Source organism: Magnolia sinica, chromosome 5, assembly GCF_029962835.1.
Source record: "Magnolia sinica isolate HGM2019 chromosome 5, MsV1, whole genome shotgun sequence".
Taxonomy (NCBI): Eukaryota; Viridiplantae; Streptophyta; class Magnoliopsida; order Magnoliales; family Magnoliaceae; genus Magnolia; species Magnolia sinica.
In genome coordinates, this window is record NC_080577.1 from 72,055,325 (window position 1) to 72,199,503 (window position 144,179).

A 144,179-nucleotide genomic window follows, 5' to 3' on the forward strand; every position below is an offset into this window, starting at 1 on the left:
CAATGGTGGTTAAATGTCCATATTGTGAACCTCTCTAGGCCCTTTGATAGGCACATTCTCATCTATTAGGCCCATAGTATTGATTACCTAGACTTTGTGGGCTACCCCAAACCGTTGGGCCCCCATTATTGGTTATGCTTCTTCCATAGCATGTAGAATCGTCTAAGTACCTAGACCCGACCTTGCTAAGAGCGCATGTTATGCTTAGTTATCTTCATGATTCATTCCCATGTGCATCATATGTATGCTTGGTTGAGTGATTGATTATGGTATGAGCCATTGGGTAGGTTGTTTATAGGACTCCTTAAGTGATGGAGTTACCCCACATGAGCGCGTTGTATGCACAAGACTGATGCATGGTTGATTGGTATGATTCATGCATCTCGCATTTTACATGGCACAATTATTATTCACCCTAGCATCATCAGGGTCGTAGCCTCTACAGGCACATCGTGGATGGACAGATTTGTACACTGAAAGTGTTTGGTTCTAGCACTGTGGGTACGTAGGATGTCCTTGGGTGAAAGTCCTAGAACCTTTTTGGTACTACGAGATGCTCCAACGTCTAGACCGAGTGAAAACATAAGCGACGGTGTCAAATATCATTAGGTGTTGTCTCCTACTATATTATGGTTGGTTGGAAGGGGGTGTGGCCTTATCCGCTCGAGTGAGGGGACTATAAGCTAGGCTGAGTTTGACCAGCTCACGAATGAGTCCACTATCGACGAGCCGGATAGATTGGTAGACTACTGGCCAGGCGGGTAGTGAGGTCTCTTCCGCTCGCTAGGCTGCACAGCTAGGGAGGCGGCAGTCAGTGTGGAGTGTATTTGACCCTGGTGATTTCCCAGAGAGGAATTGTAGTGATATATGAACTTGATATGTGGACTAGCATGATCGCATTGCATATTGCATATGGTATGTGGCTATATAGGCCCCACATCGCATAGCCCCGGTATGGCTGATAGCATTCATGCTTGGTGTAGAATAGCCTTGGGATGGCTGATGGCATTCCTACCTTGTATTGCATAGCCTTGTTACGGCTAGTGGTATTCATGGTCTTACCAGCATATTCCTCATACTCTGATATTGCATACTTGGCACCTGTCCTGCACACACTTACACCACCCTCTAAGCCTTCTATAAGCTTATGCACGATTAATGCATGTAGGTGACGCTAGGTAGTAGCTAAGCAGGAGCAGGAGCGTGCCACGGAGCTTTTGGAGTTTTATTATAGCCATTGTATCTTTTCCTTTATACATCTTGTATTATAAAAGTTTTTATTCTTAGTGGATTTTGTGATGATGTTTCTGTGGTTATTATTTGTGGGTTATGATCTTAGTTATGCTGATTATGAAACAGACTTATGTTATAGAAATCTTCCTTATAGGATCTCAGGTTCGGAACTTGGTATATGGGTGCTAGGAGCCGAGAATGGGGTACTACAGAGGCTGTGGTGACGGATTTGGTGATCGGGAATTTTGTGAGCCCAATTTCTGAGTTTGGGGTGTGATAAGAGTTGGTATCAGAGCTTAACCCGGGAATAATTTAAGACAACATCACATATCTGCTTCAAGCTTAGGACAAGTAGTATCCCAAGTGCGTACTCTTTTGATTTGGTTCTCTAATGTCTGAGCCTTTGAGGGTTCTGTTCTTAAGGCTAATGGTCGCCTTTGTTCTTTCTTTAGACCATGCCCCCTAGATGACGCACGAGAGGTACCCGTGGTACCTGAGTGACCCAAGCACATCCTGCTCCACCTCTTGAGGATCCTAATCCCGTGGTTCTCATTCCACCCCTAGTTGCTCCTGTTCCCCCACCTGAGCCTGTTGTACCTATGTCAGAGGTCCCCGCAGTTTTTTCGCCTCCGCCTGAGGCCAGTGTAACCCCTACATTCCCTACCATACCCGTTGGAGTAGAGCAGTTACCGCAGATACTGTAGGCTGTCACAGCCGCCCTCCAAGGGCAGGGGAGACATCCAGTGGAGACTCCACAGCAGACAGAGCAGGTGCGCATGAGCGCTCTTCTACGAGACTTTCGTAAGCATGATCCCCCGTGTTTCCAAGGTGAGCTAGACCCTACAGCAACTGAGTTATGGAGCTCCGAGGTGAAGAAGATTTTCGACACCATGTGATGCACGACCCAGCAGTGAGTCCCATTAGCGATATTCCTTCTTCAGGAAGAGGCTCAGCATTGGTAGGCATTCGTTTCCCGAGTGGCTGGGCCAGATTTTGTGTGGACTTGGAAGAACTTCGTGGACCAGTTCGACCAAAAGTTCTTCCCCGAGCATGTTCAGTAGCAGCGTGCATTGGAGTTCAAGATGCTTATCCAGGGGGACATGACCGTGTGACAGTATGAGGCATGTTTCGTCGCATTGTTGTAACGTCTCGAAAAAATCCATACAAGGACCCGAGTACCACCTCAGGCAGAAATCACATAGGACCAAATCCTTTAGAAATTAGGTTAATATTAGCGAGTGCTAAACTAGAATACTAATGAAATTAGCACTAATCACTTTAAATATGATCTGCAAGACCCAAACCGTGCAGTATCATTGACGCTACATTACCCTAAAATCTAGAATCCATCCCTAAACCCGGTTGCTCTTGGGAGCACACCGAAACTCCGTATCGGACCTGAACAGCACGTTGAGTGTCCGATGACTGCAAAACTATGCAGTTATGACTGCATTACTGGACTTGACAACCCCTTCAGAAATTAAGTCTTAATTGTGTCTAGAAATGCACAACTTGAGCCTGGAGCAAAGTGTGTGAGAAACGTGAATGTCTTTAGAAATAAAATCCAAACTTAAGTAATCTGAGTCGTGTCACTTGCGGGCCAAATATAAGGATTCAGACCGTTAGATTCGGACCCAAATACACCCTCAGATCAGGAGAAATGTCCCACACATGTCGATGCACTTGTGGCCTTGATCGAGTGACCGTGACCGTTAAACTGAAACTGGTCCGCCATGGCTGATTTGCAAACCCGATCGGAACGAAAACTCAGCCTGACCTAGATCCATGGTCAGGGAGCTTAAGTCCGACCAAACATGAAAAAGGGGCCACCAGAAGTGCTCTGTTGGGCTGAAACAGACGCCCTTTGGATATAACCTAAGTATACCTTGGCCCTGGGGCCTTTTCCATTAGTCCTGGGCCTATATAAGGACCTTAAACTCTCTCTCTCTCTCATATTCCATACGAATTCCAAAACCCTAAGAAAGAGAGTAGAGGAAAAGGAAAGGAAAGAGATAGAAAGTGAGAGAGTGAGTTGGAGATTCCTCCTGGGATTCGATCTCATTGCTCCTCGGGCTTAACTACCGCTTCTACATCACTATTCCGGCGATTTCGATTCTGTTCTTAGGTAAGAAAACCTAACCCTAATTTGTTTTAGGGTTTCAAATAGTGTAAGTTATGAAATAGCTAACCTAATTCATGTTATAGGTTGCAAATCCGCCGTTGACAAAGGCTAAGTGTCTAAAACGAATCCGTTACGCATTTACCGGCAAAAGGTACAGACTATAAATGTTTAGGTTATGATTTTCAAGGCTTTTAATGCCAGTTAATGATTTATGACTGACTTGAATTGTTATCATATGCTTAGACACGTTGTTCCCGCACTTTACACATATATGAACTATGTTGAATATAGTGTATTCTTGTGTTTGTCGAAATGTTTGTATGAGTATGGATTCTGGATATGCTTTTACCATGATTAACTGTTGTAGATATATGGTTGAGGTTTACATGACAATTCCTTAGTGAAAGGATTTGCCCTAATACGTGATGTCACCAACATACGTCATGTGTGTTGGAATATGTAGTCTAAGTGTTTGTAGAAATGTCTGAATGAACAAGTGTGTAATAAATCGTACTTTATATGGGCATTGAGAAGAGATTCTCAACTACCTTAACGATGTGTATGATTTCCTCCATGTAACTTATATTCTTATCTGTTTTACTTAGACACTGCATATTTGTGAATTCATGTTCAAGTTGAAATCCATTGAATGCTCACATGCTTGTATGATTGGAATTGTTGATCCGTTACTATTCTGATTAGCTTATATGATTATCTGTTATAATTGAGTGTGTTTGGGACTACAAAATAGTCCAGGCAATCGGTAACATGCATTAAATAGGTGGCTGAGGTTGATTTCACCACATAGGACGTGATCGATAAATACGAGTCGTACTTGGGATGCTGGTAGTGGTTAGGCCACACGGAGTGCTTACGCACTTCATGTCGGTCAACTCAACGTGCGCTCGTACTAGTCGAGCTCGTCAAGTAACCCGATTGACTCAATGTATGTTCACCATGTATGGATGCTACTACTTGAATCTAAGATACCAAACTCACCAATGAAAACCCCTTTAACCTTGGTACCTCGATCCACTAAGACTCATGAGCCGAGCATGGTGGTATGGGACACCGTGGTCGAGCTACCAGCCTACGCTGGGGTGACGAGCCTCCCCGTAGTGTCTAGTGAGCAACACAGTCTCGTGAACCGAATACGGTAGTATGAGATACTGTATTCGAGCTGTCGGCCTACACTGATAAGGTGACGAGCCCTTTATAGTGACCTTGAGCATACGCTAAGACTGTGTAGAGGCGACGAGCCCTTACGCAGCAACAAGAGTACACTAGGCCTGCACTGATAAGGTGATGATCCCTTTGCAGCGACCTAGAACTACAATATCATATGAGAATTGCTAAGACTGACGACCCTAGATTGGATCATTGTTTGGGAATTGATATAAGGGAGGTACCTTAGCTTCCCAATCTTGCCGTATGAAAAGGACTAATAAAAACTTGGTAATCATAATCATACACCACATTGCATGTGCCGTTTGGCGATGTGTAAAGAGCACGAGGAAGTGATTGACATGCACGACCGTAAGATGAAGATCGCTGAGGGAGTGTAGGTGAGGGCATGTATCATTTATTTATACCATTCCTGCATTAATCAGAGTACTTAGGGATGTTAGATTGTATTGCTTTATCATTACTGCTTGACTGAATTAATAACATGTTAACCTTTGCTTTATTGTTCGACTGAGTTAATCACTCACTCCCACATTATGGGACGGTGTCTTAAACACCAACTAGACCCTGTTGTAGGTTCAAATGATGACGTAGCCTGCGAGGCTGAGCCAGACTTTGAGGATGATGAGGAGGCATTCTCATATATGCATTATTCAGGCGGGTTCTCGTAGACCCGTTCTGAATCGATGGGGCTTCAGGGTTATACTTGTAGTAGACTATTACATTTTTGACATTTTATATTTTGAAACAATACATGTAATTATTGACCTGGCAAGACACACATACTTTGGGGACTTATACTGATTTGTAAAATTATACATATTCGTTTCAGTCTTCTGCTTGCATATTACAACTGTCCCTGGATTATGTTTTATTGATTTGACTTAATCTTATTCATGTTTTATGCACTAATACAGACAACATTTAATCATCATTAAATATGTTGCATAAGTGATGCGTTGGAACTCGGGAGTTGGACTTTTACTCGATCCCCAATTTTTAGGGCGTTACAAGTTGGTATCAGAGCATGACTTGGATTAAACCAGACCTAGGTTATGGTCACACGATGTACGCTGATGCATTTAGACCTAGTGGGTGCAAGAAAAATGTAGAAACAAGCTTAGGTTGTCCAGTTTCGCCAATTGACAAAATTTACCGAAAATGATCATTGAGATCGGGTCTGTACACATCCTTGATCGCTTGAGTTGACCCCGGATCATCCCTAGACCATCAATCGACGGGTTTAGACCATAATTTACCTAATCTCAGCCTTCAACAATCGAGAAAATACGTGGTTACATCAGAAATTACACGAAATGACCCGAAACGACTCAAAACGGAGTCGGGGGCCAAACGAAACAATTTTAGGGGGACCTAGGGTGGGTCCCACATATTTTTAGAGTCCAGGGGGCAGGAGGACCTCGCCCCACTGGCAAGGCATCGTCGAAATTACCAGAGATCGGCGAGGACCTCGCCAGCTGGCGGGCCTGGCCAGGCGGGCTGGTTCGGGCCGATGCTCCTAGGGCAGTGTATGGCCCACTAACGTGTGTTGGGTTGATTTTAAACCCTCCAAACATACCTCACCTTCATAACCTACCCCTCCAAGCTCTCGTTTTTCTTCAAAAACTTTTGTATCTTTCTCAAATCTCTCCTCCATCCACCCATTTCATCATTTTCCTTCAACACACATACCCCTCCACCCTTTACATCGAAACCCACATTACATCTTCTTATTCTTCCCATTTGTTGAGCTTACAAATCCTCTTTGTAGCTCAACATTCCAAAGCCTAACAATCCCTCTTCTATTTTCTTCATTCCTTCTCATTTTGAACACACAAATACCATTGTGTGCTTCAACAAGCAGTGGGAACCCATTTAACCATCCCATTTTCCTAATTTCTTCCCTTTCTATGGCCTTATTCGAGCTTGTTACGGCCATTTTCTCGATTTTTACGCTTCTTTCTCTCATGGGGAAGAAGAGGACTCCTACGGATGAGGCCGGGCCTAGTCGCCCTACTCGTTCAAGGAGGCCTAGAGGCGCCGCCACTAGTGCAAGTGTTGATCGGGAGATAAGGACCAAGCGAGAGCTTGATCCCCAGGCTCCCCTTGAAAGGATTCTCCTAACGGATATGTCCCATGGGAGATTTCAGGGTCACAAGGTCCTCTTTGAAGCTCATGTGGATGAGAAGCTCTTTGGGCAATATCTGGTGATGGACTACCTGTTTGAGGCCGGGTGGAGTCCTGTGTTCGAGGGCGAGTACCGTGCAAATGTGGGCACAGTTCGAGCCTTTTGCGCCCACATTCGAGAGCCTACGCCGGAGCCCTTGCAGTTCAAGATCCCAGTAGGTAGAGATCGGGAAGCCACAATTAATGCTGGGTTGATAGCTCGGCTTATGAAGATGCCGCTTGGCGAAGTGCATGCAAGCGAGAAGAATTTGAGGAGCGCACATGAAAGGGACTGCAGCACGTGATTCCTTTGTGGACAACTGGCCCACTGGAATCCAAACAACAGCCTCCTAGCGACCAATATGACGGACGACTTCTGCCTGCTCCACCACATCTTCACGTATAATGTGTACCCTAGGTGGAGCAACCGCAGCGAGTGCACCCGTCTGATGGTAGACTTCCTGTACCAAGTAGGGCAGGGAGAGAAGTTGTGCGTGCCTACGCATGTTCTGCGATAGATAGTTTTTACCACACGCTCCACTAGAGCATCTGATTCGCTCCCTTTCGGTCGACTCATATGCAAGATTACACGTGAGTTTGGCTGTAGACTTAGGGCGGAAGTGCCGGTGCTGACCCATTACATCAACGAGACTACTCTCAATCAGATGGAAATCGGGCCATGACAGCGGCAAGCCCAACTCGATGAGAGTGAGGACGAGACGGCTAGTGAAGAGTGTGAAAGCGAGAAGGAAAGTAGAGAAGAGATAGAAGAAGAACGGGAAGAAGAAGTGGAGGCTCAGGACACGGATGAGAGCTCCCCACCTATGGCAATGGGGCATGACCTTGATCGGGCTGCTAGGGAAGCCCGCTTAGCTCAACTTGAGAAGGGCCAGACTACCTTGCGACATGAGATTATCGATGTCCGGGCCCTTGTGAAGCACAAGTTTAAGAAGGTGACCCACACCTTGAAAGCTATCCTATGCTGCCTGTAGGATAAGGGCGCCCCTCCTCTGTCGCCAGACTCAGATGTCTAGTCATCCATGCCATTGTCCTGTAGTTTGTTTTGTTATTGTTTTAGAATGTCTGTGTTTCAATATTTAAGAGCTTAGTAGTATCGTAAGTAGGAAGTGTGTTTGTGTTTGTTAACTGTCTTAATGTTTACAACTTTACTTGTAATAACTCTTATGCGTTTCCTATCATGATTCATGTAATGTCACATTTCATGTATTGTGACAATTTTGGTAAATGAAATGCATGAAAATGCTGTGTGGTTGTAAATGCTGTGTGGTTGAGGTTGTGAGCATGCTAAATCTAACCTGGGTTGCACCCTATATTGTATATAGGGAATGCCACCTAAGGCCACATGGAGTACGGCACGGCTCACTCTTGGCGATTCGTCTGACGGGGTACCTCCCCTAAGCGATAGCCCTACGAACCCTAGTTCGGGCCCGTTTCCCTCTGACGCCATGCCAGACTCTCAGCCGGCCTCTGGTCCCATCAAAGGGCCTACACCTGTTGTGCCACTGGTTCCAGAATAGAACCGTGCATCCTCTTCGATGCCATCTGTACCTCAGTCGGCTCCCCCTACTGATAGGTTAAAGCAAATGATGTTGTTGATGCAGCAGCAGCAGGTACAGCAGCAGTAGCAGCAGGCACAGCAACAGCAGCAGTAACAGTTTTTGACCACCATGGCGGGGATTTTACCAAGAGCATGTGTGTGGCTTCGCCCGCTCCATTTACACCCCCTGCTGGGAATACAGGTACCAGCAGCCACCTTGAGCAATTTTAGCGCTTACAGCCCCCTACCTTTGCGGGTACTCACAGACCCAAGGAGGCCGAGTATTGGCTTGACCGCATCTCTAAGACGTTAAAGCTGCTGCACTGCACAAAGCCCGAGCAGGTGGAGTTGGTCACCTTGATGTTCGAGAAGGAGGCCAGCTTATGGTGGGATAGTGTCCTCCGTACTGTTGCAGTCGGACACATATGGACGTGGGCAGATTTTGAGACCCACTTCTACGAGAAACACTATCCCATCACCTATCGCCACGAGAAGGAGAGTGAGTTCCTTCACCTCCGACAGGGAGGGATGATAGTGGCTAAGTATGAGAACAGGTTCACGGTGTTAGGCAGGTACGCCCCGTTGATTCTGGCAGATGAGCCGATGCGTATGGAGAGTTTTTCTGAGGGCCTGCGACCAGATATTCGCTTGAAAATGTGCTGTCCTAGCATACCTAGCTATGCTGAGCTAGTGAGCATGTCCATGAGAGCTGAGCAGGACGGGGACAGGCAGTCCCGTATGCGAGCATCGATGGCTCCTAGGCCGCGACCAGAGATTTCAAGCAGACCATTCCTCGAGAAGAGGCCGCGGACAGATTCACCGCTGAGGCTGATCCCTCCACCAGTCCTTGTGAGGTGACCTGATGTGTGGTGTGCCTACCGCAAGAGGTCAGGCCACATGGAGGTGACTTGCTTCACCAAGATGAGGGATAGCGGCTTCTCACCGCCACAGAGGATTAACCGCCAGCTTCCCCAAGCTATATCAGCACCACCTCTACGCTCGACACCAGCTCATCCATCATTCCAGCCACTCGTACCTCGATCTAGGCCGCCTCAGCGACCTATGGCTCCTTAGCCCAACCGAGCTCAACAGGCGCGCGTCCATGCACTTACAGCGGAAGCGCCTGATTCTACAACTACCGTACCTTTGGCCTTCGAGCTCACCGCCCACATTGAAGGTACCTCTATATTTCTGTTGGTGGATACGGGATCCACTATATCCATAATATCATGTTCTGCAGTCCAACGCTTAGGGCTAAAGACGACTCCGATGGTTAGGGTGCGAGTTATCGCAGCACCAGGGACTTTTATAGATGCCACAAAAATGTGTGAGGGTTGCTTGATGGATCTAGGAAGTAAGATGATATGCATTGACTTGATTATCACCACGAAATACCATTTCGACGTCATCCTTAGTATGGATTGGCTGACTGAAGTGAGGGCCAAGATTGACTGCAAGACCCAATTGGTGACAGCTCACGGGCCTGAGGGCACGCCCTTTACATTCCCTGTACAGGTCAGTTGCCCTTTTCGATTCCTTTGTTATGCTTCCTTACTAAAGAATATTGACGGCCTGGTACTTGAAGAAACACTAATGGTTCGAGAGTTTGAGGACGTGTTCAGTAAGATACCTGGACTACCTCCTCGGCGCGAGATTGACTTCACGATCGACATTGTGCCTGGTGCGACACCTATTTCGTTGCCAACCTATTGCATGGCTCCGTGTGAGATGGAAGATCTGAGGAAACAGATCGATGATCTGTTGGATGCAGGCTTCATATGGCCGAGTGTGTCTCCTTGGGGAGCACCCGTGTTATTTGTGCGATTGTGTATTGATTATCGCAGGTTGAACCAAGTGACGGTGAAGAACAAGTATCCCTTGCCCAGGATAGATGATCTGTTCGATCAGTTGAAAGAGGCGCAGTATTTTTCGAAGATCAATCTAAAGTCAGGGTATCATTAGTTGCGAGTCAGGGATGAGGACGTGCAGAAGACGGCTTTCAGGACCAGTTTTGGGCACTACGAGTTTCTCGTGATGTCGTTCGGCCTGACGAACGCTCCGGCTATGTTCATGGACTTAATGAACAGGGTATTTCGGCTGTTCCTTTACCGATTCATCATTGTGTTTATTAATGACATCCTGATATACTCCAAGAGTAGGGAAGAGCACGAGGAACACCTGCGAGTAGTCTTGGATACTCTGAGGAAGAATCAGTTGTTTGCACAGTATAAGAAGTGCGATTTCTGGAAAGAAGAAGTCGAGTTCCTAGGACATGTGGTGTCCAAGGAAGGGATAATTGTGGACCTTGCTAAAGTAGCCGCAGTTCAGGACTAGGAGCAGCCCGGTTCGGTTACCGAGGTGAGGAGTTTTCTTAATTTGGCAGGTTACTATCGACGATTCATTCGAGATTTCTCAAAGATAGCCAGACCTTTGTCTCAGTTGACACGGAAAGATCTGAAGTTCGCCTGGAATGAAAAGGTAAAAGCAGCTTTTCAGGAGTTGAAGGACAGGTTGACGTCTGCCCCTGTGCTAGTATTGCCAGAGCAAGGGGCTAAGTATGTTATATATACAGACGCGTCTCGTGTCGGTTTGGGTTGTGTCCTTATGCAGAAGGGCAGGGTGATTGCATATGCCTCGAGACAGTTGAGGAAACACAAGGAGAATTACCCGACACACGACCTAGAGTTAGCAGCCGTCATCTTCGCACTGAACCTCTAGAGACATTACCTCTACAGAGAGGAGTTTGAGCTCCCCCGTTATCTCACTGACGGCCTACTTTATAGGAACTTCCCCTCGGTGGCTGCGTGTAGATCTGGAGTTGGTGCGTGGCGAGGTGGACTGCCGTTTTCGCAGCACGACGCAATCGTGCTCTGCTCTGTTTTTATGCAAGCAGATCTTGCGTTCGATCCTTGTTTGGCATAAATTTTGCTAGCCGATCTGGAGATCTGATCCGTTCGGCATCCTTAAGGCCGGTCGGTTGCATCTTGGGAAAGGTTTGGGCAGTCTAAATGGATGGTCCGATCATCTCCATGATCAAGAAATGGCTGCAGCGTGCGATCTCTCCAAATCCCGCGTAACTGATGCGTAAATGGGCTTACGCTGATGCTTGTTGGGGCCCATTATTGACGTCGACGGAGGAATCCATGCCGTCCATTAGATGCATAACGAAAAAACGGTCGGATATGGATGGTTTTTATTGTCTGTTGGTGCGGCACCTGTGATCTTTGTTCCACCGTCCGTCGTTCGTTTTAACGATCGAAAACTGATCTCCTTTGTTTCTTGAAATAAATCCACCTAGGCCTAAGTGAGAGGGGCCAAGGGCTTCTGATGGACGGTCCGGATTGGACCTTTTATGCACGGTGGTGGCCCACCAACTTCCGCAATCCGACCGTTTGTGTAACAGAGGAGACGGCTGGCCGTTTGTGGAGTTCCAGTCCAGGACGGTTTGACCGTCCTGGAGTTTCCGTGCACGCCTGGTGCACCCATGCTGTACATGTGCAATGCACATGTGGGTCCCATGCTGATGTATATGAGAGATCAGCTCTGTCCAACCTGGTTGCCATATGATTTAAATGGTTGACACCAAAATTGAAGTATTTCAAGATATCAGGTGGGCCCCAGATTGATAAGTTGTGGGCTGATCTGTCCGTTGGGACATTTCCAAAAAGATCCAATGGTTGATTTTCGACGTGTACGGTTAATTTATGGTCCTCAGGCCATGTATGAAGTTTCGAACCAAGCGGATGGTGGAAACTTTGTGATCTTGCAATCTGGCTGACTTTCAGGCCACTTGAGCTTCAGTTTCTCAATTTTCTCGGACCCCTGGCGTGTAATTTCTTCGATCTTTGTCCCCTGGAGTCCATCCCTTGCCCTTGGTAATGCCTGAGCTTTAAATCCATGCTTTTAACATCCTTTCCAGCCCATGCTCGTAAACATACTCTGCATCACAAATACGATTAAATCAGGTCATTAACCGGCATCATTCTTGTAAATCCAGGAAATAATTGGGGTCTAATATGCAGTATTTGACCCTCAACACAACCTTCAAGCAGCATCTTGCTAGTCCCGAGCAAGGTATGCGAAAAATAAATTGAGAATTACAGGACAATTTCTACGAACTCAAGAGATTTATGAAAAACAGTTCAGATACTCGAATTCTAAGATTCATGAATGTTGGCATTACTTTCTCCTGAAATCAAGCTCCCGGTAAACTTCATAATCAAGCTCAGATATTAATCCATTAATTAGAACGATTCTAAATATTAAATTCCATGGGTGTATCGTGTAATCTCGGCTTATCATTAAGGTTCACTTCTTAATTTCATGATATTATCGGTAAACACTAAGATAATTCATAATAACTAAAACTTTCCTCATGGGTCATCTTTTCAGTAATCGACCGTTGATATATTTTTTTTTCATTGAAATACCGCCAAGGGGATGAATCAAATCTTCACCTATAGGGAGCAAACCTATGATGAAGACCATTGCCCACCCCTTTCCGTAGGCTACTTTGGGAAATCAAACCTTCACCTATAGGGAGTAAACCTATGATGAAGATTATCCACCCAATCCTTTCAATTTTCTTAGGCCGGTTCCTTTCATGCTTAGTGAGTACCAAGTAAATCCTTCAATATCAAACTGAGACCTTAATGTGAAAGCGAGATGTGACATGTGAGATCATAACTCAATCAAAGTGTACAAACTTCTAATTCTGAATTAACAATTCAAACTTAGCTGTGAAATTTAATAGATAACTGAATCCAAGAGTCATAAAGTACCAACATCACGCATCTTGAAATTCTAAGTGCCCTGGATGGCCGTCAAAATCACTTCGAATTCATCAGAAATCCTGAAAAATTAAAAATTTTCACAACTTTTGCTCAAGACCAAGAAAACACTAATTAGGAAACCTAATCTCCCACCCCCAACCAAAAATCTACATTGTCCTCAATGTAAAAGAAATAAACATGCAATGCACATGGGACAACGGAAATATAAGACGAGTGATGGAAAGATAGTACCTGGACGAAAGAATCAAGAGGTTTTCCAAAGATATCTACGTAAGAGCGGGTAAGCACAAGAGAGAAACCAACAAAAATAAAAATAAAAATAAAAATAGCACAATGAAATCCTACCTACACCACTTTCACAGGTACTCTCGATTGCATTTAGCATATGCAACAAGCCTTTAAACCCCTAGGTTGCCCCTAGTGGACGAGTTTGAGTCTCGTGAGGGTTTGCAGTAATGTTACCCACAAACATTGAACTAACTAAAGAAATGAAATAAAGCAACTACCCTAGTACTATGAAAGCGATAAACCTACCTATACCTCCATCAGACTAGGAGATCAATCCTGGTAAACAGGATCAGTCAGAGGTATGGACATGTCCTCTGAATCAAATTTCTCGACAAATGGTTTCAATCGATGCCCATTGACTTTAAACTCCTTGCCATTGTCGGGATCTCTATTTTCAACGGCCCCATGAGGAAAAACAGTAACAACAATGTAAGGGCCAGTCCAACGAGATCGAAGCTTACCCGGAAAGAGATGTAATCGAGAATTGTACAAAAGGACCTTCTGACCAAGCGTGAATGATTTTCACAAAATGTGTTGGTCATGAAATGCTTTCATCTTGTCCTTGTAAATTCTCGAATTATCGTACGTATCATTCCGGATTTCCTCCAGTTCATTTAATTGAGGTTTGCGTAGCGAGCCAGCGTTGTCCAGATTGAAATTAAGATTTTTGATCGCCCAGTACGCTTTATGTTCCAGCTCCACAGGCAAGTGACAAGCTTTCCCATAGACAAGTCTAAAGGGAGACATTCCAATAGGGGTTTTAAAGGCAGTACGGTATGCCCATAAGGCATCGGTCAATCGGATTGACCAATCCTTACGATCTGGGTTAACCGTTTTCTCCAAAATGTGTTTGATCTCCCTATTGGAAATCTCAGCTTGTCCACTTGTCTGTGGATGGTATGAGGTGCTCACCTTATAAGAGATACCATATTTCTTCATTAAGCTCTCGAATGGTCTATTACAAAAGTGTGAGCCCCCATCACTAATGATGGCTTGAGGCGTTCCGAATCGAGAAAGGATGTTTTCTTTTAGGAATTTAATGACCGTGCAATGGTCATTAGTTCGACAGGGAATCGCTTCGACCCATTTAGTGACATAATCCACGGCGAGTAAAATGTACAGATTTCCAAACGATTGGGGGAATGGTCCCATGAAATCGATGCCCCAGCAATCAAATGCTTCAATGATAAGGATGGGATTCAAAGGCATCATATTTCGATGGGACAATGCTTCCAATTTCTGACAACGCTCACAGGCTTTGCAAAACTCATGAGTGTCCCTAAACATAGTGGGCCAGTAAAAGCCACACTGCAGAATCTTGGTCGTGGTCTTTTTAGCAGAAAAGTGACCACCACAGGCTTGTGAGTGACAGAAGGAGATGACGCTCTGATGCTCAGCGTCTGGTACACATCTCCTTAAGATTTGGTCTGGGCAATATTTAAATAAATAAGGATCATCCCAGAAAAAGTTGCGCACCTCGGTGAAGAATTTCTTCTTATCTTGCGCAGTCCACTGTGTCGGTATGGCGCCTGTAGCAAGATAATTGGCAATATCAGCGAACCAAGGTGAATGAGAGATTCTGAACAGTTGTTCATCAGGGAACATATCATTGATATGGGTCGCCTCAAGGGAATCAGAGGTATTAAGGCGAGAAAGGTGATCGGCCACTACGTTCTCTACTCCCTTTTTATCTTTAATTTCCAAATCAAATTCTTGGAGTAGAAGGATCCATCGTATCAAACGGGGCTTAAAATCATTCTTAGAAAGAAGATACTTAAGTGCTGCATGATCTGTGTAGATAATGATCTTGGATCCGATCAAGTAGGACCTAAATTTGTCCAAGGCGAACACTACAGCTAAGAGTTCCTTTTCTGTAGTCGAGTAGTTCACATGGGTAGAATTTAAAGTTCTACTTGCGTAATGAATGACGTAGGGCCTCTTATCTTTTCTCTGGCCTAGGACCACCCCAAGAGCATAATCAGAAGCGTCGCACATAAGCTCAAAAGGAAGGCTCCAGTCAGGTGGCTGCATGATAGGTGCAGTGGTTAACGTGCCCTTAAGCTTGGTGAAAGCTTCCTGGCATTGCTCAATCCACTCGTATGGAGCATCCTTTGGAAGAAGATTACATAAAGGACGAGAGAGGAGACTAAAGTCCTTTATGAATCGCCTGTAAAATCCTGCGTGTCCTAAGAAGGATCGCACGTCTCTGATGTTTTTGGGTGGAGGTAGGTTAGAGATAAGATCGATTTTTGCCTTATCTACCTCGATTCCTTTGGACGAGATGATATGCCCAAGGACAATTCCCTTCTGAACCATGAAATGGCACTTCTCCCAATTAAGTACCAAGTTCTTTTCTTCACATCTTTTCAGCACACATTTAAGACTTTCCAAGCACTTGCTGAAAGATGGACCGTAAACAGAGAAATCGTCCATGAAGACCTCTAGATATTGCCCCACCATATCAGAAAAGATACTAAGCATACATCACTGAAAGGTGGCAGGAGCATTACATAGTCCGAATGGCATCCTTCGATAGGCAAAGGTGCCGTATGGACATGTAAATGTGGTCTTTTCCTGGTCTTCAGGAGCTATCTCTATCTGGTTGTAGCCCGAATACCCGTCAAGGAAACTATAATAGGAATGACCAGCTAATCTTTCCAGGATCTGATCAATGAATGGTAAAGGAAAGTGGTCTTTCCTCGTGACGGTATTTAACTTCCTGTAGTCAATGCACATTCTCCAACCAGTAGTGACTCTAGTTGGCACGAGTTCATTATTAGCATTGGCTACGATGGTGATTCCGGACTTCTTAGGGACCACTTGAGTTGGACTCACCCATTGACTATCAGATATAGGGTATATAATACCCACGTCCAATAGTTTAAGAACCTCGGCCTTAACCACTTCCTTCATGTTTGGATTTAGTCTACGTTGTGCTTGCCGAGCGATTTTTGCATTATCCTCAAGGTATATGCAATGAGTACAAATCGAGGGATCGATTCCCTTGAGGTCCACTATCGTCCATCCCAGGGCTCCTTTATGCTCAATTAGAGTAGATATGAGCATACTCTCCTGTTCTTTCTCCAGGTGGGTAGAGATCACCACCGGGTATGTCTCATCTTGACCTAAATAGGCATATTTCAAATCAGAGGGCAAAGGTTTTAGGTCAAGCTTCGGTGGCTTGAGGTTAGACGGTAGAGGCACTACATCGGTTTGTGGCAATTCTTCAAATTGTGGCCTCCACCGGTTAACTTCAAGTACCGGTGCAGTATCAAGCAAAGTGCACGTCTCCCTAATCATGTCATCATCAAAATCATGGGAGTGTATCAGGCACGTCTCTAAATGGTCAAAGGACAAGGTCAGAGGTGTCGTATCTTCCACGAAAGAGTCAATCATGTTAATGTCGTGGAAATCGTCATCCTCCTCTAAGTTTCTGCCGTTATTGAAAAAAATGTTTGACTCCAATGTCATATTCCCAAAAGACATAGTCATGACACCATTCCTGCAATTGATAATTACATTTGAAGTGGCAAGGAATGGGCGGCCAAGAATGACGGGGATCTGAGTGCTTATGTTATTGATGGGTTCGGTGTCCAGGATGATAAAATCTACAGGGTAGTAAAATCTATCAACTTGGACCAACACATCCTCAATTATCCCTCTTGGTACACGAACAGAGCGATCAGCAAGTTGTAGTGTGGTTAGGGTGGGTTTTAATTCACCCAAACCTAACTGTTTGTATACCGCGTAGGGAATCAGATTGACGCCCGCTCCTAAGTCAAGAAGTGCATGATCAATTCGATGGTCCCCGATTACACATGATATGGTTGGGCTACCGGGATCCTTGAATTGCTGTGGCACGTCTTGCTTTAGGATGGCACTCACTTTCTCAGTCAAGAAAATTTTCTTTTGAATACTTTGCCGTCGTTTGGTCGTGCATAAATCTTTCAGGAATTTGGCATATGAAGGTATCTGTTTAACGACATCAAGTAGAGGAATGTTGACTTTCACTTGTTTCAACACCTCTAGGATATCCTAAGAGTTAGAGAGAGGTTTTGGTGAAACCAACTGTTGGGGGAATGGAGCAACTAGCTTCTCTAGAAGTTCCGGTTCTAATTTTTGTGGGGCATCACTGGATCCATCATTGTTGTCCTCTTCTGGTTCTTGAGGCTTTTCGGGCCTAACCAGAAGAGTTTTATCAATGATCTTTCCACTCCTAAGAGTGGTGATGGATTTAGCGTGCCTCATCTGATTTGAAGAGCTGGGATCATTAATCTCGTACTGCGGTTTAGGATTGGGGAGAGGTTGTGCAGGAAGCATCCCCTTTTCTATAACCATCATACGAGAATCTATCTTTTGCATAAAATCTGTAATTTCCCGCATTGCCTGAGCTAGCTCTTGTATGGAATTTTGAACCGGTTCCTCTTGAGGTTTCACTTGATTTGGATTTTGATTGAAGAAACCTGGAGAAGTAGCCGTTTGTCCATTCCTCCAACTAAAGTTTGGATGATTTTTCCAGCCAGAATTGTATGTATTGGAGTTAGGTCCAGTAAAAGGTCTTTGATAGTTGTTTACGGCATTAGCTTGTTCATTCAACACTCCTCGAAAGGCGGGTATTGTAGGACAATTTTCAGTTGTATGAATGTTGCAATCACAGATGCCGCAAACAATTTCATTAACCTTATCCTTCTTTCCTTCCATGGCCTCAACTTTCCTTATGAGCGTAGTCACTTTACACTTGAGATCATCCTCTTCTTTCAAGAGATATAATCCACCTTTCTCCTTTAATTGAGTTGGCCTAGACATGGTGTTCGACTTTGGGTAATAGTCCCATGATTGTGTTTTTTCAGCAAGACTATCAAGGTAATCCCATACCTCGTCAACATCTTTATTAATGAACTCTCCATTACACATTGTCTCGACCATTTGGCGCATGGAAGATGTCAGTCTATCATAGAAAAAATTTGTAATGCGCCACGTTTCAAATCCGTGTTGTGGGCATGAACTGACCAAATCTTTGAACCTTTCCCAACATTGGAAGAATGTTTCATCTTCCTTTTGGGCAAAGTTCATGATTGCTTTTCTGAGGGTAATCGTTTTATGATGTGGGAAGAATTTTTTTATGAATTCCCTCTACATGTCGTTCCATGTGCCAATGGATCTAGGACGCAGTGAATGTAACCACGTCTTAGCTTTCTCTTTTAAGGAAAAACGAAAGAGTTTCAGCCTAATTGTATCCTCAGATACATTAGGAAAACATAATGTAGCTATAATCTCATCGAACTCTTTCAAATGTAAATATGGACTCTCTGATTCAAGTCCATGGAATTTGGGAAGTAGTTGGATAACTCCCGGCTTGATGTCCATTTGTCCTGTGTTTTCAGGGAAAATCATGCATGAGGGCATACTCACTCCCGCCGGTTGTAGATAATCTCGTAAAGTACGAGGCGGGGGTGCCTGATGCACCTCATTCTCATCTTGGGTATCCTCCACCCTGGGTGGAAGTAGAGGAGGTTGGTCTTCAGCCATAACTTCAATTAACTCAGGGGATTTCGAGCGGTATCTAATCCTGCGATGGATAGTCAACCCCTCAACCAATCCTCCTTCAGTCAAGAGACGTCGAGTGTCGTCACGGGCCCACTTGGGCATGAAACACTCGCAGCCCTCAATTAAAAACCTAATCCTAAGAAAGGAAAAGAAAATTTAAAAAGAAAGAGAGGGAGGGTTGGAAAGAAATTACCAAATTGAAGCCCCTAAGTTAAGGACCCGCAAAATAAAACAAAATAAGTTAGATTCTAAAAAGGGGAGGAATAATCCTTTAAAAGAAAGGTAGTAATAAACTGATTTCTAAAAGAAGGAATTCCTAAAAGAAAGTGGAAATTTCTAAAATAAATTAGGAAAGTCCTAAACTAGAAAGTAAATTACTAAAAGAGAATTGAAAAATAGAAAGTAGGGAAGGAGCTTACCAAATTAGAAATTTCTATCTTAAAGGCCTACAAAATAGGAAGGTTAGTTTCTACACAAAAATTCTATAAGTAGAAAATTTCTAAAAGTGAATTTAGGAAACAAAGTTAGATTCTAAAAGAGTTAAAATTAGAAAGTTACTAGAGAACAAAAATAGAAGGTTAATCTCTAAAAAGGGAAATAACTAACCTAGTTTCTAAAAACAAAAGAGGAAAGTTTCTAAAAATAAACTATTTCCTACAAATAGAGAAATACTATAGTTAGAAAATTTCTAAGATTTAAACCTTAATTCTAAAAACAGAAAAAGTAGAGAAATTAGGAAGGAATTACCAATTTAAGAACTTATGTCAGGATCCTACAAAACAGGAAAACAGGTTAAGTTCTAAAAATAGAATAAAATAAAATAAAACGTTTATCCTAAAGTAAGTAAAATCTTAATCCTAACCTAATTCTAAAACTAATTAATTCCAGAAAAACGTATCTGTCAATCCCCGGCAACGGCGCCAAAAACTTGTTCATTCCTGGATGATGGGCTGTGAGGCCCCCACCTGATTAATGTATTGTATATTCACACCGTCCAGTCTGCTAGATGGTGGGACCCATCTGATGGATGAGTTGTATCTGCACCATCCATCCAATTTTCCATATCATTTTAGGCCATGGGCCAGGAAATGGGACAAATCCAAATCTCAAGTGATCCACACTGCAGGAAGCAATGGGTTGGATGTCCAGCAGGCCGCCATGATATGTGTGTTGCATACACACTGTCCATTTGGTGGGGCCCATCTTGCAGGCCGTTGTGATGTGTGTGTCGTATACACACCGTCCATTTGGTGGGGCCCATCTTATAGGCCCACCATGTTGTATGTGTTTTATATTCACTCTATCCACCTATTTTTCTGGACCATAGGGCTGATCTGTAAGGCCCATCTTGATGTGTATATTGACCTTACTGCCCATTTATTTTTTGGGCTATGTGGGTTGCCCCATCAAACCCACTATGATGTATGTGATGTACTCACTATCCATCCCGTATGCCTACCTGTGAGACCTGACCCGAGTTTTCTTGTGTTCATGTGTGTGTGTGAGTATGTATTTTGTTCATTTTGGTCCCGCGGTCCTACCAGTCAAATTTCGGTGACCCGCGACCTTCGGATAGTGTTTGCGGTTACCCTTGAGTTCAGTCATGTAAACTTGACTCGGATCGAGTTGAGACCTCTGCCTTTGCGTCCGTCTCGTCGTCGCGATTCCAACGCTGCGTCTCGTGCGTTAATCCGATATGTACATCTCAAGTTATGATCATTGATCGATATGGCCATTGATTGCATGATTGGTGGACCCCACCATGGGTTGCACATTTTCCCATGCCATCATTTCACCCTAGGCTGAGATTCCTAGAAAGGCTATGACCCTAAGCCTTCTTAATATCACCATAGGCCACCATCATTGCCTAGGAGAGAATGAGCTCATCATTACAAGTCTTAAAAGTCTCTCTCTCTCTTTCCCTCTCATTTCTCTCTCTCTCCTCTTCTTCCCCAGCAACTTCCCTTCCATCTTCCTCTCTTCTCCAGCCCCTTCTCCCTCAAATCCCCTCCCATCTAACCTTCAACAATCCATCTCACTCATTGAAACATGTCCCTTGGAGCATGAAGAGAAAATTGATGTAAGCTTGGAGTGGGATCCATTAAGGTGGGTGATTATAATTGCTGATCTTCTTTTCTACCCCTTTGATCTTATTTTTCTTCCTAGATGGATCATATGGGACCCACCAATCCATGGTGGGGATCCCATTTGATCACATGGATGTGGCTCTTTGGCCCATCCTACATGCATGTCATGATCCATGATGGGGTCATTCTCTATGGACCCCATCATGATGTATTTAATGATCCACTCCATCTTAAGGTCATCTAGACCCTAAGAATCATGATGGGTGTAATGAGAAGGTGTGGACCCCACCGTGAGGTGTGATGGGTCATACCTCAGATGGCCCATGAAATGGTACCCAAAAAGGAGGCCCATAGGGGTGTCCACCTTGTTGGGCTGTCCAGCCCACATGTATGGAGGGAAAATATACACTTCAGCTTGGTTTCTCTGAGGGATGGGCCACTTTTATGGACCCCACCTTACTTTATTTTATGAAGAAAATACTAAACCTCCATTTTCCCCCTCTTGGATGAAGGTTGGGCCCACCTTATTGGCTAAACAATGCATGGACAGCAACATCTCTTCCTGGACAGATTGAAATTCCTAATTTAATTAAAATATTTATGAGTATCCAAAAATCATAAAATTTTGCAAAGAGGTGTTTCACTCATGGTAGGACCCACCTACAAAATTTTGGAGCCAATGGACACCTGTACACACCATGGTGGTGGCTGGATTGGCCCATTACAATACGGTGCCCAGATCAGTCTGATTTTTAGGAAAGATTGATTTCTTTAAATAAATTAAAATATTTATATATGTCTAAAAATTCTGAAATTTTGTTGCGATATGTTACACCCATTCTAGGACCCACTTACCAAATTTCATGGCCAATGGACCTATGTGCACACCGTGGCGAGGGCCGGACTGGCCCACCACGTTGGGACGTCCAGGTCAGTCCGATTTTCTGGACAGTCTATTTTATTTAAATAAATTAAAATATTTCTAAGTGTCCAAAAATCTTGAAATTTTGTGGTGGTGTATTTTACCTATGGAAGTATCACTCTGTAAAATTTCTGACCCAAAATACATTTGATTTTCCCGTGGTATGGCTGGAAGTGGTCTGCTAAGCAGGGACGCCCAGGCTGGGGCATCCAGCCTGCTTCATGGGCCCACCTTGATGTGTTGAATGTCCCACCACCCATCCATGTAGGGTCCTTAGGGGATCGATCATACTTGCCCCCTTTTTATTCAATTAGAACCCATTAGGTGGATTTTTGGGCCAGATATCCTAGGCCCATAGGGCTGCCTACACATGGGACATCCCTGCCTTAGGCTACTGCTGGGCCTGCATTCTAATGGTCTGGCCCATTTCATATATGTATTGCATATCCTCTCTCATCTGGTGGGGCCCACAGTGATGTGTATGAGCCATCAAGAATTAATTATACTAAGAAATACTTCTAATGTTGAACTCCAACCAACCCAGAAATTTGGGTGGGCTGGAATTTGGCATTGAGCCCAATAACTGTTGCCTATAGATGTTCTTTGGGGCAATATGGCCCACTAGATTTGAGGAGGATTTATGTCAGTATCTTACCATCTTAATTTTATATTTTTTTGGGCTTAATTAGTGTATGATTAAAGGCCCATCCCAAATAGGATTCTTCTTGGGCTAGTCTCTTAGTTAAGTATGGGCCTTATAGCCTTGGTTGGGCTGGAACTTTTGATAGGCCCATTGAACCCTTGGGTCCTATATTTACCATGTCATTATGATGGGCCTTATGGGCCAAATACTCAAGTAGTTGGGCCCTTGTTTGCCCACTATAATAAATCCATACTTGGGCCAATATGTGGGCCCAACTTACATGTGTTAAAAATTTAAGGATTTCCCATATGTTGGGATAATGGGCTGCCCATTAGGCCCACCACAATGAATGAACCTATGACCCTTATGGTTGGACCCTAACCTTGCTTAAGGGCCCACCAGGTTGCCTTTGTTTTTGGGCTTAGTGTATGGCCCACTAGGCCATGGATTGATTGTGCCTTGGACCTTTATTTGCATATGTAGCAAGCTACCTTTTGGGACCCAGTTGAGGTTGGATGTCCTCCTTGGTGGCCCTAAGGTATGCCCATAGAGACCCTTATAGGTGGTTAAAGGCCCACCTTGGGCCTAGCCATGACTGTTCCTCCTTAGGATTTTGACTCTCTTAGTTTGTGGGTCATCCCAAAGTACTGAGCTCCCACTAGAGGACTTCTCTTCTTCTTAGAATACCTGTCAATGTGCCTATATCTTGACCCTCCTTGGGACAGACGATTTCATATTCCACAGGTAGCACACTTACATCGTTGCGACCCCTATGCATCATTTGTATGAATTGATTGCATTGTATAGTGGTCATTCAGGGATGAAGTTTCTCCCCTTGTGCACATTGAGTGCCTGAAACTTGTGCATGATCTGTGTGTGCGACTTATGCACTGGCATCGCATTTCATGAGGATACTGCCCTTGCTTCATCAGGGCCTTGCCTCCACAGGGACATTTATAGATGGCCGCATGTGTGGACACCGAAAATATTACTTGAGCATACCGGGTGCATAGGATGCCCATTGGTGAGATTTCCAAAACTTCCATGGTACCAAGAATCTGCTCCAACGCCATGACCGGGTGGAATACATGAGCGCAAGAGGGCCTTATATCCAAAAACTTGTTCACTCCCCAAGTATAGGGTTGTGATGTAGTAATAAACTCGGTAAGGCCGAGGTCGAATCCACAGGGACTGATACCTGTACGTTATCTGAAACCAAGTAGAACTAGAACTAGACTAAGATGTGATCTAAACCAAATAGAATTCAAGGAATAATTGTGGAATAAGTATCTAAACTTTAAGGAATTCAGAGGAAGGAAACTAGGGATTCAGAGGATCCACTTGTAGAGATTAGGGAGATCTTATGCCTGTTTCAAGAACTCAACTGGACTTAGAGTCTCATCTTCATCCAGTTGAAGGGTGTAACCATGAAAATCAACTGAACTTCTTCTAATATAATTTTAAAGAGATGAAAGGTATATGAATTAGAATGGATTCCATCATCTAACCATACCCAGGCGACAAAGCAAACAACAGGATTAAACTAATTACCAACCAATCAACAGTGCATGAAAGTTAGGAAGGGTACTATCATCCAACCATGCCCAGGAGACGATGGTGAACAACAGGGCCTCCTGACGTCATAAACATTAAAAGAGAAAAAGAAATATTCAAAGCCATTGTAAACCCATTGTAATTTTAGTCACAACAGACCATTAAAGACTGAGAAAATATTCCTTTAATAATCAACTTAAAATCAAATTAAGTTCAGGAATTTAAATTGAATGCATAGAATAGACTCTCCCATCTCGCTACAGGCTTCACCTCTTAGCCCTAGCTAAGAGGTTTAGCCACACATGAATGGCCTGAACAAATCAAATGAAAATAGAAATAAAAAGAGAAAGAAAAGAACAAGAAGGAGAGAAAAGAAGAACAGCCTTACGTCCAGCAGCCACCCTTCATTCCCACGGCTGCCATGTACTCAGCCAAGTCTCTCTCTCTCTCCGTTCCTCAGCTTTTTCTTCTTTTCTTCTTCTTTTCTTCCGTTCCTTCAAAGCCAAGCCCAACTGTCTTCTTCCCTTTCCTTCCCGTTTCCTCCCTGCCAAGCTGTTCCTGTCACGCCCCAAACTCGGAAACCGGGCTCACAAAATTCCCGATCGCCGAATCTGGCGCCGACAGCCTCCGTAGAACCCCATTCTCGGCTCCCAGCGCTCATTCGCCAGGTTCCGATCCTGGGATGCTACAAGGAGGATTTTCAACATCAGTTTGATTCGTAATAAGCATAACCAAAGGCATAACCCACAAACAACAACCAAAAACTCCATCACATTTCCACTATAATCAAAACTTTACAGGTACAATGAGCATAAGGGAAATACAATGAAGATAGACCAAAACTCCAAAAGAAGATCAGCCACGCGTCCAAGCCTCAGCGATCCAACATCACCTGCACGCAACGGTCGTGCATAAGCTTATAGAAAGCTTAGAGGGTGGTGAAAGTGTATGCTCAAGGTGATAATGTAGTCATGCAGTATCAGAGTAATGCGGAAAATGCTAATGAATGCTAAGAATCCCATTAGCCGTACCAAGGCCATGCGGTGCAAAGAATGATGTCGGCCATACCAAGGCCATGCAATGCAAAATGCAAGTCAAGCATACAAATCCTCATCTAAGTCCACATGTCAATACGGCTCAAATCTGGAATATCACCGGGGTCTAGTACACTCCAAGCCAGATTGCCGCCCCATCGCGCGCAATAAGGTGAGTGGAAAAGACCTCACTATCCGCCCGCCAATATCGGGCTCGGCTCGTCAATAGCGGACCCATTCCTCGAGCTGGTCAGACTCAACCTAGCATTGCCCCCTACTCTCGGGCGGGTAAGGCCGCACCCCCTTCCAACCGACCACGACACGGTGGAAAGCGCAACCGTCGTAATCGGCACTCGGCGCTCATGCACCCACTCGGTCTAGACGTTGTAGCAACATCCTGGTACCATAAGGGTTTAGGGACTTTCACCCGAGGATATCTATCGCACCCCATGTAGAAAGATTTCTAGTGTCCAATCCCGCCAACCACGATACGTCTGTGGCTAATCCTGATGTCGCTAGGGCGTACAGTAACTATACCACACAATGCGAATGCATGAATCACACTATTCAGTCATGCAGCAAATCCTGCGCATATCGTGCGCTCATGTAGGGCAACACCCCCCTGTACGGGAGCCCCTAAACAATCTGCCCGAAGGCCATGCTATGATCAGTCATTTCTCATATCAAGCATACGTATGATGCATATGATCATGAATCATGGAATTAAATATGTTATATGGGGTGGATGATGTTCATAATGAAGATGGGCCTAGACGGCCTACACACTACACATATGGGAAGATGGGCCTAGACGGCCTACACACTACACATATGGGCCTAACAGTGGACCCAAGGGAAAGTCATAATGCGGACATTTAACCACACTACACTTACAATGTGGACGTCAAACCAACATTGCTCCCAAGGCACGACTGCCACAAATATCAGTTCATAAGCTATTTTGGGATCATACATTGCAATGGACCTTAGGTACATCCATTGGACCCTTAATTACATCAAATTAGCCAAGTCACATGGGCCTTATATTCATTAAGTGAGCCACACCAATGGGCCTTATGTACATTGCAATGGGCTATAACCCGGGGGCTTCAGAACATATCAAATAGGCCTAAGCTTATGGGCCTTACACGTGTCAAATGGGCCTCGACAGTTGGGCTCTATATGTACATCAAATGGGTCTACTCACCTGGGCCTTATATGTATCAAATGGGCCTCACCAATTGGGCCCCATGTGCACATCAAATGGGCCTCAACTCATTGGCCCCATTACATCAAATGGGCCTCGACCCATGGGCCCCTAATACATTGAATGGGCCTCGACCCATGGGCCTTTTATATACATCAAAGTGGGCCTCAACCATGGGTCACAAGTACTGAGGTGGGCCTCAATCACGGGCCTCAACATTAGTAAAAAAAAAAATATACATATAATATAGTATATAATATGTATATAGTATACAATATATATACATAATACATGTATATAATATTATATGAAATATAATATTATATATATATATATATATATATATATATCTATATATATACACACACACACACATCACAGTGGGCCCACACACTCATCACAGTGGGCCCACACACATCAAAGTGGCTCCACGTCCACCGTCCAGGCGGACGGTGGGAATGAAACACATACATCAATGTGGGCTCCATGTGGGGCCCACCATAGTGTTTATATCCCATCCGGACCGTTGATAAGGTCCAGCAGACCTAGATGAAGGGTGATAAAAAGTTTCACCTTGATCCAAGATTTCTGTGGGCTCAAAAAGGGTTTCAAAGGTAAATGTTCAATCCCACGGTTTCATACGGTGTGGGCCACCTGCGTCTTGGATCAAGCTGATTTTTGGGGTGGGCCCACGTCAGGTAGGGGCCCACCATATGAACGGTTTAGATAGCATATAATCATCAAGGTGGGGCCCACGGCTGCAGCCGTGGGTGGCTGCTCGGTCGTCGTCCGCCCGAGCGCAGGCAGCGCCTGACACAGCAGCAATAGCTGCTGTGATCCCTTTTTTGATTTTCATTTTTCCATGGATTTTGCAGGTGGGGTCCACCTCTTGCAGATCTGCTCCGTCCAATGGCTCCCCATGCCTCGCGACAGTCAAAACAAGCCCAATATTGGGCCTGTTTCAGCGTATGAAAGGGTTAGGAAAGGTTTCAATGGTGCAAACCTCCATTTGCCACGGTATGGCCCGCCTGAAGGTCTGATGGATCCCATCTTTTAGGTCAACGCCTAAAAAGAGCTTAGGGAAGGAATGGATGGTGTGGATTTAATACATACATCAAGGTGGGACCTACATGAATGGACCACCCCACTTGGAAACAAGGTAACACATATATATATATATATTTCATCCAGGGGCGTCCAGCATCCCTGGACGTTGCACACGCATGGAAGCCTTGCTCAAGTGGGCCACCTCATGGTGAGTGGTGTGTGTACAACACCTAAAAGGTGGGTCCCACTTCTAGATATTTTGGATAGAAACACCTACTTCATAGTGGGGTCCATTCAAGTGGGCCACACATCCTCATTATCACAAAAAGAAAATAAATAAATAGATAAAATAAAGGGAAGAGAGATAGAGAGTGAGACCGTGTGATGGAGGGACCCCGGCACTATGGGCCCTCCCTTGCACTAAATCATACATCAAGTGGGTCCCATTTTATGTGGCCCATTAAAAATTAAATCCAACGGTGGAGATCCCTTCTCCACCAAATTAAACGGTCTAGATGACCCTAAACATACAAGAAAATAAACATCATGATGGGGTCCATGGAGAATGGCCCCATCATGGAATGATCATGATGATCCAAGTGGGCCATCGGCCACATCTTAGGGTCCAATGTGAGATCCAAACCATTGATCGGTTGGCCTCACTTGGCCCATCTTATAAATATGAAAATCTACCCTATCAAGGCACCCACCACTTGATCTTCTTGCTCCCTTGGCTTCCTTAGCTCCTTGAGCTCCTCTTTGATGGAGGAAGATGAAAAATGGATGGTTGAGATGAGAGATGAAGGGGTGGGAAAGGTGGACCTCACAAATGAAGTTTTCTCACCATGGGGAACTCATGGTGCTCTCTCTTGGATTTGGATTTTTTTTTGAAAAAAAAGAATAAGAGAGATAGTTGTAAAGGGAGGGAGAGAGAGAGAAAGAGATGGGTGATGGAGTGATGGGGGATGGTTTGGGTTGAAAATGGTAAAAAGAGGTATGGTTGTTGTTGAAATTTGGAAAAGAGGAGTGGTGAGGTGGAAAGAATGGTGGACTTTTGAAAAAGGTGGGGATGGGTTGATGTACTTGAGGTATGGGATGCTTTAATGGTTGATTGATGGGACTAATTGTAGAGATTCCCTCGAAATCCGCAACGCGCGGTGTTTCTTCGGAATAAACGCTGATCGGCATCTTCTTACCTAGGTATCGGTTCGGTGCGCAAGTCACGGCATTGGAACCGCGGCGACGACGCGGTCGCTATGATATAACTTTCGGACCAAGCCGATGACGGTGCGTGGGACCTGGCTTAGGATCGTGCGCAAATACCGAATACGGTGCGAAGGTTGCCGGAATTTGACCGGAAGGATCGCGGAAGCTAACGGAACAGTACGGATTAGGACACGGGTCTTACAGTTCCAGCATCCGCTTCCTTGTTTTTTTTCTTCCTTTCTTCCTTTTTTTCCTTCCTCCTCACTTCCAAAACGAGAGCTCCCCCGTTATCTCACTGACGGCCTCCTTTATAGGAACTTCCCCTCGGTGGCTGCGTGTAGATCTGGAGTTGGTGCGTGGCGAGGTGGACTGCCGTTTTCGCAGCACGACGCAATCGTGATCTGCTCTGTTTTTACGCAAGCAGATCTTGTGTCCGATCCTTGTTTGGCATAAATTTTGCTAGCCGATCTGGAGATCTAATCCGTTCGGCATCCTTGAGGCCGGTCGGTTGCATCTTGGGAAAGGTTTGGGCAGTCTAAATGGATGGTCCGATCATCTCCATGATCACGAAACGGCTGCAGCGTGCGATCTCTCCAAATCCCGTGTAACTGATGCGTAAATGGGCTTACGCTAATGCTTGTTGGGGCCCATTATTAACGTCAACGGAGGAATCCATGCCGTCCATTAGATGCGTGACGAAAAAAATGGTCGGATATGGATGGTTTTTATTGTCTGTTGGTGCGGCACCTGTGATCTTTGTTCCACCGTCCGTCGTTCGTTTTAACGATCGAAAACTGATCTCCTTTGTTTCTTGAAATAAATCCACCTAGGCCTAAGTGAGAGGGGCCAAGGGCTTCTGATGGACGGTCCGGATTGGACCTTTTATGCACGGTGGTGGCCCACCAACTTCCGCAATCCGACCGTCTGCGTAACTGAGGGGACGACTGGCCGTTTGTGAAGGAGTTCGAGTCCAGGATGGTTTGACCGTCCTGGAGCTTCCGTGCACGCCTGGTGCACCCACGCTGTACATGTACAATGCACATGTGGGTCCCATGCTGATGTATATGAGAGATCAGCTCCGTCCAACCTGGTTGCCATATGATTTAAATGGTTGACACCAAAATTGAAGTATTTCAAGATATCAGGCGGGCCCCAGATTGATAAGTTGTGGGCTGATCTATCCGTTGGGACATTTTTAAAAAGATCCAATGGCTGATTTTCGACGTGTACGGTTAATTTATGGTCCTCAGGCCATGTATGAAGTTTCGAACCAAGCGGATGGTGGAAACTTTGTGATCTTGCAATCTAGCTGACTTTCAGGCCACTTGAACTTCAGTTTCTCAATTTTCTCGGACCCCTGGCATGTAATTTCTTCGATCTTTGTCCCCTGGAGTCCGTCCCTTGCCCTTGGTAATGCCTGAGCTTTAAATCCATGCTTTTAACATCCTTTCTAGCCCATGCTCGTAAACATACTCTGCATCACAAATACGATTAAATCAGGTTATTAACCGGCATCATGATTGTAAATCCAGGAAATAATTGGGGTCTAATATGCAGTATTTGACCCTCAACAGTACGGATGGAGGCTTATGTTACCGTGGCCGCCTATGCGTCCCGAACCTCCCTAACTTGAGGAAGGAAGTTCTTGAGGCTGCTCACGATTCCAAGATGGCTATGCATCCAGGCAGTACGAAGATGTATCATGACATGAAGAGGTCGTACTGGTGGGACAATATGAAGGCTCACATAGCAAACTATGTGTTCCATTGTCTCACGTGCCAGCAGGTCAAGGCAGAGCATCGCCGACCTCCTGGACTACTTCAGCCTATGCCCATAGTAGAATGGAAATCGGATTTCATCTCTATGGATTTCATCTCAGGGCTACCGAAGACGAGGAAGGGGCATGATTCCATTTGGGTGATCATGGACCGGTTGACAAAATCGGCTCATTTCCTCCCTATCAGAGTTTCGAACTCTGCAGACGAGTTGGCCAGGTTGTACATCAAGGAGACTGTACGTCTGTATGGAGTTCCCTTGTAGATCGTGTCAGACCGAGACACAATTTACATCCATTTTCTGGACTCGCATCTAGGAAGTGATGAGTGTAAAGTTGAAGTTCAGTACTGCGTTCCACCCACGGACTGACGGGTAGACAGAACGAGTGAATCAGATTCTGGAAGATATGTTGGGAGCCTGTATGCTGGATTTCAAGGACAGTTGGGATGACTATATTCCTTATGCAGAGTTCGCCTATAACAACAGCTTTCAGGTGAGTATTGGCATGGCTCCTTACGAGGCACTGTACGGGCATCCGTGTAGGGCACTGCATTGCTGGCCAAAAGTTGGCGAGAAGAGCCTGATTGGCCCAGAGTTGGTTTAGGCGACTTCAGAGAAAGTCGACATTATCAGGCGCTAACTTTTGGCAGCACAGAGCAGACAGAAGAGCTACGTCGATACGAGACGGCGACCGTTAGAGTTCGAGGTTGGGGACCCTATATTTTTGAAGGTTTCCCCAATGAAGGGAGTCCTTCGGTTTGGCAAGAAGGGGAAGCTTACACTGCGATTCATCAGCCCGTTTCAGGTACTTGATCGAGTAGGTGTGGTGGCATACCGCCTTGCTTTGCCCACACCACTTGCGGGCGTGCATAACGTATTTCATGTATTTATGCTGAAGAAATACGTTCCCGATCCTTCACACATTATCAGATGGGAGCAGGTCCAGTTGAGCGAGGACGCTACATATATACTGCGACCGATGCATATCCTAGACAGGAAGGACCAGGTGTCGCGTAGCAAGGTTATTCCACTTGTGAAAGTGTTATGGACGCATCACACTGAAGAGGAGGCTACTTGGGAGACAGAAGCCGAGGTTCGAAAGAACTACCCTCAGATTCTCGAGGAGTATAAAAAGGTATTAATTTCGAGGACAAAATTTTTCTTTAAGAGGGATAGATTGTAACATCTCAAAAAAATCCGTATAAGGACCCGAGTACCTCCTCAGGCAAAAATCACATAGGACGAAATCCTATAGAAATTAGGTTAATATTAGCGAGTGCTAAACTAGAATACTAATGAAATTAGCACTAATCATTTTAAATATGATCTGTAAGCCAAACCGTGCAGAATCATTGACGCTACGTTACCCTGAAATCTAGAATCCATCCCTAAATTCGGTTGCTCTCGGGAGCACACCGAAACTCCGTATCGGACCTGGACTGCATGTTGAGTGTCCGATGACCGTGAAACTATGCAGTTATGATCGCATTACTAGACTTGACAACTCCTTCGAAAATCAAGTCTTAATTGTGTCTAAAAATGCACAACTTGAACCCGAAGCAAAGTATGTGAGAAACGTGAATATCTTCAGAAATAAAATCCGAACTTAAGTAATCTGAGTCGTGTCGCTTGCGGGCCAAATATAAGGATTCAAACCATTAGATTCGGACCCAAATACACCCTTGGATCAGGAGAAATGTCCCACACATGTCGATGCACTTGTGGCCCTGATCGAGTGATCGTGACCGTTAAACTGAAACTGGTCCGCCACGGCTGATCTGCAAACCCGATCGGAACGAAAACTCAGCCTAACCTAGATCCATGGTCAGGGAGCTTAAGTCCAACCGCACGTGGAAAAGGGGCCACCAGAAGTGCTCCGTTGGGCTGAAACAGACGCCCTTTGGATATAACCTAAGTATACCTTGGCCCTGGGGCCTTTTCCATTAGTCCTGGGCCTATATAAGGACCTTAAACTCTCTCTCTCATATTCCATACGAATTCCAAAACCCTAAGAAAGAGAGTAGACGAAAAGGGAAGGAAAGAGATAGAAAGTGAGAGAGTGAGTTGGAGATTCCTCCTAGGATTCGATCTCATTGCTTTTCGGGCTTAACTACCGTTTCTACATCACCATTCTGGCGATTCCAATTCCGTTCTTAGATAAGAAAACCTAACCCTAATTTATTTTAGGGTTTCAGATAGTGTAAGTTATGAAATAGCTAACCTAATTCATGCTATAGGTTGTCAACCACCGTTGACAAAGGCTGTGTCTAAAACGAATCCGTTACGCTTTTACCGGCGTAAGGTGCGGACTATAAATGTTTAAGTTATGATTTTCAAGGCTTCCAATGCCAGTTAATGATTTATGATTGACTTGAATTGTTATCACATGCTTAGACACGTTGTTCCTGCACTTTACACATATATATGAACTATGTTGAATATAGTGTATTCTTGTGTTTGTCGAAATGTTTGTATGAGTATGGATTCTAGATATGCTTTTGTCATGATTAACTGTTTTAGACATATGGTTGAGGTTTACGTGACAATTCCTTAGTGAAAGGATTTACCCTAATACGTGTTGTCACCAACATACATCATGTATGTTGGAATATGTAGTCTAAGTGTTTGTAGAAATGTCTGAATGAACAAGTGTGTAATAAATCGTACTTTATATGGGCATTGAGAAGAGATTCTCAAATACCTTAACGATGTGTATGATTTTCTCCATGTAACTTATATTCTTGTCTGTTTTACGTAGACACTGCATATGTGTGAATTCATGTTTAAGTTGAAATCCATCAAATGCTCACATGCTTGTATGATTGGAATTGTTGATCCGTTACTGTTCTGATTAGCTTGTATGATTATCTGTTATAATTGAGTGTGTTTGGGACTACAGAATAGTCCAGGAAATCGGTAACATGCATTAAATAGGTGGCTGAGGTTGATTTTGCCTCATAGGACGTGATCAATAAATCCAAACCGTACTTGGGATGCTGGCAGTGGTTAGGCCACATGGAGTGCTTACGTACTTCATGTCGGTCAACTCAACGTGCGCTCGTACTAGTCGAGCTCGTCAAGTAACCCGATTGACCCGATGTATGTTCACCATATATGGACGCTACTGCTTGAATCTAAGGTACTAAACTCACCAGTGAAAACCCCTTTAACCTTGGTACCTCAATCAGCTAAGACTCATGAGCCGGGCATGGTGGTATGGGACACCATGGTCGAGCTATCGCCCTACGCTGGGGTGACGAGCCTCCCCGTAGTGTCCAATGAGCAACACAGTCTCGTGAGCCGAATACGGTAGTATGAGACACTGTATTCGAGCTGTCGGCCTATATTGATAAGGTGACGAGCCCTTTGTAGTGACCTCAAGCGTACGCTAAGACTGCGTAGAGGCGACGAGCCCTTACGTAGCAACAAGAGTACACTAGGCCTGCACTGATAAGGTGACGAGCCCTTTGCAGCGACCTAGAACCGCAATATCATATGAGAATTGCTATGAATGACGACCCTAGAATGGATCATTGTTTGGGAATTAATATAAGGGAGGTACTTTAGCTTCCCAATCTTGTTGTATGAAAAGGACTAATAAGAACTTGGTAATCATAATCATGCACCAAATTGCATGTGCCGTTTGGCGATGTGTAGAGAGCACGAGGAAGTGACTGACATGCGCGACCATTAGATGAAGATCGCTGAAGGAATGCAGGCGAGGGCATGCATCATTTATTCATTCCATTCCTACATTAATCAGAGTACTTAGGGATGTTCGATTGTATTGCTTTATCATTATTGCTTGACTGAATTGATAACATGTTAACCTTTGCTTTATTATTCCACTGAGTTGATCAGTCACTCCCACGTTATGGGACGGTGTCTTAAACACCAACCAGACCCTATTGTAGGTTCAGATGATGGCGAAGCCTGCGAGGCGGAGCCGAACTTTGAGGATGATGAGGAGGCATTCTCATATATGCAGCATTCAGGCGGGTTCTCATAGACCTGTTCTGAATTGACGGGGCTTCAGGGTTGTACTTGTAGTGGACTATTACATTTTTGACATTTTGTATTTTGAAACAATACATGTAATTATTGACTTGGCAAGGCACACATACTTTAGGGACTTATACTGATTTGTAAAATTATACATATTCGTTTCAGTCTTCCACTTGCGTATTACAACTGTCCCTGGATTATGTTTTGCTGATTTGGCTTAATCTTATTCATGTTTTATGCACTAATACATATAGCATTTAATCATCATTAAATATGTTACATAAGTGATGCGTTGAAACTCGGGAGTTGGACTTTTACTCGACCCCCGATTTTCAGGGCGTTAAAATTGTCCAGATTTGTGACTTATCTTGTGGATGATGAGAGGTGGAAGGCCCGTCGTTTCATGAACGGCTTGTGTCCCGCCTTCAGGAGTCGTGTGGTTGCACACCTGCTTACGACGTTCGATCAGGTTCTTCAGAGAGCCCTGGTCTACGAGGATGATTCGGCCACCTTGCAGAGGACTCGTGACCAGGGAGGAGACCGAAAGAGGAAGGCACCCTCCAGTAGCCCCTGTCAGTAGTAGCACCATCGATGTACGGCTCGCCAAGGATTTCGACCACCAGCAGTGCATCCAGCATTATCTTCGAGACTATTCACAGGTGTTTTCTTTGGTTGTGGTAGGACAGGACATGGTAGGCATGACTGTCCCCGTCCTCAGTAGCAGCAACATCCGAGGGCACCACAATAACCCCCACATCAGCCTCCATAGCAGCAGTAGCAGCAACCACAACACTAGCCTCTAAGGCCTCCCCTGCAGCAGCAGAGGCAGCAGATTAGGCCACCGCAGCGGCAACAGTAGCAGCAGAGACAGCAGAGGGGACATGCACCTCCCCCGCTGGCCCAGGGTAGATTTTATGCCGCTCAGCAGGACCCTCAGTCATCAGGAGGGGTAGTCGAGGGTATTCTTCCTGTTTTCGCTTGCAATGCACATGTGTTGTTTGATTCTAGAGCATTCATTCTTTTGTGGCTAAGGAGTTATGCCGATCGACTGGCCTACCATTGGAGTCCGCTCATGAGGCTTTATCGGTATTGACTCCCTTGGGGAAGACTGTAGTATTGGATCGATTTTGCTCGTCTTGCCCCATTTTGATTAGGGACATCTTTTTGCCTACGAATTTATTTATGTTGCTGATGTCTTAGTTTGATATTATCCTGAGCATGGATTAGCTCACCAAGTACCATGCCATATTGGACTGCTCCGCAAGGACAGTCACGTATGGTATACCCGGCTTGCCGCTGTTCTAGTTCGTTACCGAGCCTAGAGGAAAGTCGTTGTCTAGTTTGATGACGTGTGCAGTAGAGGAGCCAGTAGTTGTGTACATAGATTAGTTGTCGATTGTTTATGATTTTCCCGACGTGTTCCAGGAGATTCCAGGGTTACCGTCGCACCGATAGATTGAGTTCCAGATTAATCTTGTGCTTAGTACCGCGCCTATCTCGAAGGCCCCATATCGTATGGCACCGATGAAGTTATGGGAACTACAGGAGCAGTTGGACGAGTTACGGGAGTTAGGCTTTATCCGTCAGAGCAGTTCATCATGGGGAGCCCCGATACTATTCGTGAAGAAGAAGGATGGCTCGTTGAGGCTCTGCGTGGATTACCGCAAGCTCAACAAAGTCACGATCAAGAACAAATACCCGCTCTCGAGGATCGACGATTTATTTGATCAGCTATAGGGTGCATAATTCTTTTCAAAGATTGACCTACGGTCTGGGTATCAACAGATTCGAGAGGAGGACATCCCGAAGACAACCTTCCAAATGCGCTACGGTCATTTTGAGTTTCAGGTCATGTCCTTTGGACTGACTAATGTGCCCGCTGTCTTTATGCAGTTGATGAACGAGGTCTTCCAACCTTACCTTGATCAGTTTGTTGTATTTTTTATCGATGATATTCTGATCTATTCGAGGACCCATAAGGACCATGAGCTGCATTTGCAGATTGTTTTGTAGACCCTCCGTGCCCATTAGCTTTATGCAAAGCTGGAGAAGTGCGAGTTCTGGCGGGAGGAGGTGAAGTTCCTCGATTACGTAGTGATGAGGGAGGGTGTCACCGTGAACCCCTCGAAGGTAGATGCCCTGCGTTAGTGGGGCCAGCCCACGAACGCGTTCGAGATCCACAATTTTCTTGGTTTGGCAGGATATTATCAGTGATTTATTAAGGGATTCTCCCGCATTGCAACACCGCTGACCAGGTTGACTAGGAAGGGCGTCGAGTTCATCTGGAGTGACAACTGTGAGCAGGCATTTATGGAGCTGAAGGACCGCCTTATGTTCACTCCTATCCTCACTATTCCCTCTTGGAGTGAAGGATTTGTTATTTTTACTGATGCCTCGAGAGTTGGATTGGGTGCTGTCCTGATGCATCACAAGAAACCAGTGGCGTATGCATCGCGCCAGCTCAAGGTCCGTGAGCTAACTACCCCACAATGATCTGGAGTTGGCAGCAGTTGTCCTCACACTGAAGGTGTGGAGACACTATCTTTATGGGGTTAGGTTCGAGCTCTTCTCTGACCATAAGAGCCTAAAGTATCTATTTTCTAAGTCAAAGCTAAATATGAGACAGGGGCACTGGATGAAGCGCCTGAAGGACTACGATTTTGACCTTCAGCACCACCCAGGAAAGGAGAACGTGGTGGTGGATGAGGTCAGCCGTCAGCTATGAGGTTTGGTGGCACAGATGATGGTCTGGGAGTGGAAGATGCTTGAGGATGTAATAAAGTACGACTTCGAGTTTGGTCTGTAGTCTTCCATTGTTCAGCTATCGAGCCTGTCTATTTAACCCTCTCTTCTCGCAAGGGTAATCGAGGCTCAACAAACAGACGAGTCATTACAGGGTTACCGAACAGAAGCTGCATCCGTGGAACAGTAAAATTGGCATATTGGTTCTGATGGTGGACTTCGTTTCAGAGGCTGATTGTGTGTTCCAAACATGCCAGGGTTACGTAGAGATTTGATAATCGACGCACACTGATCGCAACTTACTATCCACCCGGGCTTCACGAAGATGTATCATGACATAAGGAGTCAGTATTTTTAGTCGAGGATGAAGCTCCAAATTGTCAGCTTTATAGCCGAGTGTGACACGTACCAGCGTGTCAAGGTCTATCACCAGAGACCCCCTGATCCCTTACAGTCGTTAAGTGTTCCATTGTGGAAGTGGGAGCATGTATCCATTGATTTCATCATGGGTTTACTAAGGACTTAGCACAGTCACGACGCCATCTAGGTTGTTGTCGATCGTCTAATGAAGTCAGTGCATTTTATTCCGATTCGTACAACCCAGCCATTGGATCAGCTTGCGAGGAGATTGTGAGACTACACAGCATTCCCATTTCGATCATTTCTGATTGAGACCCGAGATTCACGTCTCAGTTTTAGAGGAGCTTTCAGTCAGCGATGGGATCTATTTTGTAGCTCCGCACCGCATATCATCAACAAACTGATGGGCAGACCAAGAGGATCAACCAAATTCTTGAGGATATACTCAGAGCTTGCGTGATCGACTTCGTGGGTAGCTAAGATGAGTATTTGCGCCTGTCCGAGTTCGCATACAACAACAACTATCAGGTGACCATTGGCATGGCTCCTTTTGAGGCATTATATGATAGACTGTGTAGATCTCCTAATTGTTGGACCGAGGTTAGAGAGTGGCGTCTCCTATGTCCCGAGCTTATGCAGCAATCATGAGAGGCCATCGACATCATCAGACAGAGGATGCGCACAGCTCAGAGCTGGCAGAAAAGTTTTGTTGATCGTCAGTGTCATCCCCTGGAGTTTGCAGTTGGGGACAGGGTGTATCTTAAGGTCTCGCCCATGAAGGGTATGGTTAGATTTAAAGTGAAGGGCAAGCTTTCCCCGAGATTCATAGGACCTTTCGAGATCACTGGGCGCGTGGGCGCCATAGCCTACAGGCTTGCCTTACCTTCTGAGTTATCTGTTATCCATAATATTTTCTATATTTTGATGTTATAGAAGTGTGGATCAGACATTATTCTTGTTATTGATTAGCAGCCTCTCGAGGTCCATAAGGATGCTTCTTATATTGAGCAGTCAATTCGCATCCTTGATCGAAAGGAGCAGGTCGTCCGGACCAAGGTCATTCCTCTAGTGAAGGTTTAGTGGGGTCACCATTCTGAGGCAGAGGTGTCTTAGGAGCGCGAAGCTGAGATTAGAGAGCGTTATCCCCATTTGTTTGTTGAGTGATTGATTATATTATGCCATGTATTGCCTTATATTGATTGTTATATATGTGATGATGTTTTATCTTCTTCCTTTGTTTTGTCCTTGTCATAGTAAATTTCGAGGATGAAATTTTTTTTTTTTTTGGGGGAGGGGGGGGGGAGATGTCAGACCCATGACCTAGTATCTATTCCATTCCGTTAGGTCCCACGGTCCTTCCGGTCTAATTTCGGCGACCCGTGACCTATAGGTAGCATTTGCGATCATCCCTAAGTTCTGCCCTATAAATCCAAACCGATTCGACTCGAAACCTATGCCATTGCGACCGCATCGCCATCATAGTTCCAACGCCGCATCTCGTGCGCTAATCCGAGGTGTATATCAAAAGATGTACCCCACGCAATATTTGGACTGTTGATCATAATGTGCGACCCATCTTGTTGCTCGTGCACATTTTCCTAGATGGGTGACCTCAACCTAGTTTCATTATTACATATAGCTACCTAGCCTACCTATGATAGCTACCTAGCCTAGCAATCTCATTATGGGTTTTCTTCCAAAAGCCATCATTGGATTCTCTACCCCATGTGCTATGATGGGTTCTCTTACCAAAACTCATAATGGCCCTACACCCTCATCATTCCACTTCTACAACTCTCTCTCTCTATCTCTCTCTCTCTCTCTCTCTTTCTCTTCTTTCTCCTTCATTTCATTTCTCTTCCTCCTTTGCTAGAGAAGAGAAAACATCCCACCTCCCTCCATTTTCCAGCCCTCTCTTCTCTAGAATCCCACCTAATCTAGCCCTTGTAAGCCCATCTCAACTATAGATCCTTCTTCCTTGGAGTTAGAGGAGCATAGTGTTGAAGAAAGAATAAGATCCTTAAGGTGGGTGTTCTCCTAGGGTAGATTTTCTGATTTTTCTTCCTTAGATCTTCATCTTTCCTTCATGGGGCTGTGTAGGACCCACCAATCAATGGTGGAGATCCTACATGACTCCATGAGTGTGGCCAATGGCCCACTTTGGGCATGCATGTCGCCATGATGGGGCCATTCTCCATGGACCCCATCATGATGTTTTTCCTTTGATCTATAGTTTGTTGGGTCATCTAGACCTTAGATCCATCATGGGGATGATGTCCCCACCTCAGATTTTTTATTGTAGGTCCCATGCATGCATGGGACCCATGTGTATTTGATCATATGGTTGTGATTGCTTAAGGAGGACTCATAGTGGCAGAGTCCTCCCTATGCTGAGATCTCCTCTCTCTCTCTCTCTCTCTCTCTCTCTCTCTCTCTCTCTCTCTCTCTCTCTCTCTCCTTTCTCTGGTTTTCTAATGTGTGTGGCCCACCTGATGTGTTCATGCATCTAGACCATCCAGCTGTAGGGACGTCCAGGCCCAAGCTGCTGGACGTCCATGCCCATCATTTTTGCCCAATTTAGTTGCATGGTTTGGATGGCCATTAGGCCTGATTGTATGGTTGTTTTGAATGGGGCTTGGGTCTGGAGTATGTGTGATGGGATGGAATGGACAACAACATGTCGTTGTCTAGATTTCTGGTTCATTGCTGTATGATTTTATATGGAGTTTAAGCCCTGTTTATAGCTCTGTTTCTCCCTGATTTTTTAGGTATTCCTCTGAGGTGTGGACCCTACCCTATAATGTGATGAAACCCTTTACATCCACCCTTAATTAGAGCCCCATGGAGCAGGCCCAAGTGGGCCTAGACAGTCCAGAAATTTAGACCATCCAGTAGCCCTATATATTGGGAAAACACAAATATCAGTTGGGTTTTGGGGATGTTGGACCACTCATGTGGACCCCACTTGTTGTTCATCCATGGGTGCATGTAATCCACCCATTTTCCCCTTGATTGGGTAGGCCTGTGCCCACTCCATTGGGTGTACAAGATGGGGACAGCAACATTCCAGTAGCAGATCTTATTTTATTTTAAACCTTGTTGTCCAGATTTTTAATTCCTGTTTGTATGTATTTATGGCTTCTCCCCTTACCTTCCTTGTGGCCCACCTCGCTAGGACCCACCTCAAGTGTATGTGGATCATCCGAACCGCCCATTTTTGGGGGTTACCTTAGTTGGGCCAGTAGCCCACCTGCTGGACATTCCAGTTAGGCTCACGTCCAGCAGGGGCTGGCCGTTCCCCCCATGTGGCCCACCTTGATTATGTGTGTTGTCCACGCCATCCTCACCTTTGTGTGGCCCATTTGGACGTGGTCCACACCCCCTGGTGGGACATCCACAAGTGGGGCCCACCTTGGGTATTTGTATGGTCAGCTGTCCAGCCCCATTGGGACGTCCAGACCATTTGGGGTGTTTCTGGACTTGCAGTCCAGCAGTAGGCCCACTTTGATTTATGTGTTGTATTCTCACTTTCCATCTAGTGGGGCCCACTGTGATAATTACAGGCCATCATGAAGTTTATGTTCACTCAGAATTACCATCTGATGGACCCTAGCAGGCCCAAGAAGTTGGGTGGGTTGGATGCCCACTAAAGGTCTAAAAAAAATTTATATGTAGTTGGAAGCCATGATGTTGTGAGGTCCACTAGATTAAGGGTATTGTGTACTCACTCTATGTAGGTATTTTCCTGTGATTATTAGACCCCATTAGTGCCTTATGAGGCCTGCCTTTGGCTGATTGTTTGAGGACCAAGACAGTCCAGATTTTTGGACGTCCAGCAGGCCCAGATGGATTGGACGTCTAGCCTTGAGCCCAGTTTTGTGTATGGGTTGCTTACCTATTGTGCTAGACCTTGTGGGCTGATATGTTGCATGTAATTGGATCCTTATTGCCCAATCTTGGGCTGAATTGTAAGGCCCATCTTGGTGAATCTTGGATATGCCTTACCTATGTTTTTGGGCATATGGGTTGTCCATGAGGCCCATTATAATGCATGTATTCATTGGCCATGATACTTGAGCCATGGTTTGCCCCATTAAGCCCACGTTGATGTATATAGGATCTGGGCCATTTCTTGAGGCCCATCATGTGGTATGAGATGTTATGGATTGCTGCCCATTTTCTTTTCATAGATGTATCCGGGCCATGGGCCTTGTTTTACATAGATTCCTTGTTGGGCTGCCTTTCAGAGAACAATGGTAGTTAAATGTCCACATTAAATCTCTCTAGGCCCTTTGATAGGCTCATTCTCATCTATTAGGCCCATAGTATTACTTACCTAGACTTTGTGGGCTACCTCAAACTGTTGGGCCCCCACTATTGGTTATGCTTCTTCCATACCATGTAGAATCGTTTAAGTACCTAGACCCGACCTTGCTAAGAGCACATGTTATGCTTAGTTATCTTCATAATTCATTCCCATGTGTATCATATGTATGCTTGGTTGAGGAGTGATTGATTATGGTATGAGCCATTGGGAGGGTTGTTTATGGAACTCCCTAAGTGATGGAGTTGCCCCACATGAGCGCGCTGTATGCGCAGGACTGATGCATGGTTGATTGGTATGATTCATGCATCTCGCATTTTGCATGACATGACTATTATTCACCCTAACATCATTAGGGTCGTAGCCTCCACAGGCACATCGTGGATGGCCAAATTTGGACACTGAAAATGCTTGGTTCTAGCATTGTGGGCACGTAAGATGTCCTTGGGTGAAAGTCCTAGAACCTTTTTAGTACTAGGAGATGCTCTAACGTCTAGACCGAGTGGAAACATGAGCACTGGTGCCGAATACCATTAGGACGCGTCTCCCACTATGTCGTGGTCGATTGGAAGGGGTGTAGCCTTATCCACTCAAGTGATGGGGCTTTAAGCTAGGCTGAGTTTGACCAGCTCGCAAATAGGTCCGCTATCAACGAGCCGGGTAGATTGGCTAACTACTGGTTAGGTGGGTAGTGAGGTCTCTTCCGCTTGCTGGGCTACGCGGCTAGGGAGGCGGCAGTTAGTGTGGAGTGTATTTGACCCCGGTGATTTCCCAAAGAGGAACAGTACTGACATGTAGACTTAATATGAGGACTGACATGATCACATTGCATATTGCATATGGCATTTGGCTATATAGGCCGCACATCGCATAGCCCTGGTATGGCTGATAGCATTCATGCTTGGTGTAGCATAGCCTTGGGATGGCTGATGGCATTCCTGCCTTGTATTGCATAGCCTTATTATGGCCGGTGGTATTCATGGTCTTGCCAGCATATTCCGCATACTCTGATATTACATACTTGGCACCCATCCTGCACACACTTACACAACCCTCTAAGCTTTCTATAAGCTTATGCACGATTGATGCATGCAGGTGACGCTATGCAATAGCTAAGTAGGAGTAGGAGCGTGCCACAGAGCTTTTGGAGTTTTATTATAGCCATTGTATCTTTTCCTTTATGCGCCTTGTATTGTAAAAGTTTTTATTCTTAGTGGATTTTGTGATGATGTTCCTGTGGTTATTATTTGTGGGTTATGATCTTGGTTATGATGATTATGAAACAAACTTATGTTATAGAAATCCTCCTTATAGGATCCTAGGATCGGAACATGGTATATGGGTGCCAGGAGCAGAGAATGGAGTACTACGGAGGCTATCGGCACCGGATTTGGCGATTAGAAATTTATGAGTCTGGTTTCTGAGTTTGGGGCATGACACAAGTCAAGTGGGTATACAACAGGTGGGCTTTCCTTTCCCTTGGAGCCCAATATGAATATAAGGCGAGCCTCGATAGGGTCCATACATCTAGGACTATGTGTCCTTACAAATGGGTCGGTAGTTCACCCATCATCTAAGTAGGCCTCAGTTTGGGTCACTAAGCTTGGGCAAACTCATGCATCTAGGTGGATCATATTTACTATGTAAGGCATAATACAAATCACAAGGAGGGCTCCAAAGCTTGGGGTAGTCCTACAGGGTATGGTGGAAAGCATTATTATAAATGGGGCCCAATGTTTTGGGGTAGCCCATCAATACATATGATGCACATGGGCAAGAATCATGAGGTTATACTAAGCATGATCTACGGTAATGATGTACTCTCATATACATACATACACACACACATATATATAGTGGCGGCCTAAATGCCATACTACATCAAGGATGAACCTTATAGGGTGAATCATTCAACAATGGGAGTCGAGATGATGACCCTAAGTATATTAAGTGGGCTTTCTCATCCAATCTATCATATGGTAAGTTGGACTTTCTTATAGGGCCTGATACAAACAAGGTGAGTCTATAAGTTATGGTGATTACTACGAGGGTGGTGGAGAGCACTAGCATGAATGGGGGGCCAATGGTTTGGGTTAGCCCTCTAGGGTAAGATGGGTAATACTTATGGGGGCCCAATGATTTGGGATAGCCCAATAAGGGAAAGATGGGTATTACTAGCATCAATGGGGGCCCAATGGTTTGGGTTAGCCCAGTAGGGTGAGATGGATATTATCAATGGATGCCCAATAGTTTAGGGTAAGCCCAATAAGAGGAGATGAGAATGGGCCTAACAATGGGCCTTGTGGAGATTACAATGTAGACATTTAACCATCGTTGCTCCTAAGGTAATGGGCTTAACAACGGGCCCTGGGGAGGATTTCAATGGTGGACATATAACCACTATTGTCTCCTAGTGTGTGGTCCACTTGGGATTTGAATCTAACTCTCTATGGGGCCTCATGACCCTTATACAAATCAGGGAAACGGATGGACATCGTGTATGTAACACATACATCATGATGGGCCTCATCAGGCAGCTCCATGGTGGGCATATAGCCCATAAATTAGGGTGGGCCTCTCAAGGCAATAAGGCCCACAACCTTAGAGAAATGGATTAACGGTGAAAATATAACACATACATCATGGTGGAATCACTCATCACAATTGGGCCTCATATATGGGCCTCACATGGGCCACATATACATCACTTGGGCCTCATACAAGGGCCACATATACATCACTTGGGCCTCATGCACGGGCCGCATATTCATCACAATGGGCCTCATACACGGGCCGCATATTCATCACAATGGTCCTCATTACATGGGCCACATATACATCACAATGGGTCTCATTATATGGGCCGCATATACATCACAATGGGCCTCATTACATGGGCCGCATATACATCACATTAGACCTCAAACACAGGCCATATATACGTCAAGTGGGCCGCATTGCATGGGCCTCATATACCTCAAGTGGGCCCTGCTTCTAGCAAAATAGATGGTTGGTGTGGATATGAAACATATACACCATGCGGGTCCCATCGTCCAAAAATGTTAGACGGTGTGGGTTTACAACACATGCATTATGTCCCCACATCCAGGGGCCGGAGGGCTTGGATAAAACACCTACATCATGTGGGGTCCACATCCCATGGACGGTGTGGATACCACACATGTGGTGGGTCCCCTAGACGGATGGTGTAGATATAACAAATACATTACTATGGTCCCCACCGTCTAGATGGATGGTGGGAATAAAATACATAAATCACAGTGGGTTTCCACCGTCCAGATAGTTGGACGGTGTGGATATAAAACATATACATCGCGTAGGGTCCGCGTGTACAACAGATACATCAAGGTGGGACCCACACAGATGGACGGTTTGGGTATAACACATACCTCATGATTAGACCCACAAAACTTTGCTAACGTCAATACAGTAGCTATAAGGCTGGTGGTCCCTACTATCCAGATGGATGCTAGGATAAAATCCATATATCACGGTGGGTCCCAGGTGAATGTGGGCCGCACGTGCCATCAAGATGGGCCCCACGTGCTATGCACGGACGAAGTGGATGAAGAATACATACAATTAGGTGGGTCTCACCATCCAGCAAGCTGGATGGTGCAGATAAAACTCATAAATCACGGTAGTCCCATGTCCAGTGGGCCACATGCCCGGGATCAAGCTAATATTTGTATTTTCCTTCATCCAGGGCCTGTCCCAACTGGTAGGCAGCAAGGTGGAGCCCAACACATGGATGACATGGATCGGATGCACCATGGTGGGCCATAAGATGGAAAAGAGAGAGAGAGAGAGAGAGAGAGAGAGAGAGAGAGGTAGAGGTATGTGATGGAGGGGAGGGGCTCTGCCACTATGAGCCCTCCCTATGTGGGCCATGTAAATACAATACATACATCAAAATGGGTCCCAAATCATGTGGGCCCTAAATTATAAAAAAATCAACAGTGGAGATCCCTTTCCACCAAAAATGTAAGGTCTAGATGACCTTTTCATAATGAAAAAATAAACATCATGATGGGGTCCATGGAGAATGGCCCCATTATGGGATGATCATATGAATCATGGTGGGCCATCGGCCACACCTAGGGTCCAAAATGAGATCCATACCATCAATCGATAGGCCCCACTTAGTCCATTATCAAAAATACAATCTAACCTACAAATCACCCACTGATGCTAATCTTCTAGGCTCCTTAGCTTGAATTTTGATGGAGGATGATGAAGATTGAAGGGCTATGATGAGAGATAAGGGGGTAGGAAGTGAGCCACACTTGGCTCTCTCTTTGGGAAGTTTGGACGTCCACTCTTGGTTGCTTGGAAAATGGTAGAGAGAATGAGAGGGAGAGAGAAGGTGATGGGATGGAGTGATGGGTGTGAGTGGCATGAGGGTTGACTTTAGGGATGGCTTGTGTAAGAGAGGGATGGCTTGTGATGGGATGTGTACTTGATTGATTGATGTGATAGATGATAGAAATTCTCTCAAGATTCGCAATGCGCGGTATTTTCCTCGAAATAAACGTTGGCCCACAACTCTTGGCTTGAGTATCGCATCAATGCATAGGACACGGCGTTGGTGCGATCGCACTGTTACAAGTCTCAGGTCGAGTCGACTCAGATTTATAGGATGTGACTTAAAGTCGCACATAAATGCCGATTACAGGTCATGGGTTACCGAACTTCGATGAGGAGGATCGCGAGAGTATAAGGGATGGTACGGAATAGGATACGAGCTTTACAGACCGAGACCAGCGTAAGTTTCCTAACATGTTAGTTTTCACCGAAACGACAAAAAAAATTAGAAAAATTGAAACATATCCAATTCCGGTTTGAGAAACTTATTTTTCTTGCTTGGAAATCCATTTAAGGATGAATTTTAACCCATAATAAATTTATTTGGGAGTTTGGAAGTTTATTCTGAAGGTACCTAGATTCATAGTCTCTAAATTCCACGTCTAACTTAATATTTCCAATGGGAAACCTGAATATGGGTTTCTAATTCCTTAACTTTCTAGTTCCTTTGGGAATTCAATTGAGTATTTGTATCTAATTCATGATCCTATCATAGTCGCGTAAAGCTTATGATGGTTCATTCCCTCAGGCCCAATTAATCTCATTCTCATACTCTGATACTAATTGTAACGCCCTGAATTTTTGTAGTTCGAGTGCATACTCATGCTCGAGAATTCTGAGAGTTAATAAAATAATAATTAAATGCTTTAAAATCATATTTTTTTCATTTAGATTACATCCAGTTAGCTTCACGAAGGTATACATTCATAAGAACAAGATCATTTGTGCTTATTATTTCATCAAGACATAAAATTCAGTTAACTATTTAATGCCCTCTCAAATGTAAGCTTATTACATTATTCAAAGTGTGCAGTGGAAAATAAACAAAACTAAACATAAAGCTATATCTTCCTTTATTCAGAATAATCTTCCGTAAGGAGATCGCCATCCGTATCTTCAATCTCTACATCACCTGCATCATCTATATGGTTGGAGAAGGTTAATGCCTTACTCATAGTGATGGTTATCCTTTAATATTAACAATAATTTAATAGATTCATATGAATAATATGAGGGTTCTAATACATCTCGTACTCCACCACTACAAGTGGTATCCGTATGCGCAACCAATATATATATGAATGCATCCCTACCAAAGTGTGTGCGGTCCATCATACGTAGTGATCATCACAATATAAAATATAATTCATAGAAAATTCGGCTCGCCCCGCATTCTCACACTACGAAGATTCGTCGGCGTGTCCAATGTTACTGTAGATTTACGTGAACACCTCGAGGTGGTACAACATATGAATTGGATGAATTACGTGACACGATTTATTCATAAAGTAACTATTTATGATAACTAATCCCGTAAGTGATGTCACACGGATTGCAGATTACTTGCATCGATTTCTACACTATTACCCAAAATCCATTGAATTATGCATTGACCAAAAGGGTCACTACCCAGAGCGAATTATGTCCACGATGAAATAAATGAATCATTAGATATAAGACTTCTAACACATCACTTGCACTAAAGGGAAAATAAATTGAACCATGGGAATTTTTAAATTCTCAGACACATGCCCAAGCAATAAAGGGAGGTAGCATAAGGCTAACCTAATAAAGGAAAAGAGTAACAATAAGCTAACTTAATAAAAGAGAAAAGTAGAAAATAAGCTAACTTAATAAAATAATGGAAGAGGAGCAAAAGGTCAACTCGATATAGAGTAGAAGCACGCGTCACTCTCAAAATTAGCAAAAGGCAAAGCTTGTATCCATCACCCCACATAAATACATCAAAATCACACATAATTAAAATCATACCTTAACCATAATTTTCAAAAGGATAAATAATTGATAATGGTAAATCAATCAATTGCATGAAAAATCACAATAATATGAAACTATGAAAAAAAAAAAAGATAAATCATATCAACTCAAATTAGTATAAGTTTAAAGGAATCCCTCACCTTAGACTTAGATCTAAACCTTATGTAAATATCCATGTAAGAAAGCTTTTACATGAATCATGACATTACTTGAGCAAGAGGGAGACACCACACATGTGGAGAAGGAAGAGGATGATGGGTGTCTAGACTTCTCTTTCTCTTTCTCTTTCTCTTTCTCTTTTTCTTTCTCTCTCCTCATTGGACGTGACGAGTGTTGGCGTATGAGTGAAAAAAGGCACGCACTACTCCTTTTATAAAGGAGCGGGCATGTGAGAGGGGGTGTGTTTCACATCTCACTTTGATTGGGTTTCTCCAATTTGACCTTTTTTTTAGCTATCTTTTTTAAAATCTAATTCGTCCAGTGTGTCGGGCACGTTGAATAAGGCCGGGGTAAATGACTTTCTTGATGATCCGAAATTTAGATTTGCCCATCTTGAAAATTCTCCTAACGAGTGCCAAAACGAACTTGATCTCAATTAACGGTCCACACTTGATGATCAGGTCCTAATTTTGGAAGAAATGTGTAGTTAGGATAGGCAAATGATTGGACAAATTTTAGTGGTTGATCGATAGTGGAAGAAGCCTAAATTTAAAATTTCACATTTTGTACCAAGAGGAATGAACTGACTTTAACATTCAACAGTGTAGGATCGTAGATCGGGGTCTAAATTTTATATAACCTCATAATCATATGAGATCAAAGTATGGTCTAAATTTGAGTTGCAATAGATGACAGGAAGTAATTAAATTGAAAGATCCATATTTATAAGAAGTCGGTAAGCCTCGAAAGGATAACTTCATGGGTAAGATAAAGCCTACTGAAGTGGGGTCTTCATATTTCACAATTAAGTCATATTATGGACAATTCAAGTCATTCATATGAAGGGAAATATCCTATTACGACTACCCACGAGGTTTCTTCCCTCGATGGACACCAAAATCAACAGTTAAGGGGCTAATTTGTCAATTGGGTCACTTTTATAATGATCCAAGGACTGAAAATTGACATGTATGGTTAATTTATTATATATAGGCATTGTATTAAATTTCACATAAAACGGATCTTAAGAATCATGTGATCTAGAATTCAAGGGTGTATGTTAATGACATTTCGTAATTATTGCTGATATGAGAGTTTTGGGAAATCTAATGGTTCTACATGGTTATAGGCACGTTTATAAGTAATTCTTATAAAAGAACTTATATCTAAATCATTATGAATAAAGAATTATTCACCAAATTAATTAAGGGAATGTACATATATCAACTAACATAACTTGATGGTTAGTACTTTGATCATGTATGTAAGTGGGTGTATAGTCCATTTTGTAAACGGATTATCACAAGTAGATTTTTGGAGTGATCAAGAGGCAGAACATGTATACCGTTAGATTCAAGTGACTTGTTCACATGTGTAAGTTTCTCAAATTGTAGTTTTGATGGTGAGTTAAGCATATTCATAGGTGATGAATAAGATGATCAGATCAGAATCGATATCATGTAATTAGTTTGCTATGATCGGGTGGTCCAAACTTAAAGTGGACGGTCAGATATTTTTACTTATCAGTGGATAGTTGGTTGAACGGTTGGTTATTATAAACAAGTGAGAATACTTAAACATATGATAATATTGTCTTAAAATCAACAATCAGAGGTTTAATCTATGAATGAAGATCATTCTCAACGGTCAGATTCATGTTGGAGAATAGATGTAAGGTTAGGATAGCTAAATTGGTATTGCACACATGGACATATTAAATTAAATTTCATAGTAACACTCCAAAACTTTCAATATTCGGGTATTGAAAAGTTAAGGGTGTTACACACATAGACTACAAATGATCTACTAATCAAGCAACTAGTTTATAAATGATAGTGATCTTGTGTGTGGGATGTGCTACCTATCATCACCTAGCATACATCTAATCATGCGGACATAATTCATCAAATTAAGTTCATAAGTATGAAGAGAAATATACTCAAATGACAAACCCAAACACAAGCATGTATCGTGGTTTAGTTTCCCTACTCCACTCCTGGCAGGTACACTCTCCTCAATTGTACTGAATTTCACTATCAAAGGTTTTCAATAGGTTCATTTCTAACCTTTATAGCCCTACACAAGGACCTAACATACACTCCCGTCAGAGGCTCCCTTAGAGACTTAAATGGTTTTAGGTCGGCTAACCAATGACCACGATCTTAATTGAAGGACCTACATTTACTCCCGCCGGAGGCTCCTACGGAAACTAACATGTACACACCCGTGTCTGGTGAATTCGACCCTATACAAGTGCACGGGTCCTAGATAATAACTTATTCAAATTTTAATCACAAACCCTTATACTCAATCCTACATAAGGAGTGTGTATGTGGTGTAATAACTTTAATTAATCTTAACCATCTAATTTTAACTGTTGATTAACGTACCAAATTAATCCAATAGGACTGTTGATCTACATGATCAACCTATCCAAACTCAACCATTAATCTAAACATATTTGAATCCAATCATCCATTGAAAAAGAAATCTAACCATGCATCTGACCATTCATCCAAAGACACCCATCTAACTGTCCATATGTTGAAAATCATTGGAACACTTGCCCTTGCATCTAAATTGACTGTCCATCTTGCTTGTCATGTGGCCACCCACAATCCTACCCTTCTAATTAACCACATAACTAATGTGGGCTCCATACCAAAGGTGTGCGTATCACTTCTTTTAGAAGCCACTGTTTATCACTCTTTCATTTAACCCATTCTCACATCCTACCTGTCCATATCACCTTCAATCCATACGTACATTTGGCGGTCCCACCACCAATGACACAATAGCTCATTTTACCATATGTTGATCCGTCCATCTATCTGTACATCCATCCATCCGTCCATGCATGCATCATAGTGTAAACACCATGTACAATCATCACATGCACACACACCTTTCATACATGTGGCATGCATGCATCACATGCACCTCATGTCCACACACGTGGCACACGTGTAGTGCACAACATGTGCATGAAAACAAAGCAACGTGGAGCATGTGCTTTAAATGGCAAAAAAAGTATGAGAAACATGAAACGTAAGTGTAATGAAGATGTTCTCTTTCACATGGGCAGATGAGAGCTTATAAAAGAGAGAAGAAAGAGAGAGAGAGAGAGAGAGAGAGAGAGAGAGAGAGAGAGGGAAAAAAAATATAGGTTGCTGGTCATTCACGTGGGAAAGAGAGAGAGAGAGGGAGGGAGAGAGAGGAAGAAAAAAAAAACAAAAGATAAAAAGGAAGAGAGAGAAAGAAAGAGAAGAAAAAAAGAGAGAAATGTGAGTACTCCCTCACTTGATTAAGTTATATTTTATTTATTTATTTATTTATTCATTATTCAAATAATTAATTTTTTTTTATTTTCTTTAGAAAAAATTATTTTTATATAAGCCCATTTCCCATCTTAGTTGTCATTCATTTTGTTTAATTTTTTTATTGCAATTGCTTACCATGTTTTTGAAATTGTCATTTAAATTTTTATTCTTTATTACTTCAGATATCTTTATTCTAATTAACATGCCTCAATTGGACTTTAATATTGGCTTATTGTTAATCCTACCTTGAAAATTCATTTTTTTATTTAGAATTACAAAAAAGAAGTTATTGTAAGAATCTCGAGTTTATATATAATGTAATATAATATAATATAATATATATATATATATAGACCTTTAATCATGTACGAACAATTTACACTGATCGAAAATTTTGTTTTTAGTTTGATAAATTATGTTCATCACGTATTATGGGTTGATCGAAGCAAAGTAAGCCAATGAAGATTTTTAAAAATATTTGATTTATGCAATATTAAAATCATGTATCATTGAAATAGTTGTAAAATGCCGGAAAATAGAAGGGGCAATCAAGTCCTCTGTGTTGAAAATCCCTAAAGCATAAATAGATGGGGCAACTTAGACCCCTGGATTGGAAGTTATAGAATCCCAATTGGTACCTCTTGGAACCTCTAATGTACCCTTTAGGTGGGTGAGCATGTCAAGATTGTAAAATGTTCCTGTTGTCAAGTTTGATAAGGTAGTAGTGATTAAAACTTAAGTTGTAGTATTGTCTTTTAAGATATATACAAGTTAACACTTGAAAATGCAGTCACTTCGAAAACTAGGATATATACCCTATATGGTACGTCCGATATCTCATTCCGAAGTACCTTGTCCTACCCTAAAATCATATATGTTACATCCGATAGCTCGTTACGGTTCCTGAGATACATCCGTTTTAAGTTCTGACAGTTCGAATCACTTCTGTTGTTGACCGGGCCTTTTCTGATCCATCTTGGCCATGAAACTGTCCACGACCTGCTCTACATTAGTAGTTTCCTTTATTACGGAAAAAAAAACAAATGGGTTTCTTAGCAAAATAAAACACTCCTACAAATATGCCTACTGTTGATGCAGAAATCTAGTTAGCCTTCCTTAGACCTTTGAGTACCTGCACAAGGAGCGAACAAAGGAGACCCTAGCTCGTGAAGGGGACCCTTTGATGCCTAAGTCAAGTAGAGAATTTGGGTTTGGTTGTAAACGAGGTTTTTGGCTAAAGATTGTGCATACCTTTTACCATTAAGGAGGCCCTTATTTATAGTTTGAGGAGATGCGGTGGCATAGGGGATGATCTCTCTATTTAGTATGTACATATTGTAGAGGGATTCGGATCTTAAATGCATGGAGGATCTCCTGAGATCCTTGGCGAAGATCTCAGGATTTCAAGCATGTCGCAAACATCCTTCAAGATCTTTAGAGAAGATCTCGGGCAGATCTAGTTAGCACTTGAAAATGTAGTCACTTTGAAAACTAAGATATATACCCTACAAGTGTAGTTGTGATAACTTGTAGTATCGTCTTTTAGTTATCCACCCTTATGTGATATCTGAAGCTTATTGTTTGATTTAGAACATGTGTGGGCGCTGGTGTGGAGATAGAGGTAGAGGTTGAGCCAGTCCCATGGCGGCCACACTGGGGTCCACCAAAAGTGGCCAGTCACTTGATCGGGTCTTTCGTACTTTAGGCGACATGGCGGCCATTCTTAAACAGCACATTCATCGTGATAATGGAGGAGTTGTGCAAGTTGTGCATAATGGTGTTGGGGGCTTAATAGAAAATTTTAAGAGATTAAAGCAACCTGCTTCAAGGATTTGTTGGGCCCTATGGAGGCGAAAAAGTGGAAAAAGCAAATAGAGAAGATATTCGTTGTTTTATGATGTGATGAGGAGCAGAGATCACACTTACAGTTTTCATGTTAGAGGGAGAGGCCGACCACTGGTGGGAGACAATTGCTAGAACAATTAAAGAAGAGACTGCATGGACGTGGGATATGTTTGTAAGAAGTTCAACGAGAAATACTTTCCTGAGTGTGTACGGGAGCAGAAAGCAGAGGAATTCATAAGCTTAAAGCAGGAGGAAATGACCGTAGGCCAATATGAGTCCAAATTTGTTGAACTATCCTATTTTGCCCCATATATGATTCAAGATGAAGTTCGTAAAGCTAAAAAGTTTGAGCGGGGTTTGAGAGGGTCAATTTGTAACAAGCATACTCCACTTAAGCTTAGATTGAATGTCGATGTAGTAGAATAGGCTCTAATGATGGAGCAAGATAATGAAGAATTTTGGAAAAGTCGCAAATAGAAGAGAGAAGTGAAGAGAAATGATAGGGTTGCACCGAATACATCTCAAGCACAAGGTGATGCTTCCAAGAAACAGAAGATGACAGTAACAAACACCTCAGCTCCAGCTCAACCAACAAACCGATTTACAAGTAAATGTTATAACTATGGAGTGGAAGGTCACTCCGCTCGTTTTTGTAGACGACCGCCTCATCAGCCACATTATCAGGCACCTCAACAAACCGATTTACAGGTAAATGTTATAACAAACACCTCAACTTCAAGACATGGATATTTTAGTTTTTTTAAAAATAAATATTTATTAACTTAATTTTTAGATGGCCATATTTTAATGAATGAGAATTTTTTGTCAATATATGAGTTGATTATGAAATATAAGCATACAAAATATTAGTCATACCTTCGGGTACGGAATCAGGGTTGGATATACCCAGGTGCCAGATTTCGGGGTGTGACATGTGGACTCTTACAAATCACACTTGTTAGATTGAGCCCCTTTATAGCACTTTGCTTGAGTTGCTTATTCGAAGCTCTCTCATGCTTGAATCTACTCCTCAGTTCCTCCCACGTCCATTGATGCCAATGGTTCAACTCCACGAACAAACATCTTACAATCGATGCTCCATTGAAGTGATCAAGGTGATGGAAGGATGGTAAAATCTTATACAACTAATGAGATAGTTGATTTCCTAGGGGATTCATCTAGATGGGTCTCATAGAGAATTTAGATGAGGATATACCAATATGCTTAGTGTCTAAACTCCTGATAATGTAAAGATTAAGTTCATCTTCAACATAGAGGTTGGAATCCTCATTAAAGTGGTAAAGTTTAAGAAAATGAATCAAATATCATAGATTTAGAGGCTTATGATGAGAGATATGAGTGGAAAATCTCTTAGGTTTCAATTGCACCAAAAACACATCAAAATGCTCAAAGCTTGAATGTCCTTTATAAAGAAAATAGTTTGCAACAGTTATAAAATGGGTATAAATGGCTAGTCTCGATCGATCAACCAAGTGCCGTCGATCAATCGAGCTAAGCCAAAATAGTCTAGTGAACCCACTGATTGTTTTGGCCATATTCGATCGCTTGAGAGTGATAGAGGATGTGTCTGATCAATCGATTAAACTCACCTTGAATTGGCTAGTTTAGGCATTTTGTTTACCAACAACTCGGGACCTCTAAAGCCAATCTAAACATGATGTAATAAGGCTCTTGAGGTAATGGGATAATTGATCAAAGGTTTACCTATTAAGTCATGATCATCTAGAGATTAAAGGTTTTTTTTTCTAAGGATAGGGTCACCAAGGTACCTCATTTACTTGTTCTTCACTCCTTGATGCACATTTTCTCTTGTGTCTTTGGTTTTCAGCTTATAAGGGCTCAACCGACTCCTTGACAAATGGACTCACGTGATTGATAAATAAGGTGCACAAATAAATACACTAACAGTCTATTCTGATGCTGACTGGGTAATTTGTGCTCTCACTCGACAATCCACAATAGGTTATTTTATGTTTCTTTGAACATTGCTTATCTCTTAGAAGTAGAAGAAGCAAACAATTATCTCCAAGTATAGCATGTGCTATGTCTTTAGCCTACAATGAGATCATTTGGCTTCATGGACTTCTATCAAATTTTAGAAATGCTCTTCCTACCCTGACTCCTCTTCATGTCAATAATACCGGTGCTATCCAGATTGCTTCTAATTCATTTTTTTATGAAAGTATAAAACACATTAAGGTGGATTGTCACTTTATTCGTGAAAAGTTTCAATTTGGAATCTTTCTCTTCCATATGTAGCATCTCAAGATCAAATTGTGGATATTCTTACAAAGAGTTTGACAATAGCACGACATTCTTTTCTAGTACACAAACTGTGATTAGTTGATCCACCATATCAACTTGAGGGGGGTGGTTGCATGTTATTATATTTTTTCCTAAATATAGATTGTAATTTAGCTTTCTTCCATGTATAACAAGATTCATAGGTTATACATTTCTATAAATACGCCTTATTGGGGCTAAATCAATACAGAAAATCATAGGAGAATTCTCCACATCAACTCGTGTTATCTGAAAGGCATTATTAGTCTTCTCATTAAAAGAAATTATAGTACACGTGTGCGTGGTACATGACCGGAGATGATTATCTCATTCAGTGTGAAGAAACGGAAACCATGATTACATTTGCATATAGGAGAGATTGTTCTTGTTAGAACAACCTTGGATTTTAGTCCACTTAGGTGGATGTTATGATTCTAGTGATGATATTTTAGGTGTTGTAATAATAATGTCACTCATATAGGTAACATTGTTAGCTTAGCATGTAATATGCTAGTGAGTAGATTATCCAAGTATGTGAGATACACAGGATGTTCTCAATGGATCATGGGGTTCTAAATGAACCAAAGTTGATTTTTTTTTTTTTTTTATCACAAAGCTTAAAAAGCCAAAAGGGTGTGTATGACAACAGTGGAATTAGTAGTGCACACAATTGTGCTGATTGAACAATGTGAGTCATCATCAGAGAGACTAGGTGGACTACTAGAAGATTAGTATATCTCTTTTATCCTCTTAAGAATTCATGTTTGACATGTATGTTTAATAGATTTCAGCACAAATTGGATTTAGAGCAAGTGGGAGATTGTTTGATTGGTGTCCTGGAAACCTAATGAGTACCCTAAATCCACTGGCCATATGAATGTGATATGGCCAATCTATGGTGCAGTTCATGATAACTTAATGTCCTTTGTGAAAAAGTTATGGTACAATAATTAATCAATGATGTCACCTTAAATACATATGAGTATGGGTATGAGCAGAGGATTGATTCCTTGAGATGTCCTTAGTAGCATTTCTTTTTTCTAGATAGCAAGCAAAGATATACTCTCTTCTTACTCTCCACAAGTTTAGCCAAGCATCACAACAAGAGAGAAAACTCAGTCCCTTAGATGAGACGATAGGGAGAGGTTAGAGGAGTAGTTATCAGCTTTGAGATGAGCCACCTAAAGCTATTGAAGGTAACAAAAGTGTGGCTACCGAAGTGACGGAGGTAGGTAGAAACTCCATGGGTAAAAGAGGCGATCTCCCATGGAGGGGAGAAAGGATTAAATAAAGTAGTGAAACTCTCACTATTATAGTCTTGGATGATGGCACCTGCACGGTTGGTAGAGTAAAACTTAGATATGCCTTAGAATAGAATTTGGAGACATTTATCTAAGGGCCTATGCATGCAAGTATCCGAGACAATTCCTTAGATTGGGCATGATGTAGGGGAGAAACAAAGGAGGCCAACTTTAGACTCAGTAACTTCAGCATAGGCCAAAGTCCAATGTAGCTCAGCTCTACTCGGGCGAGCAATCCACTAAATTAGGGGACGAATAATGGTATAAGTGGTAGGCAGGTCTCAAGCCGCGAATAAGGCATTGGGGGCTCTAGTTGTAATAGAAGGCTCGAAAGGAAATATGATCCTGGCTCGCAAGTCTAGGATTATGTGCCTAAAGATGGTTTCCTTTAGGGGGATCTTAGTATTGAAAATACGGTTATTCATCTCCCCATGTGTCATGCAAACGTGGGAAATGAGAGTCTACTAAGGCAATTGGATATTAGGCCTATAGAGTTATCCACAATATGACTTATAGACTACAAAATAGTTGGATAAGAAACAAAAGGAATTGAGAGTTTATCGTACAGTTCTCCCAAATAGATTGGATGAACCTACAAGAGAAAAGCAAGTGGTTAATAGATTCAACCATATTCCTACAAAAGACATAGGCGGTATCATTTATAATGTTGAATTCATGCAACATATCTTTAATTTTGAGCCTACCCAGGAATATCTTTAAATTAGGGATGACCCTGTCATCAACTTGGATTATCTGGTGCATCCTACCTTCCTGGAATATTTCAGCTAAAATCGGAGAGTTTAGATAAGGAAATTGCCACTCAGCATCCTAGATTAGAGTACTAACGATAAAGTTAGCACCTAATCTAAGATCTTGGATAGGGAAGATTCCACAATGGTGTGTGTGTGTGTGTGTGTGTGTGTGTGTGTGTATAAAGACTACAATTGCTTAGCCAGGGATCATTCCAAAATTAGGTAGACTGGCCATTTCTCATAGGATATCTAATATGATTTTTGCAATGTCATAGACACTAAGAATACTTCCTAGGCCCAAGATGCATTTGTGAGGAGTTGAATGCGCCAAATGAAACATGATCCTATATATTTAGCTTGGGCCCACTTTACTGAAATGCGTCCTTACAAACTATTTTCTAGAGTTGCTTAAGAAGGCGGCCTTCAACAGAGATCTCCAAAGGAGCAATACTAATAACCCCTTCATTTTTTGTCTTATAATTTTAATCCCAATTAATTAAGTGCACCTCAAAAAAGCCCCATAGGAAATTCCTAATATGCATTTCAATGATGTTATAACAGATTTTAGGTGTTATAACAAGTTTTAAGAATAACCTAAGATTAGACACATGGTCATTAACTAGGAAGGGTTGTGATTTATAAATCTCAATACCTGAATATACCAAAAGCGTTACGAGTACTTAGGACACACCCGTGGACATTGCGTTATGAGATATACGGGTATCATGTATGAGTGGATTGACTTGGGTCAAGAACAACACTATCCACCTTTAGGCCAACTTGGTACTGATCTGCCTTCTTCACTTACTCTATATAGGAGTATATGTGTGCAATGGATATATGATTCAAGGTTGGACATTTGGACACTTATATCAGTAGGATCAAGATCAAGTCAATAGTTTAGGCCCATTAGTCTGGACTATGATCAATTGATGATTAATGATTAGATGATGTATGAAAGATGATCAATTCTTAAACCTGAGGGGGTGATCAATTGATGATTAAGGACTAGATGATGCATGAAAGATGATCAATTCTTAAACCTAAGGAGGTGTAAGAGTCACGATCTTGATTGGTCAGCTTTAGCGCTTCTTATGAGGTCCAGTCAAGAGTTATTGAAAGTGGACATAGCTGGGTGATTCCTTTAGGAGTTGTTGATTCATGCATGCACAAGTTAACAAGGGATTCACTGAGTTTACTTAAGGACACACACACATCGCTAGATCTTATTAGATCGGGACTCATCAAGTGGTTTTACCCAATCCGGGAGGCAAATACAAAGCTCAAGTGGACCACTACAAGAGATAGTGGTGATTGAACGTGTACCATTAAAAACTTCTTAGGAGCCACAAAAGTTTTTGATCAAGTTGATACTTATGTTTTCCCTTCATGTAGGTCTGTGTGGCCTTATGAACAAGTTGGATGGCAAATAAATATCATGGTGGGCCTTAGGAAGGTTTTAATGGTGGGTGTCATTATCCCCACTATTTCTTATGATGTGGTCCACTTAAGTTTTGGTTCTATCTCATTTTTGAGATCATGCCCTAAAATGAGCCGGCAAAACAAATGGACGGTGTGAATAAAACACATACATCATGGTGGGCCCCAAAAAGTTGGTATCTGTAATAATCCCAAGTCCTAAACTTTTACGCGAACACGAATTGCGTGGTGATCCCACGTGGTGGGATTTGATTAGCACATGGGTCACCGTTGAGATGGGGGCTAGGTCGAGTATGTAATGGACCTGACAACTTTCAAACATGCTTTATGTAGCTCCATCTCTTACCGTGGCACATAGCCTAATCAAATCTTGTCATGTCATGTTAGGTCACCCAAAAGGTTTGTTGTGCAGTGATAGTGATACCCACCTTTCAAACCTTCCTAAGGCCTACCGTGATGGCTAATTGCCATCCAAACTATTTATAAGGTCACATGGACATGGATGAAGGGAAAATAAAAAATATTATCTTGATCCAAAACTTATGTTACCCAAAAAGTTTTCAACGGTAGGCATTTAATCCTTTGTGTGTTCCACCCGAGCCTTGGATTTGCTTCATTTTTTAGCTAGTACCCCAAAATGATATGGAAAATGGATGAACGGTGTGGATAAAACCCATATATCATGGTGGCCCCTTAGAGCCCCTTTCCATTCCTAGCTTGGGGGACACAGATTGGGTATTGCCCTCGTTAGGATCTAGCCAGAGATGGATGATACAGTTAGGGACTCTGTGGGGCCCACCATGGTATGTGTTTTATCTAAGCCATCCATTCATTTTGTCAAATCATTTTAGGGCATGAGCCCAAAAAAGGAGGCAAATCAAAGGCTTGAGTGGACCACACTATAGAAAGAGTGGAGATTGTATGCCTTCTACTTAAAATCTCTTGGGGCACAAAAATTTGGATCTAAGCTGAAATTTATGTTTTTCCTTTAGATGTGGGAAACACATGGATGGCAAATAAATAGATTGGATGGCGAATAAGCATCATGGTGGGTCTTAAGAAGGTTTCAATGGGATAGCAAGGGGGTCATTGTCACCACTGCTTTCTGTGGTATGGTCCACTCAAACCTTCCACCTGCCTCTTTTTTTGACTCATGTACTAAATTGATATGTCAAAATGAATGGACGGCTTGAATAAAACACATATATCATGGTGGGCCCCATAGAGCCCCTAACAAGACCATCCATCTCTAGCTAGGTCCGGTGGGGGGAGTACCCAATCCGTGTCCTAGCTTAGGAAGGGTAGGGTGGTACCCAATATGGGTCCGAATTGGGTATGGCTACGTCCTCACCCAAGATGGTGCAACCCTTATTTTGGAGCCCACCTTGACCCATTTATTCTATATCCACCTCGTTTAGTGGTTTTTTTTTTTCATATCATTTTGGAGAATGAGGTTAAAAATTAAGAAAATTCAAGCCTCAAGCGCACCATATTATAGAAAACAGTTGTGATTGAATGCCCTACTATTAAAAACTTCATAAAGGCTACTATAATACATTTGATATATTTGTGACATTTATTTGCCACCCAACCCATTGATAAGGTTACATAAACCTGAATTAAAAAAAAAAAACAAATATTATCTTGATCCATGGTCCACTTGACAAATGGATTTGTTTGATTTTTTGGCGGGTGCGCATCAAATGATCTTGTAAAACGCATGGATATAGAATGGATGCATGAGGTGGTCCCCATGGCAATGGCCACACCATCTTTGGTGAGGCTGGTCCGCACCCAATCCGCTGCCTGCTTTGGGTGGGGAGGCCCATAACACCTGTATTACTCCTAACGTGGGGCCCACCTTGACAGTGGGTTGAATATCCACGCCGTACATCGTTTTTTCAAGCCCATATTAGGACAAGATTCAAGAACTTACTGATTGAATTCTGAGTGTATAGTACACCTCAGGAAATGGTGGTGATTGAACGCCCAACATTAAAAAAGCTTCCAGATCATAATGTTTATTTGTCATCCAACCCCTTGACAAGGTAAAAAGGAACTGGATGGATGATGAGAAAATTAAACACATCAACTAGATATAAAACTTTTATGGTTTACTGGTTTTAATGGTCACTTTTTCCAATGATATTGAATATTTGGATCTGCTTAATTTTTTGGATAACGTACTAAAATGAGCTGAAAAAACGGATGACTGGTGTGGATATATAACACATTTATCAATGTGGTCCTACACAGTAACGGTAACACCCACTGAAGTGTAACACCTAATCCGCTCCCTTTGGGTGGGTCCCTCTCTGACAGCGGCCTCGACGGTACCCAATCCGCGTCCGTCCGTCGTGGCAGTGTCACCGCGCAATTCGCGTCCTCTTCCATACATAATATATGTGTGAAAAAAAAAAGGCGTCCGGGCAGAGCCGTTGGCAGACTCCCAACCGTTGAGAAAGGAGAGAGAGAGAGTTCAATCTGCCAAGCAACATTCTGCTATGCAAGCCGCACGACACAACGCAGGTCTCTCAGACCCTCTCTCTGTTTTTTTTTTTTTTTTGGTGTTCTTTTACAAGGTTTTCCTACGTTGACGAAAGCAAAAAAGTCTCGATTTGAAGTGATATTTATATGGGAAAGTGTTTATCTTATTAAGCAGTAATATTCGTTTTGGGTTTGGGTTGAAAATCAGTTCCTAATCTCTCTCTCTCTCTCTCTCTCTCTCTCTCTCTCTCTCTCTATTTTTCTATTTTTCTTTTTTTTTTTTTTGTAGAAGGGGCTTTTAGTTCATTTTATCAGTTGGTTCAAGATTTTTTTGGTGATTTTCGGGTCAGAAGGAGAGTTTTTTGTGGGTTTGTGTTTGAATGATCAGTTTTGCCGACATTTTTTGAATTGGGTCTTCTAGTTGGGGTTTGTGATCTTAATGATCAGTTGGGTGGTGCCTTTTATTTATATTTTTCAATTATACATTTTCTTGGATATTCCACCAAACCATTGCAGGACAGATTTTTAGGCCCCCTAGTTGCCAATGAGATTAAAGTTTGGCAGAGTCTCCACATATTGAGGCATTACTCTCTCTGCCCTTCTTGTTGATTGTGTGTGTCAAGTACTCTTTTCCTAGGCTGATCTCTATTGAACATGGTTCAAAACCCAAGACTTGACTTGATTTCTAGCTAGGTGGGTTGACTTAAAGACTCAACTCGATGTTTAATTATTATAAATGAAAGGGTTTTGCTAACATCCCCACCTTCATGAGGACATTGCTGAAGTTCCCAAACCTCTTAAATGGCACATGGGGTGACCTATTATCAGTCCAAACCATTCCTTCATTCATACCACTAGGAGCAAGCCATGGTGCAAAAATCATGCCCATCAGGTGATCCTAGGCTTCTAATCAATAGCATGAAAATGGACGTCAAGATTGATAGGTGAAAAAAAAGGTCTAATCATCATCTTGAAACATCTAGTAGATAGATCCAACTTTCTATTTCTTATGATTCTAAAGTAACACTTTGATTTGATGATTCTAACCATATGATGTATGGCTTGTAAATGACAGATGGTTGTAACAAATGGCCCCATTGGAAGGATTAGGATCATCCGATCGGCATGATTCTTGCACCATTGCTTGCTTCTAGTTGTATGAATGAATGAATGGTTTAGATCAACGATAGGTCACCCTGTGTGCTGTTTACAAGGTTTGGGGTTGTTGCAAACCTCCCCAGCTCCCCATGAAGGTGGGGAGGCTAGCAAAACCTTAAATAAAATTATAAGGAACATTTATAAATATTTAAAGCGATTATATATAATATCATTAATATAAAATATAACATGTGCCAGTAGTTGTGGATGTGCCCTATTGGTTAGGAGTGTTGCTTAGCTTGAGAGAGGATAGGTGTTTGATTCTTCCTCCTTGCTTATTGATTTTGTATAAACCCCACCCTTTATAAACCAAGTGACTTGGTTTGAGTCATGACCAGTTGTCGAGTCAACCGAGTTATTGAGTCGACTTGAGGCCGAGTCACTTCCAATACTGAGCTTCCATACAACTAGGCTCAAAATCTCACTAAGTCAAGTTGACTCTGCTGAGTTCTAGGTCAAGTCAGCAAGGTTTGGAACAATGCTTTTGAACCAATGCATTGTTTAGTCTGACCTTGATGAGGACATCCGCATGCCCGTTCGAGTGTACGCGAGGAGGAGAGCACTGGTGTCTTTATGGTTGGACGACCCATACATGGGGCCCACTAGTGGGCGTAGATCTTTGTGACATCTTCCAGAGGAGCATCGAACTGTTGATTTTGATCGACATCTCATTCTGTCCATTGGATCGCGATCAGGACCATCTTCACCGTCGGATCATGACTGTGGCCACTTGTGCGCCCGGGTGGATGATACGTAGGCTTATGACTATCTTAGGATTTATTTTTCAGATTGGTTTATGTTTTGGACTATCTATGAGAGGTATTATGTGTTTTTCTTAGAGTAGGGTTAATTTGTTAAAAGTACATGAGATGGGACTATTTTGTAATTTTGAAAAATTTTCTGTGACTATATAAAGAGAGGTGCATGTGACCTCTCTAGTATGCTTATGTTCATTGAAAAAAGAAAAGAAAATTTCTTGTTTTCTCTCTACTCTTTATGAGATGTGAGGATATCTTTCATGTGATTTGGAAGGAAAATCGATGCGAGGCTTATCTTCATCAACGAAAGTGCGAGGCTTCCTTCTATCTCCATATTCGCATCTCTTCATCAACAATCAAGGTACCTTATTCCTCCCTTTCTTCCTCCTTTCTCCAAAACCCATTAAACCCCTTCCCATTCTTCTCCTTTACATCCTTCCCCACAAGCCGAAGCGTAGAATCTGAAACCCAACCTTACCTAGCCCACACATGTGACTGTATGGCCACATGTGTGAACCCATAGGGATGGCTGTATGGTCCCATCCCTTTACCCTTTGGCATCTTACTACCCTCACATCAAACCCCTTCATTCCTACCTAACCCTAACCCTAGATTCTTTTATCCCCCAATTTCCCCAAATTCCCAAACCCTAAATCTTCCTTAATTAACTCAAAATCCCTAACTTCGTCTCATCCAAAACCTTAATTCCCCTCTACCGATATCTAAATCCTTCAATCCCCTTAACCAATTCATCCAATTTAGCTATAATTTCATCTTTTTCCCAAATTTCCCTAACCCTAGATTTACCTACATCTTGATCAAGCAAGCCCTAGGTAATATTAGGTTTTTCCTCTTAAAATAGACCCATTCCTATGCTATTTGGATTTCCCTACATCCATTAGATCCCCGTTTCACGTATTCAATGTTCATGCAGAATGTTGCTTGTTAACCTAGTCTTGAACTATTCATAACTTCATAGAATTTTAATATGTGTGATGATTTTAGCATGTTTGTGATTTTTAATTAAACTTAATTTGCTGATTGATCTCCACTCATTGATTGGCCTCATACATTGGTCTTGCATTAGACCTCTCTTCGAATGTAGTTATAAGCCAATATCATCAAAGCCAGTGATAGTTATAAGCGCATACTATCAATGCTAATGGCTCTCCTCCGAGAACTTACACCCGTTTTAACTTGAAGTCAGGATGAAGTCCTGCCAGAAATTCAAAAAGACTCTACCATTCTATTTGTTTCTCTCTTCAGCACGAAGAGCAAGGGGCTAACAGTGACCAAATTCTTCCCATTTTGATCTCATTGGAGCAAAAGACTCTTCAGTAGACACCTCTCGCTGTTGCACATGTGTAGTTTTGTGGTGAAGCTGGTAGACACGAGCCAAGTCATCACGTTCAAAATATGCCTTGGCAACCATATCCCATATTTCTTTTGCGGTTTTCAAAAATAACAATCTGCAAATAATTTTGGTCTGCGTAGAATGGGGGCATGACATCACAATCAGATCTCACTTTCCTAGTTGTCATAGGATGGATCAATTTTAGATGGCTCCTATTCCTGGTTATGTACCCCAGTTTCTGTTTGCTCCAGTTGCACATCTTGGCAAATTAGGACAACCCTAAGTAATTTCGCGATCACTAAACCAAGATGACAATGATGACTGCTCCCTATTAGGATTTGTGTCTTTTGGCCATCTCTTATGGTCTCGTCTGCCACTTTAGTAATCCGTGACTGCTCCTTATTAGGATTTGTGTCTTTTGACCCTCTCTGTGCTATCGTTTGCCTAATGGTCCTTAATTTGTAGTGAAAAACATGTCATCGACTCTTACAGGAATGAATGAACCTTGGATATACTGAGAAACTCTCAGGTGAAGTGCCAACCTGACTATAGAAGTATTGCACAATTTGGTCAAGGAGGATGGTCTAGATATGTGAGATCTACATGATAAATATTGGGCCGACAAACATTCACTTTGGCAAATGGAATGGATGGGTTGTGAACAATGATTTATGGTTTGACAATTCATTGGCAAATCAGGGCACCGGAAAATATACTTGAAAATTTGAACCATTAAAGATGAAAAATATCCAATGTTCCTATTTCAACAAACAAATGTCCACGAATCAGAGGTTATGTTGTTTCAACTGATATCATATTGGGCTATTTTTTTTTTTCTTGAAAGATGAAAAGATTTCATTAAAAGAGGGGAAAAAAAACAAGGAGAAAGGCTGCTGAGAAAGCAGACCGCAATTACACTCCTAAAAAGAAAAAGTAAGGACCAAAAAGATCCTTGACATTAGAGCCCCATTCGATGATAAGACGCTTGGCCCTTGTCGCCACTGCTCCAACCGTGTTTGAGAAATTTCTGAAGCATTGACTGTTCCGTTCTCCCCAAACCGACCACCAGACTGCAAGAACTGACGTCCTCCAAATGATAGTCTTCACCTTTCCTAGATACACCTTGGGCCACGCTTGAAGGAACTGATTCACCTCACCCGGAAAGCACCAATATAAATTGAAACAGATCATGATCTCTGCCCAAATGGCTTGGACGAACCGACAATGCAGTAACAGATGATCGACTGACTTCGCTGTCCGCATACAGCAAAAGCAAATGTTGGGGAGAACCATCCCCTTCTTCCTTAGATTGTCCATAGTCAGAATTTTCTTTTTCCTTGCCAGCCATCCAAACGCTAGGATTTTCCGCGGGGGGGGGGGGGGCGGCGGGCAGCATAATTCCAAAGAAAAGAGAAATTACTCTTGGGATCATACTTTTGCATGTGCATCTGGTTTTAGAGGGATCGAACTGAAAAGAGGGACGATTTGTCCGGTTTCTAGAAAATATCATCTTCTGACGAGAGAGAGGGGGCTGAAGAATAGCGACATTCCAGGAGCCCCGTAAAATCTGGAACCTCCCAATCTTGGAGACTTCTTCTACATGTCACATTCCAGATGATTTTTCCACCAGCTTCAGTAAAATGATTAGCAACATATGAATTTTTGGACATGACAATACGATAGGAGATAGGGAATCTTAGTTTAAGCGTTTGATCACCTATCCAGATATCGTCCCAAAAGCTGATTTTAGCACTGTTGCTGAGCACAAAATCGATATTAGGGAGAACCTCCCGTTTCATTTTCATAATTTCTTGCCAGATATGAGTGACTTTGTGGGATGACAAATCTTTAACCCACCAGCCACCCGAAGATCTGCCATATTTACCCTTGATGATGGAACACCAGAGTCTACCTTCTTCAGCCCCAAGCCTCCAAATCCACTTTCCAAGGAGGGCTTTGTTCATAACCTTAAGATCTTTAACCCCAGCTCCCCCATCCGACAACTGGAGACAGACCTCCGACCACTTTAACAGGTGAAATTTCTTTACTATTTCTTTTCCTTGCCATAGAAAATCCCACCTCACTTTGTCGATAGACTTCCTAACCGGAGCCAGACACTTCAGGAGAGACATGAAATAAATCGGTAGGTTGGAGAGAGCGGCTTTGATTAACTTGAGGCGACCACCCAAGGACAGATATCGGCTCTTCCATTTCGATAGATACGACTGAAATCTGCAAATGACTTTGTCCCGTGAAGTATTAGGAGGTTTTCTGACACATGACGGCAAGCCCACAAATGAGGATGGCAGCGAATCTGTAGTACAACCAAGGGATTGAGCGAGACTTTCCACCTCCACTCTTTCCATGTTGATCCTGAAAATTTTGGATTTTACCATGCTCACCTTCAAACCGGAAATCGCTTGAAAGCAGCGGATAGTAGTACCGAGATTGGCCACCTTAGTCGATGCTTTAGAAAAAATTAGGGAGTCGTCCGGGTATTGGATGTGTGTGATTGGGCCTGCCATACCTTTGATTTCGAACCCTCCTAAAACACCCTCCTCTTGCCCTTTTAAAAGCATTCTAGACAAGGCCTCCCCTACAATTAGAAATAAGAAGGGGGAGAGAGGATCTCCCTGTCTCAGACCTCTATTGCTTTTAAAAAATCCTTTTGGAGAGCCATTTAATAAGATGGAAAAATGGGCTGATCTAGTGCACTCTCTCATCCAAGCTCTACACTTGTCCCCGAACCTCATACGCTTTAACATGTACTGCAAGAAGCCCTAGTCTACATGATCATAGGCTTTTTCGATGTCTAGTTTACAGACAATATGCTTCAGACCCGATCTAGCGCTAGCATCCAATATTTCATTTGCACTAAGAGCTGCATCTACTATCTGCCTGCTTGCAATGAAGGCACTCTGATTTTCTGATATGATTTTTCCAATGACCTTTGCCAGACACCTTGCCAAGACCTTAGCCAGAATCTTATAAGGGCCCCCCCATGGAACTAATAGGGCTGAAGTCTTTTAGAGAAGCGGCACCTGTCATTTTCGGAATCAATGCTATAAAGGACGCCCCTAAACTGGTAGAGATCTTGCTCCTTTTATGAAACTCCTTGAAATAATCAACGACATCTGATTTGATCACCGCCCAAAAGTGAGAGTAGAAGGATATCGGGAAACCGTTCGGGCCTGGGGCCTTATCAGCTCCTAGCGAATTGATAGCCCCTTTAATTTCCTCTTCAGAAAAGGGGGCTTCCAGAGAAACTGCCTCCTCCTCAGGAATAGAATTAAACTGAATACCATCAAGCTTAGGCTCGCGCCATTCTTCTTCGTTGAGAAGGGACCTGAAATAGGAGATCATTTCCTTAGTAATTTTGTCTTTGTCCTCTTTATGAACCCCGTCCACCAAAATACTGGTGATTCTATTATTTGTCACATGCCAGTTTGCCATCATATGGAAAAATCGAGTATTCCTATCTCCTTCCTTCAACCATTTCAGACGAGCCTTTTGTTTCCAAGAAATTTCCTTTTAAAGGACTCTGTTAGCAATTGCTTGAATCACCTGCACCCTTCTGGCCAGAGTATCGGGAGTGGAACTGTCTGCTTCAACCTGCGCATCTATGGCTGACAATTCAGCTAACAACATTTTTGATTCGTGATCCTTATTTTGGAACTCACTCTGATGCCATTCTTTTAACTCTTTCTTCAGCATCTTCAACTTGGAAGACAATCTGAAATCAGCAAAACCTTCTACCTTGAAACCTGCCCACCAATCAACAACCTTTTTAGAAAACCCCGTAATTTTGAACCACGATACATCGAAGTGGAAAGGCTTAGGCTCCCAATTCTGCTCTTCCACGTCAAGGGATATGGGATTGTGATCAGACGTGGTCCTGGGGAGAATAGATTGAGAAGATAAGGGGAAATGATCTAACCATTCAGTTGAGACAAGAAACCTATCCAGCCTATATATCGTGGGTGTCGCTCTCCCATTTGACCAAGTAAATCTTGCCCCTAAAAGAGGTAAGTCCACTAATTCTTCTTCTTCGATCCAACAAGAGAAGGACTTCATTGCCATGGAAACTGATCTACCATGTGATTTTTCATGGACATTCTTGATGACATTGAAATTCCCTGCTGTATAGCACGCTCCTAAGAATTTCTGCTTGGAGGCTAAAAGTTCTTCCTAGAAAAATTTTCTATCCCCATCTTGACTAGGCCCATAAACAGAGGAGAAAAGACAAGTGAAACCAGAGGAGATATGCTGAAGAATAATTGAAACCGAGAAATTGCCGTTCCAATTGCCAAGGACCTGCCAAGTAGACGACTTCCAAGCTACGAGAATACCTCCTGCACTGCCAATTGAATCCTTTGCAACCCATTTCGCGTCAGCAGCCCTCCAGAGAGAGCCCATTTCTATTGTCAAAATTTAAACTCTTGGTTTCCTAGAGGCAGATAATGTCTGGTTTGTATCTATTGCAGGTGTCTTTGATAATATTTTTTTTCTGTTTGGACCCCACTCCCCTCACATTCCATGAAATCAGCTTCATTTAGAAACAGAGCTTCCCCGGGCACCCTGGGTGGAGATCCTTTTCGATGGAGTGTCTGGATATCTCTGTCCTGATAATAAGCTTTGCAATTCCCTATTGCTGCGAATGCTTTGCACTTTCCTGTTGGAACATGGAGTTGATCTGCATCCTCTGGGTGATTTCTGATCTGCAAGAGGTCTTCCACTGGCCTCAACACATTGGAATAACGCTATCAAGTTCTCCGGACAATCTCCAAAGGATAGCCCGAGAGCTCTGCCCACACATCCCATAGCGTCTCCAATCCATTTCTTGTTATGGATCTTATCAATCAGATTTATACTTTTGGAGCCTTTCAATTGATGAGATGCATCTTCAGCTAAGGTCGATACAACTTCCACTCGAGTCTGTAGAGGTTCCGCTTCCAGGACCTTTATATCTGGGTGCTTTTAGAACAGGTCGAGAAGGCCATGGTCTGACCAATCACGGGCTGAAGAAGCAGGAGAGGATGGAACTGACATCTGTGATGGCAAATTCTTAGAATAAAAAGATCCTTGATCTATTTCGGAATTGTCGGTTCCCTGAATCATCTTCCTCGGACTTGGTTGGGGCAACGGAAGAAGTTGTTCCAGTTGATGATGATCATCGTAGTAAACGTGCTCCCCATAAGAGGCTGGGTGGAAGATAAGAGCGTCGGGAGGGATAGAAGGGGCCAGAGTGATGCTACTGTCTGTAATCGGGTTTGCCGCAAGAGGGAAATTGAGATTAAAGAATCTCGGATCTAAAGTCTTGGGCCCGCTGCCCTTCGGACCTGACAGACTTTTAAAACGACTACGAGGGCCCGAACTCCGTCTATCCATACATGTAGAGGCATCGGATTCGGATCCGAGATCGAGTGAATATCAGAAGCCTCGAGCAGCCTGCCTTCCTTGATCGACACTACATTCAAAGAGAGGACGCCACGCGTTTCGATCTCCCCATCAACGCCGCCCGATGGATGGTGGATACAATCCTCGGAAATAACACCTGGGACGTACACCGAGCGGGGTATAGAGAGAGAGAGCCACCTATCCCAAGATCGCATTCGGGATCATGATGGGCGGATGTCTCGACTCCACATGGTTGGCAAGGGGAGCTGGTACTGACCGAAGCATTAAATGCCTCCTAAGAAGGCGCAGACGCTGGAATCGGTGTTATGTGGGAGTCCTGAAAAGAAGTTCCTCAGTGCTTTGCTCCAGACCGATCTACCGTATCGGAAACAGAGGAGGGTTCTCTGGCACGCCAGAGATCACCCCACCTCGGACAGGGGGACTGTTTCTACTCCTGCTGGATAGGGAGGAAGATCTCCTTGTCCTCTACTACTACCTGAATCTGAGATGGAAGGGAGTCTCCTTTCTTCCTTCGCACCCTCAACCTGGCAACTGCCAGTTCCTCACCGAGCTTAGTTTTCTGATCCAATTTTATCAACGGCCCCAATACTTTTGCCATTGTGTTAAAGAACTCGTCATACCAGAGTTCAAGGGGAATCCCCCCAATGAGAATCCACACCCCCTCGTAACCAAAAATAGAGAATTCATCCCAGCTGAAAACAGAGCGGATAGGCCCGTTGTTGTGAAGAGCCCATGCCATTATGAGAATATCTGGATTCAGACTCGGCGTTAGCTTTACCCAAAGCTCGTTGTATCCAATAGGTTTGATTGAGAATTGAGAGGCTCGGATTCTGCAAACACCATCAATCCATTCCCTGACCTGTGATAATGGAACCCCTTCTCTCGTTTTGATTACCACCGAGTCCTGTAGTTCCCTCTTTGATTGTTCTATTCGCTCTTAACTGATGGTGATCTTGTATGCATCCTTTGGGTTCGTAGATCCCTTCTTCCTTTCTCTTGTATTTTTCGGATCTGTCAAAGGTTTCGATTGTCTCCTGTCTTGAGTCTGCTTCACCAGCACGTCCCGATATGATGCGGTCGATGTAGATAAGGTATTTGTAGCCAGCGCAGGTTGATGATCCGATTTTTCTGAGCTTGTACCCTTTCTTTGGTTTCTCTTCGTTCCAAATCTCACTTGTTGCACGAGCAGTTTCTCCCCCCCAAAACTCTGACCATGTAACATCGATACAGCTCGAGATAGTTCCTCCTCCGAGCTCATCCTAATGAGAGCAAAACCCCTGTATTGACCACTAACTTTGTCTCTGGGCATTATCACATCCATGACTGCCCCTGCTCTCCCAAACACCCTTTCAAGATGTAAAGGTAACCAACTTGAGGGATATCCCTTGACGAAAAGGGTTGGGAGGGAGTTGTATCTGTTTCTTCCCTTCCATCGATCCTTTTTTTTTCCTCCTACCTGAATCCATTTGTCTATTTTCTTCCCCTTCTGAATCTCCTTGTCATTCTTTGTAGTTCTTTTCCTTGATACGATCAGGGCCGTACTATGCATTCCTTCATTTGTAGCTTTTATCGTTTCCGGGTTCCTGTGTTCCTCCATGGTCTTCGTCGTCAAAATCTTCGTTGAGCCATGACGATGGAGTTAGCTTTGATTACTGGAGCTTCTTTGTGTTGAGGAACCGTCCACCGGATCCCCTCAGTCGGTTGATCGCATGACGATGCCTAGACTCATGAAGGTATGGCTGCATTCATATTGGATCCATGACTTGGAGACATTGTGTTCCACAATTTAGTTGGTATAATTTGAGTTAATCTATGCCACATGTACAATTTTCAAGTGCTAGTATATCAAGTGTCATAGGTTGCAAGTATCAAATAACTCTCTTTCCAATGACTTTCTTTTCTATCAAAACAAACACGAAAGAGATACACACACGCGAAGGGTAGCACACAAACATGCAAAGCAACTTCACGTTGTGATATGAGATGCAAGATCTAAACTTTCCATCATTCAGGTCAAGAATTAAACAGTGCTTTGAAGAAAAAAATCAGCTCATCCCACTTATCAGATGATCCTCATATTGTAATAAAAGTGGATGGACGAGAACAACTTGCTAACATTATTCATCTCTCTTCATGATTAATCCCATGGTTTTGCCTTTCAAAAAAAGATTAATCCCATCGTTCCTTTGGTAGATAATTTATGGATTGTGGATCACCCGATGTGTGGATTATTCCATGCTCAGACGTGGCTTTCTTACACGTGATTCAAGAGACATACATATACATTTACTGAAAGTGCACTTACAGGACATGGAGGGAATTTCACCAAATGGTGAAACTCGCTCTTTTTATGTAGTAGAGATTTGTGCAAAGTGTGCATGCCCATGCAAGCATGCACGTGTGCTTACACCTACACGCGCGCGCACACACACACACGTACATGACACATGCAAATATCCAATATGCACTCATGCATGCCCACCCACATATAGGTAGCTTGAATTGTAAATCAAACATGGAAGAATATAACTTACCTTGAAGGGAGAAGGATGAAGAATGGACTAAATATAACTTTCTTGCAAATCTCATAAAGCATCCCGCATCTTAAAACCATGATCTCATCCAAATCCCTCTTTGCTATGGTCTAGAGGAGATAACCTCTAATGCAAGGGCACACTCGAGGTTGGCGGCCTGTGAGAGGCAGGTGGCTCATGCAAGGCAGAACCCATGTGATGTGGGGCCCACAAGGGGGTCGACCGAGGACCTAATCCATGAGAAGTGGGGCCTGGGCCATGAGATAAAAGGATAGATTCGCCACACTCTATCAATTTGAGCTTTTAAAGCTAGTGGTTAGTTGTCCTGCATCAAAGTGGTATTAGAGCGGGAGATCTCGTGTCCAAGACTCCTCACCAGGAGTGATTAATGCAGGGGCATTTTCACATTGGGCTTGAGTGGGGTGGCCTGTGGGATATAGGAGCACACTTGAGGTGGGTGGCCCGTGTGAGGTGGGTGGCTCGTGTGAGGTAGAAACCATGTGATGTGGGGCCCACAAGGGAGGTTTGGTCGAGGACCTAACCCATGGGATGTTGATGCAGGACAACTAACCACTTGCTCTAAAAGCTTGAATTGTTAGAGCATGGCGAATTAATTCCTTTATCTCATAGCCCAAGCCCCACATCTCATGGGTTAGGACCTTGGCTGAACCCCTCTCGTGCGCCCCAAATCACATGGGTACCGCCTCACACAGGTCGCCCACCCCGAGTCTATCCCCGCATCCCACAGGCTACCCCACTTGAGCCCAGTGTGAAATGTGCATTAATCACCCCCGATGAGGAGTCTCGAACATGAGACCTCCTCCGTGGGCCTCACCCACCCTGAGTGATGTAGGAAATGAAAATTTAAACATGATATGCGAGATTCCAGGCTTTAAATCATACTAGTTCAGAAATAATCACACAAAATTCCACATCCCACATAAGGTCAAGCACTCAATCAAGGGGAATCTATGTAGGTCCAGGCCTACACTACACATGTTAGGGCTGGATCAATTAAAATTATAGACCAAATAATACTCAAAGGAGAGTGGATTCAGCCACACATGCACAAGAATAATTTCTCTAATCCAAGGGATTCACAAGTTTCAATTCGGGAAAACCTAGGGTTTCAAAAGTGGAATAGAACTTGGGGATTTGAAATGATCTAGGGTTAAGGTTATGGAAACAAGGTGAAAGAGGAGTGAAATAGAGATGAGATGGAACCTGTGATCAGCCCGCACGTGTGGACAGTAAATCGGCCTGACGCACGTGCGTGGATGGCGGCCTGTACGTGTGTGGGGCCCACGAATTTGGAATCGGCCAGCTAGGGCCTAGTTGGCCAGGGATGGGCCACCTTCCTTCTAAATTTCAGGCTAAACGGATGATTGGTTTGAATACGGTGCTCCACCGAAGTTTTAGCTCTCCTGCAGAGCCAGATTCTGAAAATCTGGTGTAGGGGAAAGATTAGCTGCAAACGTGGGTGGATTTGATGAGGGGATGATTGTAAGAGATGAGGAATATAGAGGGTAGGAGATGGGGGCGATTTATGATGGGTGTGGCTTTGCACCATGGTAGTTAGTTTTTCGAAGAAGGGAGGGTTTCACACCCAATTAAGTTTCCATAACTCGGAGAATTAGAGAAGCAGAAAAACGCAAAATTTTATTAATCATCTTTAATGAAAAAAACCCTACAAGGGGTTGCCTATTTACAAGAAAAACCTATACCCCAAAAGCCGTGCCATGTGTGCGTACTATTACTTAAGGACGAAGTAATAAAAATAACAACTAATCAATGCAATTTAAACCGTTCATGATGTTCCTAATAATGGTAATAAGCAAAACTCAGAGTCTTAGGTCACCTAGGGTAGTGGGCCACACTCATGAGATCCAATGATGGGATCCACATGATGATCGGGTCCACCCCAAGGAACCAAAACATGTCCTCTAACTAGGAAGCCCTTTATGGATGTCGTCATTGATTCAGATTGAAGGTGGGGCCCTTCTTGCGTACGTGCGTAAGGGGGGTGCGTGTGTGCGTGAGATGTCCCCATCACTGAGTGTGCCCCTGCATCCCACAAGCGACCCCACTCAAGCCTGGTGTGAAAATGCCCCTGCATTAATCATCCCCAGTGAGGAGTCTCGAACACGAGACCTCCCGCTCTGATATCAATTTGATCAGGACAATTAACCACTTGCTCTAAAAGCTCGAACTGTTAGAGCATGGCGAATTGATCCCTTTATCTTATAGCTCAGGCCCCACATCTCATGGATTAGGACCTCGGCCGAACCCCCCTCGTGGGTCCCAAATCACATGGGTACCGCCTCACACTGGCCGCTCACCCCGAGTGTGTCCCCGCATCCCACAGGCTACCCCACTCATGCCTGGTGTGAAATGCGCATTAATCACCCCCGGTAAGGAGTTTCGAATACGAGACCTCCCTCGTGGGCCCCGCCCACCCCGAGTGTGCCCCTGCATCCCACAGGCGACCTCACTCGAGCCTGGTGTGAAAATGCCCCTGCATTAGATGTGGGGCCTGGGCTATGAGATAAAGGGATTGATTCACCATGCTCTATCAGTTCGAGCTTTTAGAGCAAGTGGTTGGTTGTCCTGCATCAACCTCTCTTTTATGCTAGGATCTTTAGAGATGATAAGAGACTTGAATAAGGTGGGTCATAAGATCCCTAGGATTTAGATAGGAATGGCCTTATATCACAATGACCAAAATACGGCTGATATGTACACATGCCCCATCGCACTCTACATAACCACTTTGGCACTTCCACACTCAAGCATCCAAAATTGCTAAGCTGTTCCTTGTACTATCAGTTAGTTCCTCCACAAGTATCTTCCAATTATCAAAGAATCCTGTCCCTTTTGGAAAAGATGCAAGCTAAGAAAATATGTTACATCTTTTAGACGCTAGAAAACATCAATTGAACCTTTTTCCAAAATTGTCAAACACATAGTTTTGATGGCTTCACACAACTTTTGCTGATTTATTGGTGCCAAAAATAATATGAGGAGATTGTGGTGGTTCCTAGGGCTGCACCAGAGATTAAGAATCTTCCGTGTATGCTGGATATGACACCATCAATCATGTGAGAACCATTCACCACAAATTATTTGCAGATTTGGTAGGCAGACCATCAATCCTTCTTAGCGAGCTTGTCTAGTATCGAGTACAAGAGACCTTAAATGTTTGCAAGTTTCACTTCTTGATAACGTGCAATAGTTAGGCAGTGAGTGTTGGGTTGTGTTGGCATGGGAGTAGTTTGCCTAACAACTACACCTCCATGAACATACTTTGCTTGTTCGCCCTTTGGGGCATGCATGTAATAGTTTGTGCTAGAGATCGATACTGGGTGGGACCAAGTTGTCATTTAGTGGGTCAATGCGTCTTTGCAATGGCTAGTTCCAAGAACCCGGATAAAAGAGGATGGTTGATATCTAGTGGGCAACCAATCGTATATCGTTTGCCAATCTACTATTTTAAAGCCAACCCTAAATTGTTTGAAAGGTAAGATGATGATGATGATGACGACGACGGCAACAATGATTTAATACATCTAATATACTATAAAAAATAAAAATAAATTGAAGGGTAATACATATAATATACTGTCGGCAGCTTATTATTAGAAAAAATGTTCATAATAACCTGTGCAAGGATTTACATGCCTGACAGATCTAACTTAATGATCTTCACTTGATAATAAGTGCCCCTTGAATGTGAATAAGATCTCTGAAATTGCAAGTTTCATGTATACTTACCTTTCAAAGTATAAGTCCCATTACCTTTCAAAGTATTAGTCCCAACATTTCCCACTTCCCTAAAGCGAACTTGCAATAATCCATAGCCTCGTGTCCTCAACGTGCTACCAATTTGCAAGGTTATCTGTGGATAAGCTCTTCAGTTCCACATCATTTCTTTTCACAAACCCCTCATGATATGGTATTTCCTCTAAATGGACTTTGCACCTTTGTGATTTTGAAGGCTCCTGACACTTCTACATTGCACTAATGTTACTGTAATATATTTTGATAGGAGAAGAAGCTGTTGGGACAATTGTACTTCCCAAGTGAAATTCCATAGCCTAACTGCTTTTGGCTGGACTATATTCCAGTTTGTGAAGTCTACAATGTGTTTCAGCTTTACACTGCCAACTGATGCAATATCCTCTAACTGAAAACATAACAATTGATGGATTTTTAGCATCCTTGTTAGTCTGGAAATCTCAATCTGTATATCTGACGATTAATAGGTTCGAGCCTCGATAGATGAGAAAGTAGTTTATATTTTCAATCGCCTTTTTCATTATGTGCTTGATGGTTGTCCAGTGCTCATGTGCTGGGTTACTCGGGTCCTTCTGACGACTCCCAGTACAAACAAATGTTGGATCTTGAAACAACATTGCATATATGAGACTTTCAACAACAAAAGGCAAATGGGATCCTTTTCCTTTTTCAATTTGTCCTTTGGAGATCTAGGACTTTGAACATTGAAAAGGCAAACACTATGCTGGAAAGGTAATTCTCCATTTATTGCCTCTTGCGTGGAATATTCTTTAAGATCTTATCTACATTTACAGTTTGGGGAAGTCCTACTATTCTTGATTTCCTTATCACAAAGCAATTTTCTTCATAAAACGTTGGACACCTCTACGAAGTCCTTCATGTTGAAGTTTGTTGGGAGCCATACTTCAGTATGTGAGGTTAAACCCATGTCAGTTCCATTCATGAGTATGACATTTATGCATACTATGAGGAACACAATTTTAATCTCACTGCACATGCGATGTACACATGGTTCTTTTGGTTTTGAGTGATCATTATATGTTATTTCACTTTCTAAAAGACAAACATTCTAATTACAAGAAACCTATTTGAGACCATAGACCTATCTGACATATGCATCTCACATTCCTGAACTAGTTAGAGCAACCCAATAGGTTGTTCCATATAGATGTCCTCATCTAGCATTACATTTAGAAATGATCTCTTTACATCCGTCTGTCAACTCTCATAATTGTATTGCCCAATTGTTGCTAATAGAATTTGGAGGGAGTTCACTAGCCTACCAGTAAAAACATTTCCTCATAATCATTATCTTCTTTCTGAGTATAACCTTTTGCAACAGTCGCGCTTTAAAGCTCAGCCACTTTTCTATCCATGACTCTTTTCGTTTGTAAATCTGTTAACATCCAATCAATTTCATGCTTTGAGGTGATCTGCACAAGTCCCGACATCATTGGTATACATTGGTCCCAATCCGAATTCCATAGCATCCATCCACCTTTGCATATGCTGGCTATTGAGTATTGATAACCTCATTATTGATCTTTGAAACCCAATCCAATTCAGCTGCAACCACAGTGAAAGCTGAGATAGACACCGTGTTTTGGTTCTTGGTGAGCTCCTGCTTTACTCAATGGCGATAGACTACCAGTCTCTTGCATATCGCTTTCATTTTTGACAACCAGTGGAACCAGTGGGACAGTCTAAGGATACTCAATTCCCTATTAATCTAAGATCAAGCTTGCTAGAACCAAGGCTGTCAAGGATGAAGTCATCCTCCAGGAAAAGGACTCTCTAGCGGTCAAGCGTGGGTGTAGTATTGATGAAGGACGGATGGTCTATCTTAAGATGAAGCAATAAAAATCAAATTATGGATTAATTAGAGAAATCAATGCGCAAAATAAAGCTAATCTATCACAAATTTAAAGAATTCAAGTATTAAATATGCTCGAGTTCGAACCAAACAATAATCCCGCATTGAGATCTTGTAAGACATTAATCAATTAGGACCTATGGAAGGTAGAACTTCCATCTAGCATAGGGATTAATTTTGATTCAAAGGGAATCACTTATCCTAGACATTGGTAGGTATGGTCGTACGGTTTGGGTAGGGTCTAGGTTTAGGTGGTTTTGGAGATAATGGGGATGGATTTTGGGGAAAACAAAAGGAGAAAAAGAAATAGAGAGAAATAGAAGAAGAGAAAAGCGAGGAGAAAACTTTAAAGGAAGAGAATAAGAGAGATAAATTGGAATCACTCCAATGGCTTCACACCAACTCCAATCACAGGAGATTTTCTTAACTCAAAGCAAAAAGAGATTTTTTTTATTTCAATACATAATAATCCCTGAGGCTACTCACGCCCACCCTTTAATAGTCTAATTGGAAAGTTTTTTACAAAAATATCCCTATTGCATAAAATTTGACCCAAACACCCTTATTTCAACTAAAGCATAAAATAAACCAAAATACCCAAAATAACCAAACCAAATAACTAAACTAAGCCATCCCAATGACTCCATCGTGTCCAATGGGTCCACAGTCTTGATCCAATGGTCCAATTAGTGTATCCAGTGAATCCAACTGACTAGATGTGTCCAATAAGCTCTTATATGCAGCCCACATGCATCTTCCCAGTGTGGGGCCTTTAAATATGCATGTAGGGTCTTCAAAACATAGCTACGTACTCAATCTAGGGCCCATATAATGATCATCTAATCATAGAGATGCTGGAATTGGGGGCCAAAGCTCTCTGATATAATTTCAATGGTGCTCGGATGTCCTCATCAAGTATCCTTTCGTTCCCTTTGGGTATCTGAATAAGTAACATACATACGTCATCAATTTTAACTTATGAGTGCATGTGAAGGCCGCCCCCAAGTCTCCATTGTCCATATCTCAAATGGAGTTCTAGAAACCACTTTCATTGTAGCATACATTGTGTGTCCAGGACTGTGACCAAATTTCATATATTGATCTGCTTGGGATATCGGCATGTACAATGTGAGGAATCAACACATGGATTTGCACAAACTCCTACTTTAGAGGGTTTCTTGATTTGTTGGGATAATAAATTCTTTTTTATGACATACAAAAAGTTGTCAAATTACATGCCATGGAGAAATCCTTGATTGAAAGGGAAAACCAAAGTACATCTTTTGTGTAGGACGAGGAGGACAATGTGTGTATTGATGTTGATGATTGTGTGTTGTCAAGTATCTTCAAGGGTTTCAGGCCCCAAAGATGATCGATGAATAATCAGGCTCTAGGTGAGACATGTGCATATCGGTGCAACCTTGTGGGTGGCCACATGTTATGAGTTTTGTGTTCATACTGTTGCATTTCTGTGGAATAGCTCAGGTCATGAATGTCATGGCTAACCCTCTGTGACAGAATCTATGAAGTCCATGGTGTTCAACAAAAGGGTTTAAACATTGGTGGGACAAAAAAGATTTGACAATATTGACTGTTCAAAATTATATATTCCTTTTGGATTAAAGCGCAATGGTGCTAAGGTTCTGGAGTGTACAAGTAGACACTCTATGAATACTCACAAAGCATGTAGGACTCAGTGGCTACTTCAGAGGCTGGACAGTATTGCATTTTGTGGCTGCATGGTTAAATGCATGGGTCGCATGGTGAGATGCACATATGTGTGCATGCAAACTTGGATGGTTAGATGCTTAGTGCATGCAAGAGTCCACAGGATGTATAGGACTCACAGAAGAAACATAGCCCCATAGACAGGGCATTGCAACCAAACCTTTTGCAGCATGTTAAGGATCGGAGTGTCAACTAAATGTTTCTCGGGTTGGGCCCAGTGCATTTGATTAGAACACCATAGTGCTAGGTTTCACGGCCAACACATTCGCCTCAAGTGCCCAGGTTTTGTAGGATGCAAAGAAGGGACAAGGACCTTTCGGCAGGGGTGTCCTATGAGAAAAGAACTATTGACTGTTGTGAATCAAACCCTCTGCGAAATCTTGGAGTATATAGGCCATAGCCTGCAAATTGTAGTGTTAACTGCCTGCTGCTTTGGTCTTAGGCCCAAGATAGATGGTTGGAACACCAAAATGGTGGATTAGTACTAGGTTAACTGCAGACATTGCACCCTACTGTACGCTCTGGCAGGAGCTTCTGTGAGTGTATTAACACTATGGAATTGAAGTGCACAGATTGCACACTATTTGGCAAGAACCATGACAAAGGAATCATGTTGCTAGAAAAGGGTTTGCACTATGTATATGACTATATGGTGTATATGCTGGGTTCCACCCTGTTAAATGGTCCTTGTTGTGACAATGAAGAAGATGACAAATTGACAATGTTTCATAAGATGGACACATCCCAGTAAACATTCATGCATGGAGATAAAGGGTGACCTGTTGAGATCCAGAAGCTAGTAGTCCTGATCGCTGATGTGGGCATGATGTCCTTAGCTTGTCGGCTTAAGATATCCCTTCTGCTTATGATAGAGGAGATACATCCTGGACATAGACTGCAATGTTTGTTAATTGTCCCCGAGAAGGAAACTCCTTAAAGAAGAAGACATGACATGCATTCTATGGGATCTTATTTTAGGGAAGGACAATTTCCTTAATAAAGCAAAATGAAAGGAAAGGGGTGGTATAAAAGCCCGTAGTTGTTTGCAGCTTTGATTTTCATTGAATCTCCCCAAAGGATGCTTCATGTGGGTTCCAGGAAGAGGCAAGTGTGAAATTTACTCTTTGGGTCACCTAAAAGGGTGTTTTCAGCACTCTATTGCGAGCTAGAGGCGATGGTGCCCCTAAAAGGTGGGACTACTTGTGTGCAACCCCCAAATGAACTTGTTGGGTTGCCAACAAGCTAGGTTCACGTGGCAGCCCTTAGTTGGTGCTGGAAGAGCTCCCTTAAGTGGGAAGGGTTTCCCTTTACTTTCATGTCATGGTTATGTACCCAAGAGGGATTACCCTATTTGGATCGTGCGGATCCAACTAGAATTGATACACCATGTTCTTGATTTTACCTACCATAGCAGGTTAGGATATTCACAATGTTGGCCATTAACATGGCCAAGGGTTATTGGCCTGGTTTTGCCGGAGGCTCCCCTGTTGGAAAAAAGGGAAGAGAAGTGAGAAAGCCCAGTGGGCATTGGTCAATCCCCTGATGGACACGTGGCAGCACATTCAACCGTCTTTGGATTTGCTTTGGAAGTCCAAACAAAAGTGGTCAATCCCCTGAGGGACACGTGGCAGCACTTTCAACAGTCTTTGGATTTGCTTTGGAAGCCCAAGCAGAAGCTCTTGTGGGGGGTCCATGGAGGCTGGATTGGCAGCCTCAACGTTGGTGAGGCTAAGGAGTTGAACACTGTTGGGGCAGGCAGATTGCTCCAGTTCTGCCACATGGTGAAACCCGAGAGTGTCTAGACCTCAGATGGGTGCAGGACCCGTTGTAGATCACTCTGGTAAGTGCTTTTGCTGCGAGCTCCATGAGGAGCCTTGTGGCTTCTGCCTATGGGGGAAGCCACTGTGCTTAGGGTCTTGGGTTTTGGGAAGCGGAAGGCATAAGCCTTTCATTCAAAACTTTGGTTCACTTGATAGAATTTCCTGACGGCTGAAGATGTAATCATGACAGAGGTTTCTGTCCTTGTGTGATTTTCATACTAAAAAGGACATCCCCAAAACAAAATGTGCAGGGTGTAACTTATCATAGTTTTTACCTTATTAAGGAGAGTGTTATTCCTTCACTTTGCGACATTATTTTGTTTTGTAGTGTATGGTGCTCTTCAGCAGGCTTGAATTGCATGATCTTCAAAATAATCCTCTAAAGCTCTAGAGAGATACCTTGATCCGTGTTTAAAATCTTGGCTCACGACCAACATGCCTCTTATTTTCAGTCTGAAACCTTATGGATTTCTCAATGCCCCATACTTCTTTTGCAACAATTATATGAAGCTGTTTCAAGAATTATAATCAATGAAGCTTATGAAGTATCCATTACTTTACATTAAAAGGTTCACCCAAATAAGAAATGTAGAGATGATTCATAGGTTGGATAGGATTCTATACTGAGATTTGATAGGAGCCATCGTTTATCAATCATTGAATTCTTTTCACATTTATATGACCAAGACAGAGATGTTATCAAGAGTGGAAACTGAGGGATGTCTTTTTAGAAGGATTTCCAATGGAAGTTGAAGCTCCCATAAAAAAGACATTGGCATAATGACTAAATTAGCATCCGAGGATATTTTAACAGATAATAAATATAACCATCAACCAATTTTCAAGAAGTTCCAAATGATTTCGTAAACTTAATAGTTACTCTTAAAAAACATATTTAGAAGTATAACCATTTCAATTAAGTTTAGACACAAAAAACAAATTTCTCCTCACTTCTTGAGAATAAAGACAAATTTTAAAGCAAAATATCATCCTTCCTCACACATCAATTTGCATCTTCTCATAGCCATATGTAATGCTTTGCATTACTTAGCTTCCTAATTCTCTTGGACCCCCCAAATGAATTGCATTCGTGTACTGTGGCCCCATAATCCATGTCCTGGGAGTTAAGAGGGACCAACCATCAACACGCATGTCCAAGTTATGTAGGCCAGATTGCTTTCAGAGACATGCTATTCCTCCAAGGGACTGATTAGGGCCCTTTTGGGATTATAAACAAAAATTCATGAAGTTTTTCCGCCTGTGCTCCTCTTTTTTTTTTTTTTTTTCGTCTATGTGCTCATCTTGGATTAATGTGAAATATTTGTAGAAAATTATTTTAGAACCAAAATAGTAAGGGCTCCTGCCTTGGAATGTTATCATTAAGCTTTCTTAAAAGAACCAATTGAGTGACATCTATTCACATCGGAGTCGTATCCATATGTAAATACTAGTGCTTGAATCATTTTATTTAATGGATGTTTCCGTTTAATTTTCCATCTTTGTTGTAATTTATTATTCAACCTGACTGTTCTTCAATATCCAACAGAAACACATTTGAGCATGGATGATTTTGAAGGAGATGATGACTTATGTTCTTGCTTCCCATGCCCGTTTTGTTACGTGGATATTGAAGTTCCTGTCCTCCGTATCCATTTACAGGAAGAGCATTGCTTTGATGTAAAAAATGCGGTATGTAAATTGTTTAGTGTTTCTTTCTTCTTTTTTTCCCCTAGTTGTCTTGACTAATAGAAAAACAGTTTTTAATAAATTGTCGAATTCTGGCCCGGGAAAGATGCACCCATTCATTCGATCATATAATCTACCACTTTCTATAATGAAATTAAGTAGCAAAAGAAACTTCGCCATTATACATCTATAAACTTTCATTAGATCATATTTGAAAAAAAATTGTTTGTTTCCATCTTAGGGTAATTTGCATGTATGGAAGTGGAAATCCAGATGGAAGATCTCTTCCCTTGAAGAACACTTTTTTTTTTTTTCCTTGGATGACAACTCCTGGCTTCCATGGAAGATAAAAGAACCCATAAGAAAAAATCCATTAAAAAACCTAGAAAACTATTAAGAATCATAAATTTATATATATATATATATATATATATATATATATATATATATATATATATATATATATATATATATGGGAAAAGGTACCATGTGCTCGAGCTCACGATAAGTCCCATGAGGTCGAGCTGTGTGGGCCCCACCGTGATGCGTGTCGACCATCAACACCGTGCATTTGATGGGTCCCCTTTAAATTATGGGATATCCCAAAAATCAGCCGTATACGGAACTCAGGTGGGCCATACCATCTAAAAAAATGTGAAGACATGCCAAAAACATATAAAAGCACTTGGTGGGGCCCACCTGAAATTTGCATGCGTCTGAAACTTGGTCTGAACCCTCATCCAAGTGGGACACACATAATGGATGGGCTGGATTTGCAAACCACATCTCGGTGGGCCCAAAAAATGATTATGAATGTTTTAATGGTGCACGGCCCCTCTCAACTTCTGTATGTGGTGTGGCCCACACAAGTCACAGATTGACTTGATTTTTGAGACCTAGGCCCATGATGGAATGGTGCATCTGACTGATGGGGTAGATGTTCGAAACGCATCACGGTGGGGCCCACACAGCTCGACCTCATGGGACGTTCCCATCAGCTCGAGCGCATAGTACCTTTTCCCTCTCTCTCTCTCTCTCTCTCTCTCTCTCTCTATATATATATATATATATATATATATATATATATATATAATCATCCATGGGCGATGATCTGGTGAGAATCTTCCTTAGAAGATGACATCTACAACTTCCACACGCAGACTTAAAACTCCAAATCCCACCATAGATGACTTCTACATGCATACTTGATTGTCAAATCTGGCCATAGATGCTCAATGGTTGGTGTAGCTAATGAATGAGAATCGTCAACCGTACGCTGTTATATCAAACCTAGGACTAAATCATGCCCAAAGACACCCAATCCAATAATAGATATTCCACTTGATGAGAAAGGAAAAACAATGCAATAACCAGTGAATAATTGAAGCTCTCACCAATTTTGATGGCCTAGATTATACTCCCCACTTGTCAAAACATGCACTTGCACACAATGTTTGGAATGTCGATACTATTGGCCGATATTATCGATATCGCAATCTATCGATACGAAACCATCCGAAAGATATTTAGGGGAAACAATTCAAGAAATAGTTGTTATCGATCGATATATCACTAAGTATCGGCCGATATTCCTACATATCGCACGATATCACTAAAAATTGTGCGATATTATAACTTTGATCGTGATTTTTTCGCCGATAATGCTGTACAACACCTACCCAGTCACGGGGCTACTCAGTGTTCGAAATATCGGTATCGCGCTATGTATCGCACCCTTGGGATATAGGTACGTATCGGTTATTGCATGGGATATATCGTTTGTATCGCATAATTTATTGCACTTTTTGGGAAACAAGGGTAAACATTGGGAAAATGGTTGAATTTTTCAATGAAACTTCAGGGATTGTTAACAAGACCTTAATAGACACTTTAAAATCATAACATCTCAAAAAAATGAAAGAAAAAAGGTGCACATAATAAGTTTCCTTTGTATTGGGTCCTAAGCTATGCGATCTTTAACTAAACTAATGCAACTATATTTAAATTGAATGCATGACATTAATAAATGTATCAAAGACATGTATGAAAACAACCAATTCATTGAAAAGCAAAAGAAGAAGAAGAAAAAAAAAAAAGAAATATACATATCAATGATGTGGATTGATTGTGGCTTGGACCCACATAGAGTTGCGCGGTGACTCGTAATCATCGTCTCCATCTCGACGGGGCTGGGAATAGTACTGCTTCACAAATCAACAATAATGTGCCCAGGTCATAGTAGAGTAGTACCGGTTAAGATATTCCTTGACATAATGTTGGTACTCATCCTCTCCGAACTGAATCAGTACACCCATCCGTGGGTGCTGCGAAATCGTCACAGTCTATGGTTGATATGGATCTAGGAATGACACATATGAAGCTCATTGGTATCCATATTTCTAGCCATATCCATACTGCAGCTCATATCCCCGCCCATATGCAGAAGTGAACTCTTAAGCATAGTTTAAAAACGATGTGTCGTAATTGCTGGAGTCGCTCGCTGTGTATCCACTAGGTTCATATCCATACCCATACTATGGCATAGAACTCGAGCTACTTTCATGTGTTTGTGATCCATATCCATGTTGCCAATAACTCGAGCTCCCCTCCCTCGTCCATGATCCAAATTTAGAGCCACCTAGCTTGTCACGAATGCCTGTGTCCCTCATGCATTTTGCCAGCAGCTCCTCAAAATCTAAAAGCTTCCGAGTCTGCTTTTTCTTCAGTAGCCTTTGACGCTCGTATGTCTTATCGCAGATAAGATAGGGTCATGGTTCTCTTGGATGAGAACCATGATCAGGGTCCTTTGTAGCATGACTGAAATCCTCATCCCTAGTGAAAGGGCTAACAGGCCTTTGATCCCGACGCCCACCCTCGCCACTATCATCCTCGTCACCATCAGCACCATCATCGTTACTGTCATCAGAGTCATCATCACCCTTATCGTTGTCATCACCATCACCAGACCCATCCCCCGCATCACTCTGACTTAGTCTCAGTGTCAGACAATGTCTCCTTGCCACGTGTCTCGCGTGATAGTGATTATCGCGGGCTGCCCTCCGAACTCCTCGTCAATGGGTCGAATGCTTCATCAGGAGACCTCCGTTGCTCCACATGTGCATCAACATCAATTCCTTGTGTCACTGCCTCCGCCGTAACATGTGGATCTGGTCGCCCATCCGAGGTATCCAAGTCATCTGATCTAACCCACTGGTAAACCAGGTCCTCCACCTCATCCTCAACATATGCATGATGCCTAACCATCATCAGCTCTAGTGGGTCTTCCTGCGCTTTTTTTCTTCCTTTCGATCGGAGCAACCTCTCTCGTAACTTCATATTGTAGTGATAATACGCTAGCTTTTGAAGCCTCTCATACTCTAGTCTCTTGCGCTTATTTGTGGGGATGAGGGAGAATGTACTCCAATTTCTTTCATAGGGTGACGAGGACACCGTCTATGCAAGCACACGGACCGCTAATCGCTATAAACCTCACAGTTAGTCTCGTACATGGACCACCATTCGCATGTGTATTTCATTAGTTTTAGATTTTCCAAAATAATATGAAATTTAAGTTTACCGCAGTAACTCACATGCTATCATGGTGTTCCTTGACTTCACCGCAGGGGGCACCCAAACATTCCAACCGCGTCGCAGAATCTAACAATCTGTTGATGCCGTATAGCAACTATCGTAAGTATGGAATGGTTGAGATGAAGATAAGAAGAATGTAAGTGCGGAACATATTTACTTCACTACTCAAAGTACATTTCCCTGTACAGTTGGGGTATAAGTGATTGTACACCTCATGTACTACCCTCTTGCCCTCTTTAATGTATCGTCTTCGTAGAGATTCCGGCTGTAGTGGTATATGGGATTCAGGAAATACGTTGAAAACCAACATCTACACATCAGTACAACCGTCATATATATACAAGTACTTACCGGCCTGATGTAGTGGGTGAGAAAGCATCATTTCCCAACGGTCGTTTATTATTGCATGCACCCACTTATATGTGTTGGTCGCTTTAGCCTTGATGGCCTCTTTCATCAGCTACATGGACGGTTACAATGACTCTATCGACAAGTTTGTCTCATTGTTCACCGTCTTCAACACCACATAAATGGGCTCTAGAATACCCACTACACTGCGCACACGATCCCAGAATGTATTTGTCAGCACCAGCTTCTCGATTCTCCAGTTACTTTCTTCACCCTCTTTATCCATTCTTCATAATCATTAGAAGCGAAAAGCTCTCTTAACCCATGTTTATATTTGAGGAGGCTACTTAAGGTGATATAATTTGTGGCAAACCGCGTCGCCTCCAAGCGCACTACATTCCCACCACACCTCTCGCACATTACGGCTAATAACCAGGTGTGGTTGTATATGAAGTTTGTGATGAGCCGTGTGTCAGTAATAACGGTCTTCACTGACGGCCTATCCCCAATCGCATCCAGCATGAGATCGATGCAATGGGCTGTGTAGAGAGTCCAATACATATGATACTTGTTCTGAATATCCTTCCTCGCCTTGACAAATGCACTCACATTGTCTGTAACAAACTGCACAATGTTTCTCCTCCAAACATCTTGCATGACATTGTGCATTAGTTTGTAAATGTTGTTCGAATCTTTAATCTTACTAGCATCTACAGACTTTAGGAACACTGCCCGTCCCTTGTAATAGACCATAAAATTTATGACCAACATCTTTGTTAGTCCGGTCTAACCATCACACATGACGGTGCAACTGTACATCTCTTATGGCTGCTTATATGAATCCATGTATGTCTTCATCTCTGTATATTCATCATCCAAATACTTCCCAATAATCTCAAAGGGCGTGGGCAGTTGCACACCCTCACCCCTACGCTACACTTCACTTGTCATGTTCCTGAAGTGCGGGCTTGGTGCGACATTCGTGGGGATTTGATCCTAGATAAAAAACTTCACTATGAACTTTCCAACTTTCTTCCTCACATCCCTTCCACTAAACATGTCCTTAAATTTCTTTGGTGTCCCTTCTGCATCTTTGTACATCCTCAGATCTCAAGGTAGATCCGGTACCCGCATGCTTATGCTCTTACCCATGCTCCATAGTCCTTCCCGCCTACTACCATCCCTCCACCCCCAGAACTCTCCCCTGCCTCACTATCCCCTGTCACACTCTCACTGCTCCACTCTCCCCACCACACTCATAGATAGACCCCTCAAATCTAGGCATACTCGTGTCACAACTGCTCATAATCCCTCTCTCATTGATCTTGTATGTACTCTTGAACTGTGCGTCTATATTTGGGATCATCATCGTCATCGAGATCCACTACATACTCGTCACCTACATATGTTGGCCACCCCAACTCCTCCCTAATTTCCCTCTCCTGTGCATGTCATTCATCTTCTGTCTTCACATTTTTTTTCCAATATGGCCCTTATCTCTTCTCGCACTTCCTGTGAGCACTTAGGGCAGTCCACAAAATTGCGATACCCTCCCCTTAATTGCTCCTTCAAGCGGGTTACCCCCCTCTGGATACATGGCCACATAAATTATATATACTCCTGAATCGATTATCGGGAGTGAGCCGGTCATATCGCCACCCTATATCAGGTTGTCTCCCTCCTCTTCCTCCTGACATATTTTATTTGTAAAAGAATATCATGTTAAAACTTGTTAGGGCCCACCTTGGTGCATGTGCGGTATATCCATGTCGCCCATCCATTTTGTCATATTATTTTAAGGAATGGTCTTAAAAATGAGAATTATCCAAATCTCATGTGGACCATACGGTAGGGATTTCCATCATTAGAAACTTCATGGGGCCCACAAAAGTTTTGGATGGTGTGGAAAATAGATGGATAGTGTAAAATTACTGGGAAATAGATGGATGGCGTGGATAAAACACATACATCATGGTGGGTCCATAGAGCACATGCACCAAGGTGGGGCCCCAGGAAGTTTTATGTCATCCATTTATTTTCCACACCATCTATTTCATGGTAATTTTATGCCATCCATCTATTTTCCATACCATCCAAAACTTTTGTGGGCCCCAGGAAGTTTCTAACGGTGGAAATCCCTACTGTGTGGTCTACCTGAGATTTGGATGATTCTCATTTTTAGGACCATTCCTTAAAATAATATGGCAAAATACATGAGCGGCATGGATATACACCACATGCACCAAGGTGGGCCCTAACAAGTTTTAATATAATGTTCTTTTACAGATAAAATATGTCGAGAGGAAGAGGAGGGAGACAACCTAATATAGAGTGGCGATATGGTTGACCTACTCTCAATAATTGATTCAGGAGTATATATAATTTATGTGGACATGTATCTAGGAGTGTGGGGGTAACCCGCTTGAATGAGCATTTAGCGGGAGAGTATCGCAATGTTGTGGACTGCCTTAAGTGCCCACAAGGATGTGTGAGAAGAGATGAGGGCTATATTAAAAAAAAAAAATGTGAAGACAAAAGATAAACAACATGCACGGGAGAGAGGGATTAGGGAGGAGTTGGGGCGGCCACCATATTTAGGTGACGAGTATGTATGGATCTCGATGACGATGATGATCCTAAACATAGATGCGTAGTTCAAGAGTCCATACGGGATCAAGAGTATAGGTGGGACACGAGTAGGCCTAGATTTGAGGGGTCTATCCATGAGCGTGTTAGGGGGAGTTCTATGGGTGGTGGAGGGGACGGTAGTAGGTGGGGAGGATTATGGAGCAGTAGCATGCGGGTGCTGGATTTACCTTTAGATTCGGGTATATACAAAGAGGCAGGAGGGACATGAAAGAAATTAAAAGACATGTTTAGCGGAGGGGATGTGAGGAAGAAAGTTAGAAAGTTTAAAGCGAAGTTTATTTATTTATTTATTTTAATCTAGGATCAAATCCCCGCAAATGCCGCAACAAACCCACACTTTAAGAATATGACAAGTGAAGTGCAACGTGGGGGTAAGGGTGTGTAACCGCTCACGCCTTTTGAGATCATGGGAAAGTATTTGGATGTTGAATATGCAGAGATGAAGACATGTGGATTTATATAAGCAATCATGGGAGATGTACGACTGCACCGTCATGTGTGACGGTTGGACCGGATTGACGAAGATGTCAGTTATAAATTTTATGGTTTATTGCAGGAGATTGGCGGTGTTCCTAGTGTCTGTAGATGCGAGTGATAAGATTAAAGATTCGAACCACATTTAAAAACTAATGCAAGATCTTGGGAGGAGAAATATTGTGCAATTTGTTACAGACAATGGGAGTGCATTTGTCAAGGCGGGGAAGGATATTCAGAACAAGTTTTATATGTATTGGATCCCCTGTGCAACTCATCATATCGATCTTATGCTGGAGGCGATTGGGGATAGGCCATCGGTGAAGACCATTATTACTGACGCACAACTCATCACAAACTTCATATACAACCACACCTGGTTATTAGCTGCGATGCGCGAGAGGTGTGGTGGGGATATAGTGCGTCCCGGGGTGACGCGATTCGCTACAAATTTTATTGCCTTAAGCATCCTCCTCAAACACAAACAGGGGTTACGAGAGCTTTTCGCCTCTCATGATTACGAAGAATGAAAAAAGAGGGTGACGAGAGTAGCCTGGATAATCGAGGAGCTGGTGCTGACAAATACATTCTGGGATCACGTACGTAGTGTAGTGGGTATTCTAGAGACAATTTATGTGGTGTTGAGGATGGTGGACAATGAGACAAATCCATCGATGGGGTCGTTATATCTGTCCATATAGCTGATGAAAGAGGCCATCAAGGCTAAAACTCCCAACACATATAAGTGGGTTCATGCAATAATAGACGACTGTTGGAAAAGGACGCTTTCTTACCCACTACATTAGGCCGGTAAGTACTTATATGATTTATTTTTTTTTTCTATATGCAATAATAAACGACGGTTGTATTGATGTGTAGATGTTGGTTTTCAGCGTATTTCCTGAATCCCATATACCACTACAGTCGGAATCTTTACGAAGACAATATATTAAAGAGGGCTCTACATGAGGTGTACAATCACTTATTCCTCGACTGTATGGGGAAAGGCACCTTCGGTAGTGAGGTAAATATGTTTTGCACTTATATTCTCCTTATCTTCATCTCAACCAATCCATACTCACCCTGGTTGTTATACGTCATCAACAGATTGTTAGATTCCACAACGTGGTTGGAATGTTTGGGAGCCCCTGCGATGAAGTCGAGGAACACCATGATGGTATGCGAGTTATTGCGATAAACTTAAATTTCATATTATTTTGGAAAATCTAAAACTAATGAAAGAATTTTATGATACGGAGGCAAATGGTGGTCCATATACGGGATTAACTGTGAGTTTTACAGCGACTGGTTGTCCGTGTGCTTGCACAGACGGTGTCTTCATCACCTTGTGAAAGGAATTGGAGTACATGTTCCTTCATCCTCACAAATAAGCACAATAGACTAGGATATGAGAGGCTTCAAAACCTAGTGTATTGTCACTACAATATGAAGTTATGAGAGAGGTTGCTCCATGCGAAAAGAAGAAGGGCAGGAAGACTCACTGGACCTGATGACGATTAGACAGCATGCATATGTTGAGGATGAGGTGGAGGATCCGGTTTACCTGTGGGTTAAGTCAGATGACTTTGATGCCTTGAATGGGTGACCAGAGCCACATGTTGCGGTGGAGGTAGTGACAGGAAGGATTGATGTTGACGCACATGCGGAGCAGCAAGGGTCTCCTGATGAGGCATTCGACCCATTGATGAGGAGTTCGGAGGGCAGCCCGCGACAACCACTATCACACGGGACAGGTGGCGGGGAGACATTATCTGACATCGAGACTAAGCTAAAGAGTGATGCGGGGGATGGGTCCGATGATGGTGATGATGACTCTGATGACAGTAATGATGATGGTGATGGTGGTGGCTGCGAGGGTGGGAGTCAGGATTAGAGGCTTCTTAGCCCTTTCACTTGGGAGTACGATTTCAATCATGCCATGCATGACCCTGACTATGGTTCTCATTCAGGAGAACCGTGACCCCGTATTATCTACAATAAGACATAAGAGCGTCAAAGGCTACTGAAGAAAAAACAGACTGACGCAGGACCGATGCATGAACCAAATAATATGTGAGATCAAGTAGCAGAATTAAGACAATTAACAAATAAACACAAGCATTGTTATAATCATCATGAATCCCATGAAAACCAAAAGAACATCATGCATAATTATAGCCCAAGTTACCAACATCATCACACAAGATCATTAAATAAAACAAAACTAGGATCTAATTGATGTAGGGACATCCAATTAGCATATGATATAGTCTATTTCAAATTAGAATTCGTAATATAACCTAGAGTAAAAATTAGGGTTTGGGTAATTTGGGAAAGTAGGAAAATTAGAGATTTTAGGTTTAAGGTTAGGGTTTTGGGAATGGAAGAAAGGGGTTTTGATATAAGGATGATGGAAAGCCAAAAGGGGCAAAGTGTGTCCGTACGGCCAACCCGAAGGATTCACACGTGTGGCCATATGGTTGCATGCGTGGCGTGGGACGGATGGATTAGGTCGGTTAGGGTTTGGGATTGTGGATAGGTAAAGGAAAGATGGGTTTGTTAAAGGACAAGGGTTTAGGATGGGAGAATCGAAGAATTCAAAGAAAATACATTGATGGAGGAGAAGAGAGAAGATGGTGTGGGGATAGATGGAGACCTAGCAACTCCATTGATGAAGATTTGCCTCGCACTAATCTCCCTTCTAAATCGCATATAAGTATCTTTAAATCGCATGGAGATGGAAGAAGAAAGCAAGAGCTTCTCTCTCTTTCTCTCTCTCTCTCTCTCTCTCTCTTTATTTTTATTTTTTATTTTTTTTTAATTCATAAAATCCAATGAAGGAGAGAGTCACAAACCCACCATCTTTTATAGCTTCAAGAAAGTTCAAAATTTATAATAAACACCATGTCTTGTGAATTTTGACGAAAATAGCCCTAGCCTAACTAAAATCAACTAAAAGCACTCATAATAATGTCCAAACATAACATAAACAATACTAAATCCTATAAACTGATAAAAGCTGAGAAAAACTAATGTGGACGATCCACGATCAATGGCCGGATCATGTGATCCAACGGCCTGATCATCATGTCCCTCTGATCCAACGATCTAGATCACTCCATAAAGCATTCCATGTGCATCTTCCCAATGTGGGGTCTTCCTGATACTCGCACATGCACATGGGGTCTTCAGCACGATCACGAATACTTGCCTAGCCACAAGGAAATCGGTGTGGCTCGCCTCCTCTGATACGTATGCAAGGGTGTACGTGATGTCCTCATCATAAACTCGGAAGCTTTTAGATCTTGAGGAGCTGCTGACAAAATGGGACACAGGCATTCGTAACAAGCGAGGTGGCTCTAAATTTGGATCATGAACGAGGGAGGGGAGCTCGAGTTACAGGCCACAACATTAATATAGATCACAATCACAGGAGAGTAGCTCGGGTTCTATGCCACAATATGGGTATGGATATGGACCTAGTGAATACGCGGCGAGTGACTCTAGCAGTTACGACACATCATTTTTCAACTATGGTCTGGAGTTCACTTTTGCATATGGGCAAGGATATGAGCTGCAGTATGGATATGGCCAGAAATAGGGATACCAAGGAGCTTCATTTGTGCCCTTCCCAGATCCATATTAGTCACAGACTCTGACGATTTCACAGTACGCATGGATGGGAGTATTGATTCAGTTCGGAGAGGATGAGTAACAACATTATGTCAGGGAATATCTTAACCGGTACTACTCTATTATGACCTGGGCACAGTATTGTCGATTTGTGGAGGAGCAGTACTATTCCCAGCCCCCGTCGAGATGGAGACAATGATTACGAGCCACTACGCAACTCTATTTGGGTCTAAGCCACAATCAATCCACATCATTGATATGTATATTTCTCAATTTTTTCTTCATCTTTTGCTTTTCAATGAATTGGTTGTGTTTTCATACATGTCTTTGATGCATTTATAAATGTCATGCATTCAATTTAAATATAGTTGCATTAGTAACATTGCTTAGCTTAGGACCTAATACAAAGGGAACTTATGCAATTTAAATGTCTTTGTGCTCTTTTTTTTTTTTTTTTTTTTTTTTTGAGATGTTATGATTTAAAAGTGTGTTAGGGTCTTTTTAACAATCCATGAAGTTTCATTGAAAAACTCAACCATTTTCCCCATGTTTCCCAAAAAGTACGATAAATTATGCAATACAAACGATATATCCTGTGTGATAACCGATAGATATTTGTATCCCAAAGGTGCGATACATAGCACAATACCGATATTCCGAACACTGCTTGCACAAATCCTAGCCCAAGGCTTGTAGAGAAGATAAAAATGTCCCAAAAATTGCTGGACATTTTTTGTTTATTGAGTTTTTATATGAATGGAAACAAAAGAAAAGCCCTAATGTGGGCATTCCATCAAGCATAAAGTATGGGTTAGACATTATAATCTCAACCCTACAATATTATACCCTTTTGTGATTTAAAAGTGTACCATGGGTGCCACAGTGCATGGTCCATTGATGGGTCTATGGATTTGGCCCATTATGGAAGATGTTTAAGCCCCTTTCCACACTCTAATCCATCTCAAAACTCCTTAGCAAGTATATCAACCCGATCCATCAACATTAGGTAGTCCACGTCCTTATCATCCTCAGGTTGGGAAGGACTCAACCTCAAGTTTGATCCATTGTCCAATGCACTGTATGGTGTAGGATTAGTGACATTGAACACATTCATCTTTTTCTTCTTCAACTTGTTATAAGTGTCTGTCGAGAACCTTTCTTTCCGCATGTAGACCCACACTAGATCTCCCTCATTGAAAATCACCTTTTGGCATTGTTTATTTGCGCAAACCTTGCATGAGATAGAAGGTTGATGTCCCCCATGGTTGTGGGTTTCACCCCGATTCTCTATTATGGGTTTAAATACAATTTACTGATTATCTTTCATGAAATATGTATATATTTTTTCAACTATGATGAATGGTCCGATGGTTGTACTACCATGGTCGACCTAATAATATATGGCACACATCCATCCCTTGGAATATGTTGCACCACACATTTTCATGGTAGGTTTTACCACTCTTGAAAGAAACCAAACAACGACAATGAACCTTACTATGCTTTGCTTAAACCAAGCAAGTTTATGTGGAACTAGATGTCTCTTGGTTCTTAATTGGAGCTTTTCTACTTCCTTTTCAGAGATGATATTTTCACAGATGCCCCCATCGACAAGCACCCTACAGACTTTTCTATTCACCATGTAGCTCGTGTAGAAGATATTAGTCTGCAACCAATCATCTTCCTTAGGCGACTTGGGTACAAGAAGAGCTTTCCAAATCACCAACATATCTGGACCATCATCGTATATTTTGTCTCCCCACCATCAGTATTATAATCCACATCACATGTTCCCTCAGTGGTCTTACCCTTATTGCCAACTGACTATTCCTTCACATCTGAGTTGGAGCTACTGGTCAAATTAACTTGTTGTTGCCTACACTCGAAGGAAATATGCCTAACCCTATTGTATTTATAACACTGGATATTTTTCTGATTTGTTTGTCCTATTGCCCCATCATTTAAAACCTGTGACATAGACACTAGAGTGACATTTTTGGCCCAACTCAAATCCCCTGCAGGCTTATTACTGCTACCCTAAATATCAGTGGATCGATTAGAAGCTTCCGTGTGACCATACATGTTGCTCATATTTTCAATCAAGGTGGCTTGCTTGCATGCTTCTACAACAATAAACGATGGCTAAATTCCCAACTAATCTACAATATTAGGCCACAACCCATTATGAAATGAATAACCAATTGCTCTTCAGTCTCAGATAATCTTCCTCATCCATGTGCACCACAGCCTCTGCCTCTACGTGGCATGGTTGGAGAATAAGTTCACGGAAGAACGAAACAATGGTGGAAGCAGAGGCTCTGATACCAAATTTGGTATAGCTACCAAATGAGAATCGTCAACCGCATGCAATTATATCAAACCCTAGGACCAAATTATGCCCAACTACCCTCAATCCAAGAATAGATATTCTTTCACTTGAACGGAAATAAAAAATAATGCAATAACCATGAATAATCGAAGTTCTCACTAGTTTTGATGGCCTAGATTGTACGCCCCACTTGTAAAAACATGCACTTGTACAAACCCTAGCCCAATGTTTGTAAGGAAGATTTTAAAAAATGTTGCAAAAGCTGCAGGACATGTTCTATTTATTGAGTTTTTATATGAACGGAAACAAAAGAAAAGCCCTAGCACTAATTTAGGCCTTTCATCAAGCATAAACTATGGGCTAAATGTTATAATTTCAGCCCTACAATCTTCCTTTAAAAGAAAATGACTAAAATACCCCTATCTATTTAAGTGAGACATAAGAAAAGTAGAATAAACCAAAATCGTCCAAAAAAATAAACTAAAATAATTTAAGGAAAATGCCACCAAAAGACCCTTTTCTGGATCCAAAAGTGTACCACGGGTGTCACAATGTATGGTCCATAAATGGGTCTACAGATTTGGCCCATTATGGAAATTATTTGAGCCCCTTTCCATGCTCTATTTCATCCGAAAATTGTTCAGCAAGTACATTAACCTGATCCATCAACATTAGGTGGTTGATGTCCTCATCAATAGCCCGCTTTGATCATCATGATTGGTTACATATGGAAGTGGGTCTCAAATACACATGAGACACAACTACGAACCCACCATTAGTGTTTTAAATAGCAAATAGCATGTAGTGTTGCATAGCATTCACCCCTTCGAAATGTGAGGCGTAAGCTACATAGCGAGCAATACGCTACTTTTAGTTTTTAACCCACTGTTAGTGTTTGAAATAGCAAATAGCGTGTAGTGTAGCATGGCATTCACCCCTTTGAAATGTGAGGCGTAAGCTACATAGCGAGTTATACACTACTTTTAGTTTTTAATCATGGTTGCGCTTGGTTGCTCTAATTTAATGATATTTTGCACCAAATTAGATTGATTATTAATGAAATTTAACAAAATTTCATAATATTTGGTGCAACCAAATGCAATTTAAAGTAGTACAAAAGGGCAATGAGTAAGTATAAAGGTAAATAAAGGATTACAAAACTGATATAATATTGTTATTTAGATTATTTTAATAAAAACATTAAAAAGATAACTATTTTTTAATTAAAAATAGAAAAAATGTAACAAATCATTAAAAACATTAATTGATTTTAATATTGTAGTCGGTGTTATCATATGCGATTGCATATGCCATTTCGACAGCATATACCCCATATACTATAGTGCCATATGTAGTTATATGATCGTTGGGCATTATGCAGTTGCATACAGAAATATGTGATCCCATATGCCATAAGTATGCAATCGTGCCATCATAGGCTCTCCCATCAAAATCACATCAATAAAATTTCTAGTTTAAATTATCTTGTTCAAAATCACATCTATAAAATTTGTGTTGTTTTTTCCCCTTTTTATTTAAGTGCATTCATTTGACTACTTGTTATAGTCTAATAGATATAATAAAATACCAAAATTTTAATGAAATTAGTAATAAAACTACAAAATAATAATAATAATAATAACAATAATTTCCTACACATGTAGTATCTTTACATAATTTTTAATTTTTTTCCATTTTCCTTTATTTTTATGATTTTTCTTTTTTTTTTTTGCAAAAAGAATTTTTGGAGGTTGTGAGATGGCATATGTGATTGTGTGATCACGTATGGGCACAACCCCCTTGGGTCCTGTTGATGCTGAAATCTGGTTAACCCTTGTTTGACCCTCGAGTGCCTACACACGAAGAAGACGAAGGAGACCTTGACTGCAGCAGGGGACCCTCCGATGCCAAAGTCAGACAGACAAACTAAGTCTAGTAGAATGTGGGGTTTTTGGGTGTGATTTATGCGTTAGGTTGTGTGTACCTTTCACCATTGGAGAGACTCTTATTTATAGTTGATAGATGCGGTGGCGTAGATAGCAATCTTCCTATTTAGTAGGTGCATATCATAGAGGGAATCGCATCCTGAACGTGTCGCAGTTATCTTCCGAGATCTTCGGCTGAGATCTCGGATAGATCCATGTCGCGGTTATCTTCTGAGATCTTCGGCTGAGTTCTCGAGCAGATCTCTTTGATAAGATCTGAGTAGTTGGAGTCAGAGGAAACATGCAGTAGGAGGCCGAGGTCGAGCATCTGATGTGGCCTACATAGCCATCTCGAGGGGTAGTTTATCGACTTGGATTCTCTGGTAAGCCGTGGTTGAGTTTTCCCTTAAAATTGTGTAAGTCACTGACCTGCCGACCTGCCCTTGGACGTCGTATCCGAGCACTGAGACCGAGAATATAGGCGAAATCGGGTATGACCATCCACTTCATCTCATGGCCTGTTTGATTTTCCAAATTGCATGTAAACGCATTGGGAATTAATAATTATTACTTCACCTGTTTGAAAATGCACTTGCATTTCTGTTTTGAAAACCGAGTCAAAAAGATTGGTTTAAATTTCTAGGCCCCACCATAATATATATGATATATATGCGGCATCCATCAGTTTTAGCGTAACATTTTGAGGCACGAGCCAAAAAATGAGCCTGATCCAACACTCAAGTGGTCCACACTAAAGGAAACAGTGGTACCGATATGTTTTTAACAGTAGATGTTCGATTCCCTAAATCTTGTGGTGTGGTCCACTTGAGCTTTGTATCAGCCTCATTTTTTTGGTTAACAGATGGATGGTGTGGATAAGACACAGACATCATGGTGGGCCCCACATATATTTGGCAGTGTCCTTGGTTTTAGAGCTCAAAAAAGTAAGTGTCAAATCAAGCATCGATAACAATGCCGTAATTACCCAGTGAAATAATTATTACCCATTTGCCGTGTACTTAAAATCAAACACGCTCTTATTGTACGGTGCAGGTCTTCCCTAAGTGTAGCAACTCGGAGTCTTACCCTGGGAGCCTCTACCAAGAGATGATTCAAGCAACAACTTGAAAATGGATGGGACCGTGGAAGGGCTCGGCGTCTGATGGAAGTGGAGATACTTCATCTTCAGATGGTCGAGCTCGAGGAATAAGCGGTTTCCCCAAGAATGGGTCACTGCTTTCGGGCCATTGAGGAGCTCTTGGTCATGACTGGCGCAAAGCTGATCGCACGACTAGTACAAATGTCCAAGCTGGCCCTTTCTTGTTGGCCAGTATTTTTACCCATAACAGGTCCCATATGATCCCATATGCCATTTGACAACAATGATTGTGAAAAATTACTTGTAATATGAGTTATGTAGCGTGTAGTGTAGTCTTTGTAGCATATAGCATAGGTTACACACGACTTAAGCTATTTTTATGAGTTACGTAGTGTTAAGGCTAAGCTACACTACATAGCATAAGCTACACACTATATAGCGTAAGCTATTTAAAACACTGCTCACCATATGGTGCTTGAACAAAGAATAAAGGTGATTGGTGTAAATCAACCTTTGAATGATTTAGGATTTTGCCTTGTAGAAACAAAAGAAGGAAAAGAAGAGAAAGAAAGGGAAAGAAACAAGGTACCATATCAATTACTGCTCTGATATCATGTTCTTGAGAGAGAGAGAAGGGGGGGGGGGGGCGGCGCATATCCAATTGACTTGGGAGAGATTCAATCATGTTAGGTGCTGCATATATGGGTCTATATGGGTCACCTCCATTCTTCTCTATCAAGTACTCATAGTACTTCAACAATGCCAATTTGCTTCTTCTAGAGATATGTAGTAATCTATTCAGGTAGGGAAGAGCAATAACCACGGAGATCAGATTATCGAGCCACGGTTTAGGTGAAACAAAGCAGGTGTAGAGTATGGACCCTGCAGATAACCAAATATAAAATTACATCAGATCAATTATGCATGAGCCATGTTGCTCAAAAACCCAAAAGTTTTACATCCAGATGCCTTAGAAAATTGGCAATATCAAATAATGCATAACTATGTAGGTTTTACATACTTGTATTCAATTGTGGTGTTGGTATTTGGGAATCCATTATAGTATAGATTTGAGAATCATAGTAGTCATTATCTCAGATCGTCATCATTATATTGCTATTTGCAGGTTTGTCCTGTGTGTGCAGCAAATTTAGGAAAGGATATGATTGGACATTTCACAGTGCAGCATTGGCATTTGCTAAAGGTATCACTTGCATATGCAGAGTCGACTGTTATTTTATAGACCTTCTACACTCTAACATACATATATAAATTCTTTTGGCATTTCATTCTGAGCAGCGAAGGAGGAAATCTCAAAGAACGGGTGCAGCAGTGGTTGGCAAGGATCTGCGAGAGCTTAGTTCTTTTCTTGCAGTAGCTTCCACTAATGGTAGGGGGAATGTTCCTGATTCTGCTCCTGATCCACTTCTCTCACCTTTTCTCTATCGTTTGGCTACTCCACATGCCACCACAGTGAACCAAGACGCAAGCTCTGGCGTTAATGCAATGGTCGACTCATTATCTTCAGAAGTTCAAAGGTACTTCCATCCTCCTTTCAACAACTAATTGCATCTTGAGAGGACATTTTAGCACCTGCATATTGTATAGTTTTATATATATATATATATATATATAGTTTTCCTTACTTTTGATCATACAGTTGAGTTCCAAATTTCTGGACTACAGATATGGTCTATCCTTCAAATGGTAAAGTAGTGCTGCCCTCATTTGTGACATATTCCAAAGATGCTGGCTTAAATTGTTTTGTTCTGATATTGCATACATAATAAAATGGCATACAGTTCAAGACTTGAGAAAATGGAAGCTAGGAAGAATGCTAGGAATACTTTTGGAAGTTGGGATCCCATAATGAGATTCCATTGATACAGAGCCAATTATCTCTCCACTCCGGAGTTTTAAAAAACAAGATTTTGGTGCAATGTATGGATATGGGTCTGATTATCGAGATCAATTGCCCAATCTGTGCCAGTGACGAATTTGTTGCTTTCCAAATATTCTAATTTGGAGTGAAATTGCAGACAACAATCTGATTTCTGACCATTTGAGCCTTGGACTGCATGGAACATTCTTTCATGTATATTTGTGAAGGATGAGGGAGCCATGCATCATTTATCTTCTGAACTCCTGTGGTGTACCATTGGTGATTAGAATAAGTTAATATGAATAAGAGCTTTAGGATTGAAATTCAGATATCTGCCCTTTCAGATGAGATTTTTTCTTTCAAACCATCTCCAATCAATTCCGTCCATAGTTCGCTCGTTTAGGTTCCCTGTTGGACATTTTATTTTCATTTGTGGAGTTGTTGAACTTCTTTCTCTACCAATGTGGGACTTGAGTGGGCATTGTGTTTATCTCCCATGAACTGATCAAACCAACTCTTGAATTAGAACAATCACATTTACAAATGAACCATACTCACAGATCAAATGAATCAATTTGGTAACTCAGAAAAACCATCGGCTTACATTCAACGATGTGATGACAAACCGAACCCTTGAACTGGATTCACCGGACACCCACAAATTATGGAATGCCAAATCAGACCATGAAACTTCTAGTTTTGGCCTGCATTTTTTAGTGTATGGAAACATTTGACCTGCCGTAATTTGAGTCTTTTAGAATGCCCAGTGGTTTAGTTAGGTCTGACTAGGACAGCTTTACATAGTTCTAAAACTCGCTGACTGGACTCAAAACCTGGCTGAGTCAACTCTGACTTGGTGAGATTTCGAGCCGAGTCTTTGGGAAACTCAGTACTAGGCCTTACTTGACCAACTCGGAGAGACTAATCGAGTCAACTTGATGGCTCGGTTGACTCGGCGTGACTCGAACTGAGTCACTCAACTTAAGTTGCGGGATTTTATTATAAATTAAATATGTTGGGAGTGAGATTCGAACCCCTAACCTCAGTTACAGAAGCTACAACCTTAACCGGAATGGTATCAACAGAGTTGTTGCTTTGAGTTAAGGTTTATATCAATTATACATATCTATTTTAAATATCTATTAACAACCTACTATTTTCAATTTATAATAATTAAATATTGAGTTTGAGTATTCGAGCCAACCCAACCCGGTGAACATTGAATCAAGTTGAGTTTTCAGGTTTTTGAACTATGATATGTAATCCACTGTATGATGACTTATGATTCTGTTTAACTTTTTAAACAACAGTCCTTGGAATGATGAGAAAATTCCAATCATTGCATTTTATTATCAAACATCAGTCATGAAATCCATTCATATTTAGGGCATCTCCTGTGTTGACTTGCCACCAGAACATAGTCACTCCCAATGAATGGCAAGTGCTAGGGTCGATGTGTGCATGTTGGTTGTGAAGAGTGGCTGGTAAAATTGTGGTTGGATTTATTGAACTACTTGGCTTTGATGTGATAACACAGTTCTATATATAACTTATTAGTTGTGTGCATTTGGGTTGTCATTAAATGAGCAGTTTGCTAGTCCCTTGTCTGTGGCTGATGCTTTGTTTGAATGCAACAGGGAGCCAACTACTCCAAATGGAGCAAGAGAACAACAGGCTGACGAAGAACGAAATCAGAGAGCGGTGTTTGTTCAGCACTTGCTCGTGTCCACCATTTTCTAAATTCTAAATTCTAGGCAGTAACGTTAATTGGTGAGCTCACCTGTGATTTCAGAGTCATTAAGTGGTAGAAGATGTCAGCTCAACCGACATATAGGCATTATCTACACCCTTTTGCATTTTGTTGTATGTAGTTGTATCTGCTAGTTGCTGCATTGCTACACATTGGGGAAGAAACTAGCATCAAAATGCATCTCATGTATTGTATCTATGTGCTTCCGTACACATTCTGTAGAATTACATTCTGTAACATGCCAAAACAGACTCTTTGGTCTTCAATCTATAACACCATCACAGGTATGTAACAGCTACTATGCTTATAGTCTTGTAGTTGCTGTTACTGTAACTAGTAGGGATTTTTAGTTGGGGTTAGATTTCAGTACCAACATTTTTTAATGACGTCTTTGCTTTACCACTTTCCATTAGATGGTAGCCAGCCTTTTATTTCAAAATGATGAAAATACCACTCTAAAGAAGATGACGGAATAGCTTCAAATCTGAGCCATTAATCAGGAAGATCAACCTTCAAAACAGGGATCCCCATCATCTGAAAGCACTGGTCCACCCATGAGGTGGACCGTGCGTTGTCTTAAAGAAATTGATGTTACCACTGATCATGGGTATTTTTGTCATTTTCAAAGAAAAGGCTGACAGCAATGACTTCAATCTAACAAAAAGTTGTGAAATAAAGATGACATAAAAAAACATAGGTGCTGAAATCAAAGCCCATTTATTTTCTTTTATTTTTTTGGTGGTTCTGTTTAATTAAGCCATGAAAAGGGTAGCTGTTTCTAAAATCCCTAACAAGTAGTATGTACCCAAGTTCTCCTTTTTGCGCTCTTTTGTTTGATCAATTTGTGAAAGTTCAACCTCAGCATGTGTTCTAGATCATCAGTCATATCATCCTCCCGAACTTTATTTTTCTATATCTCAGGAAATGGTTAGCTTCTAAGATCCACTGTGTTTTGTAAGATCCCCATGATATTTTGTTTTGCAATTTTCATTGTTTTTCAAGCAATCCCAGTTCCAATTTCACCTCCAGTTCTCAAAACCTTTCACAGCGCCCAATGCTAGATTTAAAAAAAAATATATATAAAAAAAAATTTCCTTCTTTTAAAAGAGCCCGAAGCAAAGGGAGGAACAACACATAAGAGTGGCACCTACATTCCTGTGCAGAATATGATTGAGTAAAATGTTATATAGCTCAAGATTAATTGAGGTAATACATTCGGGCATTGTAGCTGTTATAATCGTTTTCTTGGTCGTCAACCTCTGATAAAGAGGCGAAGAGAGCCTGTGGTGTGGCCCAAATTGGAAGTTGAATGAAAGATTGCTTCTGACATTCTTCTTGCGCCTTGCATGAGGCTTCAGCTGCATCGCATTGGTTTAATAGGTCCTGAAGAATTTCTTCCTGAGCTTCTGCCTGAAAGGCAGAAATCAACAACAAAACAAAGAATTCAGAAAGATTGATGATGAATGATTTCGTACAATGTGAACAGTAACTGATTACCCAGATCTGTGATGTTGTCTGAATTTCATTTTTCCACCCTACTTAGCATGGTAACCGGATGAAAATGAAGGGGGTGAAAGAAGGCAATTGGTAACAGTAAGTTGTTGGCCCCAGACTCATTGATGTGCCCCAAAGCATAGTCCTAAAAGTGGGTCACTCTACTCAAAACGCAACTGATACAACTAAACTCAGCAGATTTTTGAGCCGAATGTCATGGGAACTCGCTGAGTAGCATGACTTGGTCGGGTCTTGCTAAGACTCATCGAGTCAGCTCAAAAACATAGCCAACTAGATAGGACTCAGCATGACTTGACTGAGTCACTCACCCGATCAGCTAGATGTTTTAAAAACAAAACAAAAAACAAAAACTAAAAAATGTGTTGTGCAAGATTCCAGGATGCAACCTTTTCTAAGAGATGAGGTGTTGCTACTACACTACAATGCACAATTGTGTATTATTTGGGTATTTTTATTTATCATCGTCATCTAAACTGTATCCTAACTAATTGGGACTGACTACATAAAACCTTTTCCACCGTTCCACAGTATCATAGCCATAAATTCTGTTATATCATAGGCCGTTGAGTCTTTTCTTGGTACCTCCACCTGCATATTTTTGGGCCTTCAACTTGCCCTTATAGAGCCTTCAATTTGTAACAACTCTTAATTGGCTCAGTTTTTGGTCCCTATTGCATATGACCAAATCATATAACTCTATTTACTCCTTAAGCTCCCTTGAATGCATTTATTTCTAATTCTATCCTTCTCCTGCCAACCATCTATCTCAACACCCTCATTTCAACTACACATCCGATGAACATGTTCCTTAACTGCCAAGCATTCTCTCCCATAAAACAGGGTTGCGCTTATAGTTATTCAATAAAATTTTCCTTTCAAAGTTTGAATGTTACACAAGGATCACCTAAAATTCCTGAGGCATACTGTCATTTCTTCCAACCCGTTTGAATTCTATGGACAAATCCCCAATCTGTCCACTCCTATGAATTATCAACCCAAGATCTCGATAGTGGTCATTTCGGGTTGAATTCTATGGACAAATCCCCAATCTGTCCACTCCTATGAATTATCAACCCAAGATCTCAATAGTGGTCATTTTGGGTTGAATTCTATGGACAAATCCCCAATCTGTCCACTCCTATGAATTATCAACCCAAGATCTCGATAGTGGTCATTCTGAAAAACTTCTTGGTAAGCAATCATAACTAATTCCGGGTCCTTACTCTTGCTCCGATGGTAGACTCTAAAGAGTTTCAACACTTAGTCAAGGGTTCGAGTACCCATAGGTGGTGAAATCCCACTACGGTGTGAGTGTGTGGGGGTGTGTGTGTTAAAATAATAATAATAATAATAAATAAATAAATAAAATAATCAAATTGTAACTAATTCCTCATTCTCACTCCTATTATTATTAAATTTATATTCTATATACTTTGTTTTAGTCCAAATAATTTTAAATCCTTTAGATTCTAAATCACCCATAAATCTAACCTTGTCTCTACGTGCCCTTCCACATCTTGTCAATCAAAATTATGTCATCTACAAACAATATACACTATGGGCTTAATGCCAACCCATGGTACAAGCCTACTAAGGACTTGTCCCTCTACTAGTGGTCCTCACATTTGTTACCACTCTCTCATACATATCCTTGATCATATTAAAATATTCTCTTGAAACTTCTTTCTCCCACACCCACTAGACTAACTATCTAGGGACCCTATCCTAAGCTTTCTCGAAGTCAGTAAAGACCATATAGAGATTGTTCATCCTCTCCCTATATTTCTTCATCAATTGTCTAGTACAAAAATAACTTTAGCTGAAGACCTCGCCATGAAACCATACTAATTTTTTGATACATTCATCTCATGCCTTAGGCTTTACTCAATCACTTTTTCCCAAAGTTTCGTGTATGGCTCTTGAGTTTAACCCATAATAATTAGAGTAACTCTGTACATCTCCTTTATTCTTATAATTTGTGCCACAGTACTTTTCCTTCATTTGCCTAGCATTTCTTTTTATTTTAACATTGTAAGACAACTTTGGTCAGCCCGAAAAAACTCGGTATCTCTCCTACACTACCAGACCTCTAAAAATACAATCTCATATTTTTTTCATCTTCCATGATACTTATGGAATAACTTTTTGGTTGTGTGAACAAAAGGGAGCTATGCTTTGGCTTTCCCTACTAAATAGAAAGATATTGAGAGAGAGAGAGAGAGAGAGAGAGAGAGAGAGAGAGAGAGAGAGAGAGAGAGATGGGGTAATGCAAGGGCATTTTCACATTGGGCTCGAGTGGGGTAGCATGTGGGATGCAAGGACACACTCGGGGTGGGCGGCCCGTGTGAGGCGGTATGCATGTGATTTAGGGCCCATGAGGGGGGTCCAGCCGAGGTCCTAACCCATAAGATGTGGGGCCTGGGGTATGAGATAAAGGGATTGATTCAACATGCACTAACAGTTTGAGCTTTTAGAGCAAGTGGTTAATTGTCCTGCATCAAATTGGTATCAGAGCGAGAGGTCTCGGGTTCGAGACTCCTCACAGGGGGTGATTAATGCAGGGGTGGGCAACTTGTGTGAGGCGGTACTCATGTGATTTGGGGGCCCACGAGGGCAGTTCGGCCGAGGTCCTAACCCATGAGATGTTAAGTTCATGCATTATGCACAATATAATTTTAGGAACCAAAATGCCCGTGGCTTAGCAAACCACTTACCACTGGAAACATATGTTTGCTTCAAATTAATTGGGCTCTACTTTAATTTTATCTTCTACATTATACGTACATAAGCGATTACATTCTAAAGTAGACATTAGAGGTCATTAGTCATCCACCACATACTGAGTTTGCTTCTCATGAATTTATGTTGAATTAGAGGCGATTGGTTTTAAGAATAATAACCATGATATTGTTCCTAATAGACTGTTGTTTGGTTGCTGGGGAATTAATTTCCTGGTTTTTATGTTGTCAGGGGAATGTTAGAGTTGGCTTAGTATTTCTTGAGAAATAATTAAAACATTTTGTTTAGTTAGCACACTAAAGAAACTTTTCCAGAAATAATCCAAAGGGTTGCTTGGATGTCTGTTGTAAATAGATCACGTAATTAGATTGCAGGAGCATTTGCCTTAAGTTGCAAAGGGATCACGTAATTGGATTGCAAGGGCATTTGCTTGCAATTGCAAAGGCTTTTCAAATCATAATCACATTATAACTTTTAGTTGTAATTTGAAACCTGGTAAGAAACCATGTTTCATATTACAGAAAGTCTTTCTAGCTAAAAAAAATATTATATATAATAGAATACAATGGTTGATACACATTTGTGATGTGTGGGGCACACCATAATGTGTATTGTATATCCAATTTGTCCACCATGTGCTTTCCTTGCCCCCCCCCCCCCGCCCCCTCAAAAAAAAAAAAAAAAAAAAAACGTGATTGATTCTCAAATGGACCACATGAGAGGAAAGGATGGGACATCCACCATTAAAAACTTTCATATTGCATTTGGGGCCCACTGTAATGAGTGGAGGACATCTAATCCGTATAATGCATGAATGCTTTGATGCTCTCTTGAGGCCCCAAAACAATATATCAAGTCCTTTTTATGTGATTTGCCCATTTTGGTGGGATTTACCACCCTAAGCTCTATGTAGTGTGAATACCTACTTTAAACATTGTTTGTTTACCTGTAAACAAATTACCACTGAAAGAATAAGCAAGATTTTCTGAAAAAACAAAAAAATGGAACTCCAGTGAAATGTAAAAAAGTAAATAAACATTAAAGAAACAACAAACAAATGTAAACCAAATATGTTTTATGTAAAAACTAAAGAATTAGTAAGCTAGGAAATATAAAAACTAGCAACCAATAGGGAAATGGGACCACATGCTATTAGCTAGCCATAGACCCAATTGTATGCTGAAAACCCAAAGACTTATGGAACCTATCAAGCTAGGCCTTTAAAACAATCAAGATCACAACAATTCTGTCCCAAATTAGACTATTAATCATAGAATATCATGAGTTTGTTGAAATATTCGACCTACATTTTAATATAGAAAAAAAATGGAAGAAAGGAAAACACAAAACCTAATAACATATTGTGTGGGGATATCATCACCTGCGACAGGAGGTCATCCACAATCAACCGCTGACAAATGCTCCCTTCCTTCTCCTGACCTGCTCTAAGCGGACATTTCTTCGGATGGAAGCGGTAGCAGCAGAAGCAACGCCTCTACATGTCTGCTCTTGTCCTTCAGCTGCTGAGGATTGGTGGACAGTCCTTTCCATTGCTTGATCTCTCTCCTACACTGCTCTCTCACCCTTTTCAGAACCTTTTTCTTCTGATCCCTTCGATGTCGAGTCCCCTCCACCTCTGGATTGATCGCTGTGGCAGCAGAAGATGATTCTTCTTTCTTTTTCTTCTTGTAGATGAAGCCATCGTCGTTGCAGAGCTCCCAGTCCTTATCTGCCATACCCACTTGGAACCGGATTCGTCTACGCACCGCGTAAAACACACACTCTCTGTGTTTGTGTGGCCTACTTTGTTGGTTGGCATCTCATCCCCATTCTTGCATGTGGTGTGGCCCACCTGACTTGTTGTTCTAGCTAATTTTTAGCCTCAGGTACTAACATCAAAGATTGAACCTGATCAACAGAGTGGATTTCATAATTAGAAATGGTGGGCCACACAAGCTTGAGTGTTTTTAAAATAGATGTTGCATAGGATTCCAGTCCGCCCCCCTCCCTCTCAATTTTCGAATTTTGAATGAGATGAAAAGGTTTCTTGAAAAGGGTGGCAAAACATTCTCGAAATCGGATTGCGTTCAGTACGCTTTTATCATATTGAGTAAACTGTGTTGGGCCCATTGTAAATGTATGTGGTTTATCCACTCTGTCCATTTGTTTAGGGGTTGATCCCAAAACCGAAGCATATATAAATTTCAAGTGGACCACACCACAGGAAATAGTGGGAATAATGATTTCCACCGTTGAAACCTTCCTAGGCTCCACAGTGATGTTTATTTGTCATCCAACCAGTTCATAAGATCATGTAGACATGGATGAAGGGAAAATAAAAACATCAGCTTGATCCAAAACTTCTGTGGTAGACGTTCGATGCACACTCTCCTATGGTGTGGTCCACTCGAGTATTGGATATTCTTGTTTTTTGACTCAAGCCCTAAAATAATTATATGGTAAAATGGATGGATGGAGTGGACAAATTACACAAATCATGGTGGGCCCCATAGAGTTTACTCAGTTAGTAATCTGCTTCCAACACTCACAACACAAAGGAGTTATATGATACTCTGGCTACTTATGACACTTGATATTTAGGAACTAAGAAGGTGTACACATGTCATTTATTAACTCAAATAAAACCGACTAGATTATCCACTCCACTGTTTCTAATTTACACTCCTAAAATCAAATTTGGTTGAACAATTCTAAGATCTGATTCATGGATACTTTTTTTGTGGAAACATGACCCTTGGATAATTTATGTTTTTACAATCGAATAAATGTCCATCGATCTGATAGTTAGATAATCAAATAAGCGCTTTTTTTTTTTTTGTTTTGTTTTTTGTTTTTTTTTTTTTGTTTTTCTTTAGTTTTTTAATGATACATCTACAATGGTTACCATAACTTGGACTGTTTAATATAAACTACTTGTTTACCATGTGTTCAACTTGTCCATAATTTCATGTGCCTGCATATCATCCATCATTGATGCCCCTCCAACTTACCCATTTTCCCGCCACTTATTTTATGGGAGGAGTGATGCAGGACCACCGTTAGTCCCTACCCATACCCATGAAATCACACGTTTCAGAAGATGGAGAGTAATTTGGTACGCTAGCGTTTGATGGTTGATGCCAATTATCTTTATAACCTCAGCTTTCTGGCCATTTGTTTGCTGACTTTTGACCATCGTTGATTATTCATTTGGACTATCCACTACATGTTCCCCAATTTGCTAATTATTAAATCAAATCTAAGTTGCCATCCATGGTATATGGACTGAAAATCTCAAATCTGACCCAACTCATCTATGTATGAGTCAATCTAACTCAATCTACCTTACACATTTAATTAATAAATAAATGCTATTGTTATTTTATAAAAATATAAATATATCAATCATATTAAAATTTTGAATTAATATAAAATTAAACATTTACTATAATGCAAAGTACAAGCATCATAGTCAAGTTTTAGGTTTTTTAGACTTACATCATATTATAATATATCATACTATAAACACTGACGGGAAACTTTCCTCCAGGGTTGCCCACTAGGCATCAGGTCCGGTCATCTAATGGTTGCATGAGGCAAATGATAGATGTGTGTGTGGGGTAATAGATGCAGAACAAGAATTTACTCAAGTTTCTGGTATGACAGGATCCAGATACCTGGCAAGTCACAGATCATACATCTTTTATAAACCTAAAATATTGTATGCTTAGTTGATACGGGTGATAGCATGTGAAGGCTTAGATTTGAAGTCTATTTAAATCTAGTGAAACCTATAACAAAGACCTCCATATCCAAACCTCGTGGAGGTGTTGAGAAGACATGTTAATGATTTTAGGTACTTAATTGATACGAGTAGTAGCATATGAAGGCTTAGATCCAAAGTGTATCCAGTACAATAAAACCCATAGCCAAGACCTCCATACCCAAACTTCACAAAGAAGTTGAGAAGAGAAGCTAATAATTATACTTAAATCATTTGCAACCCCTTATATACATGCCCATATCCTCGGATGTTGAACCTCTCGGTATAGTTTTAGATTGTACACTACCTTTCACAAGGCTAATAGAATAGCTCAACTGAGCACTGTTTTGGAGCTGCTACTAGCCAAAATAAATTATCCAGAATCCACAGTAGGCTAGAATCCATGGAATTACCTTGAGATCAGTAAAATTGAATAATTCTCAACTCGAATGACTCCTAGTTTGATATGCACCATGGATTCTGAGTAAGGGCTTTGGTTATGGAAAAGGAAGAGGTTAGTTACTCTTTTATCGCCCATGTGAAACACGACATCTACTTTACTAGGAGATACACTTTCAAAGGGGACTAAGAGAACTTTCAGTAAAATACTAAGCTTTAAATGTCTAAACTATAAAAGATAAACCGAGAATAAAATGGTAATGGTAGAAAAAGTGTTTCTGATAGATGTATAAAAAAAAATAAATATGGGGCTTTTGATTACTCATTTAATCACGATTTATGGTAAAGAAGATCCTCAAGAGAGACAAATATAGAGCATACTTTATGTGATGTCAAAGCAGTGCCTACTTTCAGATGTTCACAGTATAAACGGTAGATGGTTTGTTGGTACGTATAGACTAGAAAAAAGGATATATTGATAATACAATTTGGTTTTGCAAATGGAAGTGAAAGATTAGAGATGCAAATAGAAGTAGAGGATCATAAATTGAAATAGTAAAAGATTCAGAGATTGAAATAGTAAAAGAGATCATGATAACATAAGAGACAAGATTCTCTTTTTCAGAACATCCAATGGAAATCTCAGCCTTTTCCTTTTTGACTCTCAACCTCTAGACTCAGGGGCTCTCCATCTCCTTTTCTTTTTTATGAAGGCAAACACCTCCTTTTATAAATGCTTTTAGAGGGACACATAGAGCCATACACCAAGTCGAACCAAGCCAAGTTGGGCCCAGCACGACTCAGCTTGATCAACTATTACCCCCAGCTTGAGTTTGGCTCGGCTCGGTGACTGAGCCACTTTGTCCAGCTCAACTCGGCCCAGTTAGCATCTCGGGGTAATTCGAGCTAAGTCTGAGTTCGAGTTTGAGTTTAAGTTTTCGAGTTTTCAAGATGAGTTTGAGTTCAAGTTCGAGGTCGAAAGTTTAGAGTTAAAGTTGTACTTGTAGATAACATTTAATAACACGATAAAAGTGAAAATAAAAAATAATATACAAATTGAAAACTAAAAATATTCTAATTACAAACTTGCAAATTTACAATAGCATTAGAAAAGATTTTTTTACTGTCATTATTTACTAATTGTTACTGACTAATTATTATTGGAGAGGAGATTCATTTGCCGAGCTTGAGCTGCTATCCAATTCTTTATATACGTACTTATTCACCTCTCCCGAATCAGAAGATGAATAGAGTTTTTATCGTGCTTTTGTATAGTTTGAATTAGATTGTTTAAACTTTATTTGTGAGCATATTTATATTTAGTTCCCAACACCCCGTAAAATGTACCAAGAATGGAGAGAAACTTGGAGGTTTGTTACTCTTCTTCTTTTTATTCATGTAGCTTCGGCACCATGTTGTCTTAGAGGAAATTGTTGATGTGTAAAAGCCTCTTTCACACTACGTTTTTAAGGCGAGTTGGAATTATTCTTCTTCTAATGCTAATAATCTAGTTTCCTCCTCTGCCTTAGAAAGTTTAGATGAGGAGTGGAAGGTTTTTTATTCAAATCAATAAGGGTCTGAAAAAGAAGTTGGATTTCCTTTAGGGCTTTAAGACATGGTTTTGCATCTTTACCCTGACATGATAAGTGTAACCTAAGCTGGTTAGTTTTGTTAACAAACTTGACCCTACACAAATGACACAAAATCTTCAATTTTTTGGATTTTGGAGAGTGGACTAAGGAACCATAGTCCCAAATATTGGTCAATGTTCACTTGAAGACAAATCTATACTTTGTGTTAGAGAAATTAGTATTTTAGCAATAATGAAATATGAAAAACAAATGACAAAGTGAAATATGAGATATAAAAGTAATAATGAAATATGAAATATAATATAAATAAAAGTATGATATGAAAATAAAATAAAATTCATTGATGTATTGCACAATTTGCACTTATAACATCCACCAACATAACATATAAGTACATATTACATCATTTTCAAGTTTCAAGAAATTAACAATAATTTTAACCTAACCTCATTGATGTTGTTGTTGTTACATATGTAGTCTCATTTTGAGACTCGTTCTCCTCCTCATCATCCTCCCAAATATCAAAACTATTACCTCCCCAAATCGGATGCAACGAATCTTGTGTACAAATTAATGCTTCAACTAGTTTTAGTGTAATGGAGTTACGATGCTTGCTTACGACCTTACTCCATATGTTAAAAGCAGATTCTAATGCCACTATTGAAATAGAAATTGATAATATATTATGTGTCATTGCCGATAATGTAAGGTATTTTACTTCACTAACTTTCAATTTTCGCCACTCCAAAACATCGAAATCTTAATTCTGGCACCTTACGATTGACTTTTTAAGATATAAGTCTAACTCTGATTCTTTTGTCTCATTATCTGTATCTTCTTATGCTAAGAAAGATATATATTCATCGTCGAGCATGTGGTCATTGCTTGTAAAAATAATAAGAGCTCTAACTTCTTTATTATTTGGTGTGGTTGTGTACGTAGTGTACAATTCTTCAATTACGTCACAAACCTTAGAGGATTTGGTTATCGCCCTTTGATCAGAATAAATTTTCATAAAAATGAACTTAACATAGCTCATCTTGCATCGAGGATAAAAAATAACTGCTAAGGCCATTAACAAATGACATTTACCCAGTACTTATCAAACTTCATTTACATACCAAGTGTCATAAGTTGTAGAAAATCTAGTCCTTCGCTGGTACTTTTTCTTAGGGCTTCCTTAATCTTCCAAATAGATGGAAGAAACATATTTGTTGTGGGATACTTATTTTTAGAAAATATCTTCGTGTAGTCGTAAAAAACCTTGAGAAACTTTTGAACTTATTTTTCATTGCTCCAATCTTCTTTAGTAGGCAACCAAGAATACATTTTATCACACGCTGCATATTTAAGAAATGCAAGTTCTAATTCTACGGCTGAATTGAATATTTTAAAAGTTGAATTCCAACGCGTGCAAACATCTAACTTCAATATTTTTTGCGGCTTCACATTCAAACGTTGGACTATATCACACCATATACTTAATGTTGAAGGCGAGCTCCTTATGTATTTTACACTTTCGCTTATGTTCTTTATAATTGAGTCAATTATTTTCAGCCCTTCTTGTATAATTAGGTTTAGTATGTGGGCATAATACCGAACTTGGAATATTTTTTCCTCAAAAAATAAATTGTCAGTTGCCTTGAATTGTTTATATAAGAATGATATTATACTATTATTTGCTTAAACATTATCAAATGTTATTGAAGAGATTTTATTTTCAATGCCCCAATTTCGTAGACAGTTATAAATGTAATATGAAATAACCAAACTAGTATGAGGAGGTGGAATGTGGCATAAGTTCAAAATTCTCTTGCAAGGTTTTCAATCTTTATCAATATAGTGTGTAACACCCTGAACTTTTTAATACTCAAGCATCGAAAGTTCTCGAGTGTTATCATAAAATTTAACTTAGTATGTACATGTGTACGATACCGATTTAGCCAATCCTAACCTTACATCTATTCTCCAACATGAATTTGACCATTGAGAATAATCTTCATCCATGTATCAAGCTATTCGATTGTTGATTTTAAGACAAGATCATCGTATGTCCAAGTATTCACACTTGTTCATCATAACCAACCGTTTAGTCAACTATCCACTGATAGGTAAAGATATCTGACCGTCTACTTTGAGTTTGGACCACCTGATCATAGTAAACTAACTACTTTATATCTGCATCTGCTCGTACATATATCAAATTGAAATTCTGGTCCGTTCATTTTGTTCACCACTTATGAATATGTTTAACCCACCATCAAAATTACAATCTAAGAAACTGACACATGTGAACAAGTCACTTGAATCTAATCATATATATGTTCTGCTTCTTGATCACTTTAAAAATCCACTTATGATAATCCGTTTACAAAACTGACCGTACACCCACTCACATACATGGTCAGAGTACTAACCGTCAAGTTTTTCTATTTTTAACATGTCATCTGTCCATCCATTATATTGGTTGATATATGTACGTTTCTTTAGTTAATTCGGTGAATAATTTCTTATTCATAATGATTTAGACATATATATTTTTTGTAAGAATTACTTATAAACATGCCCATAACCATATAAAACCATTAGATTTCTCAAAACTCTTATATCAGCAATAATTACGAAAATGCCATTAACTTAGACCCTTGAATTTTAGATCACATGATTCCTACAATCCATTTGATATGAAATTTTATACCATGCCTATGTATCATAAATTAACTATACATTTCAAAATTTAGCCCATATATCATTGTAAAAGTGGCCCAATTGATAAATCGGCCCTTTAACTATTGGTTTTGGTCTCCATTGAGTGAAGTAACCTCATAAGTAATCGTAGTAGGATATTTTTCTTTATATGAACAACTTGGATTGTCCATAATATGGACCAAGTGTAAAATATAAAGATCCCACTTTAGTAGGCTTTTCCTTAGGCGTAAAGTTATTCTTTCGATGCCTACCAACTCCTTATAAATTTAGATCTTCCGATTTAACCACTTTCTGCCATCCATCGCAACTCAAATTTGGACCACACTTTGGTCTCATATGACTATAAGGTTATACAAAATTTAGACATCGATCTACGATCTTACACCATTGAATGTTGAAGTCAGTTCCTTCCTTTCAGTGCAAAAGGTGAAATTTCAGATTTATGCATTTTCCACCACTGATTAACCACCAAAATTTATCCAACCATTTGCCTATATCCTGACTACACATTTATCCTAAAATTGGGATCTGATCATTAAGTGTGGACCGTTAATTAAGATTAAGTTCGTTTTGACACCCATTAGGAGAATTTTCAAGATTGGGTAATCTAAATTTCAGATCACCAAGAAATTATATACCTCACTTCTATTCGACGACCCCAACATACTGGATAAATTAGATTTAAAGAAAGATTACTATAAAAGGTCAAATTAGAGAAACTTAATCCAAGGATGTGAAGCACACCCCTCTCACACGCCCACTCTTTATACAAAGGGGTGTACGTCCCTTCTCCACCCACACGTCCAACTTTCCCAATGCCCAAGGAAGAGAGAGAGAGAGAGAGAGAGAGAGAGAGAGAGAGAGAGAGTTTAGATGCCATCATTCTCTTCATTCTCCACATGGATGGTGTCCCCCTCTTGCTCAAGCGGTGTCGTGGTTCATGTAAAAGCTTTCCTACATCGAGATCTATATAGTGTTTAGATCTAAGGTTAAGGTGAGAGATTCCTTTAAAGCTTACACTAATTTGAGTTGATATATTTTATCTTATTTTTACATACTTTTATATTATTGTGATTTTCCATATAATCGATTTATTTACCATTATCAATTATTTATCATTTTGGGAATCATTGTAACATCCCGAATTTTCACGGCCAGAGTTTGTACTCATGCCTGAGAAAAGCGGGTGTTAATAATGTATAAATCGGATACTTTAAAAATCACACCTTATTATTATTATTATTTTTTCATTTAGATCACATCCAGATACATTCATAAAGGTAACATTCACAAGAATAAAATTGACTGTATTGATTATTACATCAGAGTAAAAGAATAATCAAATACTCTCTCAATGGGAGCTTATTACCTTTATTGAGTTCACAACAGAATTATAAAATTAAATCATAAAACCATCTTCTTATTCTTTCGGTATAATCTTCCATAAGGAGATGGTCCTTTAAGTCTTCAATCTGTACTTCACCTACATCATCTGTACGGTTGGAGAAGGTCAACACTCTACTCATAGTGATGGTCATCCTTTAAGATTAACAATAATTCAAAAGATGTATAAAAGTAATGTAAAGGTTCTGATACGTTTTATACTCCACTACTATGAGGGGTATCAGTATGCGCAAACAACCTACATGAGATGCATGCCTAGCAAAGCGAGTACGACTCATCATACATAGTGATCATCACAACATGGAATACGATTCATAGAAAACCCAGATCGCCCCGCATTCTCACACTACGGAGATTCACCGGTATGTTTAACGCTACCTTGGATTTACATGAACCCCTTAAGGTGACATAACTCATGAGTCGGATGAATTACGTGACACGATTTGTTCATGGAGCGACTATTTGTGACATCTAATCCCGGAAGTAATATAACACGTATTACAAATTACTTACATTGATTTGTACACTACTACCCAAAACCCATGGAATTACGTGTCGACCAAGAGGGTCTCTACCCAGAGTACATTACGTCCATGATATAATAATTGAATCACTAGTTGTGATACCTTTAACACATCAGTTGCATTAATAGAAAGTAAACTAAATCAAGGGGTTTTGGAATATCAAGACCCATGCTCAAGCCGTAAAGATAAATAACATAAGGCTTAAAAAGAAGAGAGTAGAAATGGCTAACTTAATATAGAGGGGAGTGGCAATGGCCAAGTCAACAAAGAGGAGAGTAGCAATGGACAACTCAACAAATAGGAGAGTGACAATGGCCAACTCATTAATAAGAAGAGTGGCAATGACCAACTCAATAAATAGAGGAGTGGCAATGGCCAACTCAATAAAGAGAAGAGTAGCAAGGGCTAACTCAATAAATTGATAAAGGCAAGGCCAAGGCTTATATCCATTACCTCACGTAAATTCATGAAGATCACGCGTAATATCATAGTTCCTAAAGAATAAGTAAATGATGGTGGTAAATCAATAAATTGAAAGGATAATTCACAGTAATATAGAAACATGAAAAAGGCAGGATAATTCATATCAATTTAAATCAAAGTAAGCTTAAAGGATAGAAGCCTCACCTCTTGAAGTCAAATCATTTCCCAGCTATGGCTAGGTGTTAATACACTATCTTTTAATTCCAACTTGACAGAACTTAAAGTTGACTCGAACCTGGCCCTGACTTAGTCCGGGACTCAGCGAGTCGACTCTCTTCCTCTCTTTCTTTTCTTTTCTTTTCTTTTTCTCTCTCGTTTCTTTCTCCTCCTTTCTTTGAAAATTACGACTCTATGAGTCGCGTGTGCAACACCAACACCAACACTCTCTCTCTTCTCCTTGTTTCTCTCTTTTCTTCTCTTCTTTTCTCTCCCTTTCTTATTGTGCATGTCTCCTTGCTGCTGCCGGTCGACCGGACCTATTTCTCTCCCATGTTTCTCTTCCTCTCTTTTCTTTTCTTTTATTTCCTTTTCCTTCTTTCTTTCCTTCTTTCTTTCTCTTATTGGTCGAACGTTACAGGCCCTTTTTATAGGTTTTTCTTAGATAGCCAAAAAATTCTCAGAGAGGGGTTTTTCTGTTTGTGATAGCCCTTTAAAATCACAACTGTATTAGGTTTTAAGGTGACCTTGAGAAAACCTTATTTATAGTGAAAGCCAATATCACGTGGATAGTGATTATTGGGAGTGGAGTAGGTGTGGCTGTTTGAGAACAATTGTTATACACACTGAACTACACATCGAACTACTATAACTCTTGATGTTGTAGTGAATATTTCCTTTTTGCATTTGTAGAGAATGTTTGTAATTTCATTTATGCAAAAGTGATGAATATTTGTAATAGATAGCTTTATTTTCTTTTGCTTGGTTTGAGATCTTGATTCATACAAACGTTCGTGAAATAAGGTTGTCTACCTAAACTTAGTTTGGGTGTAGGTTGTCTTATGAGTTAGTTTGAATCAATTTTTCAATACTAGTGCGATTGAGATTTCTAATTTATTTAATATTTTAGCACTATAATTTTTTATTTGGCTTAGTCCTATTCACCCCCCCTCTAGGACTTCTTAAGCTCGCCTTTTTAAGTGGTATCAAAGCTAAGTTGCTCATTTTTTTTTGGATTCATTTCCTTGAGTTAAAAGATCTAAAGCTTTTATAATGTCAAATTTCGATAACTTGTATATTACCAGGCCACCACCTTTTGATGGCTCTAACTATTTATACCGGAAAGCCAGAATGAGAATTTTTCTAAAATCCTTAGATGAAAGCGTGTGGCAAGCCACTATAACCAAATGGAAACCTCCTATGACTGAGATAGTAGCCGAAGATGGAACTAAGTCCATGAGAGAAATTGCATTCTACTTATGAACTGGAACTTATAAAAGTGAAAGCAGTGTTATTGCTAAGGCCTTAAATGTTATAACTTGCGCTTCATCGCCTAATGAATTTAAAAGAATCATTTCATGTGATATAGCTAAACAAACCTAAGATATTCTTGAAATGACATATGAAAGAACTACTATAGTCAAGAAATCTAGATTTGAGGAGATTCGTATGGAAGAAAATAAAATTTTCATAGACTTCTATATGAAACTAAATGATATAGTAAATTCCATGTGGGGTCTAGGAGATGATATAGTAAGTCTATTACTCTTAAATCTTCTAAATCTGTTACAAAAGAAAATTGTGCTAATTCTGATTTTGAAGATACAAAAGATGTTATGACATTGCTAGCTAAGAAATTTTATAGAATTTTCAAAAATAAGAAAAGATCAGATTTTAAAAAACCATTTGATAAAAGAAAAGGAAAATATAAGTCTTGAAAAACTAAAACTAAGGACAGTCAATGTTTCAACTGTCATGAATATGGGCACTTGGCGAATAAATGTCATAAAAGAGATAAATCAAAGAGAAAGGGCATGATAGCTAGGTGGAATGAATTGTCTAACTCTGAAAGTTCTTCGGAGTCTAATGAATTAGAATAAGAAAATATTAATGCAAATGATGTAAAAGCCCTTATGACTATAGCCAGAGTCACCCCCTTAAATAGCTGTAACATATCTGATTATGAAAATCTCAGGAGTGACCCTGAAAATGAAAATGAGGATGATCTTCAAGATGCCTATAATGCCCTATACAGGGAAAGTTGTAAAATTGTTATCAAACTGAAAATTCAAAGAGAGAAATATGTTAAATTAAAAGAAGAACTTGAAAACAATGTTTTAGAAAAATCTCATCTTTCAGATTGTTTTGAAAAAATCAAACTAGACTTAAATTTCAAAACCTCAGATTTCAAAAACTCAACTGAAAATGAGAAACTAAAACTCGAAGTTTCTTCCCTTTTGAGTTCTAAGGATACTTAGAGATATGCCCATGGAGACCCAAAACTGAAAAAATTGTTAACCTAATCTAGAAAATATGGTAACAAATTAGGTTTAGGCTATATAAAAAATGATTATCTGAAAACCAATAATTCACCTCCTACATTTGTAAAATGAGAATCCTCAAACTCTAAAGGTAAGAATTTGAGAGATTTTGGTCGAAATGATTTCAAAAACTCAAAACTGAAATTGCGGTTTATACCGCCGATACTTAAGAATGAATATGAGGTAATGTCCTAGAAGGGGGTGAATAGGACATTTTCAGATATCCTGCCTATAAAAAATCCTAATTGCCTAACTTAAAAAATCATCCAGTTTAAAGCAAGTAAGGCAAAGAAACTCTAAAAGGCTTCCAAGCCAATAGAGGATCCAATTACAAAGGCTACTCAAGATATACAAATAGAGCAACTAGCCTATAGTAATGTGAGCTTGTGTGTGAAATGTGCTACCTACCAATTAATAACATTAATTCATGTATAAGAAACTAAATGTTCAAGCATATATAAGCATGATTAAACAGATGCGTAAAATATAATTCCAAACATAAGCATGTATAGTAGTTTAGATACATGTCTACTCCACTCTCGGCATCCACACTCAATCCCAGAGTGCACCGGATTTCACTATTAATGGTTTTAAAACGGGTTCACCAATAACCTTTACAATCTTACACTCAGGACACCAATTTATGCCTTGTAAGAGTAAAGGTCCTACACCTAGAACCCACATTTAGGCCTACCAGCCAAGGTCCCATACTAGGCACCTTCATTTAGGTCCACCAGCCAAAGTCCCACACAAGACACCTACGTTTAGGCCCACCGGCCAAGGTCTCACATAAGACACCTACGTTTAGGCCCACTAGCCAAGGTCCCACACAAGGAACCTAAACGAGTATGTTGATAGCAAACTCTTAGCCTTAATCCAATACGAGGAAAGCGACTAAACTTTGAACTCTTAACTATGATACTTACTTGTCAGATAGAGTTCTCTTTTGTAGCTCATCTTGGGATGCTTGATCTTCGTGCTCTCGTGCTTGAATCAGCTTCCTGGTGCTCCCCCGATCACGTAGCTTGGAATTACTTGTTGGTTTAACTTCATGATCAAGAACCTTGCATAAGATATACCTATAAAGGTGACCAAGGTAATGAGAGTTAGTTGAATCTCCTATCTTGGATAATGAATGGATTTCCTAAGGGATTCAATCTATAGATGCACTAGAGTATGGTTGAGACTAAGGATATACACATAGGTTTGGTCTCAATACTTTAGTGAGGGCTTGAGAACATGTTCTTCATAAATAAGAGCCTTGAATGCTCATAAGTGATGAATCACAATGAAAAGAACATGAATCTCATGTGGATAAAGTCTAAGATGAGAGATTAGAGCTTGGGACAACCTAGGGACTCTGAAATGCCTAAATCCACACCTTTTGCAAGTTTCTACAAACCGCTTTTATATATAGATAAAAAGTTCCAACGGATAGAAAACAGCTAGTTTACAGTGCTACCGAAGCCATCTTTGGTAGCACCGAACTAGCTTCAGTGGTACCGAAATATCATTCGATAGTACCGAATTAATTCCTCAAGTTGCTGAATGAAAAAGGTCCCTTTCAGTGGCAATCGGTGACACCAAATTAATGTTGTAATCTTACTGGGCTATTTTGAGCCCCTTCGGTAACACCGAAGGTATCTTCGGTGATACCGAAGGTGTTATTCGGTGGTACCTTCTTCTTACTGAAAGTGGATAGATTTTCCTGTTTGTCCATTTAATCATTCATCAACTTGGGACTTGCTAAAGCCGAGACTAAAGGATAGAAAATTGAAATTCAGAATTGACTTTGAATAGATAACCTAAGTAGGTTTTTCTATTTGGGTTGGGATCATCTATTTGCAAGGTCAAGATCGTATAAGTAGTTCTTTGTCTTCAATGTGGCTTCGATGCTTCTGATCCAGTTGTGTCACCGGTCTTCATTTGCCAAGAACTCATCCGACTACTAGACATAACTAGTTACATGATTGAGAAACAAGTATGTGAAGTTGGGTGCACTTACAAAAACCCCTTTAAGTTCCTAAAATTAACTTTAATGCCATCAACTATAGAAATCAAAGATATAATAAATCACCTTTAGCTGAAAAAATCATGGACTTACTCAAAGAGCTTCTAAAATCTGACTTAGATGGAATTGGAGTTAATAGAAAGTGGAGAAATTTCAACTCCCAAAAATAAAGAAAATTCAATGAAATTCCTAAACCCAGAACCATAATGAAATGGGTTCCAAAGATTACGTGTCTTGTTGCCCACATAGCCTTCAAAGTGTTCACAACCTCAAGTGTAGGGTCGCGATGTACTAATAATCTCAGTAAGACCGAGGTCGAATCCACAGGGACAGAACATTATACATAATCTGAAAGTAACCAGAACTAGAACTAGAAAAAGATGTAATCTAAATCAGGAAAATTAAGAGAATAATTGTGAATGATTAAACTAAAAGCTTGTAAATTCAAAGGTGGGAAACTAGGGTTTCCAAGGATAAACTTGTAGCAATCAGGGAGATCTATGCTTGATTCATAAACACAACTGGATTCAGAGTCCCATCTTCATCCAGTTGGAAGATATTGCATCAAAATCAAATCTGAACTTCCTTTGATCTAGTTTTCAAGAGATGAGAGGTATGAAAATATGTAAGTGCTATGGTTTTCTAGCTCCTATGATTATCAAATTTTAGAGTGCCAAAACCTCTCAGTTTGTAGTGCCAAAATCTCTCTTGGAATCTATGTTTTATCCAGCTCATAATGAAGTCTGCGCATCTCTCAAGAACAAGGGTCTTTTGTACAAGAAATTCAAGGGCAAGTGTACTTGTTCATATTCATATACAACATCAATTGTGAATTTAAAAGCTTTCAAGAAGAATTCAAGAACTTCAAAGCTTTGTACAAGTCAAGACAACGTTCCTAGACTTTGAAAGTTCAAGATACTCAAGCTTTATTGTTAGTCATTCTCAAGCTTCAAGAGTCTCAAGTTCAAGCTTTATCCTTTGACAAGATCTCAAACTTCACGAACTTCAAAGAATGTCTATCATCTGAAGAAAAGAAGGTTCAATGTTCATACATCATTTTCAAGGTATGAATGACCATAGATTGACCTGAGGGTAGGTCATTTTGAATACATTATTCAATTAGCTTATTTTATAGGTGAATGGTCTATTTCTAGACTAGTCCTGGACTCTGTTTGACTAGTCCTAGCATTGGCTCGACCAGTCCAAGAAATTCCACGACCAATCCTAAGTTTGTTGCAAAATTTCAGAATTTTTTGCCACGACCGGTCCTGGAGACTACTTGACCGGTCGTGTGAACAGTGCCCGACTCGTTCACGACCAGTCCTTTAGCTACAACTCAAAGTCCAGCAACTGTTTCAGGTTCCTCATGACCAGTCGTGGACAGGTCATGACCAGTCGTGGAGGTCCCAGACCAGTCATGGAGGTCCTATGACCAGTCGTGGAACGACTTTATCCGATGCGCTCAAAATTTCAAAAATCAGTTGGTCCTACGACCAGTCGTAGTGTCCACAGGACCAGTCGTGAATGCAATTTCTTCACCTATAAATAGAACACAAAATTCAGAGTTTTTCATTGAATTTAAGCTAAATCAATACGACACTCTGAGAGATAAGTTTGTAAACTTCTTAACCTATATTGTGCATATTTAATATTCTCTTTTATTAGCTTTGTTATATTTGATTTTGTATTCTATATTCCAATCTGAACTGAAAGAGGGATTGAAGTATTCCTACTTCTTGGAATCAAAATCAAATAGAGCTAGCCCAACTTGATTTAATTTAAAATCAATTTAGAACCTAGAACCATTTCATAAGTAAGTATTGGACATTGAACTTCTATATTCGAACTTCTACTCCAACTTGGTTCTTCTGGGCTACAACAAAAGGAGAATATCTAGGTATTTTACAGTTTTGTAATTTCCTATATTTTAGTTTCTTTGAGATTAAGCCAGAAAAATCTCTCAGTGCTTGTTATCTGAGGTGATTCAGAAAACTCAGATTGTGGGGTTTTTTGAATTGTGTAAGCCCATTTGAAAGACACAAGGTTTTAGGTAAATTTGGAAAAACCTATTTTCATAGTGAACACTAATATCCACTATGTGAGGATATTAGGAGTGGAGTAGCTGTGTGGCTATTGTTTAACAGTTGGTGTACACACAAGCGAACACTATAATTCTTTGTGTTTTGTGGTTTTATAGTTTCTTTTCTTTATTCTTTTTGGTTTAAGATTGTGGGATGTATTTGTGGATGTGAATGTTGTAATCTTTACATTTCAGCTTTGTGGGGAATGTTGTAATAGCTTAGATTTCCATTCTTGTTATTTCCTTTTTATTCCTCTTCAGTTTGAGTTTTTGATACACAAATCATTCTAGGAAGGTTGTCCTGCCATAAACCCTTGGTTTTTATGGTGTAAGGTTGTCTGTAGAACAACATTTGTATCAACCTCTCAATACTAGAATTTTGAGGTTGTTGCTTCCTTTGATTATTTGCAATTCATTTTGCTATCTTATTGTTTAATTCCGCTATTATTTTTTAATTTGACATTGTCCTATTCACCACCCCTCTAGGACATGTAGCTCGACCTTTTCAAAATTAGAATTGATTCCATCACAAAACCATGCCCATGAGACAAAGCAAACAATAAAATTTAACCAATCCACATCCAATCTAAGGAAGTTATGAACGTTAGGAAGGATTCCACATCCAACCATGTCCATGATATGATGGTGAACAACAGGGTTCCCAAGTGACAACCATAATAGTGAAAAGGACATGCTCAGAGCTATCGCAGATCCATTGTAATTTAAGTCACAAAAAACCATTAAAAACTAAAAACATTCCATATAATCAAACTAGAATCAAAATCAGTTCAACTTAAACATGAATCAAAGGCATAAAGAAAAGTCTCCTATCACACTACAAGCTTCACCTCTTAGCCCTAGTTAAGAGGTTTAGCTCATCATAGACATGATGAAGCTAACATCTCTTAAGGAAAACATAACAAATAATTAAGAAAAGGGGGAAAAACTCCTAGGAATGGTGATATGGACCGTCCATGGTCTCTCTCTCTCTCTCTCTCTCTCTCTCTCTCTCTCTTTCTCTCTCTCTCTCTCTCTCTCTTTTCTCTTCCACATCCTTGGATTTGATGCCCTCTCCACATCTCCATGCTCCCCTTTTATAGCCACAAGGGTCGGTGGAGTGGAGAAAAGTTAGTGAGAAGACTGTTTACGCAGCAACAAGGACTGCGTGCGCAGGAAAACTCAAAATGACTTGCGTTTGGTGGTGATTTTGGTGCGCTGATTGTGCCAAACTTCTGATTTGGCTCCATGGTTGGGGTCGTGACACTCTCCTCTATCGTTTGGACGATCTGGATCATGGATCCGATAATGATCTTGATCACGCATTGACCCACAGTGGCCGGATCTATTGGATGCATGGCCTTGCATACGAGACTATGCTGGAATGCTCGGTGGGCCCCACAGTGATGTTTTCAGAGAAATCCACCCTGTCCATTGGATTCCTGGTGAGATTTCGGTCAGAAAGGGGTGGTTTTGGTCGAGTTTTGGTGCGGCCCACTGTATCAAATCACCCCATCGTTCATCTTGTGTTTGACGGCGATCTGTATGTGTACATGTGCATGAGACCAAAAGGAGTTCATGGGTACGATCGGCCTCACCCCTTGAACACAATGGACGGTTCGAATTGTTCGAATGGATGATCACAATGGCCCATTACACGTCCTACCGGGACCATGTGCAAATGCTGTATATGAAGCCGGGATGGGTCGGGTCAGCCCGACTTTTACCGGGCTGGTCGGTGCGGTGCGGGAGTGCACTGCATGTGCACACACAATGCTGTGTGGGGTCCGCTGTGATGTTTATGAGAAATCCACTCCATTCATCCTTTTTGCCACCCATTTAAAGGGTTCATACTAAAATTGAAGCATATCCAGATATCAAGTGGGCCTCATATCAGTGATTTATGGGATGATCTGTCCATTGAGCCACTTCCACAAAGATCCAATGGCTAAAATTTGACGTGTACAATTAATTTACGGTCCTCAGGCCAGATATAAAGTTTCGAACCAAACTGATGGTGGGAACCCTGTGATCTTGCATTCAGGATGACTTTCAGGCCTCTTTATCGTAGATCACTTGATTTTCTTGGATCTTTGGCATATAAATTCTTCAATCTCGGTCCCCTAAGATACGTCCCTTACCTTGGTGACTCTTGAGCCTCAAATCCATGCTTTTAGCACCCTTTTTCAGTCTAAGGTCTTAAATTCACCTTGCAACACAAACACAATTAAAATAGGATGTTAAAAAGTTTCATGTTCGTAAAATCAAGTAATAACTGGGGTTTAATATGCAATATTTGACCCTCAACACAAAGCCACTAGCCATTTAAAATGGTACCTGGATAGTGGATGTTCAAGACATATGACAAGTGATAAAGCAATATTCACCAACTTTAAAAAGGTAAAAGACGGCTTAGTTACTTTTGGAGATGGAAACAACTGTAGAATCATAAGCCAAGGTACTGTTCATCTCTCTAATCTTTCTCCCTTCGAGAATGTACATAGTGTAAAATTTTCAAATCACGGTTATGAGATTACAAATGAGAAGGGTAGTGTGATATTAAATGGTCGTAAGACCTCTAAAAATTGCTACATTATTGATGACTCATGCTCTTCTAACTATTCATGTTACATAGTCCAAACAGACGAAATAGAATTATGACATAAACGTCTTGGACATGTTAACTTTAGAGACCTTTATAGATTGAGCATGAAAGATGTAAGACCCCTATCCTAGCCCGTACCGTTCCATATGCCTCCGCGGTCCTCTCGGTTGAATTCCAGTGACCCACGATCTGTATCAGAGTTGGATAGACTCGAAACTTATATCTTGCGACTGCGCCGTCGCAGCGGTTCCGATACCGCGTCTCGCGCGCCATCCGATACCCGGGCCAGGAGATGTGGGCCTGCGTTCAGTTCGAGGAAAATGTTGCGCTTTGCAAAACCCAAGATAACATCACATCAATCCCATCAATCTCATCAATCAAGTACACATCACCTTACATGTTAAGTACATGCCCCATCCCCAAGCAATCCCTAAAGTCAACTCTCCATCACTCACCATCCCTCTTTCCCATCACTTCTCTCCCATCACCTCTCTCTCTCTCTCTCATTCTCTCTCTCTCACATTCTCCAAGCAAGAAATCATTGAAGCTCCATGATAGGAGAAAATCTTTGTGTGGCCCACTCCCTACTACCCAGTCCCACCCTCCAAAATCAATCTTAACCATTAAATCTTGTTTCCTTGGAGCTCTAGAACTCGTTGGTGGAAGAAGGAAGAAGAGATCTCGAGGTGGGTGTTTTTCTAGGATTAGATTTGTGTTTTATTGCTTGGATTTGATGATTTGAGGGCCCACTTGTGGTGGGACCCATTTGATGTATGGTTTATATCACCTTGAGGGACCTCATAGTGGCGGAACTCCCTCCTCCTTCCGATCTCTCTCTCTCTCTATTCCTTTCTCTCTCCCTCTCTTGTGATGGTGTGTGGCCCACCTATTCCAGACCGCCTGATCGTGAGGTCCACCTTGCCGCCTACACATTGGGACAGGCCCTAAATGAAGGAAAAAATATATATCAGCTTGATCCAAACGTGTGGCCCATTGGATGTGGGACCACCGTGATTTATGAGTTTTATCCACACCGCGTCTGGGATGGTGGGACCCACCCTGCACGTTTTACACGTGTGGGGTGTGGAGCTTACAATGATGGATGTGTTGTATCCTCACCGTCCAGGGATTGGATGGTGGGAGGCTGATTGGCTGGAGTACCGCACACCAGCTACGTGCTGTTGTATAGTGTTGGGACCCACATAATATACCAGCTGCAACAACAGCTGGTGGGCCACCCACATGGCTCCACCTTGAGGTATGTGTTTCATCACACTATCCATCATCTGGACGGTGGTGCCCTACCGTGATGTATTTGTTATATTCAACCGTCTAGATGGTGGGATGCACTTGATGTATATGCCTTGCATCTAGATGTTGGCATGTTTTAAAAAAAACTATATATTATATTATATATTATATATGATATATGATGGTGGGCCCTATGTGGGACCCACCCATGTGGAGTAGATTGGCTGGTGTAACTCACTAGTTATATTGGTGATGTCAGCAGGTCAGTGGACCCCACCGTGATGTAAGGGTCCTATCCACACCGTCCAGCATCCTGGACGGGTGGGACCCATTTGGGAGATGTGTTAAATCCAACCGTCCATTTGTTAGATGAGCAGCAGAAGCTGCTGTAGTCACGTCATCAAGTTCCGTGAGCCACGCCATGATGTATATGATGTAGTCCACACCGTCCAGATGGCTGGATGATGGGCTACACTGTGATATATATGTTATATCCAACCATCTATCAGGTAGACCAGACTATAAAAATCAGTGGAGATTGAACATCCACTATTGAAGCTGCTTGGTGGTCACAGAAGTTCTGGATCAAAATGATATTTGTTTCTCCTCTTGAACCAGGTCTTTGTGACCTTATGAATAGACTGGATGGAAAATAAATGTGATGGTGGGCCCTACCTTGATGTATCTATTTCATACCCACACCTCCAAGGGTGGATAGTGTTGTGGTACCCACCTCGATGTATTTATCCTATCCACACCGTCCATCTGTCCAAGACGGTGGGCCGGGTCATGAGGTTGTGTTATATCCAAACTGCCCGTCCTTTTAGGCGCGTGGGCCCCACACCTGTGGGTAGGTGGGACCCCACCTTGATATATGTGATTTATATCCACACCGTCCATTTGGATGGGTAGTGTAGGGCGCACCATAATGTATCTATTTTATCCCCACCATTTGGCTCACCTTGTCATGCATCGTATATTCACACCGTCCATTCACTTGGCCCCCACGTGATGTACGTGTTTAATGCTAGCTGTCCATCTGGTGGGGCCCATTTGGAATGTGCAAGGCCCGCCCGTGATGTATATATGCGGCCCACCTTGATGTATTTATGGCCCATCCATGGGACCCACCCGGATGTATTTGTGGCCCATCGATGCGGCCCACTTGTAGATGGTGCGGCCCATTGGTGCAATCTGTAAATGCGGCCCACCTTGATGTACCTATAGCCCATCCTTAAGGCCCACCTTGATGTATTGGTGAACATCCGTTAAGGCCCACCTTGATGCAATTGTGGCCCATTTGATGAGGCCCGATGTGATGTACTAGGCCCACATCATGCGGCCCATTGTGATGTGTTTTAGGCTCACGTCATGTGGCCCATTATGATATGTATTAGGCGCATGTCTTGCAACCCATTGTGATATATTTTCAGCCCGTATGATGAGGCCCATTAAGATATATTTCCAGCCCATATGATGAGGCCCATTGTGATGTATTTCTGGCCTATTTGGTAAGGCCCATTGTGATATATTTTCAGCCCATATGCCATGGCCCATTGTGATATATTTTTGGCCCATACGATTAGGCCCATGTGATGTATTTGAGGCCCAGGGGCAGGGCCCACTTTTTGTGTATTTAAGGCCCGTGCAATGAGGCCCATATAATGTATTTGAGGCCCAGGTGCAAGGCTCACTTGTTGTATATTCGAGGCCCGATGTGATGCATGTTGGCCCATATGACGAGGCCCGATGTGATGTATATGAGGCCCATCGTGATTGTATGTGAGGTCATGGGCCCACTATACGTTTAACCTTATGTGGGCCACTCCTTGGGAGATACGTTGGTTAAATGTTCACATTGATGGGCAATGATGGTTGAATGTCCACATTGTGACCTTCCCTTACGCCTTGTTAGGCCCATTCTCACCGATTCTGATTATCGAGGCCGATTTCGATTGTCGAGGCCGATTGTTGAGGCTTATTTTGATTCCAATTATCGAGGTCGATTCCAATTATTGAGACTGATTCCAATTTCGATTATCGAGGTCGATTGTTGAGGCCGATTCTGATTCTGTTTCCAATTGCTGATACCGATTTCGATTGTCGAGGCCGATTCTGATTGTTGAGGTCGATTCCGATTGTCGAGGCCGATTCTGATTCCAATTGTTGAGGCCGATTCCGATTATCGAGGCCGATTGTTGAGGCCAACACCGATTTTGATTGTCGGGGCCGATTGTCAAGGCTGATTCTGATTGTTGAAGCCGATTGTATAGGCCGATTGTCGAGGTCAATTATCGAGGCTGATCGTTGAGGCCCAATATGATGTATATGCGACCCGTATTTGAGGCCCATTGTGATGTGCATTCGGCCCGTGTTTGAGGCCAAATGTGATGTATATACAGCCCGTATTTGAGGCCTGTTGTGATGTGTATTCAACCCGTGTTTAAGGCCCAATGTGATGTATATGAGGCCTATGTGATGAAGCCCATTGTGATGCATTTGAGGGCCAAGCGATGGAGCCCATTGTGATGTATGTTAGGCCCATGTGAAAGACCCATTGTGATGTGTATTAAGCTCTTGAGTGAGGCCCATGGTGTTATATATTTGCCCCTCGTGTGAGGCCATGGGTCCACTATATGTTAGGCTTTATGTGGGCGATTCCTTGGGGGCAATGTTGGTTAAATGTCCACATCATCGAGGTCGATTGTCGATGCCAGTTATTGATATCGATTATGAGTATGTGATAGCATAGCATCATGACACATGCCCATACGCATCATCTGCATGTTTGTTATGAGATATGATTGACTATTGCATATGTCAGAATGCCAGTGGTTTATGGGACTCCCTAATAGGTGGAGTTATCCCACATGAGTGCACGGTATGCGCAAGATTAATGTATGATTGGACTGCATGACTCATGCATCTTGCATTGTGTGTTGTAATTACTGTATGCCCTAGCGACATCAGGGCCATAACCTTCATAGGCATATTGTGGATGGCCAGATGGGACATCAGGAATCTGTTACTAGCATCGGGCCACCATAGATGGCCCTAGGTGAAAATCTCTAAACCCTCTTGGTACCAAAGGACGCCCCAATGTCTATACCGAGTGGATGTATATGAGTGCATGAGGGCCATATACCAGTAGGCCGCGTCTCCCATTGTCTCGTGGTTAGTTGGGAGGGGGTGTGGCCTTACCCCCCTGAGGGAGTAGGCAATGTTAGGCTGAGTCTGACCAGCTTGGGGAATGGGTCCGCTATCGACGAGCTGGGCCCGATATTGGTAGGCGGATAGTGAGGTCTCTTCCACTTACCGAGTTGTGTGCTCGATGGGGCGGTAGGTGGCGTTGAGTGTACTAGACCTCGTTGATGATCCCAGAGATGTACAGTACTGATTCATGGAGCAAGAGTTGCATACTCATTCATTCATTCATTCACTATTCACTCGAGGTGGTGGTGTGCAACTATTTGTTACGTGTACCTTCGCAATGGCTAGGATTTCGGTTGGGGCGCTTGACTAACCTAAGATCAAGAATTTACCACATTGAGTCTGACTATCCAAATTTAGGTATGGAACTGGTTTGGATAGAAGTCCCTTGTGGTGGATCCCATAGCCTGCGATACTACGTACTATCATCCCAGCTTCATACTCCAGCTTGGGCATTTCATTCGCATCGCATTTGCATAGTCGATCCGTATTGCATAGCTGATCTACATTACTTTCTCAGTATATGATATTTGGCTCATGATGATCTGCATTGCATACTCTGATGTTGTATGACTCATGGACTTGTCAGTATTTTCGCTTACTTTGATATCGTATGATTCATGATCTTGCCAGTATTTTTGGTATTGTATGATTATGGTATTGTATTGTATACTTGACACTTACCTTGTGCACACACTGTCACCACCCTCTAAGCTTTCTATAAGCTTTTGCATGACAGATGCATGCAAGTGATGTTAGGTTGCAGCGGCGTTGAGCTTGGAGCATGCAGCTGTCTTCTAGAGCTTTGATTTTATTTTGACATATGTATTTCCCTTTCAGCATTGTATTCAAAGTTTATATTAGTGGATATGTGATGATGATGTTGCTTTTGTGATTTAGGTAAACTTGTGGTTATGCTTCTTACGAGATAAATGTACGTCAGAAAATCCTCCTTGTAGGATCCGAGGATCAGAATCTGGCGTATAAACGCTAGGAGCCGAGAATGGGGTAATACGAAGGCTATCGACATCGGATTCGATGATCGAGAATTTTGTGAGCCCAGTTTCCGAGTTTGGGGCATGATAAAAGATCACATTCATGGCTTACCTAAATTAAAAAAGGTAGAAAAAATATGCGGTGCATGTCAGATTGGCGAGCAAATTAAGAGTAGTCATAAGAAAGTAAACTTCTTAGTCACAGCCAAACCTCTTGAACTACTCCATATGGACTTGGTGGGACTAACGAGAATGGAGAGTAGAGGTAGAAAGAAGTATTTTTTGGTTGTTGTTGATGATTTTACCAAATATACTTAGGTAGCCTTCTTGAGAGAGAAATCAGATACTCTCGATGAAGTTAGAAAAATTCTAAAATGAATTCAGACTAAAAAAGAAGTACATGTGATCAAAATTACAAGTGATCATGGTACTGAGTTTGAAAATAGCAATTTTGAGAAATACTGTACTGACTGTGGTATATCACATGAGTTCTCTACTCTTAAGACACTTCAACAGAATGGAGTTGTTAAAAGAACGAACAGAGTATTATAGGAAATGGCTAATGTAATGCTAAATAGCATGAACTTATTGAAAAACTTATGGGCTGAAGCTCTTAATACTGCATGCAACATTATAAATTGTGTGTATGTTAAAAAAGCCAAAGATAAAACAACATATGAATTATGGTTTAATAAGAAACCAACCATCAAATACTTTTGGACTTTCGGAAGTAAATGCTTCATTTTACACGACAAAAAAATTTGAGAAAGTTCGAAGCCAAGAGTGATGAGGGAATATTCTTGGGTTATGCTCTAAATAGTCGAGCATATTGTGTTCTTAACAAAAGAACAGGGGTGATTAAGGAATCTATTAATGTAGTAATTGACGATCACCTGATCACACCCGGCCGAAGTCAAAATGATGATGCAACATTATAGATAAATCCGACTCTTCATCTAAATTAGATAATACTAAATTAAGATTAGTAAAAAACCATCCAACTGATCAGATATTGGGTAACCCTCGTACTGGTGTTCAGACAAGAAGACAGTTAGAAAATATCTATAATTTTGTCTGCTTTACTTCTCAAATTGAACCAGCAAATGTAAAAGAAGTACTTGCCGATGAAAGTTAGATATTGGTTATGCACGAAGAGTTAAATCAATTCATCAGAAATGATGTTTGGTACTTGGTTCCTAGACCTCTTGATAAACATATAATCGGAACCAAATGAATTTTTAAGAATAAATTAATACGATGAAATGGGGAATATCATTATAAACAAGGCACGAGTGGTTGTACAAGGTTACACTCAGAAGGAATTGACTATGATGAAACCTTTGCACCAGTTGCGCGTGTTGAATCCATTAGATTATTTATTTCAATTGCTTGCTATAAGAAATTCAAAAGATATCAAATGATGTCAAAAGTTCATTTCTAAATGGTGATCTACATATAGAAGTATATGTTGAACATGCCAAGTGTTTTAAGGACCCTAAACTTTCTGATCATGTGTACCGTCTTAAAAGGGCACTTTATGGTTTGAAACAAGCTCCTAGGGTATGGTATGAAAAGTTGACTAAATTCTTACTTAGTCACAATTTTATCATGGGAAGTGTTGATAAAACCTTATTCGACAAGAAATATAATGAACATATATTGATAGTATAAATCTATATTGATGATATTATTTACAGATTTACATGCACTAACTTATCCATTGAGTTTGCAGATCTGATGAAATCCAAGTTTGAAATGAGTATGGTTGGAGAACTAAATTACTTTCTTGGATTACAAATAAAATAATAGGAAGATGGTATATTCATCTCACAAACCAAGTATGCCTTGAATCTTGTAAAGAGATTCGGGTTTAAGAATGGAAAAAAGTTTGATACTCCTATGAGTATAACTCTTAAACTTTCTAAGGATGAATCAAATATAGACTCTCGTCTATATCGGAGTATGATTGGTAGTTCTATACCTAACTGCTAGTAGACTTGATATTGCTTTTAGTATTAGAATATGTGCTAGATATAAATCTGATCCCAAGGAATCACATCTAATCGCTGTTAAATAGATAATCAGATATGTTATAAATACTGCTAACTTGGGTCTATAGTATCTGCATGATACAACTGTACAACTTGCTGGATATACCAATGCAGATTAGGCAGGAAACATCGATGATAGAAAATCTACTAGTGGTGGATGTTTCTACGTAGGGAATTGTTTAGTTTCCTAGCTCAGTAAGAAATAAAATTTTGTATCACTCTCAATAGCTGAAGTCGAATATGTCACAGCTGGTACTGCTAGCACCCAGTTGATCTGGATGAAAATGATGTTAAATGACTATGAGATTGTGCAAGATATAATGACATTATATTGTGATAACTTAAGCACAATTAATATTTCAAAGAATCCTATTTAACATTCTCATATGAAACATATCGATATTCGATATCATTATATTCGAGAATTAGTTAAGGACAAAAATATTTCATTAGAATATATTTGGGTTGAAAAGCAGCTTACAGACATAATGACCAAACCGCTTGATGGAAATAGATATTCCATATTAAAACATGATATTGGTTTGTATATTTTTAATTAATTAATCATATCATTTATACATTTTTTTAAAAATGTTTTAATGTTTAAATGCATAACATGTAAATAAATTTAAAATTTTAAATATAATTTTTTTTTCAAATTTATGGCCTGCTCGACGGGTCAAGTACATCATCAGCCAGTCGACCTTCGACGGGTCGAGGATCATGCTTGACCAGTTGAGGAGTGCAGGTTGCACAATAAAGGGGGAAAAATCACTTTTTTATTTCATTTTCCACCTTATTCTTCGACTGGCTGGTGCTTCTCTAATCGAACCCATCTCCAAATCTTTGTTATAAGTGGTCTATTTCCATTTTCCTTATAGATTTGGGTTGCTCTTTGTTAGTTTATCTTGTATTTGTGATTTTTAACATTTCTTTAGTGGGTTTTGAGCCAAAATCTGATCTAGACTTAACCATCTATCTTCTTAAACTTTTCTTTTGCAATATCTAAATGAAGCATCGTATAAAGAGGAAGGCTACTCACAGGGCCCTAGTGGCTCTTCCTCTAGGTCGACTCCCGTTAGGGTGAGAACCCTAAGATCTCCCAAAGAAGATTAGGATCATGTTAGGGATTTCCACACTAGAGAAATTATTATCGAAAGGACTGTAAATGTAGACCACATTGCACCATATCAACTTTTGCCTATCCTTGCTACTATAGGTTGGGAAAATATTCTCGGTTGGGGCGGAACGACTTACTGCTCCATAACACAAGGCATGTACGCATCCATAAGCGACATGTCCCTTGAAAATCTGACATTTACGGTTAATTTTTGAGAAGGGAGAGTCCCTATTGATCTCCACCTAATTTCAGGTTTACGTAACATAAACGTCACTGGTGATGACATTCCCATTACCAATCTCACAGAGAAAATGAACAGGCGATCACTCGTAAATTATGTCACTTTGACGCTGAATGGATGTCTAGCAATGCCCTCCGTGCTAACCAGATGCTTCCCAAATACCAAGTCTTACATCGTATTTTTACGTCCAATGTGTATCCATGATTTGAGAATAAGTCTGAGCTTACTCCCTTCATAACTCGTGTCCTTCACTATCTTGTATATGGTATTCTTATTTGTCTTCATTCTTTGGTGTGTTATTTGATTATTCAATTCCATATTTATCCTGGTCATGGGTCGATTCCTTTCGCCTATCTCATGACTTGCATTGCTCTTTATTGCAATGTTGTCATTCCTTCGACTGAGGCACCGGAGTTGGAATTACCCATTAATAATACAAATCTGCGTAAAATGAACCTGGCGTTCCTTCTTGGCCACCGAGATGAAAGAGAAGAAGAAGAAGACGCACCTATACCACACGACATATCGATAGATGACATATTTCCCAAGCTTGATGAGTCGGATGATGAAGTTGATCCAGACTATCAACCTTCCCAAGTTGATGATTGGCTCAAATCCTTAGAGGAAAAGGTGATTGAGTTGAAGGTATCTCAAGACAATTTAGCAGAAAGTTACAAATCTTCAATGAAATACATGCAAAAGTACTTTCATCGCATTACCAAGGGACTGCATCAGATTGATCCTTCTATATCTCCTCCCTCTTCCTCTGGATCCGTCTAGGCTTATTTATTTATTTATTTATTAAAAAAATGCATTTGGCTTGTAAAACTTTAACTTTGTGTGTGTGCTTGATGATCACTCTTATACTCTACTCACCTTTAATGTTTATTGATGACTTTTTATTATTTTGATGACCTCATTAACTTGACATTCTTATATGCTTATAACTTGGTATTTTCGTCTTTTTATTCTACTGATTTTGATATGGTTATTTGAATGATTATTCTTTCCTTTGTCATCATGTGACAAAAAGGGGGAGAGGATTAATTATTACTAGTTGAATGAATGATGGATGTTGAATGTTGAGATGATATGAATGGCATAATATGAGCTGATATGACTGTTGATGTAATGAATGTTACATGATTATATACACTCGGACTATGCATTGGCATTGGAATAGAAAATGTGTAAGTCAAAATATAGGGGAAGCTTACATTGAGGGGGGGTAATAAATTTTTCACACATTCATCAAAGTTGCAACAAATCTTCTACAACATGGAATAAGAATACAAGATGTCATTCTAATTGTTGTAATAATAAGTGTTTTGTTACGAATTTGACAAAGGGGGAGATTGTAAGTGCTATATTGTATAAAGCACACCTTTGTTTGTCAAATTTCGTTTAGACAAAATAGTGTATGAAGTGGCCTTCTAATGTGGATCAAGATGGAAAGTTCAAGACTCTATTGAAGTTCAAGTCAAGTAGTGAATCAAGATGGAAAGTTTAAGTTCTACTAAGTTCAAGATGATTGTGAGGCCTGTATCCTAAACCGTACTGTTCTATAGGCTTCCGCAGTCCTCCCAGTCGAATTCTAGTGACCCACGATGCATAGATAGCATTTGCATATATCCCTGAGTCGTACCCTGTCAATCTGAGTTAGCTCAACCCGAGACTTGTACCCTTGCAACCGTACCATCGTCGTGGTTTCGACGCCATATCTCACACGCCGATGCGATACCCAGGCCAGGAGATGTGGGCCCACGTTCAATTCGAGGAAAACACCGTGCATTTACAAATCTAAGAGAACATGTCCCATCAATTACATCAATCATGTCAAGTACATATCCCATCCCCAAGTACAAGCAACCCCTAAAGTCAACTCTCTCTCTCTCTCTCTCCACCCATCCTTTTTCAAAGTACACCCATCACTCACCCATCACTCCATCCATCACCCATCCCTTACATCATCATCATCATCATCATCTCTCTCTCTCTCTCTCTCTCTCTCTCTCTCTCTCTTTCTCAAACCATTCTCCTAAGCAAGAGAGCAACCGTCCATGACTTTCCAAGGAGAGGAAGAAGCTAGGTGTGGCCAACTTCCCTACCACCAAATCCAAACCCTCCAATCTCCATCATCCTTCATCAAAGTGGTAGCCAAGGTGTTAGGCACTCCATGGTGCCCAGAAGAAGCAAGAACAGTGGGTGATTTCATGACTTCCACCATTATTTTTATTGTAATTCGAGGGCCCAATATGGTGAGACCCATCTTGATGTATCCATTGTATAGGGAGGGCCCATAGTGGCGGGGTCCCTCCCCTTCTCACGTCTCTCTCTCTTTCTCTCTCTCACTTTTTTATGCCGTGTGGCCCACTTGATGCGTGTGTTAAATCCATGCCATCCATCACGGTGCAGCCCACTTTGGTGTATGTGAGAAATCCACACCGTCCAGCTATCTGGACGGTGAGACCCACCCGATGTAAGTGTTTAATCCTTACCGTCCATCTGTGGCTGTGGACCCTCTGTGATGTATTTATCCAAGCCATCCAGGGCCAGCAGGCCACCGTGATGTATCCATTTCATCCTAGTCGTCTAGTGAGTGGACCACCCCAGCTGTTGTGGGCCTGCATGACCGGCCGGTCATGTAGGCCTGTCTATTGGAAAATGTAAATATCAACTTAATCTCATTGTTTGTGGGGTGACCCACCTACATGGACCCCACCTAGAAGCATGCATTTGATCCAGAACCTTCATCCATTTTTCCATATCATTCCAGGCCATGGGCCTGGAAATGAGACTGACTCAAATCTCATGTGGAACTCCCGCCTGACAGCAATGATGTCCAGCGTGTTGTCTAACGCTGTGGGGCCCACTTTAAGGTCTCATCTTGATGAGTGTTGTATCTACACCATCTATCCATTTAGAGAGATCATTGTAGGGCTTGGATCTAAATGGGCAGGCCAGAGGGTGGGTCCAGTAGCAGGAACGCTGACCGCTGGCCCACCTTGATTTGTATGTTTTCTTTACCCGGTCCACTTGATTGGGTGGATGATTGGGGCTGGCCCACCTCTTGGGTGGTCCATGCCCAAGTGGGGCCCACCATGATTTATGTTTTACACCCCTGAAGCCCATGGAGCTGGCCCATACCCTAAACAGAACCACCTGTTACTGGACGGGCGTCTAGCAGCTATTGGGCCGGGTCTGCCATGATGTATATGTTTTATCCTCGTCATCCATCCATTTTATGGTCCACCTGGATGGGTCCCACCCCCTGTGGGCCGTCTATAGGTGGGGTTCGCCTTATTTATGTGTGCATCGCCTAGGCTATCCATTTGTTGGATGCCCAGCAACTCAGCAGGCCCAGCCGTTGTGGGCTAGCCACTAGTGGGCTGGTCATTCATCAGGCAGCCCACCTTGCTGTATGTGTTATGATCCACACTGCCCATCGATTGTGGGTCCCACTAATGATGTATGGGGTCCCTACACTCATGATATATGTGTTATCCAGGCCGTCCAGCTATTTGGATGCCTAGTTGGGCCAGGGACGCTGCTGGACTGATCGTCCAGCAACTAGCCCACTTCATGATGTATGTATTTAATCTCCACGCAGGCCATGCTTGGTGGGGCCCGTTTGATGATGTGTGAGGCCCCACTATGATGTGTGTACTATATACACACTGTTCATTATTTTCTTAGGGCCGTGGGCCCCATTGTCTTGAAAGGCCCACCCTACGTGTGTGCCCCAATCATGGGCTGCCTTAGGCAAGCCCACCATGATATGTGTGTTGTATACAGGCTGTCCATCCTTTTCTCCGGGCTATGGGCTGCCCCATTAGGCCCACTATGATGAATGGGTTATATGCACACCGGTTACCCATTTTTTTGGGCCGTGGGCTACCCTGTAAGGCCCGTATCATAGTCTGTACTGTTCCATAAGCTTTCACGATCCTCCCGGTCAAATTCTGGCAACCATCGACCTGTATTCAATGTTTACGTGCGATCCTTAGCTGAGTCCTGCATACCGAAGTCGGCTCGACCCGAAACTTGTACCTTAACAATCACACCGTCATCGCAGTTCCAACGTCGCGACTCGCGCACCGATCTCATACCCAGGCCAGGAGATGTAGGCCCGCATTCATCTCGAGGAAAACGCTTTGCGTTGCGAATTCTGAGAGAATCTCTATGACCCGTCACATCAAATCAAGTCAAGTACACTACCCATACCCCATGCCACCTCACCCTATCCCAAGTATAAACACCCATTTCCTCTTTTCCACAAGTCAACTCTCTCTCCCTACCCATCCCTTTTTTACCAAAATTTTAAACAAACCCATACCTCTCCATCCCCTTCCTTACAACACCCATTCCACCCATCCCATATCAATCCATCATCTCTCTTTCGCTCTTATTCTCTAAGCAATCTCCCAACTCCCATGAGAGCTTCCAACGTCCAAGTTCTCTCCCAAAAACAAGTGTGGCCCACTTTTCCACCCTCTCATCTCCCATCTCAACCATTCATTCTCCATCAACCTCTATTAAAATTGAAGGCAAAGAGCATAGGAGTCCAAGGAGCTAAAGAAGAAGGCTGATAGGTGGGTGATCCACCGTTGATTTTGATTTCTAAGGGCCCACTTATTGTGGGACCCACTTGATGTATGCATTGTATTTAGGAGAGCCCAATAGTGGCGGGGTCCCTCCCCTTCACGTGTATCTCTCTCTCTCTCAGATTTTGTGGCCCACCTGATGAATGAGTTCTATCCACGTTGTCATGGTGGGGCCTACTTTACTGTATGTAATTCACTAGCATCGTCCATCTAGACGGTACTAATAGAAGACCCCATGATGTATGTGAACATCCTAGCCGTCCATTGAATGTACGTGGACCCTACCACAGCAGCGTGTGGGGCCTACCATGATGGATGTACATACAAGCCATCCATTCATGTGAAGCCTACCATCTAACTGTCCGTCTAACGTCTCTGGACGCTAGGCGCTGACGCTCCCACTCTCTCACACACACGTATATATATATATATATATATATATATATATATATGATATATTATTATATAATATAATATTTTATATTAATAAAAGCTGTGATGGGCCACTCTCACGTGGGACCCACTTTACCTCAGCAGCTATACAACAGTTGTATTGATGTCAGCTGCATCTGACGTGTGGCAAGATCCTCATCGTCCAGAGGTCTGAACGGTGGGACTCTCGCTGATGGATGAACCTCATCTAACTGTCCATCCATTTGGCTTACCGGTATGGTGGGCCACGCTCATGGACCCCACCGTGATGCGTGTGTTATATCCCTACCATTCATCTATTGAACGTGTGGGGGCCAGCACACCACCGTCCACTCATTTGGTGAGCTTATCTTAAGCTCGAGACTAAAAATGAAGCAGATTCACGTCTTTGGTGGGCCACATACGTGGATTCCCACCCTGATGCATGAGTTGTATCCCTACTGTCCATCCATTATGTGGGGCTCACCGCATGATGGATGTGCTACATCCAGCCGTCCATCGATTTGGCTAGCTCGTCTTAAGCTTGAGACCGGAAATGAGACAGATCCAGTTATTAAGTGGACCACACTGTAGAAAAATAGTGGTGTTGAACATCTACCATTGAAACCCCTTTAGGTTACATAAGTTTTGAATCAATATTATATTTGTTTTTTACCTCCCTGTTCAGTTCCTTGTGGCCTTATGAACAGTCTGGATGGGAAATAAATGCTATGGTGGGCCCTCTAAATTTTTAACTGTGGGAATCATTATCACCACTACCATTTGTGGTATGGTCCAGATGATCCTTTGGATATGATTCATTTTTTTATGCTCTATAATGATCTCTAACTATGGATGAATGGTGCATTCGACTCGGCCAATTTGAATTGGCACATTTGATTTAGCCCATTGATTCGGCCTATTTGATTCGGCCCATTTGAATCGGCCCATTTGATTCGGCCCACTTGACTCGGTTCATTTGATTCAGCCTACTTGACTTGGCCCATTTAAATCAGCCCATTTGATTCGGCCCATTGATTCGGCCCATTTGATTCGGCTCACTTGACTCAGCTCATTTGAATCGGCCCATTTGATTCAGCCCATTGATTCGGCCCATTTGATTCGGCCCACTTGACTCGGCTCATTTGAATCTACCCATTTGATTCGGCTCACTGATTCAACCTATTTGATTCGGCCCATTAATTTGGCCCATTTGAATCGGCCCATTGATTCAACCCATTTGAATCGGCCCATTTGATTTGGCCCATTTGATATAGCCCGATGTTATATATATTGGCCCATGAATGAGGCCTAATGTGATGCGTATATGCCCCTTAAGTGAGGCCCATGATGATGTATATTAGGCCCTTATATGAGGCCATGGGCCCAGTATATGATTGGCCCTATGAGTGCCATTCCTTGGGAGTAATGTTGGTTAAAGGTCCACATTGTGACCTTCCCTTAGGCCTTGTTAGGCCCTTCCTCATCATTCTCTAGTGGCTTAACCCAAACGCTTCTGCCTCATTGATTTTAATTGGTTCATCATCGGCCGCCCATCTATGGACCCCGTCTTGCGTCGGGGTTGATTATCGATGCCGATTATCGGTGCCGATTGCCGATACGACCACCGTTGCCGATTATGAGTTTGTGACAGCATAGCATTGTGATACATGCCCATACGCATCATCTGTATGTTTGTTATGAGATGTGATTGGCCATTGCATATGCCTTTGTGTAAGTGGTTTATGGGACTCCCTGATAGGCAGAGTTACCCCACATGAGTGCACGGTATGCGTAGGATTGATGCATGATTAGACTGCGTGACTCATGCACATTTGCATTTGAGTGATTGTGATTACTATGCGCCCTATCGACATCAGGGTTGTGGCCTCCACAGACACATCATGGGTGGTCGGATTGGATATCGAAAATACTTTTTCTAGCATTAGGGCGCCATAGATATCCCTAGGTGAAAATCTCTAAACTCGATGTTACCAGAGGATGACTCCAACGTTGAGCCCGAGTGGATACATGAGCGCACGAGGGCCGAATACCAGGAGGCCGCGTCTCCTACTGTGTCGTGGTCGGTTAGAAAGGGGTGTGGCCTTACCCGCCCAAGGGTAGGGGGCATTGCTAGGCTGAGTTTGACTAGCTTGTGAATGGGTCCGTTATCGACGTGCCGGATAGGTATTGACAGACTATTGGCTAGGCAGATAGTGAGGTTTCTTACGCTCACTTGGACTGCGCGCTTAGGAAAGGGACAGTGCCATTTGGAGTGTACTAAACCTTGGTAATTATCCAGAATGAGAATTATACTGATATTTAATGCTCTAGTGATGAGCTGCATTGATATGTGGATTTGGATGAGGATTGGCATGCTTCAGTTGCATCTCGCATCGCATG

The 144,179-nt window shown here is 41.5% G+C and overlaps 1 protein-coding gene, 1 long non-coding RNA gene and 1 other non-coding gene across 5 annotated transcripts; 2 read left to right on the forward strand and 1 right to left on the reverse strand.

Moving 5' to 3' along the window:
* The first annotated feature begins 18,329 nt into the window (after positions 1–18,329).
* Positions 18,330–18,436, forward strand: LOC131247444 (small nucleolar RNA R71). Its single transcript, XR_009171741.1, has one exon. It is a non-coding gene; the product is annotated as a small nucleolar RNA R71 (small nucleolar RNA).
* Positions 18,437–61,781: 43,345 nt separating this feature from the next.
* LOC131246140 (protein DEHYDRATION-INDUCED 19 homolog 6-like) lies at positions 61,782–103,861 on the forward strand. 3 transcript variants are annotated; one of them, XM_058246036.1, is made up of 6 exons: positions 61,785–61,833; positions 63,982–64,068; positions 83,776–83,918; positions 101,090–101,167; positions 101,263–101,501; positions 103,483–103,861. In XM_058246036.1, the coding sequence occupies exons 1-6, from the start codon at positions 61,809–61,811 to the stop codon at positions 103,583–103,585; spliced, it is 675 nt and encodes a 224-aa protein (XP_058102019.1). In that variant the 5' UTR covers positions 61,785–61,808; the 3' UTR covers positions 103,586–103,861. The 3 variants fall into 3 exon arrangements, with proteins under 3 accessions (XP_058102020.1, XP_058102019.1, XP_058102021.1); XM_058246037.1 differs by lacking the exon at positions 63,982–64,068 and having other exon boundaries at positions 61,782–61,833; XM_058246038.1 differs by lacking the exons at positions 61,785–61,833; positions 83,776–83,918 and having other exon boundaries at positions 62,126–64,068.
* Positions 103,862–104,677: 816 nt separating this feature from the next.
* On the reverse strand, positions 104,678–109,838 carry LOC131246141 (uncharacterized). The gene is made up of 2 exons (XR_009171207.1): positions 109,231–109,838; positions 104,678–105,005 (listed from the first exon to the last, which is right to left on the reverse strand). It is a non-coding gene; the product is annotated as an uncharacterized LOC131246141 (long non-coding RNA).
* Positions 109,839–144,179: the final 34,341 nt, after the last annotated feature.

Excerpts from the sequence above, each read along its gene's own strand:
- LOC131246140 (XM_058246036.1), top strand. The coding sequence starts at position 61,809 with ATGCAAGCCGCACGACACAACGCAG. Across the intron at positions 101,168-101,262 it reads AGCATTGGCATTTGCTAAAG|CGAAGGAGGAAATCTCAAAG; the intron begins GTATCACTTGCA and ends CATTCTGAGCAG. Across the intron at positions 101,502-103,482 it reads TTATCTTCAGAAGTTCAAAG|GGAGCCAACTACTCCAAATG; the intron begins GTACTTCCATCC and ends TGAATGCAACAG.